Source organism: Anabrus simplex, chromosome 9, assembly GCF_040414725.1.
Source record: "Anabrus simplex isolate iqAnaSimp1 chromosome 9, ASM4041472v1, whole genome shotgun sequence".
NCBI classification, from domain to species: domain Eukaryota; kingdom Metazoa; phylum Arthropoda; class Insecta; order Orthoptera; family Tettigoniidae; genus Anabrus; species Anabrus simplex.
In genome coordinates this window covers 130642493-130786671 of record NC_090273.1, presented here as the reverse complement: position 1 = coordinate 130786671, position 144179 = coordinate 130642493, and the positions used below count along the sequence as shown (strand labels likewise).

Below are 144179 nucleotides of genomic sequence, written 5' to 3'. Positions count from 1 at the left end.
CGAGTCCCAGAGCACACTGACCTGATGTGTAACATCTGGTAAGGGTCCCAGCTCAGGGTTATGAGTGAAGACCTCAACAGCATCTACAGCGGAAAAGGCGGACTTCGGTACGGTGGAGATGGTGGAAGAGGCAAGCCCCCTGGACTTGGGGATAAATATAAGTACAATCTAAAGAGGCCATTGGCTTCAGGCAGATGAGGAGGCTCTTTAGGAGGGCCGATGGTCCCTTGGTGGAGAAAATACCACAAAAGTCCATCTAGCAGGATCTGCACTTCATGTTAGGGGCGACCTGAAAGTATCCTTCTTCTTCTGGGGTGTTCAATCCGAAGGTTGGTTTGTAGCAGCTTTCCATGAACTCCGGTCTGTGGCTAATCTCTTCAAGTCCAAGTAATTATCACAACCCTTGTCGTGAATGATTTGTTTTATATATCCTAGACGTAGTCTATTCCTACAGTTCTTTCTTTCCACACTGCCCTCCAATACTGAAAATATCCTGGCAGAAGGTACAAAATGCCTTTGGGTGTGACCAGCCCATAGTACTAATAACCTATAAAATGATTGAGAGTGAGTCAAGGCCTCAGAAATGGTCAGGGTGTCCCCCAAAAGTGACGTGCAGTTCCTGGTGTTCTTGTCCTGGGGGAACTGTGGAAAATAAGAAACTGTGGAGGTCCTTGATTTGCAACCCGACTCAGAAGACTGGAAATGGGAAATGAGGAAGAGGAAAAGGCACTTTCATGGTTTCTGTGTTTACGGTTCATTGAAAAGCAAAGTGTGGGGTCCAATATTGTAAGAACCTTCAAAGCGTTATTGAAAATAAACCCCACAGTAAGTGAGAGACCACCAGCTTTGGGTCATGCACATTGGGAACGTCCATGTGCAGAATGTCAAGTGCAAGAAAATGCTAGAAGAAGAAGTGATGAAAAATGAATACCAAAGATCTCAGCCAAATTATCAGAGAATGAAAAAAGACGAAAAGGAGAAGAGTGGCTGTTATTCAAGAACACCCTGGTTTCAGAAGATGAATCAATATATGTGGAAAAAGAAGTGCAATCTGCAGGGAGAAAGAAACATCATGGTGGAATGAGAGGGTGAAAACTGCTATGAGAGAAAGAAATGCAGAAAAGAAGAGGCTAGATAACAAAAAACAGAAATCAGTCCACCAAGAAGATGAAGTTCAGTACTTGGCACAGGAGTACCAGAACAAGAAATTTTTTGTGAAGCAACAGATTAAAGAAGAAGAAAAATGTGTTGGGACAGGTTCACTACCAGGCTAACAGAAGACTGCTTTATAAAGTCGTCAAGAATAGAAAAAGTGAGCATGGCGCTATCCTTGCACTGGAAAGAGATGATGGGAACCTGATGAAGTCACATCAAGGCGTAAGAGAAGAAATGAAAAACTACTTCAATACTTTATTAAATGGAGAAAGTCCTTCAAATTATACCACTGATGACTGCAGTTTAAGTGTGAATGATGGAACATAACACCAGCTAACATGGCTAGAAGTGGAGTCTGAGCTGAAGAACATGAGAAATGGTAAGTCCCTAGGGTTTGATGATCTCACTGCTGACATGATAAAGACAGATGGAGCACAAAGCATACAGTGGTTGTATAGAGTACTCTCTGTCATCTGGAAACAGAACAAGATACCAGAGGACCGGATGAAAGGTATCACTATCTTCCTATATAAAAAGGGAAACAGGAGATATGTGCAAATTGTCATTTACTTAAACTTCTGGAGAAGATTATTGAAAGAAGAATCAGGAATATAGTAGAACCGTTAATGGAGGAGGAGCAACACAGATTCAGGAAGAGCCGAAGCACTACAGACCTGATACTTGCCATCAGAATGCTAACAGAGAAGCACTGGAATTTAGTAATAATTTAGTGATGGTTTTTATGGACATTGAGAAGGCCTACAATAGTGTGCCTAGGGAATAATCTGGGAATGCCTAGAAAGTATAAGTGTGCCAAACTTCCTGTCTGATAAAGTAAAGATGTTCTATCAAAAATGCTTTAACTGTATCCAAATGGGGGATGGAAGATCAGATTGGTTTGAAACCAAAAGGGGAGTCCAGAAGGGAAGTGTCTTGTCACCACTCCTGTTCATCATTGTCATGGATCAGACCACAAAATACATCAAAGAACGTTGCAAAATATTTGCAGATGATGTCCTGATCTGGAGAGAAAATGAAGCAGAAGTACAGGAGAAACTAAACCTTTCGAGCAGCTTTAGAGAATATGGACTAAACATCAGTAAAACAAAAACTGTTGAAATGTCTGTCAGCAAGAAAGGCACAGATTCAAACATTTTACTGGAGGGAACTCTGTTACAATTTGTTTCTAACTTCAAATACCTTCATACATTATGATTTTCATTTTTGTGTTGATGTATAACTTATATAATGGGAATTAATTGAGGGATGTTCCACCATTCAACACAATGTATAAAACATGACATTTATTGAGCGAAAACCGGTTTTGATTCCCTTGGAATCATCGTCAGTTTGCGATAAATAAATCAAAGGATCCTAATAACAATCAACATGAAAGCTGCCTTAAATACATTTACAATGGTTGACATAAAATACACATGAACATAAAACATATTACTATTTACAGAAAGTCCCTGGAATCGGGCCACAGATAACTGCAGACACATATGACAAGAAGCACATTACTATTTACATAAAGTTCTTGGATCTAGGTCGCAGATAATTGCAGTGCGTTTAGACACTGTTGAACAGTGCTTTAGGAAAATGTGTAAAAACTTGAAGTTGCAGAATAATGTGAGGTTCTTATTTATTACAATGGGTATAAAAGACATATGTTAAAATGTTCAGATATTCTTAGTTGAAACGTTGGTGGATTGTAAAAATGTGTATTTAACTTGACGGTCTTATGAAGTGCCGATGCTTGCAGTTAAAACGATTGGCTGAGGGGTTGGGGGAACATCCTTCGTGGTTATGTAACATCTGCTTTGTTGCTGAAACTGGCGACTGTTATTGTTGTTGAAGTAACAGTTGAATGATGGTATGGCCTTGGTTGTATGGCATAGTATCTTAAAAGGTGGAAGTCTGAGCAAAAAGAAAAAGAAATGAGATGTAATATGTGTGTTCGGATTTAATTATTGGAAAGTGGTTTGATAGTACTTACTCGCTTGTTCCTTGCTCTCGTTAAACTGCCGCTAGAAGAGTAGGAGGTGCACTGCTCGTCCATGTCTGCGTGGAGCTTATTCCTGGCTTTGAGAGGTGGGGGGAATGGCGGTGACTTGCTTGGTGTGGAGGGGGTGTGAGAGAGTGGGGGAGTGATTCGTTGTCATACTGTTCTACCTAGATACGTCTTGAGAATAAGGGGATAGATGGTCTCGGAAAGTATGTTTGTTTTCTCGGAGGATTCACTCAGATTGTGATTAAAGTTGACGCATTGATCCAAAGATACATAAAACATTTCCATGATATTGAGCAAAGGTCCCTTTTCCATAATTTGAATGATTTGTAAGCCTTTGTCTATATTGGAAAAATTGTGATTGAATTCGTGCATGTGTATTCCTATGGCAGAATGCCTGTTATGTTTGACTGCATTAATATGTTCGATGTACCTGGTGTTATAGCCTGCTAAACAAGACTGGCACTGTAATCTGCAAATACTTGATTTACCAAACTTGTCCGATTTATTCACGGTTCCTGGATTGTGGAAGTGAGGTAGATTGTTATTCGTTGTCCTGAACGCTATTTTTACCTCGTGTTTTTTAAATAAGTTTGTTATTTGGTACACAGAATCGTTGTTGAAGGTGAAAACTTAATAACTGTCCTTTTGCTTCTTTTCTTTAATAAGAGTAGATTTTGGTTTATTTTGAATTTTAATATTATTTGGTCGATGAACCTTCTGTTATATCCATTAGAATAAGATATTGCCCTGATGGTATCCAGTTCTTTTTTTAGGTTGGGATGAGATAATGGTACATAGAATGTCCCGTGGACCAAGTTATAAAAACCAGCTTTTTTTTTTTTAATGGGAATTAGGGTGGATTGAAAGTTATTTGACAGTGTTGTTGATTTGTGTAGGCTTCCTGTATATGTCGCAAGAAAGGAAGTGTTGGTTTCTTGTGAGTGTTAAGTCTAGAAAATTTAGAGAATGGTTGGATTCTGTTTCCAGTGTGAACTGTATATGAGGGCTTAATTTGTTTAATTCTTCTAGAATGGTAAGGCTCTTGATATGTCTTCTGTCTAAAATTGTGAAGGTGTCATCGACAAATCTTGTCCAAAAGAAAATGTGCTCAATTTTGCTGATGAGTGCATGCTCCAGATGGTCTAAATAAATGTCTGCCATGATGCTCAATAATACCAATATAAATAATGGTCCGTTATTAGACATTATAAATTTTCCAGCTAACTCATTCCTGGTTGCCAGCATTTCGCCCGATGCCAGAGATCCCATTGGAAGGTCGTTTTGTTGATATATTGTTCCATTAAAAACAAAATAATTATTATTGAATGAAAATTTAACCAAACTGATAAATTCTTCTATTTCTAGTCTACTTAGTTTACTATGCTGTTGTAAGTTACCTTGTACAATGGAAATGGTCTCGTATAAAGGAATACTCGAGTATACTTTGTACATATTCTTGATGTCAAAAGATGCTAATGAATGGTAAGATTGAACTGTGAGGGTTTTGGTGTTGTTACAAAATTCTAATGTGTTTTTAACGGAAGATTTTGCTTGAAGGTCATAGTTTTTTTTTTAGACATTTTTCGATGAATTGTGCTAATTTGTACGTAGGGCTTGGTCTAAAATTAATTATTGGTCTTACTGGGGTGTTGTCTTTATGGATTTTAGGGAGTGCCCTTGCTCTAGGAAGCTTGGGGTTCATACTTATTAGTATAGCCGTTGCCTACGAGATATACAAGGCCGGGAAATAGACCGATAGAAATGCGGGTTGCAAGTAGTTTTACGAACGTCCGCTAGAGGTCTCGACATCGTGCTATGTTGCTCACGCAAAATACATTCACTTAATAGTACATGTTGGTTTTTAAAGACATAAAAATCTACAAATAATGAAGTTAGGACCACCTAAATGTGATTTCGAGTGATTGGATGTAAAGTAAAGCACATTTAAGTGGTATTTGGAATTATTTTAGGCGAAGTAAAGTGCAATGAATAATAAAAGTAATTCATTAAAATGACTTACCATGATCACTGCTCGTATCACTCACATTTTTAAGATCTTCCAACTTAAAGGTTTTGTCCTGAAGTTCTTTTCCAAGTCATGAGCATCTGTAATTGTATGAGCTTCACTGTCGAGTATTGGTTTTAAAAGTTTTGTAATGAGAGTTGCAGTCAGTACTTTCTGATCACACTCGTCACATTTGAATGCCTCAGTGAACTTTGGAACAAAAGGAACAAAAAAAACGTTAAGTTTTTGAACTAAATTCGTACTTCCCAGATAACGTAATGAGTTACACACGTAAAATTCAACATATTTTGCAGGAAGTAAACAAATTTTTTTGAGGGGCAGCATAATGCTCCACGATCTTTCATCCTAATGAGGCACATCAATGGACTGTCAGTAGTGGCCGAGGATATCTGTCCCAAGCATGATTCACAGTTGGAATTTTCTTCTGCAACAGAACAAGATAACCACATATCGTGGCCAAGGAAGACAACTCCAGAGTGACAGGTTTTTCTGAAAAAGTATGGTGTCATTCTTAATATCAATAGCATCTAAGATAATATAAAACTTCCGGGAGAGTTGGCCATGCGGTTAGGAGCGCGCAGCTGTGACCTTGCATCCGGGAGATAGTGGGTTCGAATCCCACTGTCGGCAGCCCTGAAGATGATTTTCCGTGATTTCCCATTTTCACACCAGGCAAATGCAGGGGCTGTACCTTAAATAAGGCCACGGCTTCCTTCCCACTCCTACCCTTTCCTATCCCATCTGTGTCGGTGCAACGAAAAACCAATAGCAAAAAACTTTCAGATATTTTAGGCCTATTAAAAATAGTACATCTGAAAGAAAATACAATAATCGCGAATTGATTAGCTAGCTTACCTTTGAGCGTCTCGGTAGGCCTATTTCCAGAACTGTTGCTGATCAGGATTACGATTATAGTGTACTCTGGGCTTGATGGCCATTTCATCTATGATAAGGGATCCTAACGTCAAATTCATGGCTTCATAATGGAGGTTATCTTTAATGAGGTGGTGGTGGTGGTGAATATTGTTTTAAAAGGATGTACAACTAGGCAACCATCCTCTGAAAAATGAAAACCTACAACCTGTTTTCCAGTCATTGACCGGGTCAGGGATATAATGAATGAATCATATATAGGCTATTAGTACGATGGGGTCGCCACTCCCAAAGTGATTTACTAACGATTGTTAGATGCTATGAAATGAGAATGGAGAGTGTTGCTGGAATGAATGATGACAGGGAAAACCGGGGTACCCAGAGAAAAACCTGCCCTGCCTCCGCTTTGTCCAGCACAAATCTCACATGGAGTGATCGGGATTTGAACCACGGTATCCAGCGGTGAGAGGTGAAAGCCGTCTCAGCCACGGAGGCTCTGAACCATCCTCTATATAACACTGATCTGAGGGGGGAAAATGTATGGATCTGATACTTCGAAAAATGAAGATATCGGCCAAAGGAAGACAAGGGCCACGTGAAAATGAGACTCTCTAGGCCTGGGGAACCTAATACCGTCGGGGTCGGAAAAAACAAGAGTTGACCAAGAGAAGTCAGATAGGATAGATGAAAGCGAGGAGCCTAGCACAAGTAAGTGGAAGCAATGCCAGGACTCAGCTAAGGGCCCCGTGATTGTTAACCCACGCCCTCAAGCTCAGATCCCCGGGGCCCCTTTTAGTCGCCTCTTACAACAGGCTGGGGATACTGTGGGTGATATTCTACCGCCCCCACCCACAGGGGGATCTTTAATGAGGGATGTTATTCTAGTATTTTTCCATTCGAGAAGCCAACATAGGTCTAATTCTTAAGTGTCTTTTGATGCAGTAGTCGGAGGCAGTGAAATGTTCTAATGAATCTGTAACCCATAAACTGACGTCTCAATATTTAAAATGTAAATTACAGAATCTGGATGACGTCCCAGGCGACCAAAGCGAACCTAATTTGCCCCCACCCCCCTCCCTGTCTGGATGTAGCAATTATCCACTTCTCCTTTAAAACTGGATCAGCTGGAAATTATTGAAAACTCAAATTCTTTTTTTTTTTTTTTTTGATGAATTGGACTTACAGTATGATATACCTTTTTTTAATAGTGTATATGAAATTTACTTGGAGTTCATTTGAACATTAACAGTAAGTGAAATCTATAAGTAAACGTATTAAAAACACTTTTCTCCATATGTTAATACACTACAGCACATGCAAACTATAGCAAGATGTCGAGACATCTGGCGGCGGTACTGCGAACCTGGTTGGGGACGGTTTTTGTGCTCAGAACTAGCGCACACTTCCCGGCCTTGTATATCTCATAGGCAACGGTAGAGCCCCGATTTCCATGCACCATCAAATCTCAAAATATGCATGCAATCATGCACTTACGTATGACAAAACATGCACAATAGACTAGAAAATATGCACTATCAAAATTCAGTTCCACATTGTTATATTTTCATTTTCTTTTGAAACAATATACAACTAATTTCTCCACACTTTCTTCAATTAAGTTCATTCCTTTATCTAACAGAACATTCCTGAACAGAGAAAATGCTCTTTCTATGTCACAAGAAGAGACTGATTCATACTTAAATGAAGACATTTAGGACGAAGTATATGTGAAGTTATCCCTTTAAAAAAATTACTTAGAAATTACTTTCCCTCAATCCATTTAGAGACGAGGTCTCTTCGTAGACTTGTAACAGGTGACGAAACACCAACACTTCACAGCACAGGCCAACACTGAATTACAATTTGAAACGTGTAAGCGTGCTGGTTTCCAACTCCCTTCTTTTCTCAATTATTTTGGTGTAAGACGTGTGACCAGTGAGAGTTCGGAGTTCAGGGTAGGAAATTCCAGGAAAACAAAATAGGATTCAGTGCTAAACCAAGGTTTGTAGGCTGCTATCTCAGTAACGCACCGTCACAGAAGTGTTATTCAAGGTTTCATTTCTTCGTCTAACATAGACGAAAGAAAGTAATAGCCGTCATTTAGTAATGCAAAACTTAGGGTTCAGCTTTTACTGGGACACCTTATTTCTAAGGATTAGAATTGTCGACGCAGGGTCTTCCCCCTTATGTTAAGTTTACTCAAGCAACAGACAAGAAAGTGCTTGGCTAACTGGATTATAGGATCTCTATGCATCTAACTTTGGTTGTCGAGTAGCATGCCAGGAATACATTTCATTTTTCTCTCAAAGAGAGACAAAGAATGTGGACACACGATCCCAAATTCTGCACACCAATGTTCAAAAAGGCCACTATCATGCAAGTTAAAATAATATATGCGTCAAAGTCAGGATAAAAGTCATATAATCCAATATATATGTCCAATTATTCGGAATTAAATCCAACATTTTCAAAATATGCATTATGCATGAATTTTATCCCAAAAAGGCCAAAACATGCAAACATGCACGGAAAAAGTACGGTTGTTTGGAACTGATCAGTCATAAAACAAATATTTGCAAAGTTTAAGAAGTGTAACCAATTTATTTAGGCACATGCATTTGCATCGAAATCCAGGCTCTACTTATTAGTTTACTGGAATCTTGTTCGCTGAGTATAAATTAAGTGTTCTTAGTAACAGTTTCTGTTTTTCTGTATTCTTTGGGTGGGGTCTTTTCTGATTATTCTGTAATTTCCTTCTTGAAAAATGTTGGTTTTTTCGACATAGTCTAAGATGATGGTAGTATTTCCTTTGTCTGCTTGTGTAACTATGAGATTGTTAGTTTTTCTTTTCTTTTTTAATTGGTTGATTAGTTGGCATTTGGGAAGGGTTACTGTTTGGTTTGTTTTACTGGTTGTTGATTAGTTTGGTTAATCTTTTTTTCTGGCTTCATATCTAATTTCATCCTGTTGTTGTGTGAGGAGTTTACTAATAGCGTGTTCCGTTTCGGTAACTAGGGTGTTTAATTCTTCGTATCTGGATTGCAGATTCCAATTAAATTTCGGACCTCTGCTCAATATTTCTATTTCAGTTTCATTGAAAGTTGTCTTGGAAATATTTACGATGCAGGGGTTGAAAATATGTTCATTGAGAACTTCATTGTTTGTGTTGGAAACAGGTGTGGTGCCTTTCTTATTTAACTTAGGCAATGTGAAGTGATTATGCCACGCGTGCATTTTTTTTTTTAGGTTATCTATTTTCTTGTTGAGATTGTCCAGTTTCATAGTGGAAATGTTTTCTATTTTGTAAAGTGTATGCCTGAGAAAGTCGTCCCAATAAGTTGATGGAAGATTACGCACTGCGTCTAAGTGTGACTCGTAGAGCTGAGTATTTAAAAAGGTCTTTTTCCTATACAGGAACTTTATTTCTTCCTTCAGCCATATTTTGTTGGTTTTATTATGGATGTTTTGTGCTTGGATTGATGACCTATGTTTTTTGTTGTAGACTCTTAAAAATCTAGGAGTTAGATTAGATTATTGAGAAGACATTCTTTCACAAGGCAATATCCTTGTTAATGATTATCTTTTTCCTCAGATTTAAATATTTATAAGCGCTTTTATGTGCCTGGTTGGCCGTACTATCATAAGTTATGATTTTCATTTCCGTGTTGATGTATAACTTATATAATGGGAATTAATTGACCATTCATGTCATGTTTTATACATTATGTTGAATGGTGGAACATCCCTCAATTAATTCCCATTATATAAATTCAAATAACTTGGAAGTATAATTTCAAAAGATAACACAATAAACCAAGAAATACTTAATAGGACTTCAAAAGCTTCTCAATTTTATTTTCAAGTGAGAAATCTACTTTGGGATGATAAAAAATACCCCAGAAAGCAAAATTGACCGTGTTTCATACCTACTTCATTCCAGTTCTTACCTATGGACTCGAAACATGCATCCTACATAACAAGGCTATTGGTAAAATCCAGTCAACAGAAATGATTTTTTTTTTTTCAATTTGTTTTATGTCACATCGACAGAGAGAGGTCTTATGGTGACAATGGGATAGGAAAGGCTTAGATGTGGGAAGGAAACGGCCGTGGCCTTAATTAAGGTACAGCCCATCGTACCTTTTGCCTGATATGAAAATGGGACACCACGGAAAACCATCTTCAGGGCTGCAGACAGTGGAGCTCGAACCCACTATCTCCTGGATGCAAGCTCACAGCTATGCGCCCCTAACCGCACAGCCAACTCGCCTGGTAAAATTAAATTCATTAGAATAACGAACCAAAAGACCAGGAAGGACAAGATTAGAAATGAAGCAAACAGGAAGGAGGCTGGCATCAAAATACCTGTTACTGAGCTTTTAGGAAGATATAGGCTACAATGTTTTGGACATGTTATGAGGATGGACAGAACGAGAACAACAAGGAATTACTTTGACCGAGAAGTGAAAGGGGGGGAGGCCAAGAAATCTATGGATAGACACAGTGAAATTGGAGGTAAGCAAGAGGAATGTCAAGTGGGAGGACACAGAGGAATAGAAACTATATTTTGACAGGAAGAAACTGGAGCTGGGTGATGAGTAAGTGAGGAGAAGTTAGAAATGATCCATAATACTGTATATACTGCAATATGTATTTGTGATCAATAGTATACATTTAGCACACACTCTGCCTTCTATTCTCATACAAGCAAACTTCACGTGTTTGCATGGAGGGGTGATGGGCTACATTAACTAAAGAGGATCCAGAGCAAGCTACTATTGGTTGAATTAATATCATCCTGGATCACGCTTTCTGGCCAATGACTGTCATACGCTACTACGCACTTCACAGCAGGAAGGACCTATGATTCAGCACAACTGAAGGAGCATAACAGACATAGCCAGCTGTGACAAGTAGAAAGATTATCAGCCGCTGAACACTTGCTGCCAGAAGGCCATGACATACAGTACAGCAACACCAAAGTACTGTCAACTACTGTATCTTATTACACCTGGCTACAAAGGGAAGCCATTGAAATCCTGAAACACACCAACAGCTTCAACCGCAAGGTGGAATCTGAACGGGTAAACAAAGCCTGGTTTCCAGTCCTGAAAGCCTTAAATCCTGGAGGACACGATGGCCACAGCAGACCAGAAAAAGCAACGGGTGATCAGTTGCCTGTCTCCACCAAGGCAGGTCACCATACATCAGGAACCTTAATGCTTCAACCATTGGCCGAAGAACAGCCAATCAGCGACTGCCCCTCCACCATGGTGGACCAATGGACGAGCAACACGCTGTAGCCTGCACTATATATTGAGGTGGAATTGCAAATGACACCTCTCCATTCCACAGTGAGCTTCGCTGCAATTGAAGTCAGTTGGAACCCTTGATAATGCCGAATGCAGTCTTTGGCGAAACGTTGGGACCTTCACATGCTCCTGGACCATGGACTTCAAGCCCGCAATACACTGACATAATTTGTAATGCCGGCCGTGAAAGCCTCAATTGCTCTATGCTTAAGCTTTTGTTTCCTGTATTAATAGTATCTAGAATGTTACGATGTTTCTGTAATCAGGTTCCAGTTATTTGTATCATGATCACCTATACAGTTACTAACTTAGTTTGGATTCTGTTGTAAACTGAGGCTATCACCATTACGCTTCCATTCTGTTGTGTTCCCACACCGACACAAGTCATACATGGTTAGCAAAGGCCTTGAAGATTAACTACTCGATGTTAACACATACAGGTAAACCCCATTATATGCGGATTAGTTATCCGCGATTTTGGTTTTAAGTCTAGTGTTGCCATCTGTTAACAGTACATGGAAGCTGTAATGCTTTGCAAGTACAGACATACGTGCCGAACTCTGTAACGTACACTATGTCGTGCGCCGCAGTTAAACTGGGCAAGCGCATCTTCTACCGTGTTTGTCGAGACATGAATGATCAGTTCCGGTCAGTAGAGCTGTGAAGTTCCACTTGACAAGTTTCGTATTTAAAACGCTTAACAGGGAAAGTAAGTGTGCCTGTCGAAGGAAAGAAGCGTTTACCAAATTCGTATTCGATAGAAACAAAGAAGTTTTGGATCGCTTTGAGAAAGGTGAGCATATTGTTGACATTCTGCGTGCTTTGGGACATAGTGAACCCACTGTGAGAACTGTTCATGATAATGCGGAATCAATTAGAAAATCTTCTCAATCTTCTACTAACTTAAGTGTGACTAGTAACCAAATCTCGCTTGGAAGCGATGGAAAGAATGGATTGGATCGAACATCACAACCAACAACACATGCCTCTCCCTGGAGCTGCTATTCAAGCTTAAGCCAAGAGCTTGTAATTATTGTGTATTCCAGTGTTTAATATTTAAGTGTATAAAGTTTGCATTAAAATGCACTTCAAAAACATGACAATGGTTATTTTTTGTAAAAATACTAATAATCTCTACTATTTTAAATTTAATATGTGACTAAATGGAAACCTAACCCTATATTTCACATATTTCACTCTCTATTTACATGAATTCGGTATGCGCGGCAATTCCGAGGAATTGCAAGTTATGAATCTCATTATAAAACCATATTGGAGTTCAGAATAAGAAGTTATTATATTGGAAAGGTGGTTTTTATTAATATAATAACTTCTTAATTCCGTGGAACATAACTATCGCGTATAACGAGGTGTATCAGTAGTTGATAACTTTGTATTCTGTTATAGACACTTATTTATAGGTATTGTGATGGCCAGCACTATTAATAATAATGTTATTTGCTTCAAGTCCCACTAACTACATTTTTGGTTTTCGGAGTTGCTGAGGTACTGGAATGTAGTCCCACAGGAGTTCTTTTACGTGCCAGTAAATCTACCAACACGAGGCTGACACATTTGAGCACCTTCAAATACCACCGGACTGAGCCAGGATCGAACCTGTCAAGTTGGGGTCAGAAGGCCAGCGCCTCAACCATCTGAGCCACTCAGCCCAGCTAGCACTGTTAGCCGATTTACTCAGAGACCTGGGTTTGATTGCCAGTACACGCAGAAATTTAAAATTGGCAGAAGGGCTGGCAGGTAATTAAAAAAGGTTCATGCAGCTCCCCTCTATTGTGTATGTGCCTGAAAAAAAGTTGCAACACCTGAGGGCTAGGACACAAGTTTACATCATAAGTGTAAGTAGGTGTTCAAAGAACATTTCTACGGTTGTTCTACGAATGCAATCTTCAGTTGAATGCTCTCGTTATTTTATGAATCATTATATTTTTGTTTGTTGTTTATTAATGTTGTCTATGTTGCGATGAAGCTTATGGCGGTTACATTATTGCTAACAAGCAGAAGACACGAATATGGGGTCATGGATTTCATCAAATGTTGGGAGGTTGTTCTACGTCAACAATAGCATGCATGTGTCCGAGGGTTTGCACTTTGCACCATTGGACCTTATTTGACGAATCCTGGCATTGCTTTCATTTAATTGTGCCAGGATCCTCACTTTCATCTATCCTATCCAACCTCCCTTGGTCAACTCTTGTTCTTTTCTGACCCTGATGTTATTAGAGCATTCAAGGCCTAGGAAAGCTTTCATTTTCATGCCCTTCATGGCCCTTGGCGGATATCTTCATTTTTCGAAATGTCGTATACCTTCCTCTTTTTTTTTTTTTTTTTTTTTTTTTCCCCACTTTGATTAGTGTTACAGTATATAGAGGATGGTTGCCTAGTTGTACTTCCTCTTAAAATAGTAATCACCACCACCACCTTATTTGAAGGGAAAAGAGCCCTTTAAATTGAATAGCCTGCATACCAGTTGGCAGTGTAGATCTTAGTTTCTGTAACAATGCTGGACTGTTGGTGACTCTGACTTTCATGCAAGTGTCATTCTTTTCTGCTACAATTTCACTTTTATCTATTTTTTCTTTGTCCATGCAGATTAAATATGAGCTGTACTATAAGCTCTTTTACTATCATTCCATCTTGAAACTCTTCCCTTGACAAATACTTGCTTTTTCTGCTATTTTAACCTCTGCATTCCAGCAAAGCGAAAGAGTGGCCTTGAAGCCAAGAGCCTGACGTAGATAGCCCTGCATTCTACAGCCACTTTCTCATTAGCATTTTTTTTTTTTTTTCATGTTATTAAGACTTGACAGGTTGAACACTTCTTTTATAAATGTATGGGTCATTAAAATATTGCTTGTATTTTAGTCATTTTCATTATGGAAAGCATCCCATCCTAATAATTGATCCGTGAGGCCACAGCACTACTGGAGTTAAAATGTATCCCATCTTAATGTACTTCAAACACTGAATCTAACAAAGTGGGATGCACATTCATTGTCTATGAGGATAACGGGGAAGTGTTTTCAGCCCAATACAAATTGTCATCCAGCTGCTCAGTATTTCAAGCCAAACTATGAGCCATCAAGTCTGCTGTGGAGGGGTGTGAACACAACAGCAGTAGTGTTCGGATACTAAGTGACTCGCAGGCTGCGTTGAACACAATCAATGACAAGCACAATGTCAATCCAATAGCTGCTACTATAAGACCTAAAGCACAGCAGTGCCCCCACATCTGTCTTTCATAGATCTGAGGACACACCGGTTCTCCTAGAAATGAAAAGGCAGACATCCTCGCAAAAGCAGCCTCCTCATCCACCATAGAAATTACCTATAACAAATCACCCCCAAGCTATGCAAAAGCCCAAATTAAAACACGTCTAATAAAACAGTAGAACAACCTCTGAACATCAAGTAAAAAAGGATCTGTCACAAGAGAATTATTTATTTCGAACATATATAGCCGACTACAATGCACTTTTGTGCCTGAATTCATTCTCACTCAGTTTCCCTCTGGCTATGAAAATTTTAAGTGCTACTTTGAACGTTTCAAAATTAAAATTGCAGGCGAGTACTTGTGTTTTACGGTGGAGCCTTTACTGTTCAATTATGCCATGTTTGGAAGGACAAAATTTGAACTTGAGTGTCATCTAAACAATTGTAATGTGGAACTTTCAAATCCATTATACCATCTGTTTAGGAAATCCTGATGCTACAAACAGTTCATTCACCACATCTTCAATAAGTTAGTTTCCTAATTTTGTGTCAAGGGCCAATAATTAAAAAAACTGATCAAAACTATAACCCTAATATAGTTATGTACAATAGAGTTCAAAATGTTAAAAAAAGAAAATAAATAAATAAATAAATAAATAAATAAATAAATAAATAAATAAATAAATAAATAAATAATGTTCTTCAAAGTCACTAAGCAGTATGATGGTAAGAGCTTCCTACTACATTGTGGAATATGGCACCAGAACGCTTTGAAGCTACCTATAGAAGTAATAATACATTGGCAGTGAACACCAACTATGTGGCAAGTGATGAGCGCAAACGTCACTCAAACCCTTACCTTTGAACTGACTGCCCCTGATATCTGGAGACTGCCAGTAACTACAGACTCCCAAGACACCATTAGATATTACGAAGGTCGAATTTCTCCAGCAGTCTACCATAGCAAAGCACAGAAAAGTCGAACAACACACGACTGCTACAGCAGCCCACCAGAGTGAAAATGGCTGAAGTTGTGATTATAATTTCGTGTGGCTATTTCTAGCCGGGTGCAGCCCTTGTAAAGCAGACCATGCGATGAGTGTGAGCGGCATCTGCCATGTGTAGGTAACTGCGTGTTATTGCGGTGGAGGATAGTGTTGTGTGTGTTTGTGAGTTGCAGGGATGTTGAGGACAGCACAAACACCCAGTCCCTGAGCCAAGGTTAAAATCTCTGACAAGGCCGGGAATCGAACCCGGGATACCTGTGACAAAAGGCCAGCATGCTAACCATTTAGCCATGGAGCTGGACGAAGTTGTAATCATGGATAGAGAGGGAGTGAAATTGTTTACATTTTACAACAAAAAATCAACTTAGGATGAGAGTAAATGTGTTGGTTATGATAGTGTTACAAATAAAACACTGAATGTCTTACTGGACTAATTTAATCTCGAATGATCCAATCAGTATACAAACATATACTTGGCAATAAATTATAGCATTTCACTGATTAGTGGCTGTATACAAAAGTCTCTTGCCCTCATTGTGGGTCTCTGGGTAGCTGGTATTTACCTGGAACAGGTGATCCGACATTAATCTTGATTGACGGATCTTACTTTTCACTTGGCTCCACACACACCAGCCACTTCACACAGCAGCTCCATGCAGACAGGTTCAAACACACAAATTTTGGCTAACACAATGCATTACTGCCCACTGAATACTCAATACATAACTCAACGATGACCAACCACTAAACAATAACATTTCTTATTTTTTACAATTGGCTTTGCGTTGCAACAACACAGATAGGTCTCATGGTGACGACAGGACAGGAAAGGGTTAGGAGTGGGAAGGAAGTGGCTGTGGCTTTAATTAAGGTACAGCCCCAGCATTTGCCTGGTGTGAAAATGGGAAACCACGGAAAACCCTCTTCAGGGCTGCTGACAGTGGGGTGTGAACCCACTATATGGGCGTTAGAGGGGTGGTCATACTGACAAATAATTTGAAAAATTAATTATATATGTTGCACAGTTGTCATTTAGCTACTGAAGTTAGGCAGTCAGATCGTTTAGCAGGCAAATTCAAATTGGCTATGCGAGATGTGGTACTAAATCTGCACATGGCTTATAACCAGCTTGATCTCCATGCTGAGATATCAACACCAAACGCAAACATACCATGGGTTTCAGCTGGTGTTATCATACCGTACTTGCTATGGCATGATCCTGTCAGCTCGGAGGTCTGTAGTCAAATCCCTCACCTGGCAAAGTTTTTTCCTTCGATTGTTGCTCTCGAGCTGATCTTAAGCTGTGCAGATTTAGCAACATTGCCTCGCAAAGCCCATTTGAATTCGCCCACGAAGCGATCTGATTGGCTAACTTCAGCAGCTGATAAAATAATGGTGTGAGATATAGATTTATTTTTTTGAAATTAGTTATCAGTATGACCAACCCTCTAATGCTCATATACCTGATTCATGTTGCTTCTGACCACTCTGTATACTGTACCAGGTGATGAAGTTCCAGTATCTTTGGGGTGCGGCCGGAAGAGCAATGTTCTAGTCTCGCCTTCCATAAAAACATGGAGACACCGGACAAAAAGCACAATACAAACCAAGGCCATCACTCCCTCAGGTCGGCCAGTCTGACTCAGTCATACATTCCAGGAAAAACCAGAAGGGGCTTCTAGAGGAATTGCAGTTGCATGAGCGCATAACAATACAGTTTGTATTTAATCTGTGCATTTCCTAACAAATCCTGATGGACAAGGTTAAAAAAGAAATATAAGATAAATGAAAATAAGAAGTAAAATGAGGTGCTACCAATCCTCGAACTTGATACACCTGTGTGGTAGTCAGAGATGCTGACCATTGGACCAGAATTGCTATAGGTAATGGGAAAATTATTGCCAACATGCATCTTTTTCTTCTTCTGCCACTTTTCCCACACTTGTGGGACTGCAGGTTCAAACTGAGTAGCACGTGGATTTGACCCTGTCTTGCGGCCGGATGGCCTTCCTGATGCCAACCTTATGTCGAGAGATGTATTCACTATTACGTGATTCTGTGTTCGTTGATAGTGTGGTGTGTTGTCTGAATATGAAGAGGAGAGTACTGGGACAAACACAAACACCCAGTCCCCGAGCCAGAAGAATTAACCCTTTCCCGCCCTTAGCGCCTGACTCTTCGCTTTGCCTTCCGATCCTTAGCGCCCGAAAGCACCCGGCTGCATTATCTGGGCACTTACATGAGCTATGCGATAGTTTATGGTTTTCTTCGGCTTTGAAGTGTTTATGAGGCATTTATGAACATGCAGTACGATCTACAAGGCATAGGAAAGGAAAGAAGAGCGATAATCTGTCCTGACGTCGCCTAGGGGGTCTCGAACTTCCGCGAGCGCGGGACAGCTGTTTCGTTCGTAAACATGGCGGGATTGAATACTGCGGATATTGAAACTGAGCTGAATATAGGTGACGAAAGTGACACAGAATCATTGAGTAGGGGTGGAGGTGAATGTTTAGTGAGGGAATAACATATCAACGAAGATAATTTTAGTGATACCAGTGATGTAAGTTAATTCGGACCTGATTGCGATGCAGCGGCATTTCAGTTAACACAAATATTTCCTTTCGTTACTCCGAATGATTATATGGATGATGTTGAACCTGTCCATAATTTTGAAAGAGTATTACGAGAAATATATTATTTTTGACATATGTTAGGAGGAGACAAACTATTCAGTGAGATAGCCACTTGCATATACAGTATATCAATGAAGCATTTAAACAGGCACATTCCGGAAACATAGATACAGAATGTGAAGACACTTGCTCAGGGGAAATAGAAGCTGATATACAGTATACATTCTGTCACCGGTGGTGAGTTGATAGTCGGCGGAATCATTTTTGACTTGACAAAATAAACTAAGGAACTAACTTTTTTTTGAAGAATTTGACTAAATTTTTGTTGTTGTAAAAATTATGTAAAAATTTGTGTGTTTTATTTTTGATGAAATTGTATTTTAAAGTATTTTCAGGACTCACTGAAGAGACACTTATTTACTTAATCATTGACATTGATATTTGAGATCTCCAGTAATATGTTTTTTTTGTAACCCATTTTTTGTATCACCCTGTAGTGCCACGTGGAGGCTTCGATCACGAAATCGCTGAGTTTCGCAATCGAAATCTCTAGAATGAATTTCCCACATTACCATATTTGGTGCTATAATTCTATTGGTGAAAATAACACTAATTTGTATTGGTCAAACTTCGGATCGAAACATAGGTAGCTTCCCTGATTGGCTGTTTGAGTATTTCCCAATTTCCGGCTTTTTGGCTCCTTAGCAAGAGCAAGGCTCTGTTCAGCGTCTTTGGTTTTCGTACGTCGTAACGATCAGACGCACCTTGTAAGGTGGTCCGCTCACCGGCTCCAGCCATCCCGGGGTAAGCATGTTTTCTGTTCTCAAGTGTTAACTTAAAATGTAAATTCATACGTTCGGAGTTTGCCTTAGACCCTGGTTTTCACCGCTTTTGATTTGTAATGTCGTAGTTCGTCAGCTAGGCATATCCTTTATTTTGGAGGCAATTCATTTTATTAATCTTTTGTGAATATGTAAACTTTAATTTTTTTCTTCCGAGTTGCCTCCAGTAATTCCGTATCAATTTAGTGCACACCTGTTGAGCTTTGCGTCCCTCACTGATGTGTATTAGGAGAGGACTGCTTCTCTATAGGCCTCTGCGCTAAATTTAATTTCTGTTGTTCCCTTCTCTTGTAACATTTTTCAACTTGCCTTATATGATGTTTGTAATTAGGTCATTGTCCCCTTTAAATTTTCATTGTAAATTTCAACATCGAAATTATGCTCGCTTATTTAAATGTCATTGTAACTTTGTGTAAATATTCACTTTCCTGAGAGAAACACTGATAGGAACCTCGTGGTTCGATTTGATTTTTTTTTTAAATTAATGATGTTATCTAACCTAGTGCACTTCATACCTTGATTCAATTCTATATGTTAAATAAATTGGACAAAGGGTTAATGTTCTCACGTTTCTTTCCCTACAACGTCGCGTAAGGTCTCGTCCTCTAGGGTTTCCCGGCCTGCTTCCCATACTTCCTTTCTCTAGTTGTCACGTTGGTTATCCTGCGAAGCCACGTGTTTGTAAAAGGTAAAATGTTTTCCTGTTTGATCATCGGCTGATGTTCTGTAAGGTTTGTTATTTTGCATTATCAAATAATTACGTGTTTTATATGTATCTTGTATTATGTGCTTCCTTCCGTTAAAAGGGGGGGGGGTTACACATTCCACTTCCAGAATCACACGGTTATTGGTTTAGAGGGATTCATACAACATGAAAATGTGACAAATAGAGACTACCTTTGGGTCGAGTACCACAATTTGCGGGGGATGTTTGAACCAACAACCTTATGACTCAATGAATACGGAAATGGATGTGACGGTATGTTTTCTAATATTATTGAACATTTGAATAATACATTGTGATCAACAGTTTTTATTATATTTTAACTTTTTCTGAAACAGTGTGCTTTGCCTTAATTTTTCCTAAATAACAGGTTGAAATATGGCAATAAGCAGACTGAAAATGTGGGCAGGAAAGGGTTAATTAGGATTAAAATCTCCGACCTGACCAGGAATCGAACCCGGGACCCTCTGAACCAGAGGTATGAATGCTGACCATTCAGCCAAGGAGTCAGACAACTTGACAACATGTATGTTGGCCATTAAATTTAAAGGGGAAGAAAAATGAGAGAAGAAGAAAGCAGTGCTGATGTAGATGATGTGAAGTGATTCGACAGAAGAGGTGTTATACTTGCTTCAAATTATTTGGGGATTCGAAAACAGGTTAACGTGAAAAGGTGGGACAAAGCTAATGCGAAATATACTGAAATACCTATACCCAAACTTGTCATGACGTAGGCCTATAATCATAGAACTGGAAGGGCTGACTTGTTTGATCAGCTGATAAGCCCGCATAGAATTTTTTTTCGTTTGTAGAAAGTAGATTTTGAGAATGATATTTCATGCTGTTGTAAATAGTTGTTTAGGGTATAAGAGAGATGCTCAAAAAGCTGGTGTCTTGCCCAAAGATTTTTTGGATTTGTTGAAGATTTTGTGAGGACTGGCAAGCCTTGTAATGGTACCAAGAGAGGAAGACAGTCTACAATCCCTCGGTGTTCTCTTTTATCAACCAAAACAACAGAGAAAAGAAAGGAGGCCTCTGAGAGAAGTACAGATGGATACTGTTGATCATTTGCCTGATCATGATGGTAAGAAAGAACCCACATGATGTAAACAGCCAACTGTATGCAACGGTCACATATATTTTGCAGGAAATGTGATGTTCACCTGTGCATCAACAGGAACAGAAACTCTTTTGCATTGTTTTGTAAGTAATAACATGACTGTTGAAACTGCAATTCATTTATTTCTATTCATACAAATAAATGTATATATTTGTAAACTAGCAAGATACCCGTGCTTCGCTACGGTATTATACTGAAATTTATAATTGAATGCTTATTGTTTTAGATATATAATCCGCCGAAATTTGTGATCTGACTCGTTTTCGGCGAGAATCCACCAAAATTCCCGATCTGACTCGTTTTCTATTAGATTACGGCGTGTCTCCTCCCATTTTTCAATCTTCCTTTCCAGCAATCGATTTTGTACTTCCCGGGCTAGGCTCAGGTATTCCTCCCGGTCAGTTGGGTCCGTAAATCTTTGCCATCTTTTCCTATAATCATTTTTAATATGGATAAAATCCTTCAGAAGATACGGCGTGGTGTCATATTGGGTGCCTTGGCGGCACTGAACACGCGGCCGGACTGCATTCTTAGTCATTAGCCGTCCAGGAGCCGTTTCCAGCGCGTCAGCACATTTGACGACGGTCCGGAACATTATTATTATTATTATTATTATTATTATTATTATTATTATTATTATTATTATTACTATTATGTGTAGCTGGAATGGTTGATGACAGGGAAAACCGGAGTATCCGGAGAAAAACCTGTCCCGCCTCCGTTTTGTCCAGCACGAATGTCACATGGAGTGACCGGGATTTGAACCACGGAACCCAGCTGTGAGAGGCCGGCGCGCTGCCGCCTGAGCCACGGAGGATCCTTATAAGTACATTAATAACAGTAAAATCAATTGGTCTCACCTCCTTCTACACCCCACCGCCGTTAAGTTTATTTACCGCACCCCCCCCCCCCCAAAAAAAATTAAAAGAAGGCTTGTTTCTTTATGTTTAAGTAAGATTCCAAACACCAATGTTCACGTCTATTACCTTTAGTTTTGAGGTATAAGTATCCCCATAAAAGTAATTTACTTTTTTCATTTCATTTCACACTACTCCCCCCCCCCCACCTAAGTGAACTTTCCCGCAAAAATACTTGTTTCTTTAATAGTAAAGGATCTTCTAAATACCAATTATCACGACTCTAAATTCCTCAGTTTTTTATTTATGTGTCCTCATGAAAGGAAATCGACTCCTTTACACTCCCGCCCTCCAAGATGGTTTCCCGCCCAAAACGCGTTTTTCTTTGTTTTTAAAGGAGATCCAAATACGAATTTTCACGTCTGTAACAACTTTAGTTTTTATTAGATGTATGTATTCTCATACAATTAAGCCAATTAATTATTCAATTCTTTCATCCCCCCCCGCTTCATTGGATTTTAAGAGAATACGTGTTTCATTACCTTTAAAGCAGATTGAAAATATCAAATTTCACGTCTGTAACATCTTCATTTTTGATATATCAGTAACCTAAATAAAATAATTCAACACCATTTTCAGTCACTTTTACCGCCCCCCCCTCCCCTCCGCCAAAGTGATATTTCCGAAAACTAAAAATACACGTTTCTTTATGTTTAATAGAGATAAAAAATACCATTTTTCACTTCTGTAACATGTTAAGTTTTTTTTTAGATATACTGTAAAAATTCTCATTTTAAAATTTCACCCCTTTTGAATTCCCCTTAAGTGGAGTTTCCAAAAACAAATCACCTATGTTTCTTTACATTTACAGGAGATTCCAAACACCCACTTTTTACGTCTGTAACATTTTACGTTTCCAAGATATTCTGTAGATATAGTCTTTCAAAAAATTCACCCCAATTTGTCACTCCTGTTTAACCGCCATTAATTGGATTTTCCAAAAACTAAAAAATACGTGTTTCTTTATTTTTAAAGGAGATCCCATATACAAATTTTCAGTTCTGTAATATCTTTCGTTTCTGACATATATGTATCCTCATTAAAGGCATTCAACCCATTTTTCACCCTTTTACACCCCTCCTATTGGGATTTACAGGAAACAAAAAAAAATACGTGTTCCTTTATTTTTAGAGGAGATTCCAACTACCAATTTTTACATCTGTAAATTTTAAAGTTTTAAGATGTAGACACACTCATTTTAAAAAATTCACCCCCCCTTCTCACCCCCCAATACTTGGATTTTCAAAAAACGAAAAAATACGTGTTTCTTTACTTTTAAAGTAGATTACAAATACCAATTTTAACGTCTGTAATATCTTCAGGTTCTGAAATATAAGTAGCCTCGTTAAAGGCATTCAACCCATTATTCACCCTTTTACACCCTTCTTATTGGGATTTTCCGAAAACAAAAGAATACGTGTTTCTTTATTTTTAAAGGAGATTCTAAATACCAATTTTTACATCTATAAACTTTAAATGTTTTGAGATATAGATACACAATTTTTTTAAAATCACCCCCTTTTCACCCCCCCAATTAATTGGATTTTCCAAAAACAAAAAAATACGTGTTTCTTTTCAAAGGAGATCCCAAACACCAATTTTCATGTCTGTAATATCTTCAGGTTCTGAAATATAAGTAGACTCATGAAAGGCATTCGACCCCTTCTTCAACCTTTTCCACCCTTCCTATTAGGATTTTCCGAAAACAAAATATACGTGTTTCTTTATTTTTAAAGGAGATTCTAAATACCAATTTTCACGTCTATAACGTTTAAAAGTTTTGAGATATAGATACACTCATTTTAAAATATTACCCCCTTTTCCCCCCTCCCTTAATTGGATTTTCCAGAAACAAAAAAATACGTGTTTCTTTATTTTTAAAGGAGATCCCAAACACCGATTTTCAGGTCTGTAATATCTTCAGTTTCTGAGATATAAGTAGCCTCATTAAAGGCATTCAACCCTTTTTCCACCCCTTTTCACTCATCCTATTGCGATTTTCCGAAAACAAAAAAATACGTGTTTCTTTATTTTTAATGAAGATTCTAAATACCAGTTTTTACATCTGCAAACTTTAAAAGTTTGGAGATATAGATTCACTCATTTTAAAAATTCACCCCCTTCTCACCCTCCCATTAATTGGCTTTTGCAAAAACAAAAAAATACGTGTTCCTTTATTTTTAAAAGAGATCAAAAGTACCAATTTTCAGGTCTGTAATTTCTTCAGTTTCTGAGATATAAGTACCGGTATCCTGATTAAAGGCATTCAACCCCTTTTTCACCCCTTTTCACCGCTCCTATTGGGATTTTCTGAAAACTAAAAAATACGTGTTTCCTTATTTTCAAAGAAGATTCTAAATACCAATTTTTACATTTGTAAACTTTTAAAGTTTTGAGATATAGGTGCACTCATTTTAAAACTTCACCCCCCCTTTTCACCCCCTTGGCAACGGAATATCCAAAAATCCTCTCTTAGCGAGCACCTACATCTTAATATGAATGTATCCCCAAAATTTCATTTCATTATGTCCAGTAGTTTTGGCTCGGCGATGATGAATCAGTCAGTCAGTCAGGACAAGCTATTTTATATATATATAGATAAACTTAATGAATATGAAGAAATTAAGTTTTTATTACATTTCAATAATTCATTTATTTGATAAGCAATTTAATGTTATAATTTTCCTAAGTCTCATGAAAAACAGTCTAATCCCTATAATCAGAATACCGTAACTTCATGACACTTGAGTCTTGATGTACATTATACTGTATGTACATGCTCTATTTTTGGAACAGTGAGTATCAGGTCAACCACATCTCCAAATGATGTTATAAAACTGGTATACAGTATATGCAAGAACTAGAACTTTTTTTAAAAAAATTCCACCAAAAAAATTCTGGACCAAAAGCTATTATCAATGAGACTTAAGGTGTGTTTCAGTGAGTATAAAGGAGACTAAGAAAGCATATGGGAATTGGAAGATGAAGTTATTACTATTTGCAGATGATATTGTGGTCTGGGGAATGAACAATAAAGAAGTACAAGTGATACTTGATGCCCTGAACAAGAAAATTGGAAAATATGGTACGAAAATCCATGCAGAGAAGGATGATATTATATTGTACAGAGTAGTAAATGAGTTGCAGGATTGTGAGCGGCTGCAAGGGGGCTTAAACAATACAGTGAGATGGACAGCAGACAATGGTACGAATATAAATGGGATGAAAAGTCAAGTTGTAAGTTTCACCAAGAGGAAAAGGCCTCTCAGTTTTAATTATTGTGTTGATGGGGTGATAGTATCTCATGGTGAACAACGTAAGTACCTAGGTGTTAATATAAGGAATGACCTTCATTGGGGTAATCATATTAATGAGGTAGTTAAGAGCGGTTACAAATCTCTTCACATGGTTATGACAGTATTTAGGGGTTAAGGACGTAAAGGAGAGGGTGTATAGGTCTCTGGTAAAAACGCACTTAGAGTATGGCTCCAGTGTATGGGACCATCATCAGGACTACTTGATACAAGAACTAGAAAAATTCAAAGAAAAGCAGCATGGCTTGTTGTGGGCAATTTCCAACAAAGGAGTAGTTTTGCTAAAATGTTGCAAACCTTTGGGCGGAAAGACTTGGGAGTAAGGAGACAAGATGCTCAACAAGCTTCAAGCTGTTAGTGGTGAGTTGGTGTGAAATAAGTAGAAGATAAGCTTGAGTGGAGCTTTTAAAAGTAGGAAAGATCATAATATGAAGATAAAGTTGGAATTCAACAGGACAGATTGGGGCAAATATTCATTTATAGGACAAAGAGTAAGGGATTGGAATAAATTATCAAGGGATATGTTCAATAAATTTCCAAGCGCGTTGAAAATATTTAAGAAAAAGCTGGGTAAACAATTGTAAATAAATGTAAATATGAGGAAAACAATTGATAAGGAATCTGCCACCTGGGCGACCACCCTAAATGCAGATCATTGACTGATTGATTGACTGGCTGAGTGATTGATTGATTGATTGATTGATTGATCAATCGATTGATTGGATTGATTGACTGAAGCAAGACCATGGTGATATCAAGAGGAGAAAGACAAGGAAAAGGCACTGTGAAAATTGGTGGTTGACAGTTTCAAATATCTAGGGAGTGAATTAATGCAGAATACAAGGCTGGACATGGAGATTAACAAGAGGGTGCAACAGGGTGATGCATTCTATCAGAATGTAAGAAACCTTGTCTGGAATAAGGAAGTGTACAGAGATAATGTACAAAATGAATCATGCACCCAAATTGACTTATGTGACTGAGACCTGGACAATGACAAGTAGGGAGGAGAGTAGAATTCAAGCCAGTGAAATGAAATACCTAAGAAGTATGATAGGAAAGACAGATTGAGAAACGAAGATGTAAGAAAGGAAGTCGGAATACAAAACCTAAATGAGAAAACTGATAGGAGTAAACTAAGATGGTTTGGATATATGAAGAGGATGGAGAAGAATACCAAAACAGATGATGGAGATGAAATTCAAAGAGAAGATAGCAAGAGGGAGACTAAATCAAGGCAGAGTGATACAGTAAAGAGAAGTGCAAGAAGGAGCATGGACTGGGACAAAATAATGGAAAAGGATTGGTAGAAGGAGAGAGGAAGGTGGAGAAGTGCCATAAATGCCCCAACCTGGCACGAGGGGGATAAGGCGAAAGGAGGATGTTGATGAAGGCATGTTTTGGTTATTTAGTATGATGGTGGCATCAGGTGTGCAAATACATAAAGAACACTATGTGCAACTGCAGTCATGCTGTCATAATTCACAGACTGTCGTAAACAAAAGGAACTCATATTATAGTAATAGTACAGTGTCATAAACTCTGCAGAATTCAAAAATTAAAAGAAATCTGTTATCTTTTCCTGTTTTTGAATCAATTGATTTTTAGATGTAAAATCACGCCATTTCTTTATAGACATTACATCAACTGCTGTTGCTTCTGTCTGCTGCTCTATGTAAGTTGCTTCCGATTGTAAAGCTGCACTTTCCAAGCGTGACTCATTTTCCCCCCTTCATTTTCTTCTTCTCCTTCTTCATCAGAGTGGCAGAGCATCAAAATACATCCGCCATTATCCTGCAAGCGGTTTTATTGCGACCCCACATTCACTGAGGCATTTATGCTTCTATCATGTACGTTCCACCATGCTGGCTTGTGCCATTACTTCTGATACACCATTGTTAGAAAGATGGAAACATGAATAGGAACATATGATGAGAGCAAACTTTTCCTTGCAAGTGAGTAGGGTATAAATATCTACAGTAGACTCCTAGTTCAGCCATCTCGGGACCGGACCCTAGGCGAGGCTAACCGACAATATGTTATAAATACCAATATTTAGCTTAAGTGAAATACAGTACATAAATAGAGGACCAATTACAGTATAAGGCAAGTAGTATTAATGTGTATTTACCAAGTGCACTCACCCAAAATGAGTTGATGTCTTTATGATATCCCCATTCACTACTGAAATTCCACTCCCAATGAGAGAAATACTCATGGTGGAAAATTAAATGCAGAAAAACATATTACAAAAACTCAGAATTTAATTTGTAAACACTTCGTATTGTACCGGTTACGACCTGTACATAAGTATTTTTTGAGCATAAGTTACGTTTATTTACCACGCGTAATGTTCCGAGCGCGCCTGGTTTGTTTGTTTTTTTTTTGCTATGGGCTTTACGTCGCACCGACACAGATAGGTCTTATGGCGACGATGGGATAGGAAAGGCCTAGGAGTTGGAAGGAAGCGGCCGTGGCCTTAATTAAGGTACAGCCCCAGCATTTGCCTGGTGTGAAAATGGGAAACCACGGAAAACCATTTTCAGGGCTGCCGATAGTGGGATTCGAACCTACTATCTCCCGGATGCAAGCTCACAGCCGCGCGCCTCTACACGCACGGCCAACTCGCCCGGTCCTGGTTTGTTTGCCAGCAGCGAGTGTATGTCGACTGTGAGCTGTGACGTAGCCACAGGGGCTAGCTAGACCGCCCGCTCGTCTCAACACGTGTTACCAGCCTTGACTGGTATTTTCTGGATTCCACGTCACTTGTTCTAGAGAGTTCGATGGAGAAAATTTTGAAATTTCTATAATAATGACGCTAGCGAGTCGAGCGATATGTCATCTTGTTTGGGATCACCTAAACGTCCCAATGCTCGAGTTTCAAGCAAATCCATCGAGGGATTCGGGAGATATTCAATCAAACCGTATTATGACGTAGACATCCCGGATTGAATAAAAGGAAGACCTACTGTAGCCTATTCACACAGTCTCAGCTGAGTAGTCAGCGGGGACACTCTTGCTGCTACTATCATCGTGGAACTCTGTCATTCTACAAGTGTGGGAAGACGATTCTTCCAAGTACTATAAAGTGGACTCGTAAGACTACGAGTGTTGTAGAAAATTTTCTAAGTCTTCGTAACTGAACTTAGAATATTTACAAGTGTTAATTGAATGGACTTGTATTATTTACGTGTCTTCGAAGCTGGAATTTTTCTAAGTGTTCGTGAAATGGACTTGTATTATTTACATGGGTTCGAGACCTGAATTCTTCTAAGTGTTCACTAAATGGACTTGTATTATTTTCATGTGTTCGAGACCAGAACTTTTCTACGTGATCATTGAATGGACTTGTATTATTTACGAGTATTCGAGATTGGAATTTTTCTAAGTGTTCGTGAAATGGACTTGTATTATTTACGTGGAATATTTGCGACTGTTGAGGAACTCATCCTTCTAATAGACAGTGATTGATTAACATTGCTAGTGATGAACTTTAACTTTCCAACGGCTTTAAACGAAGTTAGGATTTCACTTACATTTACTCAAAGACTTGTACATTTGCCAGTGTTGGTTTAAAAGACTTATAAATTTCGTCAGTGAATTTATTTATGTGGAAGGACTTGTGTTTTCGTCAGTGGTCACTCAAAGACTTTATGAATTTCACCAGTGATTAACTTTAAATATATATTCAAACTTCCAAGTGAATGGACTTGTGTTTTTCATTCGAGTTTAGGCAAAGACTTGCACTTTCGCCAGTAATGAACTTTCAGTTTAACTATAATTTCACAAGAAGGGACTTGTATTTTTCGTTGCCAAAAGTTATTCAGGGACGAGGATTTTCCTAGTGATGAACTCTAAAATTATTAATACCACTCATATCGTTTTAGGAGTGTTGGAAGTCTTGATGTACAATTATCAAGAACTCTGATAAGTTGATCATCCAAGGTTTTCATGGACTCAGTGCTACTAGTGACCTTGGGAACATCAATCCTCTCTGTCTCATTGGGCTGAGGTTGTACATGCCTATCTACAACATCGCCTGAATCACCAGGGTTCAACCCGGGCCTCAGAGTTCGAGACATCTCTACTTGCCATCAATCCAGACAGTCCAGCTGCCTCTGTCTGGAGTATCTGGAGTCCCTGGAATCCCTGGAGTCTTCTGGAACGTGCTTCAACCAGCTTGGCTTGGTGAGCTGGAGAACCCGAGCCATACTATTGGAATACGAGGAAGACAATCCATTTCTACTTAGAGGTGATGTGCAAATTCATGACTTATTTGAATAAACTCTTGTGCAATAGGAGTCAAAGTTTTTCTGTAGATAGGACCCTACCTCCTGTACCGAGCCCTAGCTACAATTAATCCAGTTTTTCGCCCTGAGAACTATATTCATGCTACTTTAAAATTTAATCTGAGAGTCGGGCTCTTCTACTGGTACAGTATAGACATCACAGATGTCGTAAACAAAAGGAGCTCTCATTATAGTATAGTACTGTGTCACAAACTCTGCAGAATTCAAAAAAAAAAAAAAAAAAAAAAAAAAAATCTGCTATCTTTTCATGTTTTTGAGTCAATTGAGCAAATTCACGCCACTTCTCTATAGACATTATATCAACTGCTGTTGCTTCTGTCTGCTGCTCGATGTAAGTCGCTTCTGATTGTAAAGCTGCACTTTCCAAGCGTGACTCATTTCCCCCCCCCCGTCATTCTCTTCTTCTTCTTCTTCTTCTTCTTCTTCTTCTTCTTCTTCATCATCATCATCATCATCATCATCATCATCATCATCATCATCATCATCATCATCATCATCATCATCATCATCATCATCATCATCATCATCATCATCATCATCATCATCATCATCATCATCATCATCATCATCATCATCGACTTCTTCTACTTCTTCATCCTGCCGAATAACAGCTTGCACAATTTCTTCGCGAGGGAAACGTGACTTAGGGACAGGTGCCGGCCGGACTTTCCGGCAGCCGAACTAACCGAAGCCAAACTAGACAGAGTACACTGTATAATAATAAGAAAAGAATCTGTAATTTGGTAACAATAAATGTTTATTCAAACAAACAGATATATAATTTATATAAGGTAATTCATTTCAAAGTTATATACAATTAGGTACAAAATTTGGACTAAGCCTGGCGTGATTATTAAAATTATTAATAACATTAGGAGATAATCATTTTGTCAATGCAAACCAACATAAGCAACAAAATAAAATAAATATTTTAATTAAATATGTTCAAATATCTCCATCTAACTAAATAAGCAATGAGATCTCTCTGGCCTAAGATTGAACTTTGGCCTGCAGGAGACACTCGCACTCATACTAGCCGATGACAAGAATACTGCTGATCTCGTCATTTATGTGTGAGAGTGGATTAATCAAGAGCATATAAATTTCAACTGTTCTTTTACCAGGAACTCACATTCCCTTTTGATTCGTTTGTGTCCTCTTTGTGACTGTGCGGCGTTTAGCCAACCTCCCTCAGCCAACTCTTGTTCTCTTCTGACCTCGATGGTATTACTTTGCGAGGCCTGGGAAGTCTCATTTTCATGGCCTTCAAGGCCCTTTCTATTCTTTTGTTTATACCTTCATTCTTCAGAGAAGTGGACCTCTTCCTTTTTTCCCTGTTAGGAAGTGTTAACACATTCAGTATCAGCCATTTAAACCCACAGGCCAGCAATATAAATGCCCTTGTAGCCCTTTACACAAAATACATTAGAAAATTGAATTAGAAATTCCAGAATCTTAAAATGTTGTATATTACTAAAATCCTAGCAGACTCTGATGGTATGAAATCAGGTATCTGTGAGCATTAATTTGTACTACAATTTTGAAAAATAATAATTAAAAAATGCAGTAAATGAGATGACCCACCTTCATGAGCAGAAAAAACATTCCAGTGTGTCACTGGTTCTGGAGAAGATTGCCTAAAAGAATCAAGGTGCTAGATATTTGTCCCGCAGGAATTCTTAGTTCTAAAAGTAAACAGGGGTCCTTGAAGGTTACTTGGATTTTGCACATGACTAACAGGAAGAAAAAAATGTTCCTGTATCATATGTCTTCAGTCTCCTACAAGGGGTTTACAAAATATACGGACCTAATATAAATGCAGTCTGTTCACACTAGCACTTAAACACCTTAACCAATCAACAGTCGCATCCATGAAGGTCTCACTAAATGCCTTAACTGGTCTATGGTTCTGAATGTGATAAGAATGGTAGTTGCTGCATTTCCTCTTAAAACTATCATCACCACCACCATCACCACTACTCTCCATTTCCTCTGCTAGTTAAGATACTTTACCAGATGAGCAATTGTGGGCCTGTGGTTCTGTTATGTAGTTATAAAATGAGGAATGAGAGGATACTTCAGACTGGTTAGAGCAACCAAAGCAAAATGAAAAGATCTAATGTCAGTTTCTTCATCTGTCCCTTCCCATCTTGCTGTGCTGATGAAGTAGTTGACTAATTATGAATGAGTTAACAGCGAGATAATTCATGAAAGTTGTAAAATTGAGCCAACTTGAAAAATTACATACATTTGATGGAATTGATAAAAACTGTGGTGTTATAGTGTTCTACCTCTAATCCCAGGGCTTAGGAATGAGAGGTAGACATTCTATTCATATTTTGTGGGACTGGTTGAGTCAATAGAAGAAAAATCACATAGTATTTGAAATTAATTCTGAAACTTGGAGGAGATACAAAGTCTGATAGGCTGAAAAGTCGAGTATGTACTTCTCGCTCAAAAATTTCGAGAATCGACCAGTAGCAGATGGTGGTTCGGAAATGAAGAATTTATATATCAAAGAGAGAAAGAGTGTTTGAACTTACTTTAAATTTAAAAACTTTGTATCTGACATCTTCTATGACTGAATAAGTAAAATGGCTAACTACGAGCATATCAGTACCGGTACCTATTTGTACAGATAAGTTCATCTGTCTGGCCATAGCATGGAGTAGACCATACAGCTAGTATGCTGAGTGTTGGGTGGCGGTAAATGACCCGACTCTAAAGGATCCAACGGCTTTGGGCGGAGGAGCTTCTTTAGTTGGGTGCTGGTCCCCAGTGGAGGAAATGAAATCCAGCAGGCAGCATCTGTTCTCCAAGTTACAGGCAGCGTCACTGAAAGCTGGCAGTTAGATATAAAATGGTTTTGGGTGTGGCGGGCCCATCATAATAACCTGTAAGAAGTGTCAAAGTAGATCAGAACAAAGATCTAAGGAGTACCCCAGAAGCAATGTGCATCTATTATGTCTCCAAAGAGAGGTGCAAGAAGTGGATGGAGGTCTGTGATCCACAGCCCAAACCAGAAGCTCCCTGGATAAGGGTAAAAAAATGAAGAGGGAAGAAGTTCATCTGTCTTTCGAATTAGGACAAATCGTGAACATTCACTACAAGGGAGGGAAATATTTGGATTCATTTTCATTCAACACCTCAAACTAAAATGCAACATCGTGATCTGTCAAAAGGCGAGGGAGATAGTATCATGATGAGTACTGCTATCTCCTGACAGCTTACAAAAGTGACTTCCAGAATGACTATGCTGTAGTACTTTATTGCTGAAGACAAGATCTTAATTACTGGTGCTGTGTGTGGATGTTGCTTTTAAGCAAAATATGTAACAGTATATTGCACTCCACTTTGAACGAAAGCCTACTTTCCCAGCGTTTCGTTTCTTCTGCAAATACATTATTAACCACGTCAAGGAATTTTACAAGCCTTCCTCAATAGAAAAGAAAGCCATGCCTCTAATATCCTGTCCCCACACAAGCCGAAATCCTCGACAAACTACCCTTCTGTTTTCTGCAAACCTGCTGTAAACGTGAAGGGTCCTGATAGTTCCTATGAATGAGGACTGCAAACAATGATCCACTAAAAGAATCTGAATTGAGAAAAATAACAACTGGGGTTTGTACAAACCCGCAACCCTCTGAGTAGCCACCCCTGGTATCTATTCATAGTCACATGTGGACGCAGATGGACATACACATCCCACTAATTCTGCGTGATGTCGCCGATGTGAGTGAATGCTCGCAGATTGTCAGTGTCATACGTATCTATTCTAAAGCTTGAGTGAGTGGTGGTAGTGTCGACTTGGAAATTTGTGAGTTATGAACCACTACACCCAACAGATTCTGCATGGGCAATACAAAAAAAAAAAAAAAAAAACACTATGGGATATTACATGGCTATTCCAGAAAAGAGAACATGTGAAGAATGTAGGGACTCTCTTGCCATTAACCACCAAGAGCTTTATACTAGTAGGTTTACGAAGGAAAGTGTACAGTGGATGGCCCAGTATTTCCTACAAGAAAATAATGTAGTGTTCAAAAGAACAAACGAACGGTGAGGACCTTCCCACACTATGTTGATGATCCCAGTTTTCAGAGTGAGGTGGCCGAAGATATGGGCACCATTAAGAGCACAGTGTCAAGAGCAATTCTGGATGTTATAGTAGCAACTGAATCAAAAGGAAAGACTAAAAACAATTTCCAATTACTGCCCTTGGTAGTGCTTCTGAGTGAAACTCATTCATGTCAATAGATCTATGAGTATGCACTTGTTTGGTGCAAGGATTTCTTCTGCATACACTTCTGAGTAAGTGAACACCCTCCCCCTTTTCCAATTGCAAATATAATAATTTTGTGTGGCTATTTCTAGCCGGGTGCAGCCCCTGGAAGGCAGACCCTCCGATGACGGTGGGCAGCATCTGCCATGTGTAGGTAACTGCGATTTATTGTGGCGGTGGATGGTGCAATGTGTGGTGTGCGAGTTGCATGGATGTTGGGGACAGCACAAACACCCAATCCCCGAGCCAAGGGAATTAACCATTTAAGGTTAAAATCTCCAACCCAGGTGGGAATCGAACCCGGGACCCTTGTGACCAAAGGCCAGCACACTAACTATTTAGCCATGGAGCCAGACAATCGCAAATAGACACTAACAGTAACTACCCTCAGCTTCTAAACGTATCAGCCAAGGTTAAGTGTATGATATTTTACCCTAAATCAGGAGTATGAATTGTTATCTACACCTGGAGAATTGTTTGGTTTTATCTCTACTGTAGGAATTATTTGTTGTGATTTTTAGATTGCACCACCAAATATTCAGAGCTGAACATCTCTATGCTTTGGACCTTGTGGTAGGTTTTACACAGTACTCTCATGACTACTGTGGTATCAACCAAAATGGATTGGGATATAATTGTTGTGCAATAGTCTGTGAAATTTTTACAAAATGTAGTCTCCATTTTCTATCTAATTTTTTAAACATTTTCATCACATTTGTACAACATGCAGCTGTGCAAAATTTGACATAGTATCAAAATTTAATTATAAATATTGTAGCATAAAGTCAATATTATGTAGAAAGGAAGTGATCCATGGAGAATCCAAACTCACTCTTATTAATGTATGCTAGGCAAGTCAATTTTACAGTTCTATCTGCAAAACTGTCGTCCAGAAAATTACGACTTATTTGATTATGCTTAGTTTTGAGATGCTCAAACTCAGCTTTGTTGCCATACTTCATAACAGGACTGATAATCCAGACAGAAAATCCATATAGTGAACAGCAAATTATGAGCTTGAAACATATACTGTAGTATTTTCTGTCTTCCTCTACAGTACCACAAAATATAAATTTAATCTTTCTGTACTGACAGCTAAACTAATAATATTTAAATCACTATAACAATGATTTAAGAAGACCTGGCCAATAGCTGGAAACTGCAGATGATGATGATGATGATGATGATGAACAATGATTTATTATTAAACAGTATCCTCCTTATTCAATCAATGATGGTTAATGTGAATTGTAAAAACTTAAATTTCACATTTGTTACATTATACATGTTTCGATCCTTATTGGATCATGTTCAGTAGATTACTAAAAATTGACATATACATATCATAGTTGAAAACATTTAAAATTGAAGCAAGAATGATGTTATGAATGTTAAAATGTTCTTATTAAGAAAAAGTTCATACTCTCATAAGATTGTGTTAAAATCTTCAGTGTGCACTGTTATCCACTTGATGTAATATCTTCTTCATATTTCATTAGTTAAAACTCTGCTAATTGGACTAGGTGGTATCTGATTATTACAGTAAAACCTCGTTAATTCGAAGTCGTTGGGACTCAAAAATCGGACTTCGAATTACGTGATTTCGAATTAAGCGCCAATTCGCAATTCAGAAGTACCAACCCTTGCCGCGTTACGAAATATTCTAAGGCCCGTTACTGCATGCAGTTAACCTTGATTCACAGTTTATACCTTTCAAATGCCATGAAAAAAGAAATATTTCCAAAATTTATCCAAAAATGTGCATTCACAGTATTCAAATAATGCACTGACATATCTCACTGGCAAATATAACCTCACGCAATGAAAGAAAGAAAGAAAAAAAAAAAGCACGATTCAAAGACGAGGAGAAATCTATGCTGGCTCCCATGTGCAAGTGCTTTATTCATTGGAGTACTATACTGTATGCATTTTAGATGCTTTGTATTTACACAGAAAGTACCCGATGCTCTTAAAATCAAACTTTCCTATGACTCTATCCTTGTACGATTTCCCGCCATGGCACTTCTCTTGTACTTCAGAAATGTAAAATGTAAATGTATTCTAAGACCCATTAATACATGCCATCACCTCGATTCACAGTTTAAACCTTTCCAATGCCATGGAAAAACTATTTCCGAAATGTATCCAACAAGGTGCATTTACAATGTTCAAATAATGCACTTGGATAAATCACTGACGAACATAACCTCACGCAACGAAAGAAAAAAAAAATCACACAATTCAAAGACGAGGATAAATTATGCTGGTTTCCCTGTGCAAATGCATTATTTTTCGGATATCAGTACTGTTTGCATTTTCAGATGCTTTGTACTGGGATGGAAAGTGCCCGACGCCCTTTAAACATTGTAGCTTATCGAACTTTTCTATGACGAGGAGATAAAGTTTCTTGCTTCCATGTGCATTGCAATTGCAACGCACTACTATGACCCCCATCCCCGACCCTTGTACCATTCACCGGCTGGCACTTTCTCCTTTAAAACCATAAGACCGTTTGGGCTCGCATTAAAATAAAGCAATGCAGTTTCATCGGCAATGACAGTATTGTTCGGTGCCTACGAATTTATTATATGAGCCATGCTTTTTCGTCAACTGTCGGCATCGCCAGTGTTCGCGCATTCTGTTTTCCCGCACACTGCCTGTTGCGTGATATTACGGCGTTCCTTAAAAGGTTGAATACCAAAGAATTCCGATTTCATTCAACTTGGCAATCATGAAGCGCACTGTAGACCCACCGGAGTGAGTGTAAGTTCCGGAACACGCGTTCTATTATAACGCGGATAAATTTCGAGTTGAAATTACTCTGTAACATACTATTGTTTTAAAATGTAAAGGCAGTTTCGAATTAAAAGTCTGAATTTCGGTAATGGGGCCGACAATGTACTTCGAATTACGAATTATCCGTATTTCGAATTAAACAATTTAAGTAACATGCAAAACTGTATCTCATGTTTCCGGGAACGAGAGCTTCTTCGAATTACGTGGGATTTTGAATTAACCGATTTCGAATTATCGAGGTTCTACTGTAATTGATATTTTGTGATTTAGTTTATTACCAATAAGGATTACACATGTGGATTTGCCCTGTTTTACGGCCAGATGCCCTTCCTGATGCCAACGCTATGTGGTGGGATGTAATCACTTTTGTGTGTTACTGTGGTGGTTGGTAATGTGAAGTGTTGTGTTGTCTGAATATGAAGATGAAAGTGCTGGAACAAACAGCCAGTCTCCAAGCAAGAAGAATTAATCAGATACGATTAAAATCCCTATCCCAGCTGGGGATTGTACCCTGGATCTTAATGCTAACCATTCAACCAAGGAGTCGGACACCCTGACTTATAGTTCACCCTGTAAAAATTTTGAGACTACAGTGCTGCCTAGTATGCACGTTTTAAGGTGAGTTTGAATTTCACATGTTATTTCTTCTGCCTTTGATATCATACTTCTTACGACTGAAGTTGTTGAACAACAAATGGTGGATAAAGCGTTTTTAAAAAGCTTGAGTTTTGGCCATTAATAAAATGCTCTCTCTTACCCAAGAGCAGTGCTAAACAACTCTCAATTCCTCGTTCAGATCATACCCTTCCCATACTTCTGGTATGAACGCCGTGAAAGCTGCTTGTTCTGGAACACTTCTCGTGTCCTCAGATGGGCTCCTCTTCGAAAATTTCATGTTCGTTGTTACGATCTGGACTACATACGAAGAACTCTAGTAAGTTGAGCATCGGTCCTCGAGAGAATGGATTCTGGTATCGCCCACGTTTATCTCTGAGGTAGGAATACCGTTTATAGTTGAACATCTCATTTGTGGTAAGGTTCATACATGCATGAAGGACCTGAAACAGAAAATTTGAGCGAGAGTTTAGAAACAAATTCTATGAGTGGCTCATATCTGGTTTTGTAAGGTAAACATTTCTGAAAAAATAAAATGTAGTTAACCTTATTGAAACCATATATTTGTCTACCCTTTAGTTCCATTTCTTGATATGGGGTCGGGGATGAGGTAAGATGAATTTATGTGCATGTTTCTATGACCGGAAGTGAAATCAGAGATAAGGCTGTTTGCAGATGATGTTATTCTGTACAGAGTAATAAATAAGTTAAAAGATCGTGAGTAACTGCAAAATGATCTCGATAATGTTGTGAGATGGACAGCAGGCAATGGTATGATAAACAGAGTTAAAAGTCAGGTTGTGAGTTTCACAAATAACAAAAGTCCCCTTAGTTTTAATTACTGCATTGATGGGGTGAAACTTCCTTATGGGGATCACTGTAAGTACCTAGGACTTAATATAAGGAAAGATTTTCATTGGGGTAATCACATAAATGGGACTGTAAATAAAGGGTACAGATCGTCACGATAAGACTTATCTGTGTCGGTGCGACATGGTTATGAGGGTGTTTAGGGGTTGTAGTAATTAACATTATATAAACAGTATTTCATACCAATTGCAAAATACGGATTAGAAACTAACAAGAGACAAGATGGTAAGATCCATATAGTAGAAATGAAACTTTTAAGAACATCGGTTAAAAAGACAAGAAGAGATAGAATTCAAAATATTAAAATCAGAGAGGAACTAAATATAGAACCATTAGTACAGAACATACAGGAAGCAAGACTGAGATGGTTCAAACATGTAAAAGGAATGGGAAAGGAACGGGTAGCAAGAAGGGAATTGGAAAGAGAAGTTAAGGGAAAGAGACCAGTTGGAAGACCGAGAAGAAGGTGGATGGATCAGATTTGGAAGGACATTAGAGAAGCTGGATTGGATGTAGTGGAAGTAATGGAGCAGGAAAAGTGGAAGGACAGAAAGGAGTGGAGTAGGCTTGTTAACCACACCCGAGCGACTGGAGTGGGATGATGATGAGTAAGGATGTAAAGGAGAGGGCACATAAGTCTCTGGTAAGACCCCAACTAGAGTATGGTTCCAGTGTATGGGACCCTCACCAGGATTACTTGATTCAAGAACTGGAAAAAATCCAAAGAAATGAGTAGCGTAACAAAAATATTGCAAAGTCTGAGCTGTGAAGACTTGGGAGAAAGAAGATGAGCTGCTAGACTAAGTGGTATGTTACAAACCATTATTCTCGCCATTATTCCGTATTGATAATACCGTATTTACGCGAATAACACCAGCACATTTTTTTAAAATTTGAGGCACGAAATTGGGATGCGGTTTTTTGTGTCAAAGTTGGCATTTCTTTTTTTCAAAATAAGCCTACCTAAAGTTCGGGTGCGGGGATTATTTGCGTAAATACGATAGTTAGATCACTAAACACAAGGAGAAATTTAAATACCACCTAATTCAATAGATATAACTGGCATGTTTCAAGCTGTCAAAGGAGAGATGCGTGGAATGATATTAGTAGATGAATAAGTTTGAGTGGTGTCTTTAAAAGTAGGAGAGATCACAATATGAAGATAAAGTTGGAATTCAAGAGGACAAATTGAGGCAAATACAGTGAAACCTCGATTCTCCATTTTTCGAGGGACCATGAAAATAAAAGGTACAACTTGGGAAAACGGAAAATCCGGGAATGAATGAAAACCATCAACAATTTGGCTAAACATCACAAAAATGAAATATGTACAATTATAATCTTACAAAAACTCCTAAACCAAACCAAACCAAACTACAGCCCCAGTGGGACTTTGCCTGACAAGTGACCGCCGCTCAGCCCGAAGGCCTGCAGATTACGAGGTGACACATGATCAATGCGACGAATCCTCTCTGCCGATATTCCTGGCTCTCTAGATCGGGGTCGCCATCTCACCATTAGATAGTTCCACAATTAAAGGTAATCATGTAGCTGAGTGGACCTGGAACCAGACTTATATCCAGGTAAAATTGCTTGACCTCGTCGCAATCAAACCCGGGCCCTCTGAGGCAGGCATGTTAGACCGCGAAACTGTATTAATTACCGGTACACGAGTTCAAAATCTCGGTATTTTACATTCAGTCAGTTTCCCGTGAAAACTTCTTTCAGTTCAGCAACTTTGATTAGGCTAGCCAAACTCTTGAAAAATCTAATAACGCCAAGCCAAACGATAATCGACCACAAGTAGTTTTTATTCCTCTCATCTAATAAAATAAAGCACATTAGATACAAAAGCACCCAACATGATGGCGAAATCCCTTCATTTCTTAATCTTTCATTGTAATTTGGTCTCCGGTATACTGTTCGTAGTCAGTTTCTGGAAATCTTGTACCGCGCAAATTAGGCCTACATCGACTTTTAAAGATTATGTTGAACTCGAAAACATGGTTTCGAATTTAAGTATCGATTCATAAAAGTTCTTGAATGCATTATATTCAATTCTGCCCATCACAAATCCAATCAAATTGGGAAGATAAAAGAAATATCATAACAACTTCAGAAATTACAGTTATTCGTGACCTTGAGGTCATCTGGAAAGCGCACTCGCTACACATGTCAGTACGAGTTGGAAATGATACAAACCATTTAAATGCAACGTGCGCAAATAAAACGACTGCGGTTTTTGGTATTTAACACAAAAACGTAAAATTCCCAGTCTTACATTAGGACCTAAACAGTAATAGGCAATCCCAAGACCTCCCATGGCTTTCTTTTTTAGTGTAAGGTGCAACATCTGTTCTGGTCTTGCTAACATAATCATGTACGATAATATAAAAAATCCTGAATTTGTGTTAAGAAGGAGCAGTTTCTATTCCTGCCTGGAAGCCCAGTTACTCTACAGTGCTGTGAGCAAAGTGCCGAAAACCTGTTTGGTAGTACGATTGAAAAAGTATAAAAATATAAACATCTAACCCTGGACATAATATGGACGTTTTATAAGTGCGAACATTTGACGAAACTCGTTCCGTCTTCAAGCAGAACTGTCAAAATGTGCCGTGTCTCCTTACAATTGTTGTGGCCACTCTCTGCTTTATGATTTTACGAGATTCTCTAAACAATACCCCCCCGAATTACATAAAATCAGCTTCATGGTCCGTATCGCACTTCAACAGATTCACAATTAAGTATTTATTTATTTTTCACCTAGTCGATACAATGATTGCTTAAGGCAATTTTTAATGGTCAAAAGTGGTACATGTTTCGTATAATATCAACATCTTCAGCCACATAACACTGTTTAGATGAAAAATATATAAAATTGACAAAGTAATGCTTTAGAGGAAGTGTCCTTAAAATTAACATAAGATTGACAAGATTAATCTAAATGTACATCATCATCATATGGCATTTCTTCAACACCACAATCTTAATCAAAGCTTCATTATATAAATATGTATGTACGGTTCAGCTGAAGATGACCTTGAATATGAGGTCGAAACTGGTCCTGTAGTTTAATATATACAATAAATAAGTATTGATTGGTGGAAACCCTCTCCTATTTTTAATTGATTGAGGATTTAGCGTTGATGGGACTGGAATTTCTGGACGGTTGATCTGGGAAATCGTTTCTTCGAGGAACGGATAATGGGGAACTTTTACAACGTGATTTAATTACGAAGCTCGCGGGACCACGTAATTTGAACGCATGTTCCGGGAAAACGTATTTTCCAGGAACGGATAATCGAGATTCCACTGTATTCGTTTATAGGAAGGGGAGTTAGGGATTGGAATAATTTACCAAGGGAGATGTGCAATAAATTTCCAATTTCTTTGAAATAATTTAAGGAAAGGCCGGGAAAACAACAGATAGGGAATCTGCCACCTGGGTGACTGTCCTAAATGCGGATCATTATTGACTGATTGATTGATTATGCACCCATACTGGCTTAAGCGGCTGAGACCTGAACAATGACAAGTAGGGAGAAGAGTAGAATATTCAAGCCAGTGAAATTAAATACCTAAGAACTATGATAAGACAACTTTGTTTCAAATACTTTGTTCTACACGCAATATGGCTAAAGATGGCCTTTAAATAGGTCAAAACTAGTCCCATTATTTAATTTGTATTGAAAAGGTGGAATAACTCACTTATTATTTTATTTGGTTTATGATAGGAAAGACAAGGAACGGCAGATTGAGAAACAAAGATGTGAGAAAGGAGGTCAGAATGGAAAACCGAAATGAGGCAAGGAAAGACAAGGAACGGCAGATTGAGAAACAAAGATGTGAGAAAGAAGGTCAGAATGGAAAACCTAAATGAGAGAACTGATAGCAGCAAACTAAGATGGTTTGGACATGTAAAGAAGATGGAACCAAACCAAACCAAACCCCATGGCACTACAGCCCTTGAAGGGCCTTGGCTTACCAAGCGACCGCTGCTCAGCCCGTAGGCCTGCAGGTTACGAGGTGTTGTGTGGTCAACACGACGAATCCTCTCGGCCGTTATTCTTGGCTTTCTAGACCGGGGCCGCTATCTCACCGTCAGATAGCTCCTCAATTCTAATCACGTAGGCTGAGTGGACCTCGAACCAGCCCTCAGGTCCAGGTAAAAATCCCTGACCTGGCCGGGAATCGAACCCGGGGCCTCCGGGTAAGAGGCAGGCACGCTACCCCTACACCACGGGGCCGGCTAAAGAAGATGGAGGAGGAAAGAATACCAAAACAGATGATGGGGATGAAGTTCATGGGAAAGAGAGCGAGAGGAAGACCTAGAACAAGATCAATCAATTCAATAAAGAGAGCAAGAAGAAGAAACCTGGACTGGGACAAAATGATGGAAGAAGAATGGTGGAAGGAGAGAGGAAGATGGAGAAGTGCCATAAATGCCCCAACCTGGCAGAAGCTGGATAAGGAGAAAGGATGATGAAGATGATGATGATGATGATGATGATGATGATGATGATGATGATGATGATGATGATGATGATGATGATGAAGAAGACTATGGCAGCATTAACTTAATCAAATCTCCATCTTAAAACTAAAGGAGATGTAATGTTAAAACAGTCTTTCTAATCCGATAACCTGGTAAGTACAGAATGTAACTTTATTACAAGAACTTGAAATATGAAATGTCCTACTTGAAACTTGTAACTATAGGACAAAATGGCACTTTGGGGAAGACACACTTACTGATGTACAGGTGAGGATCCATCCCAATCCACAGAACACCAGAGCCTCGATCAGCCCAAGCACATATAAGATCTCAAAGCCCTCAATTGCGATGCAGTAGCAGGCAAAGTAGATGGTGAAGGAGCAATTGATTGCAATACTCATCACAAACATGAAGAACCACATCCTGAAAGATGGAAGCGTTAAATTTAAAAAATCTGTTCAATATACAATGTGTCCTTAAAGTAATGGTCAGCAATCAGAACCATACAACTTCTAAACTAAGCATTACACAACAATTCAATCCACACTACATTGAAGAGAATCTCATCAAGTTTACATTCACCTGTATAATGAAACAGAGCAGGAGGGTGGAGGGAACGGAAATGTGAGCGCTTACTCAGCAGTTAGTGAAGGTAGGACACCAAGTCAGTCAAAATGTGGCCTGTGCAGGAGCACTCAAAATGAGGAAATGAGGAATGAACTTGACCGATGAGGTTTTATGCATAAACCAGCTCTGGTGGTGGGGTCATGTGAGGCGAATAAAGAAGAATAGGTTACCTATGAGAATAATCGAACTCAGTCATGGAGGGTAAGAGAAGTAGTGACAAAGACAATGATAGTTAGACTCGGTTTCTAATGATTTAAAGATAAGCGGTATAGAACTAAACAAGGCCACAGAATGAGTTACGAATAGGGGATGGTGGCAAAGTCTAGTAAATTCAGAGAGGCTTGCTGCAGACTGAATGCTGAAAGGCATAATAGTCTATGATGAAGATATATGTATGTACGAATGTGATAAACAATGTAGAACAAATTAGAAGGCATTTATTTTTTTAGCGGCTTAACTCTCCCATGAAAAATTATGAAACAGAATAATGCTGAATACTATGTCACTATTACACCACTTCTGTAGCAAAACCAAAGCTTAAACAAAAGAAAATAGGCAATGATAAAAGTAGCATCTCTTCAAGCAACAGTGTTGACAAAGAAGTACACAAAGACACACTAACAAATTACTGTGTCAACCCTTGTACCACAGCCTATACAGCTGAATGTTTCAAACATTACTTGTAGACCAAAACAGCTTACTGGAGCCTGTCACCAGTAGGCATGCACAGCCCTGAGTTAGCAACGTACAAGCCATAGAGGGGAGGAGACTTGCATTTACGTGCACAGGTATTTCTCGCACGGGTAATTTGCTTTCGGCAGGCATTTTCCCGGTACACGGTAATTACAAAGCATATTGTTTCGTGCATTTTTAAGCAAATGCCATGTTGTACACATATAGTATGTCCTTACAGGAAAGAATTGTACAATGTATTGTATGGAGTACCATAGTTATGGATGCGTAATGTACACCCCTCCAGTCTATCGGATAACGTCGTGGGCTAGCACTCGTAACAGCTCCTGATCTTGACTTGCCTGCATTATACTGAAGATGTATGTCGCCAGTATATAAAGCTACAGTCCTTCACAGTGGCTTCCTTCACACTCCTAGCCCTTTCCTATATAATCATGCCATAAAACCTATCTGTATCGGTTGCGTGGGTATGGCCTTAATTAAGGTACAGCCTCAGCATTTGCCTGATGTGAAAATGGGAAAAAACATAAAACCATGGAGTGGCCCTCCAGAACCCCTGATCTTAATCCAATCTAGCATTTATGTGATGCTGTCGATGCTGGTGTACGCTCCATGAATCTCGCACCAACTACACAAGACCAATTGTGGGTAGGAGTGCAAGATGCATGGGTCCAGATCCCTCAAGAACAATTACAACACCCTGTACAGTCGATGCCTCACTGCATTACTGCAGCTTACAGGAATCGCGGAGGAGCAACTCATTATTAACATCACATTCAGTGTCTTCCCATAACTTTTGGACACTCGGTGTATATCATGTCATTCATTTCATCTCATTACCTCCTCTGATGAGGTTGACGTCAGAAGGAGAATCAGTCATAAAAACTCCCTACAAGGACTCGTCTCAATTCATACCAGATCCTGTGTATATACTTCTCCATCTTCCTCTCTCCTTCCACCATTCTTCTTCCATCATTTTGTCCCAGTCCAGGTTTCTTCTTCTTGCACTCCGAGAGAGAGAGAGAGAGAGAGAGAGAGCGAGAGCGAGAGCGAGAGATCATAGATATATCATAGATATATCATAGGGGGCATGTCAGGGGGGCAATGTGAACGTGAGTGTGGAAAATTATCCTGGATGTAGAACATCCGACAGTGGTATACACTACGACAGTTGCCAACCTCCTGTTATGAAACAGCACTGGACAATGAAGTTGTATTTATTTTTTATTTTCCTCACCAAGATCATTCTTTCAACTCTGATTTGTCACTGAATAAATATTTGTTATCTTGCGTTGTGCAGACCTGTATCAAATACGAAGCATGCTTTTTAAGTAAGTACCATTTTCAAATATGGCCGCTGCAGTGCTTTGGTTGTAGTTCAGAGCATGTGCGCTCAGTACGTACATCTGAAGACTAGCCTCAAACACCATTATGGAAGCATTCGCCCGTATTTGTTTGTTTGTGCGTATTGAAAATTCCTCCAACAATTAATGATCCTGTTGAGCGTGAAGTGGCCCGTACTAGTGTCCACGACTCAGTGGGCGACCGTCTGTTATTACTGAAGACACGGTGACTACCACTAGTTCTTGCACTTGAAAAAGCGTTTAGGAGTTCAACGCCACGACAATGATGATGGCCTAAAAACAACCATGTGGCAGTGGCTGGCACATCAGGAGGCACATTTCTGTGAGGATGGAATTCAGAAGCTGGTTTCACGATATGACAAGTGCCTTAATGTACTTGGAACTTACGTTGAGAAGTAGTTTAAGGTACAGGCTTACATGTAAAAAAAAAGAATTGTTTAGAAAATTGCATTACTTTTTTTCTATGTCAAATCAAAATTGTACTTATTTAAAGAAACTCACCTCTTACATTACGGGAATCCATGAGTGTTCATTTTTCCTACATATATTTTGTTACCTGTTTCTGAGTCCCACGCAGTTGTAGATGAAGGGACAGTGGTGGTCAAAGTACTCAACACAGCGGTTGCAGATTCGACAGTGCTTAGCCCTCAATGGACGAAGGCATCTACATGAATGGCACAAACGAGATAATACAACGTTCCTTTTCTTCCACTTGTCAAAGTATGGAATTTGTTTGATGGCTCGGTAGTAGTTGTCGGAGTTGAGTGGAACGTAGCCGGGATCACGTCTGTTGGCTATCACCCAGCTCAACCACATCAGTATGTTCCAGTAGATAAAACAGTAATGTGAGCCTCGTAAGATATTCCATGTGATGGGTACACACTGAAACATACAAATATACAGTACTTCAGTAATCAAAAGGCATTGTAACAAAAATAAAACTGTATATCAATCACCACTGATCTGCTTTCACAGCAGTTGTCCAGGTGTTTATCTAGTTTTTTCTTAAACAATTTTGCAAAGAATTTACTGATCATCTCCCTTGGTAAATTATTCCATTCCCTAACTCCTCTTCCTAAAAATGAATATTTGCCCCAATTTGTCCTCTTGAATTACAACTCTCTCTCTCTCTCTCTCTCTCTCTTTTTTTTTTTTTTTTGCTTTACGTCGCACCGACACAGATAGATCTTATGGCAATGATGGAACAGGAATGGGAAGGAAGCGGCCGTGGCCTTAATTAAGGTACAGCCCCAGCATTTGTCTGGTGTGAAAATAGGAAACCACTGAAAACCATCTTTAGGGCTGCCGACAGTGGGATTCGAACCCACTATCTCCTGGATGCGAGTCACAGCTGCACACCCCTAACCGCATGGCCAACTCGCCCAGTGAATTCCAACTTTATCTTCATATTGTGATCTTTCCTACTTTTAAAACCACCACCCAAACTTATTAGTCTACTAATGTCATTCCATGCCACCTCTCCACTACAGTTTGGAACATATTAATTAAGAACATTAATTTAGTTTACTAAGTGTATTAGGTGTATACCTAAGGAAGACATCGGAAGAGTCGAAGAAGAATGAGCATACTTTAAAACAATCATGGTGGACTCTGCAGAAAAGACCTGTGGTAGAGTATCAGGAAGGAAGAAAGATCGAGAAACGCCCTGGTGGAATGACAGAGTAAAAGGTATAGTTAAACGGAAGAAAGAAGCTTGGATAAGATGGCTGAGAAACAGAACAACAGAATGCAAAACAGAATACAGGCACTTCAAGGAGTGTTCCAAGGTGGTTCAAAAAGAGAAAAAGAAATGCTGGCAAAAATTCACTGAATCTCTGCGAGAAGATACAACCGGAACCAAAAAGATCTTATTTCAGTGGGTTAAAAAGAAGAAAAACCCAGGTGAAGATGTTAACTTCATTAAAAATGAAGAGGAGGAAATGATGACACAGAACCAGGATATATTGCAGAGGTGGAGAAAAAACTTGGAACAGCTTTACAACGTGCACAATACCTTGAAATCAAAGAAACAGATTTGATAAGGAAAACGAGGTGTCCATGGCAGAGATTGAGTGGGCCACTAAAAGAACGAAATGAGGCAAGCCAGCTGGAATTGACGAGGTCACTATAGAAATGATAATAGCAGCAGGAGCAGTTGGTCTACAGTGGTTGTATAGACTCCTTAGAGTGATATGGAGAGAAAAGAATGCTCCAAAAGAGTGGATGAAAGGGGTCATTATACCAATTTTCAAGAAAGGAGACAGGAAGCAATGTGAAAATTACAGAGGATTGACACTGATACCTCGGACACCTAAGATCCTTGAAAGAATCTTGGATAAACAAATAAGAGACAGAGTATAGGGAAAATTGGCAGAACACCAGTATGGATTCAGAAGAGGCAGGTGCACATTTGACCAAATATTTACACTGCGTCAAATGATAGAAAGGTATTGGGAATATGGAAAGGACATGGTAGTAACGTTTCTAGATATTAAAAAGGCATATGACAGTGTTCCAAGGAATTTGGTATGGATAACATTGACAGAGGCACAGATTGGGAATGAAACAATGCAGATGGTGATAGGATTGTATCAAAATTGCGAAAGTTGGATCGGAGTTGAGACAGGCTTAAGACAGGGAAGTGTATTGTCTCCCTTACACTTCATTATCGTCATGGACAGAATTCTACATAATATCAAGGAGAAGATGATGGGCAAGCAAGTAAAAGTGTATGCTCTTTGCTGATGACATTGTAGTTTGGGGAGATAATGAAGAGGAAGTACAGACACAAGTTGATTTATGGAATGAGGAGATAAGAAATTGTGGAATGAAGATTAGTACTGTGAAAAGCAAGACTTTTTATCATGACCAGAGGTAACAGGAAATCCAGGGGAGTGATGTATATATCGTATGGTTGTACAAGTACACAAAAGTTTACAAATAATCAAATGGAAATATCCAAATTTGACAACCATTCCAGAGCACATGGTGTCACTTGGTGTAGAGTCTTCAGACAACCGTCAAATGCACGAAGTTGGCACTCCAGAACAATGTGTTGTATGGTTTGGTCCTCCACTCCACAGTCAGCAGATGTATGGAAACCCCATTTCTTTAAGGTGTGACCACACCTCCCTTGACCCGTTCTAATGCGGTTCAGCTTCAACCAGGCTTGGCATGGTAGTTGGAATCCCTCCACCTTCTTTGTAGGATCTTCAACCAGGTAAGCATTGTTGGGTGGATGTTCATTCCAATATTGTTGCGACTTGTAGGTCATGTCAAAAGAATTGATACTTTCTAAATCAACCCAGGGTGGCTTGCGTGATTTCAAACGTGTTATTGGTGGATCTTGCAGGGCATCATACAACGGAGAGTTCTTATGAGAGGTGATCTTCTTGAGCAAGCTTACCTTAGCTGATTTCCTCCTTAGATCTTGTGGAGCAATATTAGCTAGGACTGGTAGCCACTATGTGGGAGTAGATCTAATGGTACCAGTGATAACCCTCATGGTCTCATTGAGATGCACATCAATCTTAGTGGTATGAACGCTGTTTTCCCATACAGGGGCACAATATTCACCAGCAGAATACACAAGAGTGAGTGCAGCAGAATGTAGAGTATTAGCATCTCCACCCCAGCTGCTTCCGGCAATCTTCGAAGTAGATTCCCTCTTGAGCCAAGCTTCCTCGATAACTTGATGCACTGTTGTTTGAATGCCAAGGACCGATCCAGAGTGATTCCGATATATATTGGATTGTAGTTATGGGGTACTTTGATTCCGTCAAAAGTCACATGTAGCTTCCTTTGGGCTTCTTTATTATTTAGGTGGAATGCAGTAACCTCAGTCTTGTTTGGGTTGGGTTGAAGTCTCCATTTGTGGAAGTAATCACTCAATTTCGCCAGATCACTAGTTAGAATATTCTCACAGTTCATGAAATCTCTACTCTGGATAATTAATGCTAGATTGTCTGCATACTTGATTTTCATGGAATCTGTGTGAGGCATGTCATGGATATACAGGTGAAACAAAATGGGGGCTAGAACTGATCCCTGAGGTAGGCCATTGTTTAGAATCCTCCACCTACTAGCTTGCCCATTCAGGAACACCATAAAGTGATAAAAATAGGAAATAAACCTCTTAAATTAGTGAAAAATTTTAAATATTTGGGCAGCATGATGTCATAAGACGGAAATTTGGATGGAGAAATTGATTTAATACAGCAGTCTGCAAGTTTCTACAGTGTGTGAGAGACATTGTATGGAACAAAGATGTGCCAATGCAGTGCAAGAAGGTTTTATACTCGTCCTATTATAAACCTATACTGATCTATGCTTTAGCAGGCTGGACGTTGACTAAGTGGCATCAAAGTAAGATACAAGCAGCTGAAATGAGGTTCTTGAGGAGCATACAGAGAAAGACAAGACGAGATAGAATACGGAATGAGGAAATAAGGAGAAGCGTGAGAGTGTGTAAACTTCAAGAAAAGAATGATATAGCAAAGCTGGAATAGTTTGTACACATGATGAGAATGCCAGGAGAGAGAATACCAAAGAGAACATTCATGGATACAGAGACTAGAAAGAGGCCTAGGGGACGGCCTAGAATGAGGTGGAGGAGCTCTATTGTGGACTGTATTGCAAATAGAGGAGTCAATAGCAATAAAGTACTAGAAGAGGAATGGTGGAAAAATCGAGTAAGGTGGAGGGCTTTGTTACACTAACCTACCCAGAGAGAATCTCGAAAAGGGAATAGAAGAAGTATTGATTAGGTGGACTAGTAAACTAAATTAATGTTCTTAAATAAGTTGTATCAACATGGACCAATAGGCCTACAATGAAATATGTTAATTGTAACATACCACTTAGTCGAGCAGCTCATCTTCCTTCTCCCAAGTCTTCCCAGCCCAAACATTGCAACATTTTCATAACACTACTCTTTTGTCACAAATCACCCAGAACAAATAGAGCTGCTCTTCTTTGGATTTCTCAAATCAAGCCATCCTGGTGAGGGTCCCATACACTGGAACCATACTCTAGTTGGGGTCTTACCAAAGATTTATATGTCCTCTCCTTTACATCCATACTACAACCCCTAAATAGCCTTAACTGTGTGCAGAGATTTGTACCCTTTATTCACAATTCTGTTTATGTGATCTTTCCTTATATTAACACCTAGGTACTTAAAGTGATCCCCACGAGGAAATTTCACCCCATCAATGCAGTAATTAAAACTTAGAGGACTTGTCCTATTAGTGAAACTCAACAACTTGACTTTTAACCCCCTTTAAAATCATATCGTCTGCTGTCCATCTCACAACACTGTTGAGATATTTTTGCAGTTGCTCACTATCTTCACATTAATATTATATTTTTAGGACATCTTTCACTAATGACATTACTTACCTTAAGAAGATACATGGGGTAACCCCACAGAAGCACTGAGCCCATGAACAGAAGAAGCGGACCTTTTGAGTTCCCTGCACCTCCAAACAAGAGACCCCTGAAAGGAGAGAAGACAGTATAATAGATGGAAGAAGGAAGGTAAAGAGAGGTTCACTGCTGTTCTGACTGCTCACTAGGGTTGTCACTGATGTCTGCATGGCCATCTGAGCAATGATGTTTTATGAGGGATCTCTTCTCCTTTCAAGGAGCACATTGATGTTATACAGGTGACCCCAAAGTCTGTTAACATTTGACAAGGCAAATCTTCACAGAAGGACGTAGAGAGGTAATAATTAACACACATGATTGGCATGACATGAGGTTTTATTGACACTAACAAGTGCACAAACAGGCCAACAGATGGTGCTAGATAGCAACACGTCAGAGATGTCACATGAGACCCATGTACAGTATAAAAGGAGCTGTCTGTGTCGGTGCGACGTAAAACAACCAGCAAAAAAAAAAAAAAAAAAAAAGTATGTCACGCTTGGCCTCCCAGTCCCTTGACCTCCATCTGTGTGATTATTGTTTGTGAGGTTACCTGAAGTCGCAATTCTGACCTCATTAGGGATGATATAGAAGTTCGTTCCCATAGGGAACCTGAAATATTTGTCCTGAATGAGTAAATTTATAATACCAATTGGTATTACTCATTAGGGATGCTAAAAGACAATATCCGACGGAAATTTCTCACCATACCTACGAATATGCTATACAGTGCTGTTCACAACATTGTCCCTCGCTTACAGGTTATGATGATGAATGACGGCCAACATGTTGAGCATGTATTTATTAAAAGTTAGAAACTTCATTATGTTCTGTATTGAACTGGGATGACAGTACGCAAATTGAAAATGTTAAGTTCCACCTTTTCAATACAATGACAATTTATTGATGTGAGTTAGATCACATGTCGTTTTGTACAAGATTGGTACTAGTTTCAACGCTCATTGCGCGTCATCATCAACCAATGAATCAATTGAGCAAATCACAACTAATCACAAAACACATGACAGCACCTTCAATGACAAATGTTAAATTGTAACAGTTAAAATTGTGGTACAAGATGATGAGGGTATGGTGCGTCTGACCATAAAGTAAAATTCTATCAAATCTGAGAAGGTAACTCAGTTGTTAAGTCTTGATACACAAGAAAATAGTCCAGCTTGAGGTGTATAGATCATAAGGTGTATCTTGTTAAAAAGAAATTGCAAAACATATGTTATCCGTACGAAGAATAAAGATTGTTCACTTAATCTGTGGTATTCAACAGGCTTAACTCAGGTGGTTCCGAAGCAAACAATGTGGTCGTGTGAAGATCTTAATTTGAACCAATGTTATGATTCTCGGTTCAATATGGAATCATAGAAACCTGATGAAAAGATTGAAAGCCAAATTAGGCGTGATAAAATTTACATCGACGAAAAGAAAGTCAAATGAAAAGAGGCAAACTCACCTTGAGCAGCGTGTTGGCGCAGTTGTTGAAAGGAGTAGAGCTGGGCTACTGAAGGGTGCAATAATAGAGGCCGAGTAGTGGAGGGGAAGGGAGAGTGAGGGGTTAGGGAGGGGTGCAGAGGAAGAGGACGAGCCAAAGCAGGGGAGTAGGGCTAAGATGGAGCGGAAAGATGAGGTAGTGGGGGTAATTGACTGTGATGTGCATTGTGCATAGCTTGAAAGATCACGGTTGTGTTTGGAATTCTGATGTTTTTGAAAGAGTTAATTAGGAAATTGAAAAGACTGTTAGGCTTCTCAGAAATTTCATTTTTAAGTTGAAGTTAGGATTAAAGTATTGCTCAAAATGAATAAAACAATTTTCAATTTTATTCATGAGAGGCCCTTTATTAGCCATTTGAAGGATCTCTAAATCATGTTTGTGCCATGGAAAACTTTTAGTCTCTCCTGCCATCGTTGTTTTGTTTCCATGTGCCTTTTTATTATGCTTGCAAGCTGTCTTGTGTATTGTGAACTTGTTGGATGAATTTTAAATGTATTCTTAATTTGCTATGGGTGACCCCTTAAAATAATAAATCATTGCCCTTGTTTCCCGCATGGCTTCAGAGAAAATGAGAATGTTCTTGCTCTGAAGCGCCTCCCTTCGGATAGAGGTCTCCATCTCTTCGCTTCACGCCCCTTCCCCTTTCTCCTCGCCCCTCTGGAAGCGTTGCGTCAGACTTGACGTTGGCCGCTCCTCGTAGTGGTCTGGCAGCCTGCTGGCACTTGAGCTGTGCGCTCCCTTGTCGGGCTCTTTGCGTGGCCCTTCATTCCCCATCACTAAGCGTGAAGGTAACAGAGTGGGATTTCGTTTCCTTTTCTTGGAATGTTAGCATATGGGATGGGCCTGAGGTATTAGAAAACATTTATTACGAACATGTATCCATAGTAAACTTGTAATGTTTTAGCTTGTCTTTTGAGAGCTTTAAGGATGTAGACCCGTTGGTGTTTAGAAATAAGTTGTATTCTGAATTGTAATGATGTGTTCCCCTTCAGGTAAGTGCCTCTACTATGGGCGATCTGAACCTCCTTATGTTGAGGAATAAGTTACTGCTATGTCGGGCAAGTACTTGAAGCTTGTACCCAGCGTTGTATTTTGAGGGTGCTGTTTATTATTTGGGGTTTTTCTTAACATGCCTTTGAGAATTGGTTCCGAAATACGGAGGCTATTAACTAGTCCCGTGTAACTCTGGTTCCCCCTTGGTATTAAATCTGTTTAAATGTTCTCCCCTCATTTGGAGAGTGTTTTAATTTAAATTGTAATGTTTGTTATTATCGCATAGCCTGGTTATGTTCAATGTGTTCAGAGTAAGAAACTCTTCTCTCACTTGTCGTAAAAGGAAAGGTACCTGTTAATGAGGGCTGGCTCCCTCGTTTTAAAGTGGTTATAATATATTCTCATTCCATTGTATTACTCAAGATATGGATGATTTTTATTGTGTTAAATAATTTTAAATCTTATAAAAACGAAGGAAGGCAACTTGTTCTATTTGTAAAACAAAGTTTCGGTTATATTTTTATTTAGGTGCCTTATTATCCAGCCCCTAGGCCTATCGCTTCTTATAATACTGCTACTGGACGATATTACCCAGAACAGTGTTCAATATTACATGTTACAAATCTCATGTTATGGTCCGTATTGAAATGACATTTTTTTCCGTCTCTCCACGTCGAGGAGTATCACTCAAACCAAGGGTGTTCTACAAGGGGATCCGATGAGTCCAGTTCTCTTTAACATAATGACCTCGGATATTGGACAATCTATAGACTCAAGATCAGTCAAACTGCTTATGTATGCAGATTTTCATAGATTATTACATAGTTCACATTTAAAATCGATTTCAATGTTTCTACTTCACTATTGGAAGTTCCTAATATGATTTCCAACTTATGGATAAGTATCCTTCTGTTAATACTGTCAAATGCCTTAGAATATTCTATATAGATTGCATACAGCGGTCTACCAGGTTGCGCTAAGGTCGTTATTATTTCTTGCACAAGATCCTGCATAGCCTGTAGAGTTGATTTCCCTGGGGTAAAGCCGTATTGATTCGATGGTATGTTAGCATGTAGACTTTATTCCATCCGTCTTAGGAGTTTAGAGTAGGTTTTGAACATTACATTTTCCAGGGCAATTCCCCTGTAAGAGTTTGGATCCTCCTTCTTCCCTTTTCCTTTGTAGATCACAATTATAAGTGTCTTCCGCCATTGTTCTGGAAATGACCTATGTTTTAGGCATTCATTGAATAGCGAATCTAGCAGGTCATGGAGTGTGTCTTTTAAATGTTCTATGTAAATCCCATCAAGTCCAGCCGCTTTGTTATTTTTCCCATTGCTTATAAGTTGGCTGACCTCCCCTGTTGTGATTGGGCGTGTGTCTTGGATGTTTGTCAGTTGCGGAGTGAAGCCGTTTGTCCTTTTGTTCGTTTTTCCAAGAAGATGACGAAAATGTGATTCCCATTGCAACATGTTTACAAGAGGAGTTGATGCCTGATTCTTTTGATTCTTTGAGTATTTTAAGATTTTATAAGGCTGCAAATTTGATGAGTCCTCCTTAGTGAGGCTGCAGATTTCGATACCATAGGTTAAGATTGGTATGAAGTACTGATTGAACATCACCAGCTTTAATACAATTCAGGAAAATCAATCATCAAAAATAACCAGTATGGCATCGCCCCATCAGTTGGATACCACACCTTTCCAAGACACTGAACTGTATTTAGCTATGTCAATCGGAAGCCGTATTTTTCGTCATCACCAGCTTTGATTTTGTTGGTACTTTGGGATCCAGAGGAGTGTTCATACTTTCTGGTAAAAGTGCAAGCTCTTCTGCACCCTATTTGCCACCTCCTTTGTGGCTAGTGTATCTCCAGATATTACACTGCCAAGGTATGTAAAGCTTCCTACACTTTCTAATGGATGGTTTCCTATATGATGTTCGCTGGTTGTCCTTCTCTGTTTATTGCCATCACTACCGTTTTGGCTTGCTTATCTTGAGATTGAACTCCTGGAACTTAACCTTCCTTTCATTGAATCTCAACTGTACTTGTTCCCCCAGTTTTTTCCCAGATTGTAACATCATCAGCGAAAGCCGTTTCATTTAGTTCACCAGAGGGTTTTCTTGATGTTCTTCATTATGTCATCCACTGTGGTGATAAACAATAATGTGTACAGTGCACTGCCTTGCTGAACTCCACTTTTGGTCTGGAACCAGGATGAACGTCCGTCACCCAATCGCACACAACTCATACAGCATCTGAATTTTCCTCACCAGTCCCTTCGACACATTCCTTTTTCTCAAGCATTCCCATATCTTCTCTCTCTGCAATGTTGTCATATGCCTTCTTAATATCAAGGAAAACCATAAAAAGATCTTTGGTTTTTTTCCAAATTTTTCTCCATTATAATATGGACACTGAAAATTAGGTCTGTTGTGGACCTTTTAGGTCTGAAGCGATACTATTCCTCTTCTAACTATGGCCCTAAGATGACTCTTAATCTGCTAAGATTTTCTCAAGAATCTTAAGCCCATCAGAAAGGAGTGTTATTCCCCGGCAGTTGGAGCATTTTTAACGATTTCCTTTCCTAAACGGGGATAATAACACCCTTGCTCCAATCAGTAGGTATCTTGTCATCTTTCCAGACTGCATTGAGCCTCACGTGAAGCGTGTGTTACCAGCGCTGTTTTATTGTAATGAAGGATAGACACCAAAGTCTTCATCAATGAAATAACTCCAGGCCTTTGAGATATTGAATATTTGCAGAATGTTCAAGAACACATGGATATACCATATCACCAACGAGGAGGTACTTGATGATGCCGGTACATCACGTGACTTTGCAGCATGCATAAAAGGAGCCCTCATTGGTCGCATCTTCTAAAATGACAAGTACAGCCTAATACAACTGATTATTGAAGGCAGGATAGAAGGGAAATGTGAACGTAGATAAAGAAGGCTATCCTGGGCGAGGAACCTCCGACAGTGGTCGATATCCACCACATGACAAAATTCAAAATACTGAAAATCACCCCCATAATGTCTCCAGCCTGCTTATGAAGTTTATGTATCATATGCTTGTTGCTGTCTCGGGATGGATGGATGGATGGATGCTGCATTTTTGTCTATATCTACTAATGTAATATGAAGACATAGTAGTTGAGTGGTACTGTTGGTTGCATCTCGCCAAGGAAGTGACAGTTCATATCCTGCCCAATGCATTTTGGACATTTAAAAGTGGAAACCATGTTCCTACGGTTTGGAATGCAGGTGTGATGCATGTCCTGTGATTTTGAGAACAATATCAACTGTTGGTGTATTGCCTCTTAAAACAATAATTACTATAATCATAGTACGTGTGTCGGGCTCCTTTCTTTCAAATTCCCCAATTCTGGACATCAGAGGTAAACTATAACTAACTTTATAGGAGAGTAGAAAGAAGCTATAGAGGCGCATATTTTGCTATCTTTAAGGCAGGTGTAATCGACAGTTCTAACCATGGTAAACTATCGTAATAGCCAATACGATACGGAGTGCAACAGACATAAGGTTTAATGCTGGGTTCTCCTTGCACATACAATATTATCACAATTTTTCTTCATTCCTGGGAAATATACAATATTGTACCCATAAGAGGGCATGACCAAAATAAGTCACATACTCAAAATTGTAGTTTTTACATTGAAGATAGTTTTACCTCTGACGTCCAGAATAGATCTTACTTGGTCAAGTCATGTTATCTAGCTGTCTGATGCCTAAGGAATCTCTTATTTTCATGATGTTCCTGGCCATTCTGATTCTTCTCCTCTGCAGCAGCTTTCACTAGTTATAATAGCACCTAAGTACAACTGTTTCCAGTTGCCTGAAGGCACTGTACGCCAGTATTCAGTTTTCCAGCCTTGGCATTTTTGTCTTTTGACACTCAAAGATCAATTGATTGAGCACTTTAAGCATAGAGGATGAACACCATCTAACTACCATCATAAGCTAATTTAAATCACAAAGTTAAAAATTTAAAAAAAGAGAACGAGTGAATCAAATCTTCATCTACTCACCATATCTCTGAGATGGGAGGCATCCATCGAGCTCGTCTTTTCTGCTCTGCTACTAACACTTGAACTATGTCCATGTGACGGTGGCTCTTGGCCAGGGCAAGAGGAGTCTTACCGTTCTTATCTTTAGGCTCCAATTCGATCTTACTCTGAAAGGAAATAATTTGATTGACACAAAATGTAACAAAAGACCTGGTTATACCAGATATTATTAACAGAGGGAGCATATTTGAATTTGGTAATAGGTTAGAATTCAATGAGTAGAGAGCAGTTTCTAGGCTGCACAACGTTAGCGTTTAAAGAGTTGCATAAACATTACATTACCGGTGCAGCTCCTAAAAAAAAAACGTGCTATTTATGCAACTTTTCATAATGAATTTACAAGCAGGCTAGAAGAAGCTTTCTATTCATTGAAATCCAACCTATTAAAGCTTAGAAATCTTATTCCTACCTGACTATATTGTGACAGTATGTTAAGTTAGTATTATGTAACAGCACTTCCGAGAATCTTTAATGCGTTACTTCGAAGATATATTTTTGTTTAACACTGTAATCTAGGGCCAGCTTGAAGGATCAAAGTTGTTAGAATTGGTTTCTGCTAAGGGCAGGGGGATGGGTGCTTCTGTTAACATGCTACAAAAGCAGCAGTCACTGTCTGTGTACGTGGGCCCTTCTACCACATTCGTCTGATGTCCTCTCTTTTCGTGAATGAATGCATATGAATGTTAAAGCACAGATCAGTGCATGTTGTATGATTCGTAGTGACTACATGTATAATAGTGGAATATTACAGTGATATCTTAATGTGAAAAGAAATACTAATGTATAGTGAAGTAGTAGCATGGTGGTGACGAATTATGCTTGCAGCCACCATAGAAAAGAAATGAAGGGGTTGTCTGTACTTTGAATTCAATTTAAGACTGGTGAATAGACTTGAAAAGTCTGGAATATCTATTCATTCACTATAATCAACCAAACTAAATTTGAAATTCACAAGCTAAATTCTTCACACTGATGCTTTCATGGCCCATACATGTAGACATATATGGGCTTTTGGGCTTATGCCTTGTCAAGAAAAAAAGGTGAAACTCTTAACATTTTGCAGAGAACTTTGCTCCGTGTCTTCGGAAAAAATCTTGACTGTTCCCGAGGAAGTCTTCTAAAATAATGAGGGTTTGAATTTAGGATTGTTTTACTGCTGGAGAACTATACTGGTAAGTTCGTCATCACCAGTTGATTCATTCCAAGCTATGTGTTAATGTCATACTTTCGTAACATGTGTATACCGGTTATGCCCCTCGCCCCGCCTCTCACACCATCTCATACCATGCTCTGCTTTTTCACCGCATACTTTCTTTTCATTCTTCAGCTCAGTTCTATTCTATCCTGATGTCTTTTGTAGCATTTTACTTTATTAGTTTATATTTATTTCTTCTACCACTTTCGTCCCTGATTCGTCTGACGTCCTCTCTCTTAATCCTCACGCACCCACGGTGTGATGAACATCTTAAGTGGAGCTTAATGTTGTCGTCAGCTCCCGCTTGGAGCGCTGTGCCAGCATACAGCAAGCCATCTGGTGACAAACGGGCGTACCACTACAGCTCCAATAGTAAAACAATCCTAAATTCAAACCCTCATTATTGTAGAAGAATTCCTCGAGAACAACAGAGATTTTCTTCTGAAGACTCGGAGCAAAGTTCTCTGCAAAATGTCAAGAGTTTCACCTTGTTTTCTTGACACGATATAAGCCCATATCATGTCTATAAATTCTTTTTATTAATGAATTAATGTCGGACTAACATATACAGGGTTTTGGTGACACAAGGATGAGAAAAGTCTAGGTTTGGGAGACAGCATTTGTAGTGTTAAGAACGGTAAATTTCCAGCATTTTCTCGCAGTAAAAATAGGAAAGCATGAACGTACAATCTCCCAAATGCAAGCTCACAGGTGATAACATACCTTCTCACATAAGATCTTGACACAGCTTACGTTCCCGGAGAGACAAGCTAAATGTAGAGGAGTTGAACCGAAGTTATCAGGTTTCTCCAAGTCAACTCCCGAATACATAAGGAGCCTAATTATCTCAGCATGACCTGTAAGGAGAACACTGTGTAAAACATCTTATGCTAAAAACAGTAAAAAATATATTTTGTTGTACTTTCACAACACCATTGTCGTCTTCACAATTCTTCCTCCTATATTCATTTGTGAATCTACACAATTCTGCGAAGTACACTAGATAATGAGAATCATCTCACCAACAGAAATTGTTGTGTATTAAGAGAGTTATTTCACACACACAAAACAAAATTTTATTAAAGGAGAATTGTAATGATAACAGTATTGCAAAATATGTGCCACTTGCACATTAAACTCAAAGTCCAGCTTCTGCTGAAGGAAAAGTATTTTCACAGAACGGATGATTTTTCATTTTATTTATTACAAACTTCCCCCATGCGGAGGCTGCCACAAGGAAAAAGTATGTCAACTGCATGGTATTTTGTTTTCTAAGTTACTGTTGACTTTGCTACTGTGCCAGGTAGAAAAATCACAAGGCTCAGGAATAAATTTGCAATATTGTTGTTCAAATGTTATATAGATGATTGCGGAGTATGGTCACTGAACCTCGTATTACGGCGATAGCGATGTCGTGAAGTCGTGTCCGACTGAGGCCGAGAGAATCCCATAGCTGTACAAGAAATTTAGGGATTGTGCCTCGAGCTCCGATCATGAGTCCATGGACGGAAATATTGTCTAGGTGATATTTATCTTTATAGTAGTTTACAGTTGGCTGGTAAATTGACTTCTTTTCGGCGTCCACCTCTTCGGCCTGAACAATGTGCAACTCGAAGCGTATTGTGGGATCTAAGATTAGCCCTTGCTTGCTAGCAGGTTGAAAAGCTATCATGTCAATACGCCTGTTACTCCCGTCGGAAGCTAGGCCAGAGACCTCTTCGTGCACCGTGAAACCATGATCCCTCAGCGAGGTCGCAATCATGTGTCGTATTGTATGATGGCGGGAATTTCTCAATACCTCCCCGTGAGGGCAGGCTCCCAGGACATGGGCAAGAGTTTCGTGCTCTCTGTGGCAACGCCGACAGAGGGTGTTATCCTGGGACCTTCCCGGCACGGAGCGAACGGCGCACACATTCGCTGTCATCTTGATGGCCTCTCTCCATTCCGCACAGGATAAGCCTCGGTGATCTCTTATCCATTTGTTCCCTGGCGTGTATTCCTGGAAGAGTCCAACGCCCTTTCCTTTGGGCGGCAACTTCGTCCATGACTGAAATTCTGTCTCGTAGTATCTGTCGGACGTTCCTTACATTCGGAAGATGGCTATTTTTGGACATAACTCGATCATTCATTTCTATGCCTAGATCTTGCAAACAAATTGTACGTTCTTGTTCCAGGTTCCTAGTTGCATTAATGTAGCCATTATTTGCAAGCGATAATTTATTACAGATGTTAATATGCTGTAGTTTGGCTTCCCAAGTGGCGCGAAATAAACCGAGGCCTTTATACTTCCTTTCGGTGTATATCATGTGATCCGGAACGTCTGCTGGTAGTTGTAATAATTCTTTAGTTCCACTCTTCAGTATTTTATCCGCATCTGATAGAAAAGTTTTAGGTATCTTGTTTAGGGGAGTAACTTGGAGTGGGTAAATAAGAGTAGGTGATACTGAACTATTTAAAATTGAAAATTTCGGGTCAGATTGCAGCAATGATGAGCTAACAAGGGTGTCAATCTTGTTTCGCGTCTTGTCAAGTACGGCTTGTGAATCCAGTTAAAGTTCATTGAAGAAATTCACACCTAAGTAACGAATGGCACTTCCGTTGCACTGTGATTTAATTTCACAGTCGTCATTAATGATGATATTCTCCTCCGTTAGATGACCTTTTCTGATAGAAAGACAAGCTGATTTTGAAGCGCTGATGTCCAGGCCGAGTTCCTTAAATCTTTCTATGGCGATCCTAGCTAGTTCGGCAGCAGATTCAGTGTTTTTCCCAAATATTATCGTATCGTCGGCGTAACACTTTATAGTGAGGTTAGGCTCCTCGTTTGCAATCGAGTAACCGTAATTCCTTGCTAAAGAATCTTCAGATAGTTCTTCCACAATATGATTGGTAGCGATGTTAAATAATGCCGGTGACAAAGGGGAGCCTTGAAGCACACCGCGATTAATTTTGATGGGTTTTGTTCCGTTTTCGTGTCTGTATCTGTTACGTTTCCTTCTTGTAGAGCAATTAGCAGTCTCGTCAGTTTTTCGGGCACTCCGACCGACTCCAGTGTGCTCTGGAGGTGCGCATGTCCGACGTTATCAAAAGCTTTGCGAACGTTGAGAAATATAATGCATGCATCGTTCTTTTCTTGCCTAGTGTGCTGTAAAGCGGCTTCCAAAATTGAGGTATTTATGTAAGTACCGGGTGTGTTGGTGAAACCCCTCTGATTGTCATGTAACACAATTTAGTTCCGAAGCTGTTTATCAAGAACTTTCTCGAAGACCCGTCTAATAACTGAGCATATAGTAATTGGACGCCAGTTACTGGGATCATTTACATCACCTCCTTTATGAACCAGAATTGTACGGGCTTTCTTGAAAGTCGATGGTACTAACCCTGTTGTTAGCATTCTAGTGGCGATGATTGCGATTATCTCTGAAATCGTGCTGTTTTTAATAGCTGGGACGATTACGTGGTCAGGACCGCTTGCGGTGTCTATCTTGATTTTCTGTGTTGCCTGAATAATGTCTTCTTTAGATATGACCGGACTGTATAGGTCGTTAGTCTCCAAGAGTTCACTCTCAGTGCCTTTTTGAGGGTATTCCGGTCTTTTGTGGTTGTTCGGCCTAGAAAATATGTCCGAAAAGTATGTGTGCAGTACATCTTCTTTCAGGCTGCAAATTGGTTGTTCGTTTGTAAATACACTGCGTATGGCTTTTCGCCGCTGATTGTAATAGTAGAACTGAGTGGATTCATACATGTACTTCCTTCTTCTCTTTTCTCTTCCCCTTTTTGTTGATCTTTCAGGGTTTGAAGAGGTCCTATATGAACGTTGGGCAGAATTAAGTTGGCCTTTTCTTCTCAGTTCATAATATTTCTGGGCGGGGTGTTTCGACTTGGGAAGAATATGTGGTACTGAAGCTAAGAATTACTACAACACTTGAGATATATCCATTATTTACACGTTGGCAGTACGCAAACTAAATGAAGACTCACTGTTACGGAGATTTCCGTGGTAGGTAGAGGTGAAAGAAGGTGCGGGTGCGAATAGGTCTTCAACTACGGAATTAAAGTTAAATGTAAAATTTAACAAGGTTATATTTTCTTTCCAAAATTCAGAAATAACAAGAATGGCAGGTACGGAGTAGCAAGACAACAAAGTACAATTACAGTATTTACAGGATTTGGGCTTCGAGCCCTGAAAACACAATTCTTGAGCAACTAGCCCAACTTTACGATATACAAATTTCAACAACGGGGCAGAAGACCCCAATCAAACCCTGGAGCACTTGCTCCAAATTACACCGTAAAGCCTCCTCGAGGCATACAAGACTCAGTTTCCGGAAAAGAGCCACTCGCTCTCAAATTTAAGCCTCTCCCAGGCCACACCAAACTCCACCTTCAAGCTGTCCTCAACGGACATAAACACAGGGGTAAAATACCCAATCTACTGAGGCCTATTAAGTGAGAAAAGGTTAATTATATGGCCTCTAAAATACCAACTTGAAAGGAGGCTCTCCGCACTCCTAATACACTTTATTTAAAACCTACTTGGCACTAGGCCGTTAATGCAAGGGCTAATCCCATACTACAGAGGTGACTTCAGAAAAGAACAATTTACATTATATTAACGAAGAATAGGTTGAGAAAAATAAGTTCACCTCAAAACAATATGATTGGGAGCTCGAGAGGGTTAAGCACTCTCTATCCCGATATGCAGTTTAAAAGATGAAATAGATACAAGTTTCTTTACATTTTAAGGAAGGTTACATAATGGAAAAAGCTTCGGACCCGCCCCGAGAGTTAAACTGCTGAGCTAGCAAAGAAAGAAGTTATTAATTGGCCATTACCTTGTTGTTGACCGCTGCCGAAGAAAGAGGCGCTTCCCGCCCCCTGCTATGTACTTTACACACTGAAAGATGGAACAGAAGTGGCGCAGAGACCCTAAAATCAGCAGTTTATATACTCTCGCAGAAGGTTCTAGGCGTTAGGGGAATGAGAACACCCGCCCACAATCACTTTATTGGAGAATAAAGAGAAACCCCTACACAAGATGAAGAAGAAACACATTATTGGTGGAAAATTAATTTCAGAAATTCGGGATTGGCTAGATTTAAAACAAGGGGAAAGAAAGGGGTAATATTGCCAACTTAACCAATGACTGAAAGAAATTTAACAAAGAACAAACTTTTGAAATAAAATTTTCTCCAAGGAACAGTTCTTTTTCTTCGCACTAGGGTGCACTATTGTAGTTCTTCAGTAGTGTCCTCTAGAAGAGAAAGTTCACACTTCTTACTTCAAGCAAAACAAAAACACATCAAAAATGACACAGTTCTAAAACTCCAAAATTTACAGGTAGTGACATCTTCTGAGAAAGTAGAAAATTAATACCGTCAATAAAGTTCAGACTTCCTCCAGCAGAGGAGTTTCAACTGGCGCACCTTTTGAATTAGCGGCGTGGAGGTGTACCGCCCGGTACAGACCTCCCCCCCCAAACGTTCCTCCAGGGGTGACACATGAAATTTGTTTGAAAACTAGGTCCAAGTTTTGATGTAGATGTGGAGATTAATTGCAGAAGTATTTTTAAGATTTTCTTAATATGGTTTGATTCAGTTTCAAAATTTTTGTTGTTACAGGTGAAGTAAAGTCTTTATGCTTGTAGAAGTTGAATTCAGAAGATAAACTTTAGTTTTTGAAGTTGAGAAAAAAAAATTTCTAAGTCCACCAGGTATGGCAGAAAAATCCAAGAGAAGGTAGTAATGTCGAACTGGAATGTCCATGTAGTTGATGTAGACTAAGTTGAATGGCCAGATCGGCCGTTGCCGCTTGCGTCCAGGAGAGGCCGCTCGGACCCCTCAAGTACCCTGAGATACCGCTCGCCCGCACCATGAGGGGAGCAGTGGTGTTGAAAAACGCCGCGCCCGCGGTGAAGATATACAGGCTGCGGGCAAGTAGCAGGTCGTGCGCCGCACATCAGCCTTTGCCGGGAGGAGAGCTCCGGCTCGCCGTGCACATGTCGTCCTCGCTGGGGTCGAGGGGGCCCATCCTCAAACCCAGTCGCGGCACAGCGCCGTGCGGCTGCGGGGGCACTGAAACATTAAAGCTAGGCGGCAGAATATTGTTGGACCGTCATCTTTTTGAGGGCACATACTTTGTGGAGAGGTTGAGGGGCCAGCGGCGTGCAGATATCCATGGCATTTAATATAAGCAAGCCACAGTGTGTATAGCAGGAGACGGGAGCGTGGTAATGGCCGTGGTAAGGACAGAATGGCAGTTTAACGAATCGGGGGAGGTTTACAAAAATGCTTAAATATAGAAAATATTTTAGAAGGGGCAGAATGCCTTAAAAGTGAAAACTCAAAAAAAATATAACCTTCATATTCCTTTCAAGATAATATGAAGCACGTTAACACAGAAATTACACCGGGTGAACCCTAAATATCCTCTCGGTGGCTGGATTACTTAATAATAATGTGACCGGCGTAAGAAAATCGAGAATGATACAAGGCCCATGGAATCTGGGGGCAAGCTTGCCCGCGGGAACAAAATTCTTGACCATAACTTGGTCACCTATCTTCAAAGGGGTGGGTCTCCGTCCACGATCATACCTTTCCCTAACCTTTTCATGAGACACTTTAAGATTGGCTTTAGCCTTCTTCCAAAGATCTTTGATGTTGTCCGGATCTATTGTCTCGGGTAGAATGTCACTCAGAGACCAGAGGTTAGAGAGCGGCGTGTTGGGAACAAACTTGAACATCAAAGAGGCTGGAGTAAACTTATGCGATTCATGAACCGCCGAATTCAAAGCAAAAGCTAACCAATGCAAGGACGTGTCCCACCTGGAATGATCTTCATGATGATAGGCAATAAGCGCGGACCTGAGATTACGGTTAACCCGTTCAGCCAGCGATGGTTGAGGGTAATAAGCAGAAGTAGTTACATGAGAGATAGACAAGTCAAAACAGAATTTACGAAAAAGGTTTGATGTGAACGCCTTAGCATTATCAGACACAACATATTGGCACGGACCAAAAGAAGCAAAAATAGAATTTAGGCAAGTAATGGTGGACTCAGCGGTAGCCAGCTTAGTCGGAAATAACCAGGAAAATCTTGTAAAACCATCTACACATACAAAGATGAATTTGTTGGCATTTCCCTTCGACTGGGGGAAGGGTCCTACATAATCGATATACAGGCGTTCCATGGGGCGCGACGCTTGATGCGAAGACAGAAGGCCTACCTTGGTGGACATGGTGGGTTTACTAAGCAAACAAGATTTACAAGCTTTTACAAGTTCATGGATTTCACCGTCCATACCCTTCCAGATGAACCTTTCACGAATCTTTTCACGAGTTTTAAAGATTCCAAGATGCCCCCCTAATGGGGTCTCATGATAGTACTTGAAGATCATAGGTACAAGAACAGCTGGAACGACAACTTTCATCATCTTATCCTGCCTCGAAGGGCAACATAGAACACCATTCCTCAGAAAATAAGGGACCACACGTTCCCCAGAAGAAAGGGTTTCCATTATCGGAGCCAGCGTCGGATCTTCACGTTGGTATCTCTCGATATCCCTAAAAAGCATGGGGGCATCTGTTAAGATGGCATTAACATCAGATAACATGGACTCGGGAGGAGATGAACTATCGACCGGTTCATGGTTCTCAATGTCGTTGGAAAACATACGCCTGAGTCCATCAGCGACAACATTTTCGGTACCTCGGTTATGCCTGACATCGAATTGGAAGGCAGAAATACAGATGGCCCAACGGGCTATACGACCAGTACGACGCGGCCTACCTAAGACCCAGCTTAAGGCTTGATTATCTGTCTCCAGGTCGAATTTGACATGTTCCAGATAGAGACGGAACTTCTCTAAGGCGAATAAGACTGCCAAACCTTCGAGCTCATATATGGAGTATTTTGCTTCTTGAGCCGATAGAGTCCTAGATGCATAGGCGATGGGTCGCCTCCCTAGTTCAGTCTCTTGAAGAAGGACTGCAGCTACTGCTGACGACGATGCGTCCGTTTGGACGATGAATTTCTTTGAGAAATCAGGCATAGCAAGGACAGGGGCATTACAGAGAGCTAATTTAAGATCTTCAAAAGCGGCTTGTTGAGAAGGACCCCACTCGAATTTGATGCCTTTCCTACGAAGAAGGTTCAAGGGCGCCGCTCTATTAGCGAAGTTAGGAATAAACTTCCTGAAGAAATTCACCATACCTATGAACCTGGCGATACCTTTAACGTCCTTAGGAGGTTTAAAATCACGGATGGCCTGTGTTCTGGAATGATCGACGGCAACACCATCAGGTGACACAATATGCCCTAGGAATGACATAGAGGGCTTAGCAAAGGCAACCTTGGACAACTTGACAGTTAACCCAGCCTTACGAAGGCGATCAAGAACTTCTCGCAGATGATCTAGATGTTCTTCAAAAGTTTCTGAAAATACGACGACATCATCCAAGTAGTGATATAAGTACTCAAATTTGATGTCGGAGAAGACCCTATCTAGTAGCCTAGTGAGTACAGCTGCTCCCGTGGGGAGCCCGAAAGGCACGTGGTTGTATTCATACAAGTTCCAGTCCGTGGCAAACGCTGTAAGATGTTTAGACTCTTCGGCAAGGGGAATTTGATTATAGGGCTGATTCAAGTCCAAGATAGTAAAGAACTTGGCCTTACGAAACCATGAAAAACAAGAATGAAGGTCAGGAAGGGGCACAGATTGTAACACCACCTTCCGATTGAGAGCCCTATAATCAATGACAGGCTTGAAGCCTCCTTGGGGTTTCGGGACTAGAAAGATAGGTGACGAATACGCCGACTTAGAGGGCCTAATAATACCGTCCTTCAACATCTGATCGATGATTTCTTTCAGAGCCATCATTTTAGGTGGAGAAAGCCTATAAGGTGGAAAACGGACAGGAATCGAATCCGTGACCTCGATTTTGTATTCAATAAGGTCAGTAACACCAAGAGTATCAGAGAACACCTCTGGAAATGACTGACATAATTTACGAATACTATCAGCCTGCTCCTCAGGTAGATGTCTAAGGTCTAACAACATCTCATCCTGGGTAGGCGAAATAGATGAGCATGATACAGAATTACACTTTAACAAGGGAATTTTACAATTGAACGCAAATTTGAATGTGCACGAGTTACTCTGAAGATCGAGCACAAGACCAGTGTGAGAAATAAAGTCCGCTCCCAGTATGATGGGGCAAGACAAATGCTTAGCCACAAACAGTTTGGTTTTCCATGTAAATTTAAAAATACGAATTTTGACCTGTACGGAACCTAGAATTTCTAATGGAGATGAATTAGCCGAAACATATTGAACAGGAGATGAGACATAGTCAGGTAGTTTACAAACAGATTTCAATTTAGAATACCATTCAGCCGAAATAATCGAACAAACACTGCCTGAATCTAAGAGAGCTGTTACAGGTTCATTATTTAACTCAATCTTAAGAAAAGGAACCGGTGCGGGGGTATCCGCCGCAATCCTAAGACACTCCTTGGGGCATTCAAGGGATGGATTTGAAGATTGAAATTTCCCTGATTTTTCGATCTGTTTACCCGGGGCTGAGTCTCGGGAAGATGGATTAATCGACTCAGCCGAAGGCACTAGTCACTTTATATTGTTGTTGGAAGTTGCACCAGAAGTTGAGCAGGAGGGGGTGCTATTCGAATTGGGACAATTCTTGGCGATATGTGAGAAAGCCCCACATTTAAAACAGCCTTGTGATGAACCAGCTCCATTCCTTGTCCCACTAGACTTAAGCAATGGGCACTTGTTCCGAAGATGGTCGGGCGACCCGCAAGCGTAGCATTTACGAGGTGTGACTGATCGGCGAGGTGGAGGCCGAGTATTACTAAAAGAAGGCGGGGGTTCTTTCGCGACACGCAATGAATCGGCGTATCTAACTCCTTCCGCTGAGACGGCCAATGCCTCAAGTGACTTCTCCCTTAGGAGGCTCTTCCTCGCTCCCAGCATTCATCGTGGTGGGTTGATCAGTTTTGGGAGGAACTTCCCCAGTTAACAATTGAGTGACCTTGCTAGATAATTCAGAAATATTTTCAAGCAGCGCACTAGCTTCCTTCTTCTGAACGTCATTCAACTTTAGAGACAACAGATCGTTAACTCTATTTGAAAAATGAAACAGCCTAGCTTGCACACGCTTAATTTGATTAGGAGAAGGATCATTTTCATCAAAAAAACTAACTACAGAAGCTAGCCCCGTAGTATTCTCCGTGATCGTGGAAAGAGAGTCGTCAATTTCTTTCTCTCCCAAATTGGGGATGGAAATGGGCAAATCTAGGGACTCTCTAAGCTTGTTTGTGTCTACTGCAACCGTGCCTCCAGATTGTACATTTCTGATAGTTAACTCATAGATCAACTCTTCCTTGCGCAAATAGTTAAGATGGAGAACATCGCGAGGGCCGGGCATGGTGACAGAACAATTTTGAAAACCTCAAAAATTCCAGCAACTGAGAAAATGGTTAGAGTTCGGAACAGAACAATATTTAGCCGTCAAAAGGGGCTAAAATGAGACCCATTCAACCACGCTCTGCTACCACTTGTTACGGAGATTTCCGTGGTAGGTAGAGGTGAAAGAAGGTGCGGGTGTGAATAGGTCTTCAACTACGGAATTAAAGTTAAATGTAAAATTTAACAAGGTTATATTTTCTTTCCAAAATTCAGAAATAACAAGAATGGCAGGTACGGAGTAGCAAGACAACAAAGTACAATTACAGTATTTACAGGATTTGGGCTTCGAGCCCTGAAAACACAATTCTTGAGCAACTAGCCCAACTTTACGATATACAAATTTCAACAACGGGGCAGAAGACCCCAATCAAACCCTGGAGCACTTGCTCCAAATTACACCGTAAAGCCTCCTCGAGGCATACAAGACTCAGTTTCCGGAAAAGAGCCACTCGCTCTCAAATTTAAGCCTCTCCCAGGCCACACCAAACTCCACCTTCAAGCTGTCCTCAACGGACATAAACACAGGGGTAAAATACCCAATCTACTGAGGCCTATTAAGTGAGAAAAGGTTAATTATATGGCCTCTAAAATACCAACTTGAAAGGAGGCTCTCCGCACTCCTAATACACTTTATTTAAAACCTACTTGGCACTAGGCCGTTAATGCAAGGGCTAATCCCATACTACAGAGGTGACTTCAGAAAAGAACAATTTACATTATATTAACGAAGAATAGGTTGAGAAAAATAAGTTCACCTCAAAACAATATGATTGGGAGCTCGAGAGGGTTAAGCACTCTCTATCCCGATATGCAGTTTAAAAGATGAAATAGATACAAGTTTCTTTACATTTTAAGGAAGGTTACATAATGGAAAAAGCTTCGGACCCGCCCCGAGAGTTAAACTGCTGAGCTAGCAAAGAAAGAAGTTATTAATTGGCCATTACCTTGTTGTTGACCGCTGCCGAAGAAAGAGGCGCTTCCCGCCCCCTGCTATGTACTTTACACACTGAAAGATGGAACAGAAGTGGCGCAGAGACCCTAAAATCAGCAGTTTATATACTCTCGCAGAAGGTTCTAGGCGTTAGGGGAATGAGAACACCCGCCCACAATCACTTTATTGGAGAATAAAGAGAAACCCCTACACAAGATGAAGAAGAAACACATTATTGGTGGAAAATTAATTTCAGAAATTCGGGATTGGCTACATTTAAAACAAGGGGAAAGAAAGGGGTAATATTGCCAGCTTAACCAATGACTGAAAGAAATTTAACAAAGAACAAACTTTTGAAATAAAATTTTCTCCAAGGAACAGTTCTTTTTCTTCGCACTAGGGTGCACTATTGTAGTTCTTCAGTAGTGTCCTCTAGAAGAGAAAGTTCACACTTCTTACTTCAAGCAAAACAAAAACACATCAAAAATGACACAGTTCTAAAACTCCAAAATTTACAGGTAGTGACATCTTCTGAGAAAGTAGAAAATTAATACCGTCAATAAAGTTCAGACTTCCTCCAGCAGAGGAGTTTCAACTGGCGCACCTTTTGAATTAGCGGCGTGGAGGTGTACCGCCCGGTACACTCGCTGAGGGAGAAATGTTGCATAGCAACTGACTTGCAAAGTCAAAGTGCTCAGTCAAGAGCTGAAGACTTCAAAATGTAAATTTGGAGAGATGTCAGGGAGTCTAGAGGTAGAAACCTCACGAGCTAGTTTCAGTCCACCTATTCAGTAAGCTGTTTACACAGAGCACCCTATGTGCTTCAGAATTAAGGTGTAGCTAGCCGCTGGACGACTGACTGCATTCTCTCCCGGACCACTCGCTTATATAAGGTCTCGAGCGGTGACGTGGAGTGAAATGTTATATAAATATTAATTTGGGAACTGTCTAGCCAAGGTGGTAAGGGTGTGCTTGGGTCGTTCAAAAGGATGACGTGGAGTGAAATGTTATATAAATATTAATTTGGGAACTGTCTAGCCAAGGTGGTAAGGGTGTGCTTGGGTCGTTCAAAAGGACGTGGGTTTCATTTAACGTTGAAAAGTCGAATACTTTAGAGAAAGGTTCCATTTCCGGAGAAACACATGGCTACTTCTGGAGTGGTAGAATACAGCCACGGTATTCCCTCCCTGTAGTAAGAGGGAGATCTCTCCAGGGATCTCAACTGGTGAGTGTGCGCTAGGGAGCACAGGGTTCCTAACCGAGCCTGACATTGCTTCACTTACCTGCGCCAGGCTAGTGACTTTCATATTTCCTAATCCATTCTCTCTTGGTCAACATCTGTGATACTAGTGATACTAGATTTGTGAGGCCTAGGTAGTCACTCCCTCCATGCACCTTCTTTTCCTTTTGCCAATATCTCAATTCTCGAAGGGTTGGACCTCTTCATTTCTAATAGTCTGATTAGAGTTAATAAGGGATGCTTTCCTATTATTTTGTATGTTCCCTTAACACATTGGAGACGTCGCCTGTAGAAATTACGAGCGCACTATTTCAATGCTGCTGACGAAGCTCGGAAAATCTACGGGCACGTTTTCACTGTTGCTAAAAATATTAGCCGCCGTTTCAGCGAGCTGCGACTTCCCTAGGATAATGTTGAATGCTTCTATAAGCATAAAATATACTATTTATGAGCATAAGTCGAAAGCTCTTCCTTCAAGTCACCGATAACACAGCCACGTTCCTACATAACCTGGGGCTGCATTATCATTGACTCTCAGCTATGAAATGAGCAGGAACACATGTACGGTACATGCAGGCAGGAAGAGTGTGTGTTCGAGAGACAGGCTTGTTTGTGAAATTCTTGTGAATATTTAGCTAGTCTAATTCAAGTGTACGAAATTTCGACAACAAATCTATAATAGATGTTCTTATGGAAGACACGAGTTCTGAAAATGAGGATGAGGATAATTACACACTACATAAACATGATGATTCTGGCATTTCAGGCAAGTAAATGTAGATGATAAGCTAATTTAATATTGTTGTGAAGTATAACATAGTTTTATACCGCTTTCTAAAGTGGGTTCTATAATACAGTTTTATACTGCTTCCTAACAATGTGGGTGTTCCCCCTGTACAGATGACAACCTGCAGCAACTCTATTTTACCCAGTCGTCAAACAACTAACAGTACGAAAGCAAATTACTGGTTGTAAACAAGGATACCAGTGCCAATGTCCAAGTAGGTTCGAATCTGTATTGGTACGTTTCAGTAGATGTGTCTACAATATTAGACAAATATCAAAACATTAACCCAACTGGCAACCATAGCTGCCCACTTGTAGGGGTCATATAAGATGAAGGCACGTACACTGACAAAGTTTCAACATATTTAGCATTTATCGCAAATGCTAAAAACCACAAACTCAAGTCATGGCCCTTTCCTTGTTGTACCTATTTCATATAGAACATAAGTTTTGCAGGGCCAAGATTGTTTCATAGAACTTACCTATAATTCTCTCATTTTTCTCCAACAAGAGGTTTCTGGGACCAAAAGAGTTCTTCAGACCTTCATTTTACTAACTTTTTTGGCCTTTTCCTGTCCTCCTCCTTCTCTCTCAGCAGTGATATCACTACCAGCTTTTTTCCCCACACTCTTGATTGTCGAGTTGGGATTACAGTCACAACTAGCCAACCGCTACTGAAACTAAATATTTGCTTTTGTTTAGATTTCCTGCTCTGTCTCATAAATGGTATACTTTGGTTTCAGTAGTTTCCAGTTTTGGTAGCTGTGCTCCTGAGATTGAGAGAAGAACTGCTATAGTAAAAAACGTCATGGCAAATTTGTCTAATTCGTAGAAGGATCGCTCTATCTCGTTATCAATGAAGATGTTAGTAATATTCAATCTGGTATTTACGAATATTTTTGTGCTAAAGACCTGAAGGAAATCATTTTGAAATGTGGTAAAGACGAAGAATGTTAAGAATACCTTGGATAGCATTTCGCACCAATGACTGTACAGACAAATAGCTCAACATCAGAATCAAATTATCAACAATGTGTGAAGAAAGAGCTTTACACATTATGCAACTTGGGAAAGACAGTTGTCTATCAACCATCCATGGAAATGTTCCAGGGAAGAGATTCTGTGGATGATTTCGGACTCATGAATGTAACTAAGTCGAACCTCTTTGGTGCAGCAGTCTGGCTGAGGACCCCAACAGCCAGAGAGGATCGAACAATAGCCTCCTTGGATATCACAATTCTCAGAACTGAGGGGACTATAGGAAGGAGAGAGAAAATCCTCTTCCGCTGATATTCATTCCCCTCAATCTTGTAATAGTGCTCTTTTAAAACATTACAGGATAGGGACCTCGCTATCACTTCCTATGGCTCATAAGTAAATTAACTTAGCGACATGTGTTATGCTGGGCCGATGACCTACATGTTCCCTTTTAAACAATGATCATCATCATCTCTTATACTACAGAACAGTCGCACTAACCGTCCTATAATAACAAGCCACTTCTCTTTCGTTAACGCCTGAAATGAGATAACCACCACAACAAAATTGCTGTGCGGGTTAGTATCCGCGCGCTATTGTAGAAACGCGATATTCCAGACTAGGAGCATTGAGTGGAAATAGCCATTGTCACCTAGGATACTAGGATCTTAAGTGGCATTGGCTCAGGACTACCGTTTTCTCAACAGGCTGTGAGAGTCAACCTACCTGTTTTATTCCTGTGCGGTCTGGCTGAAATAAAAAGTCAATTCTTTCGAAGCACAAATTAGCTTCCTTTCTGGATCAGTGTTAAGAATGTTGAATTGACTTATGAAACATATGTGGTCCTGCAGTACACTCAGCCTACATTAGAAATGAGAACTAGGTTAATTCCCGAGAGCAAAGGCGGCTGGGTGTAGAACTCATTACTCCATCCCTCCCAGTGTCAAGGTCACCGATTGCAAAAGCCTTTACCAAGGGCCTTTCCAGGTCTGTACGCAGGTGGTTTTGCTATTCTAATCAAATCGAATCTAACATGTTAGTAAGGGCTTGGGTTTACAATGAACTGTTAGAAAATCTTTCATCTGTCAACAAAAGTCATGAATTTTAAAATAAATCATGTTTATTCTAAAATCTATAGCATTATCTTTGAGATGCATACTGCATAATCTGCTGAATTTAGATCGGTGAATATAGCCCACCGGTACTATGAATCTTCCTCTTTCACCAATGTTAAATGAGATCTTGAATTTGGGAGCAGTACATTGGAATGATTAGGAGAGAAAGGAACTTAGTTGTGTGTGCCACAAAGTTTATTATTTATTGTTGTGGGTAACAATATATTATCGTCGTCTTCGAAACATATCTGGTTGCATATTGGTTTAAAGGACATGCGTTTTACCTGTACTGCCAGTATTTAACGTTTAACTGTCATGACAAAATCTTAACATTTTTAATCTTTCATAATTTGTTCTGCTATATTAACATAAGTACAGACATACAAACATATCTAGTGGTTTGAAATTAAAAAAATCTTCTTTCTGAGTAACTACAGTAAAACCTCATTAATTCGAAGCTGTTGGGATGCAAAAATCGGACTTTGAATTATGCAATTTTGAATTTTTAACCGCCAACACGTATTTCGGAAATGCCAACCCTTGCGGCGTCACAATATATTCTAAGACCCGTTACTGCATGCAATTAACCTTGAGTCACAGTTTAAACCTCTCAAATGACTGGGAAAAGAACCTATTTCCAAAATGTATACAAGGTGCATTTACAGTATTCAAATAATGCACTTGGATAACTCACTGGCAAACATAACCTCACACACTGAAATCAAAACAAAGAAAACATGATTCAAAGACGAGGAGAAATCTCTACTGGCTCCCCTATCCAAGTGCTTTATTCATTGGATTACTGTAATGTATGCATTTTAGATGCCCTGTGCTTGCACGGAAAGTACCCAATGCTCTTAAAACATCGCGGCTTATTGAACTTTCCTATGATAAGGGGAAAAAGTCTATCACTTCCGTTCACATTACAACAGTACAGTGACTATACTTGTACGATTTCCCGCCATGGCACTTCTAAGACCCATTAATGCATGCAATCACCTTGATTCTCAGTTTAAACTTTTCAAATGCCATGGAAAACACTATTTCAGAAATGTATCCAACAAGGTGCATTTACATTATTCAAATAATACACTTGCATAAAACAATGGCAAACATAACCTCATGCAACGAAACAAAAACACTATTCAAAGACGAGGAAAAATTATGCTGGCTCCCCTGTGCAAATGCTTTATCTTTTGGTTTTACTGTACTGGCATGGAAAGTGCCCGACGTCCTTAAAACATTGTGGCTTTTCGAACTTTCCTATGACAGGGGAAGGAAATCTCTCGCTTCCGTGTGCAGCGTGCACTGTATAGCAACACAGTACATTTCCCGACTGGCAATTCTCTCCTTTAAAACCATAAATCCGTTTGGCCTCAGCATTTTAAAAAATAAAACAAACAATGCAGTTTCATCGGCATTGACAATATTGTTTGGTGCATACGAATTGATTATAGGCTATAAACCACGCTTTTTCGTCAACTGTCCGTATCGCCACTGTTCGTGGATTCTACCTCTCCGCACACTGCCTGCTATGTGATATGTGGCGTTCTTTAAAATGCCGAATACAGAATAATTACAATTCCGCTCGAACATAGCTGATATGAACCACACTGTAGACACGCCGAAATAGGTGGAAGTGCGCAAAGTTAACCCTGCACCTTGCCCTGCACGTTCCGGAAGACGCGTTCTTTCATGAAGCAGAAAATTTTTGAATTTAAATTACTCTGTAAAATACCTTTTTTTTTTTTTTTCAAAATGTAAAGGCAGTTTCGAATTAATAATCTGAATTTCAGTAACGGGACCGACATTGTTCTTTGAATTATGAATTATCTGTATTTCGAATTAAATGATTTAAATAACATGCAAAACCGTACCTCATATTTCCGAGAATGAGAGCTGCTTCAAATTAGGCGAGATTTTTAATTAACCGATATTGAATTATTGAGGTTCTACTGTATTGACGTATGTGATCAGAATCACTTGCAAAACTACTATCTATATGCAAATTACGACAAGATTTGTCCACATTGATAAAAGTCAGATGGTGAACAGTTAGTAGCTGTGCAAACAACATTTTTTTAAATAATACAACGGGACAAGCTACAGTAAAATGTTTCTTTGACATTATATGCATATTTCGATATGGTAATATAACACTGAATATGTTATTTGTTTAGAATGAATTAATGCAGAATACCAGACTGTACAGGGAGATTAACAAGAGGGTGCAACACAGCGATGCATTCTACCAGAGTGTAAGAAACCTTGTCTAGAATAAGGAAGTACTTTTTTTTTTTGCAACTTGCTTTACATGGCATCGACACAGATAGGTTTTAAGGGATGGGAATGGCCTAGGAGTGGGATGGAAGCGACCATGGACTTAATTAACGTACAGCCCCAGCATTTGCCAGGTGTGAAAATGGGAAACCACAAAAAACCATCTTCAGGGCTGCCGACAGTGGGGCTCGAACCCACTATCTCCTGGATGCAAGCTCACAACTGCGCACCCCTAACCACATGGCCAACTCACCCGGTAAGGAAGTACCAAGGAAGGATAAAGAGATAATGTACAAAATATATTATGCACCCATATTGATCTATGAAGCTGAGACCTGTACACTGACAAGTAGGGAGGAGATTAGAATTCAAGCCCGTGAAATGAAATACCTAAGAAGTATGACAGAAAAGACAAGGAAAGACAGACTGAGAAACGAAGAAGTGAGACAGGAGGTTGGAATGGAAAACCTAAATGCGAGAATTCATAGGAGTAAACTAAGATGGTTTGGACATGTAAAGAGGATGGAGGAAGAATGAATATTGGTCTAGCTAAAGCAAGCAGTGAAAGCAGACATGCTGAGTGGCGAGTGCCAAGAAATGATTGCAGTGGAGCAATATCAAGCCACAATTGGAAGATGGCAGAGGTGTTTGAAGAGGAAAACATCAAAAAGAATGGAGTGCAAGGGGGATAGGGGAAGTATAAGCGAGGTTGGTTCTGGTGGCAGCTGTGATGACAATGTTACTAATGATTGGGGGCATGGAATTGAACCCCGGCCCAAATTCAAGCGGAAATATCAGCTGGGACGACACTGAAGCCATTAAGGAGGTGGTGAAAGATGTGTGCCAATTGGACCAGATTAAGGAAATGATCCAGGATCAATCAAAAGAGTTTGAGAACATGAAGAGGTGGATACAGAAAAAAATGGGAGAGTCAATGTCCAAGATGGGAAGTAATGAGGAAGATATTCAACTACTAAGGAATAAGGTAAAAACTCTGGAAGAGGAGGTGATTAAATTGAAGAAGGAGGAAGCAATCAGTAGTCAGGAGTGTTTGAGGATATGTATATTTATTTATGGTGTCCAGAAGGGTGTGAAAGAAAATAAAGTGGACATAGTATACAAAGTGGTGGAGGTAATACAGAACAAAATGAAGATTAACTTTAGTGAAGTTGACACTGAAGATGTAGAAAGGGTAGGCAAAGTGAGAGGGCACAGGCCAAATAAGGTCAGGTTATTATCCACCTTGATGACTGATACTGTTGTGAGAAACACTGGGAATTTACAATTTAAATTTACAATTTAAATTATGGGAGAAAAGAGACTTCGGTAGTGAAGGTAGCAAGAGCTTAAAAATTTTAAGGAGACTTCTAATGAGAGCCAGGCACCAAGGACTAAGGGCGCATATCAGGGGCCAACAGCTGGTCATGACCAGTGTCCAACGGGAGATGAGTGAGAACGTGGACAAGGGCTAAACTTCAAGAAATTCATGAGAAGCTCAAGCAGGAAGAGTGCATGGAGACAAGGCAAGGTGACAGGCAGGCCGCAGTGCGAATGGAGGGACGTGACGAGGCAAGAGTCGAGTGTAGGGCAGAGGTCAGTGTCCAGTGTAACCCAGGAACAGAAACGAGGATTCAGTAGGTGCTGGTGGAGGGAAAAACTCAAGAATCTGCAAGTCCAGTCATAAGTGTGCACGGGCATGGTAAAGGTGAAGGTACACAGGAAGAAATAAAAGGAAGAGAGGTCTTGAGCAAAGGGAGAAGAATGAGTTTAAGGGACCTGTGGGGAAAGAAACCTAAAGTTGTTGAGGATAAGGAGGGCAAAGAGCGCCTCAAAATTTCCAAAAAAAGATGGAACAGAAGTATAAAGTGAGAGGGCCATAATAACGAGAAGTAAATAAAGTAATGCGGCAGAGGGGAGTAAGAATAAGGGAGGAAATGGAGATGCAGGGGAGGCTAGGTTATAACTAGACTGGAAGATAGGTTTTGTAAACATTGAAGGATTGTTAAGTAAGATGTGTAACGAAGAAGTAATAAAATTAGTAGAAAGCTTTGATATCACGGTGCTACTAGAGACATGGTTAGAAATAGGGAAGGTGTTAACGTGGAAGGGGTTTGAGGTCAAGTACATATATAAAAGGAAAGAGCAGACAAAGGGGAGGTTATCGGGGGGGGGTATTGTTGTTTTAATAAAGGAAGAGATTCGTGAGTTAATCAAAGACATTAAGAATGAAATGGAAGAGGTAGTCTGGGTCAAGTTTAATATGAGGAGTGAGAAAGGGAGAGAAAATAAGGTATGCAGGGCTTTTCTATACTGTCACTCCAAGAACTCCACATACGCTAATGAAAAAATTTTTTGAGGATTTATTACTGGAAGCAAGTGTCATTGGGGGGAAATATATAGAAGATGGAATGTTGCTATTTGGTGATTGATTGGAACGCTAGGATAGGTGATTTGTCCAATATTCAGCAAGGAGGATGAGATGATGATGAGGGGAGGAAGATGTAGCAAAGGAAGAGTAATGGATTAAAATTCTTAGACAAATTTTTATACTTTGAATGACTTATGGGAAGGGGATAGGAAAGGGAAGCTGACGTGCATTACATTGTTATAGATTTAGTAATTACTTCGGAAGACATGTTAGGGAGAATTAAGAGGATTGATATAGGGGACTGTGTTGAATCCCACTGTGCCCCGGTTTGGGTGACAATGAAAAGAAGTGAGAGAGAGGAAAGGAAAGGAGGAAAAAAGAGGAGTGTTGAGAAGGATAGAAGATATATTAAATATAAATGGTCAGAAAATGTAAATCGGGATTTGGATGCCCTAATAGAAAATGAACTACAATTTATTGTGGATGGGAGGCAGCCTTGAGAGTAGACAATGTGGACAGAGTGCTGGAATTAATTGAATACCCAATTACGAGGGTAGCCCAGACACATAAAGGTAAGAGAAGCAAGACAGGAGGGGAAGAAGGGTGGTACAAGGGTGGTACAACAAAGAGTGAAAGGAAATGAGGAAATCAGTTATGAAGTCTCTAAACGATTTTAGAAAAAACCGTGAGAGTGCAGAAAGAGAAGTTATCTGCAAATTAAGAAAAGAATACAAGCTTAAAATTGCTGAGAGAAAGAAATTATGGATGAGACAAGTGAGGACATATTATGCAAAACCCACCATGTCCAATTTTTGACATTTTGAAGCTGTATACGCCATTATGAGCGCAATGGAGAATTCTTTAGTTATATTTTATTACTCATGTCAGACTCATTGGCTGAACGGTCAGAGTACTGGCCTTCGGTTCAGAGGGTCCAGGTCGGGGATTTTAACCTTAATTGGTTAATTCCAATGGCACGGGGGTTGGGTGTATGTGTTGTCTTTATCACTTCATCCTCATCATGACGCGCAGGTCGCCTACTGGTGTCAAATAGAAAGACCTGCACCTGGCGTGCTGAACCCATCCTGGCATATCCCGGCACTAAAACCCATATGACATTTCATTTTTCATTTTACTCATAAGCAAAACCCACCATTTTATGTTATAAATGCATGTAGAATTTTGCACTTTCAAGCAATAACCAAGTTCTTCGGGTTTAATATTAAGATTTTTTTTTTTTTTTCATTATGGTCCTTATTGAATCGAAATTTACAATGTTGAATAAGGATGAAGGGTTTCCACCTGTTCAATACACTGACATAGTGATTTAATTAAAATATCACATTTTTATTATGGGTCATGGCAAGCAAGAACCGCCAAATCCACAGGAGCCAATGAAACTGCCCATCCTTCTCAGGTGACATAGTTTATTTATTTATTTATTTATTAATGCCTTTTTTTCAGTGGCGAAGTTAGGGCTCGAGGCCCTCTCTTCCACTTAACCACATACTAATCAAAACCATACATAAAGTTATGAGATATTTAAAATAGTTAAAACCAAAACAAAAAATTAATAGAATTGAGAGCAAATTTAAATACATTACTACGTTAATAATAAAACTAATTAAAAGTAGGAACTCTTAATAATGACATCCTCAGGCGCGCACACATTCATACTTCAACCATTCAGTTAGCTGTCCGCAGCAGGTAGTCTCGGCAGGTGACCTTAAACCTTTGTAAAAAGCTAGTTTCTCTGACCTGAGCTGGCAGGGAATTCCATAATCTGGCGCCGGTCACTACAAACGATCTATTAATGTTATTTGTGCGGTGCACTGGAACAGAAAGAGTGGATCTGGAACGTGTATTTAAGTTGTGAAATGATGATAGAAAGGTGAATTTAGAAGAAATATACAGTGGCTGACTTTCCGCTAGTACTCTAAATACCATCGTTAAAATGTATAGCTGCCGACGTTTATCAGGCTTCAGCCATGAGAGAGCCTTATAGTATGGAGTAATGTGAACATCGTACCCAATATTGTAAATAAATCGCAGGCAGGAATTCAGTGCTCGTTGAAGTTTAAGTGTTTCTTCTCTTGTCATATCAACTAGAACAACGTCACAATAATCAAGAATAGGGAGAACCAGTGTCTGTATTAGTTTGGCCTTAAGCTCAAATGGAAATACATCCCTTTGCAGTTTAAGAGGGTGTAGCGCTCCAAAAATCTTTTTACAGATGATTTTCGTGTGATCCAATCAAGTGTTTCATTCATAATTACGCCGAGATTTTTAACTGTTTTATTGTAGGGAATAATGTTATCATCCAGTAGGATAAGCAGGATTGCAATATTGTTTGAGCAGTTCAGTAATTTTCGTGTTCCTATTATGATTGCCTGAGATTTTGTGGAGTTTACTATAAGAGAATTTCATTGTGCATATATACTGAGTCGTCGGAGGTCATTGTTAATATCTTGTATTGTTTCATCTAAGTCTGAAGTCTTGCAGTGTCGATAAATCTGAAGATCGTCAGCATAGAGGTAGTGTGTGTTATTTCCTGTCACCGATGATATGTCATTGATATAAATACAGAAAAGTAAGGGCCCTAGAATACTGCCCTGTGGGGCACCACTAAGTTTCATTTTCCATTTAGAGACCTTGTCGTTTACTGTTACACGCTGCTGACGGTTACTCAAATAAGAACTAAAAAACTTAAGCGCAGCCAGGTCAAAATTTAGTAGTTCCATTTTCTTTATCATAGTCTGAATGTCTATAGTGTCAAAGGCACTACTGAAGTCAAGAAGGATAAGTATAGTAAGCAGTCGTTTGTCCATAGCATTTCTAATGTCTTCAGTAACCTTCAAAAGTGCTGTCGCGGTACTGTGCCCCTTCTTAAATCCAGACTGCAAAGGGTCCAAAAGAGCATTTTTATTGAGGTACTCCAGAACCTGCTCGTATACTAAACGTTCGAAGGCTTTAGAAAGCCCAGGGAGTATGGACACCGGACGATAGTCAGAGGGTGATTGTGGGTCTAAACTCTTAGGTACCGGTATAATACTGGCTGTTTTCCAGACAGTTGGGAAAGTTTCGTTTAGTAAACAAACGTTCAGTATGTGCGTCAGTATAGGCAGGACAGCACCCATAATGTTATGTATAAAAGCAATAGGAATATCGTCTACACCTGTGGCCTTTGATTTAATCGAGTACAAAACCTTTTTAACCTGATTTTCTGTGACACTGTGAAATGTGAATGGTGGATTGGCTGGAGGGGAGGGCGGTGAGACGGTGCAGTTAATTGGGGTAGGTTGAATATTTATTCTACTAAAGTAATCGTTCAGTTTGTCAAGTGGAATGTCAGGAGTTGTCTGTCTCTGTTGATGTTTTCCTATTCATAGGTTTCATTTCACAGAGGTTTATCAGGTTGTAAGATCACATACATTGTTTAAATTACCAAGAAATATATTAATAACATGGAAGATTGTTCTGTTAAAATAATTCCATGTCAGATCAAGAGAATAAAACTTAGAAAAACAAGGACTGGTGTTATAGCTCAGGGTGAAGCATATTACCATACTGATCTATATATCCCTAAAAGAATTCTCAAGAAGGAAAAGAGATTAGGAAACAATATTCTTACAAATGGTGTCCAAGTGAAAAAATAAAAGCTCATAGATATAGACAACCTGCTGAAAAAGCAATAGAATGGAATAGCAAGAAATGGAGAGCCTCAAATTCTACAAGGACCTCATCGATGCTCCCAGTGAAAATCTACTGAATTAGTGGAAGATGAGCCTGCCTGTGAAGGGAACAGAAGTGAATGTGTGCCTGATCTGAGAGTTTAAAACAATGTGAATGTTTTTCGATTGTCATGATCTATTTGGTGAACCGTAACTAATTCAATTAAAACATTATTCTTGAACTTACACTTGTAAAAAAGGTTGTTATTATTGAAACATTTCATTGTTAACGCAAAGTACTTGATTGCCGAGACTTAGTGTTTCATTCATCTACATGACAGAATTTTGAATTGATGATTACTAACATGTTCCAACCAAAACCCTCCCAAGTCCAAAACAAAATCCACATTTACAAGCAAAAATAATAGGTATATGTTTATTTTTCTTTGCTCATATTTTTCCCAAACCCCTTACATATCTCTTGTCCAATACACCCACAATAAGAACAAATTGTAAAGCAGAGGCACGTTTTTCTCAATTTCTGAAAATTTTGTCAATGTGGACTTGGCGGCTTTTGCATCTTATGTCCTCAAATAAGAGTCAATAAATAGGGAGTGCAAGATGAAGCAACCCAATAGGGTATAAACTAAACCAGCAAGTTCTAATATTTTCAATGTCAAACATATTTTCATTTCAACTACTGTATGTCATATCAGGTTGTTTAAATCAGGGCGGACAATCAAATTCTGTGTTCCACAAACACACAGTAATAATTCTAAATTAGACCCAAGACCTTTCTGCAATACTAAGCATCTCAAGCCAATGTATAATTTCAGCTGATTACCAAACATTTCTTGTGATTGTGTGATCATAATGGTTAACAAGTTTTGTTTTTGTTTGTTCACATATTGCAGCTGAGTGTGGCAAGACCGCTTGACGGGTCTGTGCCGAGTTACACGGATACACGACAGCATTTTTACTCATATCCAAGAACGTTCAAGTGCCATTTGTTTCATATCTGTACATAAACTTTCTATCAATGTGCATATTCTCAACTACGACAGTGCATTTGTTTCCAATAGATTGTAGCAGGACCAACGGTTCTATTCTAATTCCACGAACACATGACTAAAAAATTTTGAAACTAAACCAAGAACTTATAGATGCCAAGGTGGTTTGTCTTTGTACATTTAATGTATACATGTTTCATCTAGTTTAATCAGTTGGAAACAAGACTGTCAAGCCCAGGAACATACTTGAAATGCCAATTGTTTCATATCGTTGTGTCTCAAAAAGTAAGTGTGTTTTCAACCAGTGCAAGAAATTCCAGTATTTCCGTGTCTATGAATGCGCGACAGTCTAGACCAGAACCAGGTTTTTGTACATTTGTTTCAAGGTGTGTGTATTTTATCCAGTTTTTTAAGATAGAAACAGAACTGTCAAATCCAGGAACGCTCTTAGAGCACCAAGGTTTCATATCATTATAAGTGCCCGTGTCACATGCACAACAGTGCACGTGTTTCCAGTGTTACATGCCCATGAACACAGGACAGTTTAGGCCAGAACTGGGAACATATTAAGTTCCAAGTGCTGCTTGCCAAGTATGCGTTGCATTTCAAAGTAATGTCTTGCAACCCATTGATGTTTTTCCAACAAACAAAAACAAAACTTATTAACCATTATGAACACACAATCACAAGAAATGTTTAAATTTTCTTATTATGACGATTGTTATCAGATTCCCCCCAAATTAATTTTCAACAAGAACTGGTGATGACTCCAAGGGAGTCGAGATCAGTCTTCTTATAATTTAATGTATTTTACAATGTGTTGAATGGGGGAATATCCCTCAAACTCTATCTTATTGGATAATATAATGACAGTCAAGATGATTCTGGAGAAATACTTGAGTAAGTAAGGAGGTAAAGTATATCTAGCTGCTCTTGATTCTGAAAAAGTGTTTGATACGGTGAGTAGAAGCGCGTTAGTAGAAAAATTAGGAAGGGTGGGGGTTTCAGGAAATATTATCCAAGCGACTGAGACTATATATGATAAAGTTTATTCCTGTGTTAAATTAGAAGAAAATTTAGTAAGCAGTCTGATTGCATGTAAGATGGGATTAAACAGCGTTGTAAGCTATCGCCAATTATATTCCTATTATTCATAAATTATATTTTACAAGGTCACGGAGGGAATAACTGGGCAATGCCGGTTGTAAACAATGTAGAGATCCCAGGACTGATTTTTGCTGATGATGTAATAATAATGACTTTAACAGGGTGGGGTTTACAGGAAGTTTAAAGGCGGTCTCCGAATATGCAAGGATGTGGTCTCTCAAAATTAACTGTAATAAATCGAAGGTGATGGTAGTCCGAAAGAACAATGCGAGAAAGGAGAGGAAATGGGTGGTCCAGGGGGAGATAATCGAAGACGTAGATAAGTTGGAATACCTAGGAGTGCTTTTAAACAAAAGAGGAGGATGGGAGAATCAAATTAAAAGGGCGAAATGGAAGGGGGCAGCGGCTCTCTCAGTGGTAAAGATTTTGGAGACTAGGTACCCGGGTATAAAGTATAGTATTCAAAGCATGGTGTTAAAGTCATTAGTGCTGAGCAGAGTAACTGAATGATAAGAATTTCATTTGGTCCGTATTGAACTGAGATTACAATTAAAATATATTGTGATTTCACCCATTCAATACAAGAAAACTTATTAATGCAAGGTTACATTAAAAGTCAATCACAATTGGGATCGGTTTCGACCTCTAGTCAGAGTCATCTACAGCCTGTTGTTCAAAAGGTGCAAGGTAAAAATTCACTGGCAAATAACAAGAGTGCATAGAAAACAAACTTTTTCAACTGACGAAAGTTCAAAATAGTATAAGAAAGTCACTAGGTATTCAAAGATCTTATAAATCTTGATGTGGTGATAAATAATTATCTCGATGTTGGATCTCGTAGTCATATGTTTTATAGATTAAGAAGCAAATAGCTGGTTGTTATTGTTTTTACATAGAAAAGTTGAAGTTAAGCACCAGTGAGAAGAAAAATAATTGCAGTACTGGAACAACTGAGAATCACAGATGATGAACGAAGGTATCATTATAATGAATGCTCAAATAGTTCTTTTTTTTGCTAGGGGCTTTACGTCGCACCGACACAGATAGGTCTTATGGCGACGATGGGATAGGAAGGGCCTAGGAGTTGGAAGGAAGCGGCCGTGGCCTTAATTAAGGTACAGCCCCAGCATTTGCCTGGTGTGAAAATGGGAAACCACGCAAATAGTTCTTAAGGTGGTGAAGTGGTCGATCTGAAGGTCAAGTTGTTCTGAACCACATCTGAGAATAATTCTCAGTTCAATGTGGAAATAAAGACATTTGTAGAAAGTAAAAATCAATTTATGAGGTGGGTAGGAGTAAAAAGGCGTGAGAAAATATAATATAAAATTTCATATTGTAAAGAGTGAAGAGTTTATGACATGCACGTTGGTTGTGGAGTTTACAGATTTAAATGCAACAACTGCAATTCCTTGTATATAGACCAAACCATATGTAACTTTAATATTAGATATTTAGAACATGTCATTGCTTCAAAATATAATACATTCTCTGCTGCAGGACAGCATATACATGATTCGAAACAATTTCACTAATATAAAACAAGATATACAAATAACTGTAATAATAAATAAAGGCCCTCTTCTTTCCACAACCGAAAATTGTTTCATCCATCTCGACCAATACTTCAATCCCAATTTCAATTTAAACGACATTTCAGAAAAACCAAAGATTCTTTTCAACTTTCTTATATTCATTTTTAAAAACGTTTCTTCTTTAAACCCAAATATAATTTTCCACGCTTTACATTGTTCCTATCCATGTCTTTTGCCCCAATTACCTCAACCACCTGACCAAACTTAGATCCACTCCCCTTATTTCCTTTTTTCTCTCTCTTTCAAATCTACTATCTTCATTTTTCCCCTCCTTATTCTTACTCATTTCCAAATATTATCCCTCACTGTATGTCATTAACTCTTCACTCTTTACAATATGAAATCTATATTATATAAAATAAGAGTTTTGTCTGTACATTGCTCGGAATTTAAAAAGGATTGCATTTATGTATCGGTCATGTCCACAGTAATAAGAAAATGCACTTTTTAATTTTCCGTAATTTCTGTCTGTCTGTATGTATGTACACGCATCACGAGAAAACAGCTGAAGAGAATTTAATGAAAATCGGTACACAAAGTCGGGGAATAAGTCATTACAATCTAGGCTATAAATAATTTTTATCACGCTGAGTGAAATAGTAGTTTTGGGGAAAGACTAAAATTCAATTCTCAAATATTTATGTTATTAGTGGCCGTATCTTAATAAAAATCGGTATGCAAAATCAGAGAATAAGTCGATATAATCTAGGCCATAAATAATTGTATTCACTCTGAGTGAAATGGTAGTTTAGGGAAAGGCCTAAAATTAAATTCTCAAATATTTATATTATTAGTGGCCGTATCTTAATGAAAATCGGTAGGCGAAGTTGGAAAATAAACTACAATCTAGGCTATAAATAACTGTATTCATGCTGAAAAAATGGTAGTTTAGGGGAAGGCCTAAAATCTAATTCTCAAATATTTATGTTATTAGTGGTCTCATCCTAATGAAAATTGGTATGCAAAGTCGGGGAATAAGTCTCTATAATATAGGCCATAAATAATTTTATTAATGCCGAGTTAAATGGTAGTTTAGGGGAAGGCCTAAAATTTAATTCTCAAACATTTACGAAAATAGTGGTCGTATCGATAAATACTACATAACTAAAGTTATATAGTAGTAAATTTCTGATCATTTATGTCTTATACATTGTTACTGTACCGACTATGATCACAGAGATATTCATGAATTTGGATTTTGTTACTAATTCTATATCAGCGCCAAGTCACGAGAAAATGAGTGAACAGAATTTAATGAAAATCGGTAAGTCGGAGAATAAGGAACTACAGTCTACGCTATACATATGTGAAGGCCATGGACGCCCATGCCAGGCGGGCAAGGTGGGGACGCAGGCCCCCCCCCACCCGCTCTCAGGGAAAGGAAATAATCTAATATAGTCAGGTGTTTTTCTTTCAAGAAAATGATTTAAAAATCGGTATTACATAGAAGTGGTAGGGGATACAGTGTGTGGTATTCTACCGCGGAATGCAAGTCGCCATTCATCTTCCAAAATATTAAAAATACTACATACCCCCAGGTCTAGCCCCCCCCCACACACACACCTACAAACTATGGGCACCCGTGGTGAAGGCCTACAATATAGAAAGCTCATAAAATTGATCAACAATAACATTACACTGACCATTGTTTGCTGTGATGTGCTTTATTGTCTTCTCTGTTGCCACTCATCTCCGATAGATAGGATTATTGCTGCGTAACAAGTTTTTTAAAATGTGCTTTACGCAGCACCAACACAGATAGGTATTATGGTGACGATGGGATAGGAAAAGGCTAAGAGTGAGAAGGAAGCGGCCGTGGCCTTAATTAAGATACAGCCCCAGAATTTGCCTGGTGTGAAAATGAGAAACGACGGAATACCATCTTCAGGGCTGCCGACAGTGGGGTTCGAATTCAATATCTCCCGGATGCAAGCTCACAGCTGCGCGCCCCTAACCACACGGCCAACACCCCAGGTCGTACCGAATGTAACAGCTTGCCTGAATATTGAAGGGAAGTGGCTGGGGAGTTGTATAACTTTCTTCTTTAGCATGCCATTCCTCTGGTTCATAAATTTTCTGATACTACTGGTACATAACACAGTGGTTCATCACAGCATTCGAACTATTCAATCCCTATTCTGAGGCACTGATTAGAATGAGCAGTGTGCATCATATTTAACGGAATAATGGGAGAGGAGTGTTTGCGGCTGTCTGCGGCCTGATCATCCAGCTCTGGAACTTTGGACTGTTAGATCGGCACCGTGGTACTATTACATGTTTTAATTCTCATATTTTGGTCCGTATTGAATTGTACTATAAAGTCAAAGAAATATTAAAATTTATTTATTCCACCTATTCAATACATAAAAAAGTGATTTTAATTAAGAATAAAAATCTGTGAATAAAATTATCTTTCAGATTGAGATTAAGGCTGAAGATGCCCTTAAACGAAGGGCAAAACATGTCCCTATAACTTTATTCACAGATTTTAATTCTTAATTAAAATCACTTTTTATGTATTGAATAGGTGGAATAAATAAACTTTAATATTTCTTTGACTTTACCGTGGTACTATACGTTAAAAGCAAGAAAATGTGCAGTTTTTCATTTGATGGAGTATTTTATATGATAATATTGATTTTAATCGCTACTTTCCTATTGACGTTTTTTGTAATAACTTACACTAACTTCAGTTAGTAAAACCACAAAGTCAGTCTTTCTGAGAATCCCGCAGCGAAGCACAGGTACATCAGCTAGTTTTATAATATATTTTCTCATGCCTTTTTACTCCTATCCACCTCATAAATTTATTACTCTCTATAAATGTATTTATTTCCGCACTGAACTGAGAATTATTCTCAAATATGGTTCAGATTGACTTGACCTTCAGATTGACCACTTTGCCACCTTAAGAACTATTTGAGCATTCATTTTAATGATACCTTTGTTTGTCATCTGCAATACTAAATTCTTCCAATACTGCACCTATTTCTCTTCTCACTGGTGCTTAACTTCAACTTTTCTATGTAAAAACAATAACAACCAGCTATTCACTTCTAAATCTATAAAACATATGACTACGAGATCCAACATCGAGATAATTATTTATCTCCATATCAAGATTTATAAGACCTTTGAATACCCAGTGCATCTTTTTTATGGGACACCGAGCTTTCGTCTTGTGAAAAAGTTTATATTTTCTACACCTTTTATTTGCTAGTGAATTTTTTACCTTGCACCTTTTGAAAAAATTTAAAATACCTTTAAATACCTAGTGCATCTTTCTTATACGATTTTGAACTTTCGTAAGTTGAAAAAAGTTTGTTTTCTACACACCCTTGTTATTTGCCAGTGAATTTTTACCTTGCACCTTTTGAAAGACAGGCTGAAAATGACCCTGACTAGAGGTCGAAACCAGTTCCAATTTAACTGACTTATAATGTGCCCTTGCATTAATAAATTTTCTTGTATTGAATGGGTGGAACCACAATATATTTTAATTGTGAGAGAGTAATGTATGGAGCTGAACGAAGGGGTCTAGAGGAAGGAAGAGCCATGCTTAATCAGATTATTTGTAAATTTAGTATGACCTTATGCGACTCCCGCAGTGTACCGCAAATGCGGTGGCAATATGAAGGGGTGGGAAGTATATAAAGGTCGAATCTGTGTTGAGGGTACAGTACAGTCTCGTTAATCCAAACTAATTGGGACCGGAGTCTGTTCGGATTACGAAATTTTCGGATTAACCAGAAAATATTTTCTAATAATAATGTTATTGTTTTTGCGTCCTGCTAACTATTTTTACGGTTTCCAGAGACGCCTAGATGCCGGGATTTTCTCCCACAGGATTCTTTTATGTGCCAGTAAATTTGCTTACACGAGGCTGACGTATTTGAACACCTTCAAATACCAGCGGACTGAGCCAGGATCGAACCTGCCAAGTTGGGGTCTAAGGCCAGCGCCTCAACCGTCTGAGGAAAATAGTTTCTACAATACAGTACAGTGCATGCTGTAATTTGAAATGTCCACAGAACTTGTCGTGCGCTACATCGAACAACACTCAGCTGGTACGCCCACTGATGTGATGTTTATGAGACACTGGTTTAACACTGCATCTTCAAATAGGTTCCAATCACTACGGCAAAAGAAACCAACAGACTGTGTACAGAAAAACGACCAGTGATCGATGGTTTATGATGTGTAATTGTTTACATTAAGATATTCTAGTAAAATATGACTAATAAAATGCAAGTAAATCTTAATTCTATAATATGTTCTTTCATTTCAATAAGGAGAATTTTTTTAAAATTTAATATTTCAGCTCGGATTAACCGGACTTTCGTATTAACGGAGTTTGGATTAACGGGATTCTAGTGTACTTAACTATTGGATGCGATTAAAGAGAGGGGAGGCGGGTATAGTTTTACAATCGGCCTACCAGCAACAGCTGAAAAGTATGCATGCTGGAAGCTGGCTGTCAAAGATCAAAATGTATGTGGAAAGGTTGGGCATGGGATACATATGGCATGTGGTTTGGAATAAAAGGGATAACAGCAGTTGTAGAGAGATTTTAAGGAGGGTTAAGGATTTACAGATGCAATGACAGATGGAGTCATGCAGGAAGAGAGCAACCCTTAGCATATTTAACAAGGTAAGCAAGTAACAAGGATTAATATTGGTAATGTGGATAGTACAGTGAGAGGTTTACTGTCGTGGTTGTTGGGCTTATACAAAAACAAAAACTATGTATATTGTGTGGAGAAATGAATGAGGATACGTACTTGTTAGGCTGATGTAAAGAAACAAAAGGTGAGAGTGAAACTTTTGAGTGTAAGGAAGCAAGAGATACTCAGAGTGATGAGCAGAAAGTTATTGGGTGGGTGATTAAAGAATGGAATAGGGTAGGGAACCTGAACTAGTGCTGTAAAAAATGATATGTGTTAAAAAATTAAAAAAGTGGCTGTGTAAATTAATTTGGGGTAGGGATTCTGAATTGGTCTGACTCGTTGGCTGAATGTTCAGCGTACTAGCCTTTGGTTCAGAGGGTCCCGGGTTCGATTTCCGACCGGGTGGGGGATTTTAATCGCTTTTGATTAAATCTGGCTCGGGAACTGGTTGTTTGTGTCCGTCCCAACACTCTCCTCTTCATATTCACATAACATACCACACTACCAACCACCACAGAAACACGCAATAGTGATTACATCCCCCCATACAGGGTTGGCATCAGGAAGGGCATTCGACCATAAAACAGGGCCGAATCCACATGCGAGATGCAGTTCACACACGCGACCCCACAGGTGTGGGAAAAGCAATAGGCAAAGAAGAAGAAGTAGAAGTAGGAATTCTGAATTGGTATTTGTGTAAAAATAACAAGAAGTAGCTAAAGAAGCGGTTGTGTAAGTGGGCTATTGAGACAATTGGACATGAAATAAAACGAGTAGGACAGTGTGTTTAAATTTAAGAATTTCATCTCATATCCATATTGAACTAAGAACGTAAGAGAGATAACATAAAGGGTCCACCTTTTCAATACAAATAAATGTTATGATGGTTAAGTTACATGTTTACATGGGACTAGTTTCAAAGTTATTTAGTGTCATCTTCAGCCAAAATGTGAGAAATAAGCAAAGGTACACTTATACAAACATATACATTACACAAAATATTATAACATTATGCTTAAATAAGAGTCAATAAGTGATATTTAATGAAAAAAGTGATAACAAATTAGAATCTTTGACTACCAAGTTCATCTCGGACTTGAGCAAATTTTTTTTTGCAAGCTGCTTTACGTCGCATCGACACAGATAGGTCTTATGGCGACGATGCGAGAGGAAAGGGCTAGGAGTGGGAAGGAAGCATCCATGGCATTAAGGTACAGCCCCAGCATTTGCCTGGTGTGAAAATGGGAAACCACGGAAAACCATCTTCAGGGCTGCCGACAGTGGGGTTCGAACCCACTATCTCCCGAATACTGGATACTGGCCGCACTTAAGCGACTGCAGCTATCGAGCTTGGTTAAGCAAAGAATATTGAATTTTTTACGACCGCATTGTAATCTAAACAAACTTTCAACGTATTAGGTCGTGTTACGTACATGTAGTACGTGTTGAAGAGATGTTAAGTACAGAACAAAAATGGCCAGCCGGACACCAGTGGGATCCGAACCCACAACCTCCCGATTTCGCGTCGGTTGCTCTACCAATTGAGCTATGGTGGCCTAGGCCATCTTTGTTCTGTTTGAAAGGATCTGAGCTACAGGTCTGGCACTGCTGCTAGCACACTGTAGAGTGCGTTTAAGTCGCCCGTTGTGGGGCATGTCAATGAATATTGAATTTTTTACGACCGCATTGTAATCGAAACAAACTTTCAATGTATTAGGTCGTGTTACGTACATGTAGTACGTGCTGAAGAGATGTTAAGTACAGAACAAAAATGGCCAGCCGGACACCAGTGGGATCCGAACCCACAACCTCCGGATCCCACTGGTGTCCGGCTGGCCATTTTTGTTCTGTACTTAACATCTCTTCAGCACGTACTACATGTACGTAACACGACCTAATACGTTGAAAGTTTGTTTCGATTGGTTAAGCAAAGTTTTAAAGTGTTATATGTATTTTTAAAATTATATTTGTTGAGTTCCTAACTCATGTTTGTACAATCAGATTGCTATTTTAATTCACCTTCTATGGGTTGTTTTGATAATGACTGTCAAGTTCTAAACTTGTGATTGAAAATCTATTCACTATTTTATTCCCTTTTTACTTTTATTTAAGCATAATGTTATGATATTTTGTGTAATGTATATGTTTGTATATAATTATGTAACCTATGCTTATTTCCCACATTTTGGCTGAAGACGATGCCAAATAGAGTTGAAACTAGTCCAAGTAAACATGTAACTTAACCATTATAACATTTATTTGTATTGTATTTAAGTTACCTCTCTTAGGACAGTGTGTGTAATATCTTGTGTTGCCGATATTGAGTACCTATGTAGCGAGTTAAAAATAAAGAAAAAGGCAGACACGAGATTCAGCAAAGTGAATCAGTAAGTCTTGTACAGTGAGATAGGTTGAGATAGTGAGCAAGCAGCCTTGTTGAGAAACAATGAAACATGACTCAGGACAAGAGCTGCTAGGCTCTTTCACATGGAACGGAATATGAATAGATTAAAACTTTTTGATTCAACCAGGATTGGTGAGGTAGGTTTGTTTTGTGTTGCCATGTTGCCAGTATATATTTCAACTCTTGTAAACTAGATTCTTTGTCTTTTGTTGCCGTGTTGCCAGTATCATTTCTCTGAATAGGAGAATGGTCTTTTGTATTTGGTTTGATTGTGTTTATTGTTTTAGTTTCCTTATGTGACTTGTAATTTGTCCTAGTTTTGTTTGGGTTTGTAGTGTTGTGGCCGTTGGTGAGCAGAAATCAGTGAAGCAACAGAAGTCCTTATTATGTAATATTATGTAAATGTAAATTTTTGTCTTGTCATCATTTTAGGTAAACAAAAACATTTAAAAAACTGAAGAATTTGTCCAAAGCAAATTACTGTATGAAGCTTTCTTATTTAAAAATTATTACACATTTAGGCATATGAAGAAATGGACTATGAAGAAGATTTATGTTCAAAGAGACCTGGGTATTTACATTTCCTGATTTAAATTGTACTTTTCTGTAAATTATAGAAAGGGATTTGGAATTTTTATACATGATTCGTGAGGCAGGGTGTGCCACGTGTAAGTGGCCCTGTCGTTTTGTAATATCCGCAAAGATGCAAATTCTGCAGAAAGCATAATTCTAGAACATCATTGTCATTGGTCAAAAGTACAAGTGTTTTTATTGGTGAATGTGGCAAACTGGAGTGTTGCTATTGGTCATTTATTATCACTCTATTTCCTGTTTGTGGCTCCTCGCGTGTGCGAGTGACTTTGTCCGCGTCTTTGAATTCGGATCACTACAGCGGGCGGACGCGTTTTGCGTCCGTCCCGCAATGAGTCATCAGCCGCCAAAGGTAAGTACTTTGTTTTTGCCTTATGCTATTTAAATGCAACCTTATTCCCACTTAATGTAAATTCAGTAATTATGTAGAAGTTCATCTTGTGTGCCGGAGTTTCCTCTAGTTTTCCACATTTTCCAAAATAGAGCATTTATATGACTTACCGATTATGCTAGTCCGCAACATGTTGTTTTCAGAGGCACCCTTCTTTTCCAACTTTAGTTGTAATTGTAAGTAACTGTAACACCTTCTTGAATTGTGTAATTAATTTTGTTTCGTTTAAGGTTGCCTCCTTTCATTCTGTAAATTCTGAATCGTCATGTCAAAGTTTGTTCGTTACCGAAAAGTTTGTTTCCCTTACACATCTTTTCTTTGTATCTCAAGTATCAGTTAATCCGCAGTTCATTTATTTGTTCATTTATAATTGTATGTTCATTTCCTTAATAATTATTTGTCTGTTGGGTGTATTATTGTAAGTCTTTTCTCCCCATAACGTCATACGTTCCCATGGACCTCATTAGGGCTTCCCGCACCTTCCACCATCCTGTCTTAGTTGTTATTTTAGGCCTGTAAGTGTTCCCTGTATTTGTTTTAATTTTGCGTATTTTAAAGATACTTGTCACGTTTCCATATGAATACTCCGCCTCTGCGTTATTTCTATCTCCTTATTCATGTTATTAAGTATTATATTATTTACTACTGGTATTATTTTATTATTATTTCGCATTATTATTATTATTATTATTATTATTATTATTATTACTATTCTTATATTATTATTATTATTATTATGGTAACCGTAATATTTTTTCGTGGTGATCGCTTAAGTTAGATAACTGTAAGATCTGAAGAAAAATAAATATACACACATACATACCTAGAACAAGGTGAATCAATTGGGAACATGCATCATTTTCAAAAATATTTTTTTTGAAAAGTATACCAATGAAATAGTACGTAAACGTATTACATTGTGGTATGTTGCCTTGTTTTCTACCATTAAAAAAATATTTAATAGTGCCTTTCCGCAAGGCGAGTGAAACGGCCTCTGACGTAAGCGGCGCGCTGTGACGTCACGATCCAGTACCGCATGGAGCTCTACCAGCCGTTGTGCATCAGCCGTTGCTAAAAGCCGATTTTTTATTATTCACGATCGCGAATAACTTCGAAATGACAGAAGAAAGGTTCGAAACAGCACAGTCAGACAATCTACCATGTGTAGATGTCATCATTCTTGAAAAATGTGACTTTTGTGGCCGCAGAAATTCGCGGATAACAAGCAAGTTTGTAAGTGGCGTCTTTTATATACGTGCAATGTACTGTAACCCATAGTATTAGGATAACAACGAACCTGGATAGATATCACATCACTTTCAACATTTCCTTCTAGACTGATTCCCCTATTAAAGAATAACATTACATTTTCGGGCTTTCAGCATTAGTAAAGTAAGAAATCGGATTTCAGAACTAACATAAACATACAGGTAGCATTATAGTACTAGTCCGCTTCTGTGATGTAGTGGTTAATGTGTGCCACTCCCGGAGGCCCGGTTTCGATTCCCGGCTCTGCCATGAAAGTTGAAAACAAATAGTACGAGGACTGGAACGGGGTCTACTCAGCCTCGGGAGGTCAACTGAGTAGAAGGGTTTCGAATCCCACCTCAGCCATCCTCGAAGTGGTTTTTCGTATTTTCCTACTTCTCCTCCAGGCACCTAAGGCCACGGCCGTTTCCTTCCCTCTTCCTTGTCTATCCCTTCCGATCCTCCCATCCTCCAACAAGGCCCCTGTTGAGCATAACAGGTGAGGCCGCTGGGCGAGGTAATGGCCCTCCTCACCAGTTTCATCACCATACCCAAAGTCTCACGTTCCAGGACACTGCCCTTGAAGTGGTAGAGGTGAAATCCCTCGCTGAGTCCGAGAGAAAACCAACCCTGAAGGATACACTGATTAAGAAAGAAAGAAAGAAAGAAAGAAAGAAAGAAAGAAAGAAAGAAAGAAAGAAGGAAAGAAAGATCATAGTACTATAGGGCTATAATCTATCATTCCCCAAAAAATATATATTTATGGTTGGGACAACTGGCCTACCCACTTCCGGGGCCCATGAAAGAGAATTAAATATCTTTGTGGAGGGAAAAAGTTAAACATGATAAAGATAAATATGACTTCATCTAGTTTTCACAAGTCGGGCTGAGTGGTTCAGACTGTTGAGGTGCTGGCCTTCTGACCCCAACTTGGCAGGTTCGATCCTGGTTCAGTCCGGTGGTAGTTGAAGGTGCTCAAATACGTCAGCCTCGTGTCGGTAGATTTACTGGCACGTAAAAGAACTCCTGCAGGACTAAATTCCTGCACATCGGCGTCTCCGAAAATCGTAGAAGTAGTTAGCGGGGCGTGAAGCCAATAACGTTAATTACATTTGGCTTTTAACAAGCTGAGCATATCAGGAAAGAAAAGTGTCCCGGTGACATTTTAGTCGCTCAATACAGGAATGTCTTTGGGTGCTGTGACTTTTACTTTTTTTTTTTTTTTTTGCTTTACGTCACACCGTCACATATAGGTCTTATGGCGACGATGGGACAGGAAAGGCCTAGGAATGGGAACAAAGCGGCCGTGGCCTTAGGTACAGCCTCAGCACTTGCCTGGTGTGAAAATGGGAAACCACGGAAAACCATCTTCAGGGCTGCCGGCAGTGGGGTTCAAAACCCACTATCTCCCGGATGCGAGCTCACAGCTGCGCGCTCCTAACCGCACGGCCAACTCGCGCGGTATTTTTACCCGTCGGTTTATTGACTTGGCTTGTATAACCTAAAACTTAGGCTAAGTTGGATAATATTTTAAACACCTACATCACTATTTTCACCTGTGTGCAATTATGTTATTTATTTCATTAATATTATGATAATTATTATAATTGAGCATTGTTAACTTATAAGACCCCAACAGACAAGCATTGGTTTTGTGTAGAGTTATACATTTGTTAAATTCACGTTGTTTCCTTTCATGATGTACACGCCTATTCTTTGTTACATTATAGAGTATTTAGATATAGCCTAAATTTCTTTACCAATTAAGCTCTTCAATAAAGACATACATAACTGTCCCATGCCAAGATATATTGGTAGAATTAGAGCTGTCAAAATGGTCCATAACCCCTTTGATTTATTATCTTGACATGGATCACCCAAAACATAGGTTAGGTTTGGAGAATACTTTAATAATCAGCATTATTTAATGCACTGTTTTTTACTTTCATATTCCAAGATGTAATTGAAGCATTTAAATAAAGCATCATACATTAAAATTTAAAGTTTTACCACTAGAACAGCTGACGGAAAAGTGATTTGAAAATTCAAACAAATTCATCTTACGTTAAAATCTTCAAAAAAAAAATAAAAATAAACTGTAGACTTTTCTGATATATCACCAGCATTTCTCCGGCTCGCCAAAATCCATTTCTCCCTCGTGTTAGCGTCTTTGGAACATTTATAAACAATTTGTTTGGTACGGCATGCGATGTGCTATTGCACATCGGAACTCTACACCATTTATAAGTTTTCTGCCTCACTGTCTGCGCAGGATTCATTTTAAGTCTAAAATATACCACTCAGATTATTATCCAATGTATAGACCTCGAATTTAACCATACTAGACACTAACGTAAAGTAGAAATACGCGAAGTGTATCCTGCTTCTCACAGCACACTATGTGTTACTTCGTCTGCTAATTCAGTCAACCTGTACGATGACGTCAGACCAATGAGATCGCGTGCTTGCGTGACGTGACATTTTCGTAGATTTTTATCACGTTTGGAGTTATTATTTGTACATTCTGATCACATTTTTGAATTCTGCATGAAATTTTGAATCAGATTAGCATATTTTTAATTAAAACCCCGGATCATGCATGTTCCCTATTCCATAAAGAGGAGTACAAGAAGAAGAAGAAACCTGGATTGGGACAAAATGATGGAAGCGGAATGATGGATGGAGAGGGGAAGGTGGAGAAGTGTTATAAATGCCCCGACCTGGCAGAAACTGGATAAGGGGAAAAGATGATGATGATATTATTTGTTTAAACATAACTGAAATATTCAAAATAACTTGAACAGAATTCTTAATAAGTTCTTATAGTCTATTTTTTAGAAGAAAAGAACAAGAGATACCTTTATAAGCCGCCCAGTGAAGAGCTGTGTCGCCGTTGATGTCTGTCAGGTGGTTGAGAGCCCCCATGCCCAGTAGGAAGGCTGCTGTAGCTGAGCGGCCAAACATACAGGCTGTCATGAGGGGTGTGAGGCCTTTGAAGTCTGCAGCATTGACTGCCACCCCAGCCTTAACACAGTAATCGCAGACACACTTACTTTTGTTTGTGATATAAATCAAAGACATAACATGGGAAGCAAAGTTTCAAATACAAAGGTAATCCCAAAAATAAGGTCTCCTATTTTTTTATAAATACATAAACCTGGTTATTTCTACAATGGTTTACATCATTTTATAGCTTGAGTATTTAGCTATTTTTCTACACAACCACCATTTCGATCGATGCATTTTTGTAGACGCTGTGATAGTTTTTGTATGCCCATGTCATACCAGCTCGCCGCCATGCTGTTCAGGAAGTTGTGAACCTCATCTTTCACCTTGTCGTTGGTGCTGAATTGCTTTCCAGCGAAATGTTCTTTCAACTTAGGGAACAAGTGATAGCCACTGGGTGCCAAGTCGGGACTATAGGGTGGGTGGGTGATGATGTTCCACTGAAACTGTTGCAGGAGAGCAATGGTTTGCCGAGCGACGTGCGGGCAAGCATTGTCATGGACAATGTTTACGCCCTTGCTCAACATTCCTCTTCTCCTGTTCTGAATTGCCCGTCTGAGTTTCTTCAGGGTCTCACAGTACTGTCAGTGTTAATTGTGGTCCCAGCGGGCATAAAGTCGACCAACAATGCGCCTTTTCGATCCCAAAACACAGTTGTCATGACTTTAAAGGCAGATTGGGTTTGCTTGAATTTCCGCGACTTAGGCAAAGAAGAATGCCGCCACTGGCGTGATTGTTGCTTGGTCTCAGGTGTAAAGTGGAATGCCCAAGTTTCGTCACCCGTGACAACTGAATCCAAAAAGTTGTCCTGCATTGAAGAAATGCAAGGGAAGAATCAACTCGTTGCCACATATGGTCTTCAGTTAGCATGCATGGCACCCATCTTGTGCACACCTTGCGGTATTTCAAATTTTCCATTAAAATTCTGTGAGCGGCGCTTCGGGAAACCTCAGGAACCAAAGTGCAGAGATCATCCAGGATGATCCGCCGATTTTCACGCATGATTTGCTCAACCTTCACGATTGTCTCAACGGAAATTGACGGTCTCCCGCTCCTTTGTTCGTCGTGAATTTCAGTTTGACCGGCTGCAAACTCTCTACACCACTTACGAACATTTTTGACATCCATGCACGGCTCACCATACACTTCCGTCAATTGGTGATGGATTTCAGTCGGTTCAGTACCTTTTGCACTCAAAAATCGAATAAATGCGCGCACTTCGCACTTGGCAGCAACATCCAACGGGAGCTCCAATCTTAACGGCTGCCAAGTCAAGACCGAGTGCCTCAGCGCGGCGTGCGTATGTTTATATGCGAGCGCAGAAAACACTCTTCACAATATTGTGACCAACAACCACACAAAAAGAGTTTTGTATTTATAAAAAAATAGGAGACCTTATTTTTGGGATTACCCTCGTATAACAGAATGAAACAGATCATAATTTTCCATAACAGAATGAAGTTGGTACATAAAAACATGCTAGGTCGCACTAGGTATAATCGCAAGAGTTATGCACGTGAAATGTCTCTCGAATCTTCTACTTAGAAATGATAAACAAGTAGAAATTTTACATAATTTTACTTATTTAAATTTTCATTTTCCACACTTTTTAGCAGTTATCAAAATTTATTGAACATTGATGTGAGAAGTAAAAGATGTTTGATTTACATTATCATTTAATTTGTGGTTTGTTTTTACAAGAGGCGAGCACTGCAGGCTCAAATTTGTGGGGGCCCCTGTAGCCCTTTCATTCATAAGGGCCCGGATACAAGTACAATTTCTCCTTCCGATTCGCCTGAACAGTTAAAGACTGACAGGCAAAACCAACGTGTACGGTGTGGCCAGCCGAAAAATAATTTGGATTGATGGACTGTGAGAATTCCGTCAGTTGTAACTGACAGGCGGAACGGACATGTATGGGGGAATCACGGCCAACCGGCAGGCCAAATGTTCAGTCAGTCTAGTCTCTTGAATGGAAAATGAAATCCTGCATTGCATTCATGGCCAAAGAACTTTTTGTCTTAACTTACTGAGGGGATCAGAGATCTCCTTTCGCTTAGGAAAGTAAAAAGAGTAGGTTCATTTTTGGATACACTTGTAGCTCTTGCAACAAATTTATATGAGAGTAATTATTCCGGTTCAACCACTCTTTCCTCCACACTCTGCGTTGTTTCCGATCCCTCTTCTTTAAAATGTATGCAATCGCTGCATATGCCAGAAATTCATTTACTGATGACATTTTCCACCACAGAAAACATGAACACATCTACACTCAACTAGATTACAGGACGGACTGAAGATGATGATAATGGTGCATGGCTTCTGGAGAGGCTTAGTTCAGGTCTTTTTTTTTTAGTAGATCCCCCATAGGCAACCATCCCGAAATAGATGAATTAACCAATTAAGGTAAAAATTCCCAACCCAGCCTGGAATCAAACCCGGGACCATCTGTACAAAAGGTCAGAATGCTAGCCATTTAGCCACGGAGGCGGACACTGAAAATGACAACCTGAATGTTCAATCTGCATGTGTGTGATGAGGAGCTGGGACAGGTAGAACTGTCTAAGGTAACTATACATTGAATGTTGTATTTTGGAGATTTATTCCCCCATACATCGTTACTAGGTGCACCTCTGTGGTGTAGTCAACAGTGTGATAAGCTGCCCTCCCCGGAGGCCCGGGTTCGATTCTCGGCACTGCCACGAAATTTGAAAAGTGGTACGACGGCTGGAACGAGGTCCACTCAGCCTCAGGAGGTCAACTGAGTAGAGGGGGGTTCAATTCCCACCTCAACCATCCTCGAAGTGGTTGTACGTGGTTTCCCATTTCTCCTCCAGGCAAATGCCAGGATGATACCTAACTTAAGGCCACGACCGCTTCCTTCCTTCTTCCTTGTCCATCCCATCCAATCTTCCCATCCCCCAGAAGGCTCCTGTTCAGCATAGCAGGTGAGGTCGCCTGGACGAGGTACTGTTCATCCTTCCCAGTTGTATCCCTTCGACCCAAAGTCTCACGCTTGAGGACACTGCCCTGGAGGCGGTAAAGGTGAGATCCCTCGCTGAGTCCGAGGAAAAAAACCAACCCTGGAGGATAAACGGATTAAAAAAGAAGAAAGAATGCTCAAAAGAACTTCATCCTCTCCTCGACTGTATCAGTTTCAAACGACAACACCCAGGAAAATCCCACACCATGCCACTGAATGAATGGGATGTATAAACATGCTTGGCTTCAGCGCTGAGTGTCTCCAGACATGATCTACCATGTGACACCCCACGTCTTTCTCACCGTCCAACAAGGATTGTCACCTCACCTGTAACAGTACTTGAACCACAGCAGCATGTCCCTTGCGGCAGGCCCAGTGGATAGGTCGCGGTCCCTGTGTTCCAAGACAGGACAAGTCTACCGGTGCAGAGCGCTCCACCAGGTAACGCATAACCTCCACGTTCCCGTCCAGAGCTGCCCAGTGGGCAGGAGTGTAGCCCCAGTCATCGCGAGAGCTCAGCGCTTCAGGGCCGAGCTTCTCCACCAACGCTTCGATGTCCGACACCTCTCTGCAAGGAAACATGCATAACAAATTACTAAAATTACAGGCAGTCGCAACAATCATTCAAGAAATTGACAATGCCCTGGCCATAATCCACAGACTACGCAAAAGCCTTCGACAGCGTAGGCATGGGTATCCTGATGAGGAAGATGGAAAGGATTCTTGGGCCAGAGGACCCCCCTACGTAAAAGTGAGCAACGGAATATCCATAACACCATGCATCAAACAGACGAAAAGAGTCCTTCAACGCCTAAGCCCTTTACTACTTGACCTCATGACAGCGGATATGGCCGACAAGATCAACTGAGACAACACCATGCTTCTGATGTACGCAGACGACATGGCAGTACTTTCCAGGTCCCCTACAGAGATCCAAAGAGCACTTAACAACATCTCCCAATTGGCAGGCAGGAACCCGCTAAAGATAAACAGCTCATAAACCAAGGTAATGAAGTTGAGAAGGGGGAGGGGGATGAATATGCAAAACAGACCAGTTTGCCTGTGGGAACATTACCCTACAGACAGTGCCCTCATTTAAATACCTGGGATTAATGCTCCAGACAACTGGAATAACCTTCGCACTGCATGTAAAGGAAAGAGCAGCCGCAGCAACAAAAGCCATATTCGACATCCCAAAGCCCCATCAACTCTCAGTTTCTACCACAATAGCCCTCTTCAGGCTAAAAGTTGCCCCAGTAGCGACATGTGCCATCCAACTAATCTGGGCCAAGCTCAATGTAGCCAACATGAGAAGACTCGAAAGCCATATATCTAAAGCGCATCCTACAGGTATCAAAATACACTGAGAACAGTCTTGCATATTTACTAGGAAAAGAATCATTCTCTTAAATGACATTAAATCCAACAATACCTTCAGGACACCACTGCCTCACACACTGTCCTCAAAGAGAGGACAGAAAAAGCACGCCAGATCCCAGCAGACATCTACTCCATGGAAGCACTCCAGACAGACATATGGAAAGGACCAAACTTTCAGCTACGACATGTATACACAAGTTTCGCCGCCAACAGCTTCCACCAAAAGATATGCACGACGATCGCATACCACACATGGGACCCCAACTGCAGATGCCATCTGTGCGACAAGAAATGTACAAAATACCACCGAAAGGACTGCTTGAATAGACCTCTCACACTCACTATGTACGCAAAAGACCTGTAAATGTTGTACACTGTGAGATGCAAAAAGATCTGTAAAAACCATAATATTTTGTGCACATTGTGCTTTGTAATAATAAATTAATACCCGCCAGATGTGGAGGGTCGGATTGATATTTTTGACACCCTCACCTGTTCTGTAATGTCAGTATTAAAAAGATCAACGTTTGTTTAGACAGCACTTGCCTTTCAGTGATATGCAAGATAATCCTAACTTAATGTAGATAATTTTAAGAACTGTTGTTGAATTCTACATCGATTTAACCCAATACACCTCAGTAAAAAAAATAGAATAGTTCACGACAAGCAGGCCCAGTCTGAACGAAATTCTCACATAGCATGGCTTACGATATAGGCTTGAGTCTTATACTCAAAATTTACAGTATATCACACAATATAATATTTTTCGGGAAAGTCATCAGAGAATGGGGTAAAGATTTGTAGAATAGACTACAAAACGGAATCTGGGATGGTTAAACAAACTCTGGCATCACATTTGATGCCCTACCCTGACTGACGATGTTGTTGCCCTTGCTGACAACCTTCAGGAGATGGTGAAGCAGATTGAGCTACTGCAAAATGTAGCTGCTTAGCCTGGTCTAAGAATCTCCTTCGAAAAGACATTGTACGTATATGGATTCACATTAAAAAAGAGACCTTAATCTTAAGATTGAAATGACATATAGAACTGTTCAGAGGACATCCAAATTTAAATATCTAGGCGAGATTCTTACTCCCAGTAGCAATGAAACAGAAGCACTGGGGTAAGAGGTGGGGGGGAGCACACAAGATGGAAATATCCTTTAAACTATGCCACGGTACTTACAAATCCAGATCCATCTCCTTCCAGGCAAAACTGAGAATGTCTCTACCCAGGGATGTATCAGGAAGATAAATTCTCCAGCTGAGATCCAACAAGGAATTAAATGCGAAAATCAAAAACGTCACCACTGGCCATGATCCAACAAGGAATTAAATGCGAAAATCAAAAACGTCACTACTGGCCATGATCGATAAAGTTTCGAGTCCACGTGGTCTATACCATGGTCAGCTGGTTCGAGTCCCATCGGTAGAAAAAAATCATCAGTAGATTGATGGCTGACAAGGTAGGAGAGGTGGTGGTATACAATAATTTCTAATCCTTATATTGCGTGCCAAAATACCGAGTTCAATTTCAAATCTCTCTACAACGTTCATATGAAGTGATGGTATATGACACTGCTGATGGTGATGCGTCTGGTGGATTACTACTATTGAGCAGACCCCCTAGTGTTATTCGACAAGAGTTTCACCCTTACCGGGAGAGTTGGACGTGCGGTTAGGGGTGCACAGCTGTGAGCTTGCATTCGGGAGATAGTGGATTTGAACCTCACTGTCGGCAGCCCTGAAGATGGTTTTCCATGGTTTCCCATTTTCACTCCAGGCAAATGCTGGAGGTGTTCCTTAATTAAGGCCACGGCCGCTTCCTTCCAACTCCTAGGCCTTTAAGACCTATCTGTGTCGGTGCGACGTTAAGCAAATTACAAAAATAAAATTCATCCTTTCTCTACCTCATAAACACAGTCCGGTCTAAATGGTTAGCGTGCTGGCCTTTGGTCACAGGGGTCCCAGGTTCGATTCCCGTCAGGGTCGGGAATTTTAACCCTCATTGGTTAATTTTGCTGGCACGCAACCTGGGTGTATGTGTCGTAATTATCATCATTTGAACCTCATCATGACGCGCATCAAACAAAAAAACCTGCACCTGATGAGCCAAATATACCCTCAGACACTCCCGGCACTAAAAGCCATATGCCATTTTATCATCACCACCACCACCACCACAGAGAAGTCGTTGAATTCTTAGAATAGAATACTCCCATCTCCTGAAACTGGAGAGAAAGAGCATTCATTTGTTGCAATTCATTAAATTTGATACATGCATTAAATATAATTTATTTTGTTGTAGACGGTAACAATTTAATATAGTCTAGGGCAACATGTACGTACCTTCCCCTTCCTTAGCTTATTTAGAGCTTACTTTTGTGTCACAAGTCTCGTGGAGTTATCCTACCATGGCTGGATTCTTGGTTGAATTTTGGTCGTGCATCCTGTCATGAATAGCCAGTAACTGGCAGTAGCAGCACAAAGCAGCTCGGGGCCTGCCCATAATAACTGAAAATGGGTTCCCTCATTTCCTGATAAAGAAAGTAATGATGATGATGCTTGTTGTTTAAAGGGGCCTAACATCTAGGTCATCAGCCCCTAATGGTACGAAATGAGACAAAATGTAATGACAAATTAAAAATTCAAAATCCTCCACTGACCAGAATTCAAAATGTGAGGTCGAAGAATAAAAGGATGGATATGAAATTTTAAAAATCAATAGATCCGACCCGCAATGCCTCACATTCACAGAAACTAATCACAGGTACAGTAAAAGCCAGCAACGCACTCTGTTGCTACTAATCACAAACCTATTGTGTACCTAACATAGTGGTACTACGCGCAAGTAAAAGCGACCTATGGTGTCCCCCGCGTGGTGGTACTAATCACAAGTAGTTTCATGGTTCTAATACAATCATCACTTGGTCGTGCCTTTCAGTCACCTCTTACGACATGCAGGGAATACCGTGGGTGTATTCTTCATCCTCGTACCCCACCCGCAGGGAGTTGTGCGTATAGTCCGCGAGAGGTATTTTATTTCCTTCAAGTCCACCGGCAAGCCAGTTAAGACCCCCCTATCCGCCACCTGAGACGCGCCACGTGGGAGTATCACCTCTCCCCTGCTACGCCAGCGTAGTAGGTTCATGGGATAAGGAAAGTTGCAAGTTTATTTTGTAGTACAGGATTGTATATTATTACAAAGAACAACAACGATGCAATGATGATGATAATAATTTAGTTTTCAAATCCGAAGGAATTAAAATAATACACTTATATGGAAGGGACACACACACAAGAGATGCATATTCCAATTAGCCTACAGTAACCAAATCATGCTGACCGTCACAATATTAAGAAATAATCTTGTTCCTAGGACCAAATAATTTACAACTCAACCGTCCATCATAAGCCTACTTAGCTACACTGACTGCCGAGAGTTACAAACCGGCTCGAAACTTCATTATTTAGAGTTTAGATAAGGAGGATGTCTTTGTTATCGCATCTTCGCTGACTAATGGGTTCTCAAAACTGGCTAATTACTTCAAAAGCCTTGTTGATTGTTGTGAGTGGCAGCAAGCGATGGTTGTTATTGGAACAGGTTGGGAAACCCACATTCTTTCAAAAATAACTACCGTACTCCTATTGATAAAAGAAGCTCTGCCCTACAATGGCCTAACTTTGGAATAATCCTCTGTAATACAAATAATACTGTGTTGTGTGCTGTAGATTTATCAATATGTAAAATTATTCTTTAGCTACTGAATTAAGAAACAGTCATGGGCCCCTCACAACCCATGCCGCACCCCCGCCCCGCGGGGTCCTTATCGCCGGCACTAGTAACTGGGGAGTGAACATTCATTCATGAATGAGTGACTGATTGGGTGCGTGAATGACTTCGACTGAACTGAGCAATAATGGTTCAAATTCCCGACCCTGCCGGGAATCGAACCCGGGACCCCTGTGACCAAAGGCCACCATGATAACCATCGCTAGATGGAGCCAGACAGTGCATGAATGAATGGACTAGTTCCAAGTCCTCTCTCCCAGTCCTTACTACAATCAATAAATATCCTTTTAACTATATGAAGAGATCTGCAAACTTTATTTACAACCCGTTTATGTGATTATCCCAAGTAACATCTTCCACCGGGCTGAGTGGCTTAGGCGTTTGAGGCGCTGGCCTTCTGATCCTAACTTGACAGTTTCAATCCTGGAGACGTAGGAAACAATGGAAAACCACTTCGAGGATGGCTGAGGTGGTAATCGAACCCCCCGGGGCTGAGTGGACCCCGTTCTAGCCCTCGAACCACTTTTCAAATTTCATGGCAGAGACAGAAATTGAACCCGGGCCTCCGGGGGTGGATGCTAATCCCACTAACCGCTACACCACAGAGGCGGCCCACATAATTCACGGGCATTAAAAACATGACTACTTCGGCGATAAGTAGGGATGTTAATATATAAGTAATAATAATAAACAACGTAAACGTTTCCACCTTTTCAATACTAAAATATATTCACAAAATTATAAATTACAGCTTCAATACGGCTGATGATGACCCCTAGATGGGTCGAAACTAGTACCGTGTAATTTATAATTTTGTGAATATATTTTAGTATTGAAAAGGTGGAAACGTTTACGTTGTTTATTATTATTACTTATATATTATTCTCAGTTCAATACGGACCAAAAACATGAAATTCATAACCATTAAGTAGGAATGTTGCTGAAATATCTTTTTTTCCCTTTGCATTATAATGTTGCTAACTGCTATAGACATTCATTCTGCAATGTAATAATGGTCAATAACACGTTTTCATCTTGCATTATTTTGCATTTTTTGTAGATTTGTGATGATCAGTCATTACTTCATCTTTCAAGAAAATACCATAATATTTTTAAGAATTTTTAGATCATTAAAATGTTTTTTTTTTTATGTCTGCACGTATTCTTTATTGTGAGACTGATAAAAGTCCACAAGTGACAATATCAACAATTACAAATTTTCATTACTGCCTTATATAGTTACTTTTGCTAAATAACTTTCATGACCTAGCAAAATGACCGACAGTTGGTGACTAAGAAAGGGTAAGGAAAGTATTTGTATTATACCTTTGAGTTTTACGTTTCCAAGACTTGTGGAGAACACAATAGCCTACATAACTTCGATAATTAGGAGAAAGTATTTCCTAACATGTCTGAAGTACAGGGAACAAATCAGTCTTAGCACCCGCCCCTACAGCCAGTCATTCACCCTGGCATACCTCAAGACCAAGTACAATAATAATGTTATCGGCTTTATGACCCACTAACTACTTTTACGGTTTTGGAGACTTAGAGGTACCGGAATTTAGTCCTGCAGGAGTTCTTTTATGTGCCAGTAAATCTGCCGACATGAGGCTGACATATTTGAGCACCTTCGAATACCACCGAACTGAGCCAGGATTGAACCTACAAAGTTGGGGACAGAAGCAAAGAGGATAGAATGGAATAGAGATGAAACTCAATGACAAATTTCGGTACCAAGCCACTCGGCGCTAGTTGTTTCAGTCCCTGATCAGAGATAGTGCCACAGTGCAAATTTTGTGCACTCTCTTACTGCTATTATCAACAGATAGCGCAGAGAAGTGACATCCGGCGCAGTGACGCACATCCGGGTATGCTTACAGCTCCTCCCCCTCCTTTCCCCTGCCCCTCGTCCCCCCCACACACCTGGTCGATAATAATGCAGTTCTACCACTTCCATGCCCAATACATTGAAAATCATATATTTTTATTTCCAAGTACTTACTATGTTGTAAATTATGATCTGATACCCTTAGTTCATATGGCATACTATGTTACTGAGAACATAACCACACACCTCAAAGCAGCTTTAACTTCAAATTATTATTCTCGTGTCAGATACATCAAAAAAAAGAAAACAATTACAATAATTTCAAGTAACATTTAAATAATCTTGGACCAATACAACGCTACTTCGAATCCTCTCTTCGTAGCTCGATGCAGGTCATCTTGCGTGCACAAAGATGGACACAGCGGACACTGAAGCATATGCTGGATGGTTTGATCTTCTCCGCAGTCACACTTGGTGTTGTCGCCATTGATGAAGCCCCATCTTGCCAAATTAACTTTGGACCTTCCCACTCCTGACCTCAACCTATTGAGAGATTTCCAGATTGTCCAGCTCTCATTGCAACCGGGTGGAAAACGTTCCTCAACCGCCATCTGCTCAGAGCCTTGGGGGATCTTCGTCTTCCACAGCTGTATCCTTGCCTTCTCAGCTGGTACTATAAGTTCCTGAGATGTTCGTAGGAAGCTCTTCCTAGATTTCGGTCTCTGTACTGGAAACTCATGTCCATGAAGTAGATGAGTACTTTCGTGCTTAATCTTTGTCCTTTCCTTATTTGCAGCTACTTCTCTTCGCACACCGGGTGGTGCTATCCCTGCAAGACGATAGAGTTTTTCAGTTGGAGTAGACTTTAGACAACCTGTAACAAGTCTGCAGGTCTCGTTAAGTGCTATGTCTACCTGTCTGGCATGAGATGAATTGTACCAAACAGGGCAGGCATATTCCGCTGCAGAATAACATAGTGCCATGGCAGAAGCACGAATAGTTTTTGGTTGACTGCCCCATTCTGATACAGATAATTTACGTAGAAGATGATTCCTTGTGGAAACTTTAAGTTTAGTGTTCATGCAGTGTTTCTTGAATGTAAGAGCTCTATCAAGCGTCACTCCTAGGTATTTTGGAGTTTCACAGTATTGTAACTCAACACCTGACCACACTATATGCAGCTTACGATGAGCTTTCCTATTTTTCAGATGAAAGGCACAAACTTGTATTTTCATAGGGTTAGGCCTTAACTGGTTTGCCTTGTAATAGGATGACAAACTTTTGAGGGCGATGGTTAGATTCCTTTCCACTGTCTCAAAGTCTGTACATTGTGTTGCCAGAGCAAGTTCATCAGCATACAAGAAACTTCTGCTATTTGGAGCTACCGGCTGGTCATTCGTGTATATATTAAAGAGGATTGGTGCCAGCACACTTCCTTGAGGTAAACCGTTTCTTTGTGTCCTCCACCAACTGCGCTGTCCTTGGAAGTCCACAAAAAACCTACGGTTCTGAAGAAGGGTTGCGATAAATCTGGTTATCTTAATATCCTTGGTCAGATTGTAGACTTTAACTAACAGAAGTTGATGCTTGACGGTGTCATACGCTGCAGTCAAATCTACAAAGACTATACCTGTCACCTTGTGTCTTTCAAAGCCATCCTCAACGAATTGTGTAAGATTCAGTAGTTGTTCAGTGCAGCTCTTACCCGGACGAAATCCAGCTTGTTGTGGTATGAGGAGAGGGTCAATCATGGGTTGAATGCGATTTAGGATCATCCTTTCCAGTAATTTATATAGATGACACAAAAGGGTAACAGGTCTGAAGTCTTTAGGATGATTTCCTTCCTTGCCAGGTTTGAGCAAAGCAATTACTCTACTTTTTCGCCATGTCTTTGGTATCTGACCTCTGCTCACACATCTATTGAAGAGTTGCAGAACCCATTCTTTGGTTTTAGGCCCAAATGTCTTTATCTGTTCTACTCGAATGTCATCTAGACCTGCTGATTTTCCATTTTTACATTCTTTGATGACTTTTTCCAACTCCAACATGGTGAAGGGGACAGTGAGGTCACTTCTTTCTTCTTGAATCTTCCTCTGTATTTTTGGCCTTCGAATTTTATTGGTTGCTTTCCCATTTAAGAGCACTTGGTGTGCTATCTGATTTGCAGTGACATTGAAATGTTGGGTAGTCTTCGTTGGATCATTGTTAAGGTGCTTCAATAATCTCCAGGCCTTATGGCTATTTCTCGTAAGATCTATACTTCAAATGAATGATTGACTTATTAACACAAAGCTGATATTATAACAAATAAGAAATCCCTTTGAAAGCAAGACAGCAGAGCATACCATATGCAAAACCAAACCAAACCCTATGACAGTACAGCCCTGAAGGGCCTTGACCTACCAAGCGACCACTGCTCAACTCAAAGGCCTGCAGATTACGAGGTGTCATGTGGTCAGCACGACGAGTCCTCTCGCCCGTTATTCTTGGCTTTCTAGACTGGGGCCGCTATCTCACTGTCAGATAGCTCCTCAATTCTAATCACGTAGGCTTAGTGAGCCTCGAACCAGCCCTCAGGTCCAGGTAAAAATCCCTGATCTGGCCGGGAATCGAACCCGGGGCCTCCGGGTAAGAGGCCTAACCGCAGATCATTGGTAACTGATACCAGTACTGAGACCAAGATATGAATATTACATACAGTGACGTGCGGTGATCATATTTGTTACCCCAGCTGCAAAAATGTTTTTTTTTTAATATAAGGAATCGTAGCCCACTACACACACTAAATTCAACATTACCATTTTATGGGTTATGTAGACGAAAGGTATTGATGAAATGTCTGTAATATTTGTCCCAAACGGAATATAATAATTCATTTTACTCAAATAAAATGTAAAATCTGCTGTAAATTAAGAAATAGTACGAAATATTTTACTTGCAGGGTATAATATGGATACATACTTTACTCTTTACTACCTTAAAACTATTTTTTCTGCTACATCACAGCACTTCTGTATGTGTTTTGTTTGTCTAACATTTTCGTGTGTGATGTCTTTGCTCACTGAAGTTGTTTGAATTAATTAGGTGTCATTTTATTCATGTTGTTCATTCGTTTCGTGCCCTAACTCATTCATTAAATGATATATTTATTGGTCCAGGGATCAAGCTATTTTCCTGTCAACAAACAAGTAATATATTTATTGATCCAGGGATCATGCTATTTTGCTGTTTGAATTGCCCACGCTAGTCATATGGAAAAGATAATGACAATTCACAGACATAGCACTCCCATTTTACATAAATAAATAAATAAATAATTAATTAATTTATGTAAAATGTAATTAATTAATTAATTTTAGGTATTAAAGAACTTTTGAAAATATAACTCACATGAATGATTTTTGGAGGTGAACTCAGCTGCATATTTGCCCAGTAGCTGGTACTCTGCAGTCGGGAAGGGGAATTCACATCCAGTCGAAATTTGTAATGTGAAAGAGAGTTTGGTGCACCTTTAAGAATTCCTCAATTAAGGCCACAGCCGCTTCCTTCCTACTCCTAGGCCTCTCCTATCCCATTGTTGCCATAAGACCTGTGTCGGTGCGACGTTAAACAAATAGCAAAAAAAAAGAAGAAGAATTCCTCCGAGATTATATTTTGCCATTCTGCCAACCATTTTGGCCACTAAAGTAGTGAGCAGTAAATAACGAGATTGTTAATTTCATGTTGCTTAGTGACAGAGTGGTCTGTCCTGAATCATGTTGACAACGTTGACATCCTCATTTAAAGGTGAACTCCATTCTTCTCTCCTGCGTAGCAAAGTAGTGAACAGTTCTTTCAAAAAATGAATCTTTCTGGCAAACGTCTTCCAGTAATGCTGCTTCAATGGAAAGCAGTGCCAAGCTTGAAAGTCTTTTTTCTCCCGTTCTGTTCTTTGAGTAGGTTTTTATTCTTTTCAAAGCTGAGAAGGCCCTTTCCACGGATTCAGTAGACACTGGTATGGTACAAATGATCGCAATTAACTTAGAAAGTTGTGGGAAACAACAAATTAATGATTGTTCTGAAAAGAGGCTCATTAATTCAAATGGACTCCTTTCATTAAACTCCTCACTACTGTAGAACACCATTAGTTCATTTCTCAACCTAATTTCATCAAAATGGCCAGGGTATGAATTTAGAAGACTAGAAATTTCAGCTTGAGGGATACTTTTCTGATAAATTTCATACTTTCCTTTCTCTGCAGATATTAGTCCTAAGAAATTCAATTTCCCATAATCCTGAAAACGCATTTCGAGGTGACTGTCAACATTATCAAATATTTCACAGTAAATTTGTTTGTAATTAGGACTGTTTCTTTTTGTTGGCTCACCTATTTCTTGTGCTGTTTCTGCATAGATGGACTCAAATTCGCCCCTTAACGAATAAATGGCCTTCCGAATTTCATCAAGTTTTCTCCAGAAGAAAACGTCGAAAGTTTTCGTCTCGAGGATATTGTAGAGAACATCAGTGAAAGCAAATATTTTATCAAATGTCCTAAGGAGAAAACAAAATGTGAAATCATTCAGCGTGAGGAAGTAACCTTTCACTGGAGCTAAAATTTCGTTCTCAATTTCGAGGGAATTGCATAGCATTGAGTTAAAAACTTCACACAAATCACTTCTGTGAATGAACACGGTGCTCACTAACCTCTTTGTATAGTTCCACTTAGTAGGTGAAACACTAGGAAGTCTTCTCTGCAAATACTCTTCCAGGAATTTCGCCCGTTTAGGTGAACGTGAAAAGAAAGCAGCAATACCATTAAGAGAGCTGAAAAATATTTTGCATTCAGACAACCTGTTCACAGTATGGAACAAAACTAGATTTAAGCAGTGTGCAGAGCAATGAATAAATAAAGCTTGAGGATGTGTTCTTTTAATTAAAGCTTGCACTCCATTCATATGCTCGGCCATTGAAGCAGCTCCATCGTAAGACTGTGCAATTAACTTGTTATTACAGTCAAACTCGGTCAAATATTGTCTTACGATTTCTGAAATCCCTAAAGCAGTTCCGTTTTCACTGATGTCACTGTACCCGACAAATCTTTCCTTTGTTTGCCCATTGTAAACATAACGCAGAACAACGGAGAGTTGTGCAGTGTTGGAAACATCAGTCGTCTCATCCACTAAAACTGAAACAAAGTTGGCTTCTTTCAATTCAGATTTTATTTCTTCCAGCAATGAGTTTGCCACTGCATCAATTAAATCATTCTGAATTCTATTTGATACACCCCTAAAAACTGTGGATGTCTCCAAGTGGGTTTTCAAGAGAGGGTCATATTCTGCAGTGTATTTTAACAGCTCGATGTAGTTACCCCTATTAACTGAGGTTCCACACTCATCATGCCCTTCGAAAGAAAGTTCTTGCTTACATAAAAAGCACACAACATTAACGAAACGCTTCAATAATTCCCTGTTTTGCTTTACCCTCTTGTTATGAAATGTGATTTCCTGCTTGAGCTGATCACCTAGTTGTGTGTCCACCCTAACCTTACCAAACGACGCTAATAGGTAAGACGCTCTGATGTGTCCTATAGACTCTTCGTGAGAAACAGCTGCATTGGTCAAATTTCCCAGATTAATATACCCCGTTTTAGTCCAGCTTGTGTTTCTGTCTTTACCAAAAAGCAGGCAAGACCAGCAGAACAGAGCATTCACTTTGGTGCATCCTGTCAACCAAGCATATTTTTCGTACGAAGAAGCAGTGAAGTGCCTAGTGAAACCTTTTACTTGTTTTTTTAAGCCTGGTAAATCTGGAGTTGGCCTACCTTCTTTTATAAGGCTGCTTTTTTCGTGGAAAGATCTACCTGAGAAAGGCCTTTCAAGAATAGTTTCCACTACACACTCGCACATATTTCCAAATTGATATTCACGGCAGTGCCGACACCATCATAATTTAATCCACAACGTCACGACGCATAACACACGTTACATTCATGAATAATGGCACAGAACTCACGAAAACTTCACCTGTAAACCAAGAGGAACACCGCAAAAATTCACTATAATATATACCACCATTACCACGGCCGACTTGATGCGTCGCTCTAGCTAGCTCCTTACCGGCCTTGACAATCGGGTCCACGCACTGTAATCGGAGTAGTTACACAGCTCGACACATGGCGCTGGAGGCCGGCCTATTTGCGGTGGAAATGCAATACTTCTTTATGGAAAATATATTGACTTTGATTACCGATTTATCGTAATTTAGAGTTATGGATATTGTTACATAGGTTAATACTGTTAAAATTATTAATCCTAAAGGTTACTTTCGTTGATATTTGCCAAAATGATGTCGTGAAATGAAACTGCGGGGAGATGACTTAGTCCAGCTGAAGGTCTGATATTAACTCTGATTGCCGATGTATCTTAATTTAGGGAATAAAATTGTACGTTACATTGACTAATATTGTTTAAATGATTAATCCTAAAGGCTACTTTCATTGATATGTGCCAAAGCAACGTCGTGAAATGAAACTGCGGAGGATGGAGTAGTCCAACTGAAGTTCCTTAACTGTGAGGAATAATAGTAATCGATTTATTATCATGGCATTTAGATACATAGCAGAACTTACCACAATGCTTTTGTCTTCTGATGTTAATATTGAGATTAAGAGTCATTGTTCAATTAGAGTTTTAAAATTCTTCAAGCGCTGCTCTCAGGAAGGGGGCTGGACAAAACATAAAAGTCTTATTTTTTCCATATTCGTTGTATGAATAACATAAATATTTGGACTCAAACATGTTTAAATTTTAATTTCAACATATATAGTTTCAGATTATATTTCATTAATACCTTTCACTACAATATTAAATACCGGGCAAGTTGGCTGTGCTAAATTCAGACAATAATTTTTACTTGAAATGCAGTAGGGTGGAACAAGTTGGACGCGCGGCGTGCAGCTGTGAGCTGTGAGCTTGCATCCGGGAGATAGTGGGTTCGAACCCCACCGTCGGCAGCCCTGGAGATGGTTTTCCGTGGTTTGCCATTTTCACATCAGGCTGTACCTTAATTAAGGCCACGACCGGTTCCTTCCCACTGCTAGCCCTTTCCTATTCCACCGGCGTCATAAGACCTATCTGTGTCTGTGCGACAAAAAACAAATAGCGAAAAAAGAAGAAGAATTTTAAATACAGATTCAGTGATAGAACAAAATTGCAAACTGTTCTCTGCTCCATGATGATGATGCTTGTTGTCTAAAGGCGCCTAACATCTAGGTCATTGGACCCATTGCTCAGGTAACAACACTTCATACGTTGGCCTTACCGTCATAGCAGTAGTGATTCTTACTTGTCAATGTTTAAATGTTAAAGTTCAGATTAACTTGGATAAAAATGTGTTGTGTTGCTGTCATATGGCAAATATGACACCGCCTAAAGCATTATTCTATGAAAGAAAATTAATGGGCAAAAATACCTGATTAGCGTGACTAGCGCCACTCCCGGAGGCCCGGGTTCGATTCCTGGTCCTGCCAGGAAATTTCAAAAGTGGTAGGAAGGCTGGAACGGGGTCCACTCAGCCTTGGGAGGTCAACTGTGTAGAGAGGAATATCGATTCCCACCTCTGACACCCTCGAAGTGGTTTTCCATAGTTTCCCCCTTCTCCAAGCAAATGCCGGGATGGTAACTAACTTAAGGCAACGACTGCTTCCTTTACTCTTCCTTGCCTATGCCTTCCAATCTTTACATCCCCAACACAAGACCCCTGTTCAGCATAGAAGTTGCGGCCGCCTGTGTCATTCTTCCCAGTTGTATCACCTGACCGGCAGTTTCACACTCCAGGACACTACCCTTGAGGTGGTAGAGGTGGGATCCCTCACTGACTTCGAAAGAAAAGCCAACCCTGGCGGGGTAAACAGAGTAAGAAAGAAAGAAAGAAAGAAAGAAAGAAAGAAAGAAAGAAAGAAAGAACGAAGGTAAATACCCGAAATAGAAACGGAAAACTAAGATGACAGTGCTACCCGCTTTTAGCCACTCCGTAGATGTGTCCTGGTCTACAGAGAATTCGTGAAATCATAATGTCCCTTTGCCACTTTTTTTCCTGTTCGGAATACAAAAATGGCACACAGTAATATATATTCGAATATTTCCTATCACAGTTAAAGAAAAGAAAATCACCACACCATTAAAAAACGAATTAGCGCATAAATTAAAATCCTTGTTCAGGACGAAGTTACAGCGAGAAATCACTTTGTTCTTGTTTCCATAAAATTTCTGTTCGAAGTACGAAAAGGTGCACAAGAATATCACAAATTCCAATATTTGTAAACACAATTTTAAAAATATAATCACCACACTACACAATAAAAAATAAACTCACTAGCTCACAACTATCAGATCTCAATATCAAGCCAACAAGCACCTCATTGCGAACACATTGCCAACATTTACAACAGCAAAACCATATAACTAAAACTGGAAATGCGGCAATTTTCGGTATACAGCTGTCAGTGGGTAGTAGGCCAGCGATCCAGTGCCATTACGGTGAAACTCTCCAATTACAGCTTTATGCTGGACTTCACAAGCAATTGTCAAGGCCGGTATGAGGGTGCTTCAGTGCCGGCAGAAAGACTATTTAGCATTTTGGAAGGTGGGATTCTCCATTCAACCTAACCTCGGTTGAGTTGATGCCAATAAGGGACAAACAATGAGATTTATATGTTGTCAGTTACTGTATATAGGCGAGAGAAGATAAGGCAAATCTCAGGTCAAAGACTTTATGAAAGCAACTGAAAACTCTCCCGCCATCTGTTGAGAACGCTGTAAAACATTTTCCAAAGATTTTACAATACCCGAAAAAATGTCGTCGGGCGATCGCAAAATGAACACCGCAGCTGAACGAGAATTTCTCGGGCGGTAATGTTACGGGCAAGCGCGTGCAGCCCGAGAATGTCTCGGACGTGCCACTGAAGAGATTTATGAGTGATTCCAATTTAAATTTCAGAAATTATGTAGCATGAAAGAGTTGTGCTTTCTACTGATTTTTTGTGGATTGTGTTCAATAAATGTTCTGTTTTCGGGCATAATGATATGATTCGTTCCACTTTTTGAAAACTATCGATTACTATCGATAGTAGAGCTCATAATATCGGAAAATATCGATGGCGATTACTATCGATAGTTTGCTGCCCCTAACCAAATACAGTACAGACAATACACGACACACGGATTTCGCCTTGCTAAAATGGGAGACAATTCGACGGTGGCGCTCCTAGTGACTTGACCTGAACAAATCGCGCTAAATTCAAATATCAATGGAAATGTATATACGGAAATGGATAAATAAATTACGTCTAGAAAGAAAGTGGTATTGAGATATTAACTTCGAAGTTGCTAAAGCAATTCTGGATAAATGAATGAAGAATTATTTAAAAGGTTATTATTCAAAGACTGAAATTAGACATATAAACAAGGTGTGAAATGGACTGCTGTGAAATGGCTTGATCTTCCATTTATGCATTACTTTTTTAGCTTTAGCATACCTGCCTGAAATCTTACGGTTGGATTTGTCTTTTTTCCTCATTTGAAAACATTGTATCATCACATTAAGACATTTGTCAATAAAAATATCGGCACATTCCTTACACATATGATGCAATGAATTAACATTTAATAGCTGGACAATTTTCCTCTTAACATGAAGCCTACTAACAGAAAGAAAATCTATAAAATCTCGGCTTTAATCTGAGAGGAGGGATAAAAGAAAGAAAAATTTGAAAATGTTGTCGATAGTGATGCTTTGAGGAATATTTACGTACAATTAGAGTAAAAATGTAACATACCCTTGGCTGTATAGTCGAGGATTTTTAAAGTCGCTGGCCTGGAAATGATCTGAACAGATCTTATAATTCTTATACAAGCGTAACGTCCCTTCTTTCTTGTACACTTTATCCAAATCGCTTCTGTGACATTTCAAAACCCACAGATCACACCTACAACAACATATCGGTATTGAAGGTTAACTGCTGCACTACACAATAAAATATGCGTATTATATTTTAAGCCCGTTAAAATATGGGTCGAACAGGTCAGAAGATTATGAAGTACTATAAAAATCACTGTCACTGGAAGAATATATATGCAAACACAATATTACTTACATGTTCTTGTCACGAGGGAACCTGAAGAACGACCGCGCATTTTTCTCTACTTCGTAATTACTGCAGCCAAACACAGCACATACCTTTCCCCTCATGTTGAGAGGAGATATCAAGGAATGACACACGCTACTATTTAATTATGCCAACTCACTGAAAACGCATAAATAACACCAAAAACTTCACACAAAAATACACGTGCTCTTATGACAGAATCAGTACCGTTCAGGTCTATCCGCTAGAGTGAGCTCCAATAGCTGTCCCTCGATATCTCGCTCAGTGTCGTGTATTGTCTCTACTGTATTTGCCCTAACTTACAATCACCGAAGGATCGAGATGGCGGTGTTTACAATATTCCTTCCCTTCGCTCTTAGCTGTGTTCATGCTGAACAACCTAAATATTTTTCTTCGGCCATCGGAAAACATACTGTAAATGTGTCATTAATGAATTGCTCGAAAAACCTTTATACATACCGAAATGCAATTGATTTCATAAACAGGCTCTATTTTCAATATTATCATTTAGATTTTCACGGCCCGTGCAACTATTCATGAGGTATATTTTTGGGCTTATGCCGTTTAATTAATTATAAAAATACATTCAACGCGTTTCGACAGGAACCTTGCCTTTCTTCATCAGGAGACACAGAGAAAATGAAACGACACATAACAGTAGCGTATACGGGTACAACACTCGGCCACCTGGATTCCTCGCTGCACACCCTCTTTTCTGCACAACTTGTAAGCAAAGATAATACTTGTAAGGAGCGGTAAGGAATGTAGATTTCAGTCAACGAGCTAGAAAGAGTCCTCTTTCTAGCTCGTTGATTTCAGTAATAGCCGTGTGAGCGATAAGGTGTGTTTTGTATGTGGCATCTGTCAGCATTCAACTAAAGCTAAAATATTAGAATGGCGGCAATAGCCGGCGATTCGCATTTCTGTCGCGTACTATTTCCTAGCGAATTTGGATTTTCACCCCGTTCTACTCCCTAGCGTTTGGCGGCAAGGGTCGTTGATTTGAATTTTTAGAGGGAAGTACTTCGTAGCGTTGCGCAATAACCAGAGAGAACAGATTAAGAGCTTCCAAAGTGAATTAATCAATGTATATATATATATATATATATATATATCGGTAAAACTTACGGTACCCACTGGGCGAAACTTAGGTTAGAGATCGAACATACCGCGGACGCCATCTTTAAATCAATATAAAATATTATTCAAGTATGCTATATGTAGCATACACTATTTTTTAAAAATTTACTTCAACAGATTCTTTTAACACCGCAGATGGATATTACATGGATATTTCCTTCCTGTCAACATCATTAGGAATGATGTATATACCTAACCTCAAATTATATTGACAACACATTTCATAATAATTAGAAAATACCTTCAGCAAGTAGCCTATATAATCAGTACTGTCGATGAACATGAGCGCGCGAGTTCGGTGAAATATATATGGTAATAATAAGGCAGAGGTGAAAATAACAAATAGGGTCATTATATTAATCGTATTACACTTGGACTGGATAATATAATACATATATGGTTATTTTTTTACTGGCTATTGCAGCCATTCCAATAGTTGAGTTGAATACTGAACCGACAGATGGCACAGACAAAGCACACCTTTAGCGCTCACACGGCTATTACTGAAATCGAGACTCCTTACCGCTCCTTACAAGCATTCTCTTTGCTTACAGGTTGTGCAGAAAAGAGGGTGTGCAGCGAGGAATCCAGGTGGCCGAGTGTTGGACTCGTATACGCTGCTCGCATAACAGGTTGCTAGCAGAAAGCAACAAGGAACTTGAAATGGTGCAACGATCTACAACAACGAGCTAGAAAGAGCTAGCTCGTTGATCTACAATAACATACAAGGTCTGTCTACGGAGGTCAAGTCACGAATGCTACTTATGGAGCCGCCATATTGGGTCTTTAAGCGAGCGTAACCAAAGGCAAGTGTATTCGCATTTAGAGGATTTCGGTACCGTACATTGAAATAAAAACAAAATACCAACCAATTTTGATAAAGAATTTAATTGGGCATCTCCTGGCCATGTATATATAACTGTAGAACACTTAAATGATATGAATACATTCACAGCTATTTGAATAGGAAGATAATGAATATAGCCTGAAATTCTACTTTTTTCTTTTTTGAGAAACAAGAATCAACAGAAAAGCTCATGTTCTTCTCTTTTACTTCCTTACAACTTGGTCTTACTGTGTTTTTTATTAATATCATCTGTCAAATACGTAATCTTATTGACAGAAACATAGAAATCTGTACAGTACCTGTGTCATATTGTGATTACCGGTACATGAAATACTGAATTTGAAGTACTGTATTTAAAGTACTAAACGGTGGTGGTGGTGGTGGTGGTGGTGGTGGTGGTGGTTATTGTTTTAAGGGGAAGTACAACACTTCGAAGAATGAAGATATCGGCCAAAGGAAGACAAGGGCCACGAAGGGCGTGAAAATGAAAGACTCCCTAGCCTTTGCAAACCTAAAAGCGTCGGGGTCGGAAAAGAACAAGAGTTGACCAAGGGAGGTCGGATAGGATAGATGAAAGTGAGGAGCCTGGCACAAGTAAGTGGAAGCAATGCCAGGACTCAGCTAAGGACCCCGTGGTCGCCAATCCACGCTCCAAAGTTCAGAGCCCCTGGGGCCCCTTTTAGTCGCCTCTTACGACAGGCAGGGGATACCGTGGGTGTTATTCTACTGCCCCCACCCACAGGGGGAAGTACTAAACGACGGTAGTAATAAATTACCTTAGCGTTTTCTTTATTAAGAAAGTAATTTCCGATACTGCGTTTCTAAAAGGTTACCCAAGTATGTTGACAAACACTGAATGCCTCTTGAGTTGAGTGCATTAAATGATGTATGGTAACTGTTGTTATCCATTCGTGTGGTATTTCGTTCGGTTCTAAAGTAAAAATATTCTGCACGTATACAACAAGAGTGATGTTCTTATCTACTTTTAACTAGTTTATTGATAACCCATGCAGCTATATAGTACAAAGTGGTGGTGGTGGTGATTGTTGTTTTAAGAGGAAGTACAACTGGACAACTATCCTCTATAAACACTAATCAGAAGAACACAAATGGAAGAGGACCAAAACTTCGAAAAATGAAGGTATCGGCAAAAGAAAGATGAAGGCCACAAAGTGCGTGGAAATGAAAAACTACCTAGACCTCGAATGCACTAATGCCATCGCGGTCGGAAAAGAACAAGTGTTGACCAGGGGAGGTCGGATGGGCTAGAATAGTGAAAGCAATGTCAAGACCCAGCTAAGGGCCTCATAGTCACAACCCAAAATAGATTTCCCCCCGTGGGTGGGGGCAATAGAACAACACCCACGGTATCCCCTGCCTGTCATAAGAGGCGACTGAAAGGGGCGTCAGGCGCTCCTAACTAGGGGGCGTGGGTTGACGACCACGGGGCTCTTAGCTGAGTCCTAATATTCATGTATATAATAATAATAATAATAATAATAATAATAATAATAATAATAATAATAATAATAATAATAATAATAATGGTTAAGAAAATTAAAGCCATTGGTAGACACGATTTCATAAGAAATAGAAATTCAGTCACTATTAAGTTGAGTTAACCTAGGTTAGGCTATTTTAGGGATTACATTAGGATATTATGTTAGGCTACGGTACATTAAATTACAGTAGTTGGTTAGTTCGAGTGAAGCGAGTGTTGTGATCTTTAAGTATTTGTCCAGCCATATAATGTACTCTATAGAGCATTTAAGATGAATGAAATTTAGCTGTAAATAATAAATACAGTACAGTATAAGACTGCTATTATCAATACAATTGTTGTAATGATGGCCAGCTGGGCATACATTGTTGGTTTGAAGTGATAGGCTTATTCTTTATTATGATTATAATTTGTAAATGAACTGGAACAAGCGTTTTAAATATCTGTGAAACATTTCTACGTTCCGTGTAGGGTTAGAATGATACTGTCTGTAGTTTACATGAAAAGGAATGGAATGAAATGTCGTTTGGCTTTTAGTGCCAGGAGCGTCTGAGGACAAGTTCAGCTCGCCAGGTGCAGGTCTTTCGATCTGACTCACGTAGGCGACCTGCGCGTCGTGATGAGGATGAAATGAAGATGAAGACGACACATACACCCAACTCCCGTGCCAGCGAAATTGACCAATTATGGTTAAAATTCCTGAACCTGCCGAGAATCGAACCTGGCACCCCTGTGACCAAAGGCCAGCACACTAACCATTTAGCCATGGGGCTTGTTTGCTTGCTTGTTTTGAAAGACAATTCTCTTTCTTTGGGAGGTGTCCTATTATATGTCAAAGACTTAGGTGGATTAGGGGCTTTGAAAATTGTTGGGATGGAATTCCACTTGAGTAGTTTCCGTCCATCTGCCCTCTTTAGTTCAAATTGCGATTCTTCAAAATGATGCTAGAAGAAAATACACCGGGCGAGCTGGCCGTGCGGTTAGAGGCGCGAGGCTGTGAGCTTGCATCCGGGAGATAGTGGGTTCGAACCCCACTGTCGGCAGCCCTGAAGATGGTTTTCCGTGGTTTCCCATTTCACACCAGGCAAATGCTGGGGCTGTACTTTAATTATGGCCACGGCTGCTTCCTTCCAACTCCTCGGCCTTTCCTCTCCCATCGTCGTCATAAGACCTATTTGTGTCGGTGCGACGTAAAGCCACTAGCAATATATATACATATGTGTAATAAGACCTATAAATATAAAATATCGTTCATATAAACATACTGATATTTAGGAATAATAAGAATGTAGAACTTCACTAACCTCGCACAAGAAGCAATTATCTGTAGGTTGCCCTTTGTCACGCCTACAGTTTTGTACCCACTGAGCTCTCCTTTGCTTATATCTCGGGAAGCGAAACACTCTAATTCCGTCAGTTGTCTTATTTTGACAATTTGGTGCGGTGCAGTATCCCGTTTTCCTTCAAAATACAAGTAATAACTCACATCATTATATCGGGCACGCCCACGTAACAACGATATTTGAGACCCAACATGGCCGCCACCGCAAAGGATTGTGGTAGCGTGACCAGACCTCCCTAAACAGACCTTGATAATATAGAGAGGCGGAAGCGCTGCCTGGGTGAACCTAATAGAACGAACGTCCGCCATGTTTCCTGTGGTCACACAAGCAAGGGGGCATGGTCTTTAAATGACGAAAAGTGTAGAAAATACGCATTTTAGAATCTCCTGGGGGAGAATTAAAGACCGTTGCCGAAAGCTTGAAGCATGAAAGCGAATACCGCCACTTCATCATATTGCAGCACGAGGTCAACATCACGATCAGTTGATTGTAGGGTAGTTCGAAATCATCGCACAGTGACATACGAATAGGCCTCGAAATCGGAACAAGAGCGTTACCGTGCTTGGCTGTTGTGGTTAAGCGTAAATTAGAATAAATTAGAATAAAAATGATGGACATAAATAATTATGACAGGAAACCTTAAAATCATAGGGACCTACAATAGGTTACAACCTCATTCTGTTCATATTTTTAAAATTATTGCATCCTTATGAGTACTGTGTTCCTTTCTTAATCTGTTTACCCTCCGGGGTTGGTTTTTCCCACGGACTCAGCGACGGATCCCACCTCTACCACAAGGACAGTGTTCTGGAGCGTGAGACGTTGGGTCGGGGGATACAACTGTGAGGGAGGGCTGCACCTGCTATGCTGAACAGGGGCCTTGTGGTGGGAGAAGGAAGCGGCCGTGGCCTTAAGTTAGGTACCATCCCGGCATTTGCCTGGAGGAGAAGTGGGAAACCACGGAAAATCACTTCGAGGATGGCTGAGGTGGGAGTCGAACCCACTTCTACTCAGTTGACCTCCCCAGGCTGATAGAATCCCCCTACAGCCCTCGTGTCCCTCTTCAAATTTCGTGGCGGAGCTGGGAATCGAACCCGGGCTTCCAGGAGTGGCAGCTGCTCACGCTAACCAGTGCACCACAGAGGCGGCCCTTGAATACTTTACCGCAATAATCGTTTAGTGTAATTATTTGTTATAATATAGGGAGGATATCATGTTTCTCCCATTACCATATCATACTGGGATTACTAGCTGAAAGGTAAGCTTGAAAGTTGTCCATTGTGAAGTGTGGCATAGTTTTAAAAACCAAGGCAACAGACATCTACAATAAAGGCTGTATACATTTCAAAAATAGCAGTAAAATGCTGTATTTTACGTTTGAACAAAATAAGTTATTTTTTGTGGTTACATTTTCTTGGTGGTGGGCGCTCCATTTCCTTTATTTGTAAATGTGAATGAAAATTAAATAGGGCTGGAAATGTAAGCAACTGAATTGACTGGGATACCATTTATCTCTTTTCGCCCTCACAACGCATTGTTCGGTTAATTCCTTGTTCTTTAAACGAAATCTGAAACAAAATTCGACAAATAATTACCGTGGCTATCCGTACTTTCGCTAAGGAAACAATAAAATGGATTTAATTAAAACAGAAATTACAAAGATGAATCTCGGCTATAATTCAGTAATACTTACTTGAAGTACGATATATCCTTGGTTTTATTACTCCGATTAGTACAACCATACGCTGAGCTTACGGCTGGCATACTTGAAAGCGAGAATCTATGTTTTCACTTCTTAAAACGTAGGGAATTAAATTGGCATGCACGATCTCTCTGTCACCTCAACATCTGCTCTCGCGCCAATTCGCTTTGTTTTGACAACCGTTAACATGGCTGCCCCTTATCAACTTGCTTCAAGCAGGGAGCGCTGATGTCAGGTGTACAGCCCTTCTATGTTATTCTAGCTCGTTGTAGGGCAGCCATGTTAACGGTTGTCAAAACAAAGCGAGTTCGCGCGAGAACATATGTTGAGGTGACATGGAGATTGGGCATGGCATTTCCATTTATTAAGTTTTAAGAAGTCGAAAGATAGATTCTCGCTTTCAAGAATGCCAGCCGTATGCTCAACATACGTCTGTACTAATCGGAGTAATAAAACAAAGGATATGTCGTATTTTAAGCACACAAGTATTAGTGAATGATAGCCGAGATAACTTTTTGTAACTTCTGTTTGTAATTAAACCCATTTTATTGGTTACACAGCGAAGGTACTGATGGCCACGGTAATTATTTCCAGATTATATTTCAGATTTCCTTTTAAGAAGAAATTAGCCCAACATTGTTGGCTGCCATATTGAATATATCTATCTATCTATCTAGGTGTTCTGGCTTATGGCAGGTCTTGTCATGGGATGAACCTCTTCCACTGTTGCCTGTCCTGTGCCAAGTTTTTCATGTCCGAATATTTATTTCCTTGGATATTGTCCAACATTTGATATTTTTTCCTTCCTCTTCCTCGTTTGCCTTTCACCATTCCTTCTATTCCTTCTTTCAGTAAACAGTCCCTCCTCAAACAATGTCCGATCCAGTTCATTTTTCTCCTTCTAATGGTGTGTAACATACTTCGTTCTTCTCCAACTCTTCGTAATACCTCCTCATTCCTTACCCGGTCTTCCCATTTCACTCGTTCTATTCTCCTCCATACCCACATCTCTAGGGCCTCCAATCTTCTCTCATCTTCTTTTCTCAATGTCCAAGTCTCTGCGCCATACAGCGTTATGCTCCAAATGTAACACTTAGCAAGTCTTTTCCTCAAATCTTTGTTTAGTGGTCCACAAAATAATTTTGATTTTTTCCTAAAGCCTTCTTTTGCTATAGCAATTCTTTTCTTAATTTCTGTTGTGCAATACATATCATCTCTGATCATACTTCCCAAATACTTGAAGTTACTGACTTGCTCTATTTCTTCTCCTCCTATACTAATATGACAACTTCTACCTTTTCCTCCAATTATCATACTTTTGGTCTTCTTCTTATTAATTCTCATTCCATATTCTTCTAGTTTCATGTTGAGTTTATCTAACATTTGTATCATTTCACGTTCGGAAGAAAAACAAGCTCCTCAAATAAATACCAAAACTAAGTAATTACGCAAACTAATCTTGTGAAAATAACTTTCCAACATCCTTAACATCTAGACACGGTTGTGCTGTGCTCGCTGTGTCACTTTGCTTTCTAGAGCTTGCTATCACCTCGTGCCCGTTGAACTGTGTTTACAGAACTGTTCTTTCAGTGTGACTGTATTGAATAATAGTATTATATAGACACGTGCACATAAGGGATTAGTGTTACCTGTGAGTGGGGACGAGGGTCCCCGGGACTTAGTGAGGATGGAGGAATCATCAGACGGTGGCCTAGGTACTCTATCTAACCATAATTCACTTAGCTCAGCTATAGGTACCCCATTAAACTTGTGCTATTCAGACGGACTGTTAAGTGGTCTCCCGGACAAGCGTCCTGATTACTGGAATGAAGAGGGCTTAAGTGTGAAGAAGCTATCAGTGTCAATAAGTGCCAGTGAAAATTCTCATGAACATCGAACTAGCTGCCCAATTCCGCCAGCCCCATCTGTGCAGCCAATGCAGTTGAATACGTCCCAGCATACAGCTAGCCAGTTTGCTCCAAGTCAACAGGTACGAAGCAGCGCTCAGCATGAGTCATACCTCTATAAGTTAGATAATGAAGGTCCGTTCATAGTGTATGCTGAATATAAACCCGATGAGGCAGGTGCGGCAACTAAACATATCGGCCGGTTATATCCAATGTCCGTGGGAAATTGTATTAGGGCCTTAATTCCACACATGCGTACTTCTATAATGAACATTACTACAAAGGGACGTAATAGGGTTCAAATAGAACTTTCTTCCGCTACCTGTGCAAACAGGCTTGCTCAGTTACAATCCCCCTCACTCAGTCTTTACATACCAAGGCATCTAACGGTGAAGACAGGTCTTATTCGTGCAGTAGATACGTCCTTCTCGGAGGAAGAATTACTTTCAGAAATTCAGTCAGATAAGAAAATATTAGAAGTACATCGCTTTCACCGTAAACTTGTGCGAGACGGACAGACTGTACTAGTGCCTCGGCAACTGTTGCGTGTTGTATTTGATGGTCGCACTTTACCTCCTTACGTGTATATGTTTAACACTCGGTGTGGTATAGAACCTTACGTCCAGAATGTAACCCTTTGCTACCAATGTCTTAAATACGGCCACGTAAATAAACAGTGTCGTAGCAAAGCACGCTGTGCATGCTGCGGCGACAGTCACATCACTGCAGATTACCTTGCTCCAGATCCGCCTAAATGTATTTACTGCTCTGGCCCTCATCGTGCAGATGATCGATCCTGTCCAGAATACGAACGACAGCGTAGGATTAAATATAATATGGCCCATTTAAATATCACCATTGAGCAAGCACTCGAAATGGAATCTACAAGCACATATGCTAATACTGTGATGCAAAATAACACTCCTCCAGCAAGTACATCTTATCACAAGGAATTTCCATCCCTTCCTTTCATTGCACGTTGGCCACTTCCCACCAATAACCTTTCCAACTCTTCTTTCCCTAGTACCTCTAAGGTGTCCTCTCGTTTTACACACAAACGTCCTTCCACCCCAAAGTCTAGAGTTCCAGTTCACAACCAGTGGAAAACATACTACAATGGACAGCGTTCTCCTGCCAACTCCACTGGACCTATATACCCTACACAACAAGTTCAACCAAGTCAACAGCCTCAAACAACACCACAGGCTATACCTACAACTCCGCTGCTTGAAAACATTGTCCAGTTTATTTTGACGCTTAAAAACACGGTCTCCTCGGAAATTGATCCCTCTCATATACGTGACGTTATTTCATCACTTTTGAATCAGAATAACCATGGATACCGCACATCAACTGAATAAAATAATACAGTGGAACTGTCACTCAATACGAGCGCATAAACTTAGCCTTCAGACTCTACTGCGAGATTACTCCGTTTCAATGTGTGTAGTTATTGAGACCTGGCTGAAGGATACTATCCCCTTTCAGCTTCCAGGCTACAATTTTATAAGAAGTGATCGTGGTGATGGTTATGGAGGGGTTGGATTTCTCCTCTAGAAGAACATCATTTATGATCAAGTAACTCTTAATCTTCGAGGGTCTAAATTGGAAACATGTGCCATCAAGGTTAACTACAGGGGTTCACCGTTAACTATTGTTTCCGTATACCGATCACCTTACCAACTGGTATCTGTACACGATCTGCGTCGACTCTTTTCCCAACTTTCACAGCCTGTACTTATCTTCGGGGACTTCAACTCACACCACTTGAATTGGGGAAATTCCTCTACTGACTCACATGGAATACAACTCATGGGTGTAGCTGAAGAAGAAAACTTAGTGCTACTGAATGATGGGTCCCCTACCCGAATTTCCCGACCTAATCAAGCTCCTTCGGCAGTAGATGTTACTTTTGCATCTCCTTCAATAGCACTCGACTTCTCCTGGCAGGTTCTACAGGACACTCTAGGATCCGACCACTTCCCAATATTATTAACATCGACTAATACATCAACCATTCCTCATACCATCTACCCAACATATCGTTGGAAAATTCGACAAGCTGACTGGGCAAGTTACAAGGAGGCAATAGATCTCATCCTGGAAGAATACCACGAAACGAATGACATTGTCAGAGACTACGAAACATTCTGCGATTCCATTAATCGAGCAGCCTGCCTTACAATTCCACAAAACAGACCATATGCATACAGCAAACGACCTCCAACTCCCTGGTGGGATAACGAATGTCAAGCTGCGCTGCATGACAGGCGTGTGGCACTCCATCATTATAAACAGGATGCTTCCGAAGCTAATTTCCTCACCGTACAACAAACTCAAGCGAAAACAAAACGCTTATTCAAGCTTAAAAAGCGTCAGGGTTGGCGCCAATATTGTACTTCTCTCAACTCATCTATCTCTCCTGCTACGATGTGGCGGAATATTCGTCGTTTCCGAAACTCACAGAACTGCTCTCAGTTTACATCTACATGTACGATACCAATAAAAGAGGACATCCTGAGAAAAATGGCCCCTCCTTCAACTCATATAGGTTATTTACCACGCAATGGCCATGAAGATAATTTCCATCCACTACTTCGTCCATTTGAATTTCAAGAACTTATTAAAGCCTTGAAAACGAGTAATAATACTTACCCAGGCCCAGATAACATCCATTACTCAATGTTACTCAACATGTCTAGTGATGGACATAAGAAACTACTTAAGCTGATGAACAGGATGTGGTTTCAAAGAGTGCATCCTCCGTCATTTAAAATTATTCGTCTGGTACCATTATTGAAGAATGGGAAAAATCCACGACTGTCTTCATCCTATCGCTCACTGTCCTTGATATCCTGCTTGTACAAGACTATGGAAAGGATGATTAAGCATCGATTAGAATGGTGGGTAGAACATCACAAGCTGCTACCACCTCAACAAATGGGTTTTCGACGTGGGAAAGGTACAATAGATACACTTGTACATCTAATTACAGACATCCAACTTGGTCTGAGCAATAACAATTACGTTGTGCCATTGTACACTGATCTGTCTTCTGCGTATGACAGCGTGCTTAATCCCGTCTTAGAAGACAAATTACGCTTCCTACATCTCCCAGAGGACTTTATTGGGAACCTCAGTTGCCTTCTACAAGATAGACATCTCATCATGTTTCACAATAGCACGACAATTGGTCCTCGAATGACATCCCAAGGTCTTCCACAAGGCTCTATCTTGTCTCCGTTGCTTTTTAACATATACACAGCAGACCTCACATCTATATTTTCTCCTGAGATTCAAGTTCTTCAGTATGCTGATGATATTTGCATTTATACAGAAGCTGAATCCTTGGACAAGTGTCAAGAACAGATGACGGTTGCCATAAGGACTTTCACTCCTTGGCTTCATAACCATGGATTAACGATATCTGCAGGAAAATCAGCAGTCTCTATCTACACTCGACATTCGAGACCCCCACTGGACACGATTCATCTGGGTTCCTACTTATTTCCCTACAAGGTGGTGGTGCCTTATCTAGGACTTCTCATCGATCACAAATTGACATGGTCTCCACATATTTATCATGTGCTCCATAAGTGTGATATTTCAGTCAATATCTTACGAGCCATTAGCGGCTCTTGGTGGGGCTGTGACCCGAAAATTGCGCTGCAACTGTACAGAACTTTGATTCGACCTCTCCTGGATTATGGAAATGGATGCTTTGCTACGGCTTCTAAAACATTGTTAACTAATCCAGACAAATGTCAGTATAAGGCCCTTAGACTCTGCATAGGAGCAATGCAGACTACACCTACAAATGCTCTGCTACTTTAAACACTCGAACCTCCTCTCCATCTACGAAGGCAGTATCTAGCGGGGAAATATATTTTCAAACTTTTTCAATACAGGAAGTCTCCAATACTTCACAAGATATCCAAGCTGACTACCCTAGTACTGACTTCACGCTACTGGAGAAAGAAACGTCAACCGATCCTAGTGGATGAATTTACCAATCTCAGTGGTTGCAGACGTATTATAAGCACTACAGATACCCATCCCAGTTTTAACTGTTCTTTTGAAACTACTATTAAGAAACTGGATATTCGACTAGAAACATCATTTGAGATCACTGTGAACTGTAACGATGTCAGCCTGTAACGTTATCTGGCAGAATGGCCACACGCCCAACACATCTACACAGATGGATCAAAGGACTGTAATACAGTGGGTAGCGCCTATATCGATGTTCAATCCACCAGTTGTGGTAAATTCAAGCTACCTCCGACAGCATCTATATTTACGGCTGAACTTACAGCCATTTTGGGGGCCCTCGAATACGCTGCAAATCTTCCTGAGCGGTTGATTGTGGTGTTGTCTGATTCTAGATCAGGACTGCAGAGTCTACAAACCATTAACTCACGGACATCATCCTTGATTCTCGTACACGATATTATTGCACAGGTACATCGACTTGAGACACAGGGGAAGAAAGTTTCATTTGTGTGGGTAAAAGCCTATGTAGGAATCCCAGGCAATGAGCTAGCAGACAAAGCAGCACGATCTGCTGCCACTGAAGGCCAACAGACCTACAACAGTTCCAGCATCGGATTACACCTCCTTGCTTCGTAGACGGCAATTGACGGCGTGGAACAACGAGTGGCATGTTACCTCCCAACAACGCGGAAAACACTATGCCACTATCCATCCAGATATTCCAAACGTTCTTTGGCACCATCAGCGTCCCTATTCGCGTCAATTCATCAGAGCAATCGCAAGAATGAAATTTAATCATGGTTGTTTCCCTCAGCATCTGCACAAAATCCAAGTACTACGATCTCCCTTCTGTTCATGTTCAGCTGATACAGTTGCCGATCTTCATCATATATTCTTTGGATGTCCACACCACTTTGTACGCACTACTTGCCTACTTCAAAATTAATTGGCATTGGGATACCAATTACCCCTATTCTTTTTGTCAATTCTCCACAAAAGTGATCAATCTGCTTACTTCGAGTTATGTGCATTTCTTTCTGACATTGGACTGCGAATCTAAGTCCTTCACCTAGCATCGAACTTACCCTATAGTACTACAACACTCCTACCTTCTTCTGATCCACGGCCTAGTCACGCGTACCACTGGATGTCCTCATAGGCCTTATGATGAGAAGACGAATTCATCTCTCCTGTCTCCGAGCAATAAATAAATTAAAACATAAGTTCCTATAAAAATCCCTTCCATTCATAATTCACTGGCTGAGTGGGCTTCGACCCGAATGCCAAAAAAAAAAAAAAAAAAAAAAAAAAATTAAGTACATGTATGAAACAAATGACCAACGGCGATTACTGGCAAATGCCGTTCCAACCCTATTTCGTTTTCCTTCGCATTTACAAACAAATAAAATGGAGCGTCCACCTCCAAGGAAAAGTAACCAGGAAAAGTCACCTGAGGTGATTGATGAGGAACCTCCTGTCATTTGTACTTCAAATGTGATATGTGCATTTTATGATGTGCTTCAGACTGAGATTAATGTAGTAGATGCCAGTGTGTGAAATGTTACCTTTGTTGATTTTTATGCAAACATTTCTTTATTATTATTATTATTATTATTATTATTATTATTATTATTATTATTATTATTATTATTATTATTATTATTATTATTATTATTATTATTATTATTTATTATTATTATTATTCATGTTATTGGCTGTAAGTCCCACTACCTATTCTCTTATGGTTTTCGGAGATCCCGAGGTGCCGGAATTTAGTCCCGAAGGAGTTCTTTTACGTGCTAGTAAATCTACCAGCACGAGGTTGACGTACCTGAGCGCCTTCAAATACCACCGGACTAAGCCAAGATAGAACCTGCCAAATTGGGAGTCAGAAGCCAGCGCCTCAGCCGTCTGAGGCACTCAGCCCGGCATTTATTATTATTATTATTATTATTATTATTATTATTATTATTATTATTATTATTATTATGTTGTTGTTGTTGTTGTTGTCACGAAATTGTTGAGTATATATGGTGCTTGATAATGTTCCCTGTTTACAGACTTATGATACGTGAGGATTTCTTGGTACCTGTTTATCTTTTGACCTTGATTTTTGTTGCCATATGCCACTGGTGGTGTATAAATCACTGAAGTTTGATATTCAGGTTCTTTCTCCCCGCCCGCTACCATTGTGGTTCTGAAGGATATGTGTTACTCTCTTCTTGAGCTTGATCATTGTTTGAAGTAGGCCTATTTCGGTCAAACCTTCACCAAAGAGTATTTTACTGCTGTTTGTGAAATTTATGCAGCCCTTATTCTAGATGCCAGGTGCATTGGTATTTAAAATTAGGCTACACTTCCTAATGGATAACTTTCAAGGTTACCTTTCAGCTAGTAATCCCAGTATGATACGGTAATGGAAAAAATGGTATGTACCCTATATTATAACAAATAAGTACATTAACAATTATACTTTAGAGATACAGTACTCATGGGGGCATGCGATACTTTTAAAAATATGATCAGAATGAAGTTGTAATGGATTGTAGGTCCGTACCATTTTAAGGACTTCTCTCATAAATATTTATGTCCACGGTTTTTATTGTAATTTACGCTTAACCACAACAACCAAGCAGGGTAACGCTCTTGGTCCGCTTTCGAGGCCCATTCGTACGGCAGAGTTCGACGATTTCGAACTACCCTACAATCAGTTGATCGTGATGTTGGCCTCATGCCGCAACATGATGAAGTGGCAGTATTCGCAGTCTGTGATTGTTAATGCTTTAAGCTTTCGGCTAACGGCCTTTAATTCTGATTTTAAAATGCCTATTTTCTACGCTTTTTGTCATTCAAGAGCAACGGCCCCTTGCTTGTGTGACCACAGGAAACATGGCGGACGATCGTTCAATTAGCTTCACCCAGGCGGGGGCCTCTCTGTGTTATTCTAGCTCGTTGGCAGCAGTAAACAGTAATACTTTACTGTTGCCATTCGTTGTCTCTATCTGGGGCTAAAATGGCGTCCCGTTTACATCTTAGGGCACCATTTCAAGTTCCTTGTCGCTTTCTCCTAGCAACCTGTTATCCGTCGTTTCATTTTCTCTGTGTCTCCTGATGAAGAAAGGCAAGGTTCCTTTCGAAACGCGTTGAGTGTGTTTTTACGTTGCCTACGAGCAATGCCTTCGTGATGTACAGGCCGTACTGTACCTCCGATGACGTCACACAAAGAGGCGAACTGTTTCCTCCGTCCGACCCGTGTAATGCAAGGACATGATGCGTCTGTACCTTTTGTAATTATCAACTATTTACAAATGTTGTATTAAAATACAGGTGAGATCACTAAAACCTGTAATCGCATCATAACTCGTAAGTCAGGTCTATGTCATTTTAGGACAAGTAGGTTTGAAGTGCGATCTACGCTGTCAAAGCTTCAGTGTTTTTCTCGTCAATGTACCCAACATATAATTATTATGCATTAATACAAATATAGAGAAAACAAACGTGCAATAATAAACGTTACTTCCATACCTCTAGGTGGCCATAAATGCAGTAGCTTTCTTGTTTGTTTTTTTTTTTTTTATTGTTGTTGTTGACTATCATTCGAAAACTTCTTGAGACCCTTTCTTCTATACAAACATTTCTGTCATTTTTTGTTTAGGAAAAGCCATGTTTTCCCAAATATTAATGCAGTGATCAGCCAGATCTATTAGTTACTTCCCACATTCACGGAAACTGCCGAGCAATGGTTTTTACTCGCATTAATTTTGGGGAGAAAAGGCAGCGCGTACTCAACATTACGCACCCAAGAAGTAACCATATGTACGTTCTATTGGTTACTGTCCACTTTTATACCTGTTCTGTATCAAGAATAAAACGCTCTGCTGTAAATCTGTGAAACAAGAAAGTCAAAATCAGAACTCATCAGCTCTGGAAAATGAGTGAAACATACAACTTTATTCTTCGTAACAGGTAATTTTTCGGTTTGGATTTTCGTTTTTCATAAAGGTAACCTGCCCCTATACGAAGAAAATGGAAATATTAATGTCTATTTATTTGTACAGTTGTATTTTCGCCGTGGCACGCGGAAGTACTTAGCATTCTGGCAAATGCGAACTTTCACACACTGTATTTAAATTTGTAGCACATTATATTTCCACAAAAACGTGTTATACGGTGACAATTAAACGAATAAATTACACGAGAAGTATTACGTCCCTTGAATTTACATACTCACCATGTGAAGATACCATGCCTAACCTTAACTATGAGATCTCATTATCTTAAAAACAGAAGTTTACGTAAATCCTGATGTGATAAATTTGAAGAAAAAACATGCAATATAATTAAATATAAATTTTTGTCCCTCAACGGTCACAGTTATCCTAAGAATGCTCCCAATCCTTATGGATTACATTCACAAGTACAATTTGTAATATTCGCTTAGCTCGCCCGTTGCCTACGAGATACACAAGGCCGGGAAATACAGCACTCTAAACTTGTCTCGAGATACTTCCGACAAGCGCCGCTAGAGTTCTCTTTACTATTCTGTCTCGCGCGCTCATTGCAACACGTTGGTTTGCGAAAAACTATAAAATTTAATTAAAACTAGTAATTTCCGAGGACACCAAACAGATATAAGATAAAAAATAGACTAAGTGCAATTGTATGACTTATTTTCTAGAACGTAGGCCTTTGTCTCACACTGTGTTAAGACGAAATAAGTAATTCACGAAAACTTCGTGATCAATTAAGACAAATACATATCAGCAGCATTAATGTTCAAATGATCACAAGAAACAATTCATTTAATCTCATAGAATATTATATATAACGTATGGCGTACCGATACATAAGATTAGCTTACCTGAGGTGCAGGAAGTTATCAAAATTTCAGCACTTTGCGGTACAGGGATTTCCTTCGGAAATCATCCTGATCGGAAATTTTCGATGAAGTTCAGATATCTTAAAACGTTTTTCTGATTTCATTGCCCGTATCCTACTTCTCAATTTAAATATTGTTTCCCTTAACCTGGTATTTGACCTTCTCGTCAATAAATATTTCGATTTAAAAGAGCTACTCGTAGACTTTCCCTTACATAGAAACGAGACTTGTAACCCTTTTTCGTTTGTGACTGGTGTAGAACCGTTATTTGTTGAAGATATATCATTATCTGAATCAGAAATTCTACTAAATTTTGATGGTACGTCATTTCTGGGAGCTGGATCCTTCCTGCGCTTGTTACTGTTCTGTTTATGAACAGGGTACACACTAAAAACAGAAGGAACTTTGTTGGGAAGAATTCGCTTGATTGATGTGCTTACACTAAAATCTGACTTTTTTTTTTTTTTGCTAGTTGCTTTACGTCGCACAGACACAGATATGTCTTATGGCGACGATAGGACTGGAAAGGGCTTGGAGTTGGAAGGATGCATCCGTGGCCTTAATTAAGGTACAGCCCCAGCATTTTCCTGGTGTGAAAATGGGAAACCACGGAAAACCATATTCAGGGCTGCCGACAGTGGGGTTCGAACCTACTATCTCCCGAATACTGGATACTGGCTGCACTTAAGCGACTGCACCTATCGAGCTCGGTGAATCTGACGTATTAAAATGCGAGCTACACACTCGATAAGAATTGTTAGGTACCTAAAGACATCCTAGTTTACCACCTTGCCTGGAAATGGCTTGCCTCCACTTCTCCCTTAAACCGCGTTCCGAAGGGCTTACTTTATAGCAGTATCGGAAGTACACAGAGGTACACAACAGTTCGCCATCTTCTCAACCTCACATACACACACCGACAGAAAAAATACTGACAATAAATTGCACAAAATCAACACAACATCACTATTAGTCCGCACATCACAATGTTAAAAGTCCGCCAAGAACAGAACGGAAACCTGACATCTAGCGGCCAAGCCGTGAACACGATCGGGCCGCTTTTTCAGCGGCAAATTGCTTCGTATTTCCCGGCCTTATGTATCTCGTAGGCAACGGCTCGCCTCAATTGATCAGCTGATTGGGTTGGCGCGCTTTCTAGAGTACGGCCTGTATATTACGAAGGCAGTGCTACGAGATACACAAGGCCTGGAAATAGGAAGCAATTTGCCGCTGAAAAAGCGGCCCGACCGTGTTCACGGTTTGGCCGCTAGATGTCAGGTTTCCGTTTTGTTCTTAGCAGGCTTTAACAGTGTGATATGCGGAGTAATTGTGATGCAGTGTTGATTTTGTGCAATTTATTGTGAATATTGTTTCTGTCGGTGAGTGTCTGTGAGGTTAAGAAGAAGGTGCACTGTTGTGTACCTCTCTGTATTTCGGATGACACTAAAAAAGCATGAAAATTGACGTTCCACAGTTTCCCTTCCGAGTGCGGTTGAAGGGAGAAATGGAAGCAAACTATTTCTAGGCAAGGAGATATAGTAGGATCTCTTTAGGTACCTAGCAATTCTCATAAAACAGATTTCAGTGTAAGCACATCAATCAAACTTCCTTCTGTTTTCATTGTGTATCCTGTTCACAAACAGGAAAATTACAAACGCAGGAAACGCGGCTGTGAGCTTGTATCCGGTAGATAGTGGGTTTGAATCCCACTGTCGGCAGCCCTGAAGATGGTTTTCCGTGGTTTCCCATTTTCACACCAGGCAAATGCTGGGGCTGTACCTTAATTAATGCATAAGGGGATAAACTGGGGAGCAGGACCAGTTCCTTGCCCAGGCGGCCTCACCTGCTATGCTGAAAAGGGGCCTTGTGGGGAGGGGGATAGGAAGATTGGAAGTGATAGGCAAGGGAGAGAGAAGGAAGCTTTTTTCACACAGATAGGTCTTATGGCGACGATGGAACAGGAAAGGCCTAGGAGTGGGAAGGAAGCGGCCATGGCCTCGATTAAGGTACAGCCCCAGCCCCTTAAGTAAGGCACTATCCCGGCATTTGCCTGGAGGAGAAGTGGGAAACCACTGAAAAACACTTCCAGAATGGCTGAGCTGGGAATCGAACCTCTACCCAGTTGACCTCCCAGGGTGAGTGGGTTCGTTCCAGCCCTCGTACCAATTTTCAAACTTCGTGGCAGGGCCGGGAATCGAACCCGGACCTCCGGGAGTGACAGCTAATCACACTAACCACTACACCACAGAGGCAAACACAAATTTAATTTTACGGGAAGAAAAAAAGAGAAATGCGGGTAAACGCCGCTAAATATAGCGTAACGGGCATAACATCGCTCATCAAACAGCGGCTTCAATACGAATGTCAAAATATCAGATGTGCGGAGGAAAGATTGGATCGCTGATAATTGGTGAAAGGGCGATTAAACCGAAACTTATTTATGACCGCAATCTCGATCCGCTTATCGGACACTCTGAGGCGCAATTAAAGGAATCGGTAAGAAGTGACAAACTCGCTATCAGATTTCTCTACTTCTTCCGTGAATTACTTATTTCGTTTAAGCATATTGTAAGAAATACGTTGTAGAAAATAAGTCAAACAATTGATCTTGGCCTATCTTTGATCTCATATCTGTTTGCTGCCTTCTGAGATTACTGGTTTTAATGAATTTTTATAGTTTTTCATATATGAACGTGTTGCAATGAGCGGGCGAGACAGAATAGTAAAGAGAACTCTAGCGGCGCTTGTCGGAAGTATCTCGAGGATAAGTTTAGTGTGCTGTATTTCCAGGCCTTGTGTATCTCGTAGGCAACGGTTTTTATAATTAATTACACGGCATAAGCCCAAAAATATACCTCATGAATAGGCTCTATTTTTCTTAGCAAGACCACGGCCTAGTTGATGCGTCGCTATAGGTAGCTCTGTAGGTAGCTCCTTATGGAAGGATCCAGTCGGCCGTGGCAAGAAGGATGTGTTTAGGTGTTGTTATTGTTGTTGTTGTTAGAGGAAGTATGGGCTCTATTATTTCACCCAGTCACAACACATAATCTTGAAATTACACTAATAATGCAGAATCACACGCAATTATTCACACTATGAAGGTCCCAAGAATAGAGTTGACACCGGTTGACACCACGTCTATGCACACATCATACTGTAAGCAACAAGAGACGAGCAAAGGAAGTGCGCGGAATCAAAAACAGTGGAAGCAGTATGAATGTAACCTTGGAAAAATTAAAATTAAAAATACCGTAGTTTACAAAGCGATATGAGAATCATCCAAGTATTCATCGATAGCATGTATTATGGCGGGAGACGGATCGATAAGCAAACACGAGACGTTGGTGGGGAGAGGTTTTTGGAGACTGGCAAGACGAGAAATAAAAACCCGACGAAAAGAATCATACACAGGGCAGTGGAATAATAAATTATTTACATCAGCAATCGGAGTACTACATATACAGGAGGAATGAGGGGATAGGTTAAATCGATGTTTATACAGAGGAGTTAGGGCATGATTAAAGTGAAGGCGAATAATGCTTGTAATGTGACGGCGAGAATAGTTACCCTTCAGATACCAAGGATAGGAAGGAATACACGGCTGGATTTTGTAGTAAAAGCGACCTTTATAAGAGGCAGAACGAGTCCAATCTTCTTGCCACTGACGATAAGCAGAGTGTTTAAGAAGAGGGTAAAAATCGGGTAAAGGAACGGCAAGTTGCAGTTGGGAATTCCCATCACGAACAGCTCGCTTATCAAACAAATCCGCTTGTTCATTCCCATAGATACCCATAAGACTAGGGATACTAACGAAGGTGAGAACAACCCCAGATTGATGCAAGGTATAAATGGGACTTTTAACGTGATACAAAAACCAATTGAAAGAAAAATGTGAGGACATTAACGATTGAACGGCGTTGAGAGAATCAGAATAAATAGCTGCTTTAGGTATAGAATGATGCTTAATGTGCATGGGAGGTTGACGAATAGCAAAAAAAGTTCCGCAGTGTAAATAGATAATTCGGCGGGTAAACGATAGAGTTCAGCAACATTAGTATTGGCAATAAAGAACGCTGCTCCAACGCCGGAAGAGTTTTTTGCATCATCTGTATATATATTGAAGCCAGAATCACTTAGAGCAACACATAGCTTTTTAAGAGGAGGGCCTTTCAACTAGGACCAAGAAACAGAGGAAGAAAACGAGATTTAGGGGAGATAATGATAGAAGGGCAAAAAATAAACAGTCAAAATTAACTGAATAAAATGGAGGAGCAAGAGTGTGTAAGATAGCATTTTTATTAGAGAAGAGAAACTGATACGCATACAACAAAGCAGGCATCTTACAACGGCGGGCATGCGGGAGAAGGGAATATTAATTTAATAACTGTAATTTTGGGAGCAATGGGTGCTGAGCGATGGCAAATCGTTTAGTTAAATATTTAGATGTTATCATTTTACGTCGAATTGGAAGAGGGAGCTCACCGGTCTCAACAAGGAGAGCATTAGTAGGGGTAGACAACAATGCTCCAACATTCTCAGGGCTTTAAACTGAATAGTATTTAAATAGTTAAGAGATGAATCAGACGCTGTATCTGTAACGTGCGCGCAATAGTCGAGTCTAGAGCGAATAGTTGCCGAATATAACAACCAAGCTGTGCCAGGATCAGCACCCCATGATCATCTAGTAACCGCTTGGAGAATTTTAATATGCGCATCAGAGGAATTACGTAACCGATTAATATGATGTTTCCAAGATAAAGAGGGATCTAACAGGACGCCGAGGTATTTATAAGAGGAGCAAAAGGGAATGACATGTGAATCGAAATAAGTGGCTTAGAATTAAACCTACGCTTAGAAGTAAAAAAACATAGCCCAACATTTAGAGGTAGAAAGTTGAAGACCATGGAAAGTAAACCACGTAATGACTTGCTCCATTAGCTGATGTATATGGTGACGACACACATCGACATTACTGTGAGAATAATAAATTACAATATCATCACCATAAGAGAGAATGCGAACTTTTGTGTAACCAAGTGTTCAACATTACTCATATACAGGGAGAACAAAAGACCACTTAAAATGTCTCCCTGAGGAACACCGACAAATGACAGACGAGAAGGCAGAGAAGAATAAGCGGATTTAAGTGAAAGTTTCCGATAGATGAACAAATTACGCAGGATGTGGAGAAAATGAGCAGTAAATCCTTTCTGCGCAAGATTTTCCCAGAGAAGATGAAGGGGTATGGAGTCAAAGGCACCTCGTATGTCCAAAAAAATAGCAATCGTACTGTCGTTTTGCTAATAAAATATCACAATTAAAATGTTAATAGCATCTTGAGCACAACGACCTTTAAAGTAGGCGAACTGATATTTGGGAACTAAATTATAATAATCAAGGGAATACAGGAGACGTTGAAGGAGAATTTTAAAAAAAAGTCATTCGGATACACGAACCAAGGACAATCCCTCTAAAGCTGTTAGCGTCAGTGGAAAGTTGACGTGGTTTAAGGATGGGCATGAAAAACAATTCATTCCAAGAGGTGAGAACAGAAGTAGTAAGAAGAATGTTATTATAGAGAGCTAATAAAGCCTGTTTAGCACGTAGGGGAAGGATACGGAGCATATCATATATAATCAGGGCCTGGAGACGAACCCTTTGTGTTGCATAAGGTGGCCTCAAGTTCAGGAAAGTGTATGGGTTGAAGTAATGCAGAAAAGCGGGAAGAGAAAGGAGAATATTAAGATCGGACACGGCATAATCAGGAGTGAGCTAATTAAGAAAGATAGATAGGATCTGTGGAGGGGTGACAGAGGGTGGAATGTGTTGAGAGGCTCGGGTAAGTGAGCGAATTGCACTCCATAATTGAGAAGACGAAATATGAGCGTTTAAGGAGGAAATAAAGGATCGCCATGCAGCACGGCGTTTAGAAAGAAGTACTCGTCTAGCATAAGCAATATGTTGTTTAAGACGGAACTATTGTTGTGGAGCTAATGTTTTATATATATCCGAAATAAGGGGCGTCGTTTGAGAACGAGATTATGACAATCAGAATCCCACCATCGCAAACAGAAATAGGGACGAGTAGGGTGGGGGAAAAAGTTTATAGGGATGGTAAAGATCTAAATAATCTTGTATAATTTGAAATAAAGTAGAAAAGGGAAAAATATTATCTGAAAAAGCTCAAGACGATGGGTAACATAAGAGATGAAAGATACTCGATCAAAGTGACGGAGGGAGCGAATATTACTGACACATGTAAGAGTAGAAGAAGAACTAGGAGACCGACCAAGACCATACGTAAGAATAATAGGGAAATGGTCGCTGGTATGCGTATCAGAAAGGCGATGCAAAATTACAACCGAAGCAATTGCAGTACGACATAAGGATAAATCAACAGCACTTGGAAGAGAGCCGGGACGAGTGAGGCGCGTGGGAGACCCGTCATTTAAAATGACAAAGTCATGCGATTGAGAAGCAGCGAGGAAATAAAAACCCAGGGAATTATCAATACTACTTCCCCACACAGAATGATGAATATTGAAGTCACCTAAGATAAAAAGCTCATTATGAGAAGAAAATTGCTGTAAAAATCGATGCCACTGAATATGTGAAATAGAAAGATCTGGAGGGCAGTAAAGGTTAATAATGGAAGGCTATTATAGGAGATACCAATGACAAACGTATGGAATATACAATATGAGATATGAAGAAGTTGATAGGATAAACTCTGGGGAATAAATAAAGCAACACCACCAAAGCCGACACCATCAGAACGCTCAACATTATAGCCATTTATATAAAACTCAGAGGAAGGGGAAAACCTAGTCTCCTGTAATACTATAATGAAAGGGGTAGTTTCGGTTATCAAAAATTGTAACTCCTATCGTTTAGAAATAATACTCCTAGCATTCCACTGTAGGATTCGTAACATCTAAAGAGAAAGCCTATAAAGCTTATAAAGCGTATGTGTAACATGGGGCTGGTCCCCTAGTAATTTAATAAGTTGAATAAGTAATTGTTGAATACCATGTTGGAGATGAGGCTTTTGGCGTAGCTCTGGGGAAATCGATGATTGAGAAGGAACTGGAGGGGGACACTGAAATATACGGGACGTAGACGGAACAAGGGACGGGGAGGATGAAGATGATGTGGATGGAAAAACTGAGGTATGTGAAGACACTTGATTGGGTCTGATGAGATTGAGATACCCGGACTTATCAAAACCTGGTAGTGGAAGAGGACGGGACTCTTTCATAACCATCTGAGTAAATTTACGTTTCCTGGGGGTTTCCACTGGTGAAGAGGAACGAGTAGAAGGAAGAGGTGTGAAATGATGGGAATTATCGGACAGGTCAAATTGAGCCGGTGGCATTCTAGCAGATGCAACGGAAAAGGAGAGATTTTCTGTACATATAAGTTTTTTGAGAGCAGTTTGTTGTTGATGTGAGGGACAGTTTGATGAACCGGCATAGTGTCCCTGATGACAGTGCACACATCGGCGAATGTTTTCCTGATACAGAGCTGTAATATGATGTAACGCACAATGCCTACATCGGGGTGACTTAGCCTGACAGTTTTTTATATTCTATGTCCATATCGCTGACTTCTAAATGCTCTTGAAACAATGATGTATATTGTGGGAGAGTCTGAGAGCAAAAAACAATCTTAATTGTTCCAGTAGGAGCGTAGGACACGCCACTGGGTTCGACAACCTTGCGATTAAAGCGCTGTACCGATTTGACCCCAACAGAAGATTTAAGATATTTAAGAATGTCAGAATCAGAAACGTTCTTTTCCACACTGCGTATTAGTCTAACGCAGAAGATATTTGAGCTGGGAATATACGCTTTCAGAGAGTTTAGTTTAGTTTAGTTTAGTTTAGTTTAGTTTAGTTTAGTTTAGTTTAGTTTAGTTTAGTTTAGTTTAGAAGTGTGTAGACTTAATTCTTGTGTTTTACTCTCGGTTTTCAGTAATTAACAGCAATTTTCATTCTGTTAGGGTGTTATACGAAAAAATTCGTACAACTCAGTACCGGTAGTATTGTAGTGTAGTAGTAGCTTATATTAATTAACTTGTGTGATTTTTGTAAACTATCCTCGACAGTATTTCTTTCCTTTCATTTTATAGTCAATAATCCTTTCCTTTCATTTTTATAGGCAATATTTCTTTCCTTTCCTTTTTATTTGCACAGAATAAGTTATTTTATTTTTTCTTTTCTTCCCATTATTCCGTAAATAATGGCTAAGCAGTGCAACTGTAGGAACTGTGGGTGTGGCAGGCATTAAGGAGTATGAGGGAGGAGTTGGAGAGTGTGAGGGAGATAATTAGGATTCTCTCAAGAGGACAGGAAGGAAAGTAGGCCTCCCTCAAATAATGTACAGGATACAGTAGGTGTAAAGGAGGGATGGGAAGGAAATGGGGGAAT

At 39.8% G+C, this 144179-nt stretch overlaps 1 protein-coding gene across 3 annotated transcripts; it reads right to left on the bottom strand.

Moving 5' to 3' along the window:
• Positions 1 to 34948: 34948 nt before the first annotated feature.
• On the bottom strand, positions 34949 to 114212 carry Patsas (palmitoyltransferase Patsas). Of its 3 annotated transcripts, XM_068229123.1 has the most exons (10): positions 114096 to 114200; positions 111686 to 112286; positions 101619 to 101859; positions 98161 to 98326; positions 59161 to 59294; positions 57204 to 57349; positions 50621 to 50717; positions 45777 to 46102; positions 42794 to 42959; positions 34949 to 37614 (listed from the first exon to the last, which is right to left on the bottom strand). In XM_068229123.1, exons 3-10 carry the CDS (start codon positions 101739 to 101741, stop codon positions 37423 to 37425), a joined length of 1350 nt encoding a protein of 449 aa, XP_068085224.1. In that variant the 5' UTR covers positions 101742 to 101859; positions 111686 to 112286; positions 114096 to 114200; the 3' UTR covers positions 34949 to 37422. The 3 variants fall into 3 exon arrangements, with proteins under 3 accessions (XP_068085224.1, XP_067009579.2, XP_067009580.2); XM_067153478.2 differs by lacking the exon at positions 111686 to 112286 and having other exon boundaries at positions 114096 to 114212; XM_067153479.2 differs by lacking the exon at positions 114096 to 114200 and having other exon boundaries at positions 111686 to 112408.
• Positions 114213 to 144179: the final 29967 nt, after the last annotated feature.

Coding starts and splice junctions, on each gene's coding strand:
- Patsas (XM_067153478.2), bottom strand. CDS start 101,741: ATGCGTTACCTGGTGGAGCGCTCTGCACCGGTAGACTTGTCCTGTCTT. Junction 57,350..59,160: donor TCAAGATCTTATGTGAGAAG/GTATGTTATCAC, acceptor ATTTCCTTTCAG/AGTAAGATCGAATTGGAGCC. Junction 37,615..42,793: donor GGATCCTCACCTGTACATCA/GTAAGTGTGTCT, acceptor TTTCTGTTTCAG/GTCCTTCATGCATGTATGAA.